The sequence below is a fragment of the Triturus cristatus genome, chromosome 7 (genome assembly GCF_964204655.1).
Source record: "Triturus cristatus chromosome 7, aTriCri1.1, whole genome shotgun sequence".
NCBI classification, from domain to species: domain Eukaryota; kingdom Metazoa; phylum Chordata; class Amphibia; order Caudata; family Salamandridae; genus Triturus; species Triturus cristatus.
In genome coordinates, this window is record NC_140590.1 from 1,231,435,224 (window position 1) to 1,231,561,352 (window position 126,129).

The 126,129-nt window shown below is 44.9% G+C and overlaps 1 protein-coding gene across 1 annotated transcript; it reads right to left on the reverse strand.

Moving 5' to 3' along the window:
- Positions 1-27,988: 27,988 nt before the first annotated feature.
- On the reverse strand, positions 27,989-107,003 carry LOC146811686 (uncharacterized). The gene is made up of 2 exons (XM_085618666.1): positions 106,901-107,003; positions 27,989-30,148 (listed from the first exon to the last, which is right to left on the reverse strand). Exon 2 carries the CDS (start codon positions 30,123-30,125, stop codon positions 28,158-28,160), a length of 1,968 nt encoding a protein of 655 aa, XP_085474792.1. The 5' UTR covers positions 30,126-30,148; positions 106,901-107,003; the 3' UTR covers positions 27,989-28,157.
- Positions 107,004-126,129: the final 19,126 nt, after the last annotated feature.

Below are 126,129 nucleotides of genomic sequence, written 5' to 3' on the forward strand. Positions count from 1 at the left end.
TGCCAGATGCCTCAGGATCAAAGAGGTCTATAAAAGAGACAGATTTGTTGCCATAGGATTACTTTTCATGATTATTATCCAAGACTTTATAATCTATCACTAGGATCATAAAAGTACATCACATAAAATATTTTACATCATAGACAAATAAATATTACTTTCAAAGAATCCAATAAAATATTAAAGTACAATATCAACAGGGCACTGGCTACTTTGTTACACAGATTGTACATGTGTGTGTGTGTGTTTTGGCGCATCTAAAGACACTGCTAGACCCATTACCAGACTGTATGATAAAATCATTCCCTGCTTACCATCGGAATTAGGATTGACAGTTTGATTACCTCATGGTATTGACACTTTTGGGGCCTTTGGTATTCTCTGGCTTAGACTAATTAGGACTTCATAGCAGAATGCGGCAAGAAATACCTTTCACTTTATGCCACATTGCATCTGAACTAATAATTTTTGGCTCAGCTTTGAAAAAGTCTATGTGACGAAACGCGTGTCGGCTGCAGGTTGTCTTTGACATCACACTTTATTTCATAAGGAGTGTGAAAAATACTGGGAAGAATAAATACAATCAATATACATTCGGATTTCGGAGTTCTTTATTATTGTACTGCAGCACTGTCTTATTTCTATGGAGGTTATATTGCTCACATACATTGAGCAAAGAGTATGTCAAAGTGATATGTTCAATTTATTAATTTAACTCCACAAAGCAAGCTCATTCCGTGCTTGCTTGGGTAGAACCAAGTATAGGTAAATTGTGTTGAAAAATATCCTAGAATCTGGCCCCCAGAAGACTGTGCTTGCTATCGCCCAATTTCACTTCTTAACTGTGAACTCAAACTATATGCCAAGATTCTGGCCAACAGACTTCTCCAAGTCATAACTAAACTGGTTCACTTAGATCAGTGTGGCTTCATGCCCTGACTTAGTACCAGGCACAGCATCTGCAGGGTGCATGCGGCCCGGCATGTCGACATTGATAGTGTCCCTCCACTGTCTCACTTATCGATTTTGAGAAGGCCTTTGATTCCCCTAAATGGGATTTCCCGTGGGAAGTGCTGATGTGTCTGGGTTTTGGGCCTGCTTCATGTTGTACATTAGGGCATTGCATGCCAATCCCAAGCTGCAGGTTTGTGTCAACCAGGTTCTGTCGTGGGCTCTCAAGCTAGAGATTGGCGCCAGGCAAGGGTGGGCGCTATCCCTCCTGCTTTTTGTCTTGGCAATAGAGTTGCTGCTGGTATAGGTCAAGTGTGACGTGCAGGTGCAAGGGGCTCAATGGAGAAATGGCCTTGAGGGCTGCATTGCCTTAAAGCAGATGATGTCTTGCTGTTTGTATCCTACCCTGAGACTACGGGGCCAAGACTGCTGCAGATGTTGGAGCTATATGGGCAGGCCTCAGGGCTGTTAGTCAGCTGGTCTAAATCTCTACCGGTCCCTGACTGGGGCTTCAGAAGAGACATTCCGGCAGAACCAGGTGCCTTCCCACAGGTTGATTTTCCTCTACTTGGACGTATATAAATCTCCGTGCTTGTGGCACTTGCCTTGCCCTTAACCTCACGCTGCTGGTCAGTAAGAAGCGGAAGGACCGTGTGAACTGGGACTGGCTGTCACTCAGCATATTGGGAAGAGTGACGCTCTTCAAGTTGTTGGCAATAACCATCCTTTTGGTATGTTCTACAGAACTTTCCTTATCTGTTCTCTAAGCAGTGATTTACAGGGGTACAGGCCAGGGTGTGCTCCTTCCTCTGGGATGGCCGGGTCTCGCTTATTATCTTTGGGAAATGTGTACAGTCTACCTTTGATGGGGGAATGGCACTGTTCTATTGGGCTTCTCAGCTTGTAGTCCTGAACAAATGGCTCCACCGCAGCATAGAGGACCTAGCTAACAGGGTGGAGATGGCATCCATAGGGTGGGACATCATTACAGACAGGCTGTACGGGCCGCCTCGCTCTCTACCAGAGCTTTTGGGAGTGGTGTTCTACATGTGGAGGTTGGAGCTGCGCTGGACTGGATGGGATTGTAGGATTACTATTCAGATCCCTTTCTGGAGCGGCAGAAGGATGGCCAGGTAGCTAAACTGGCAGGATTTAGTAAATGGGGCCTATGTGGCTTCTCTAGGCTCGGAGTTTATGACAGAGGTCACATATGTGTTCCTTTCAAGAGTTACTTTGCCCTTCACAAATTTTAATTCAAATTTTACAACTTTCTACACCTTCACCGCGCCCTGATGTCCCACTGAGAGTCTATTGGGGAGGCACCCAAATTCAGCCCTTGGGAAGCCAGGCTACGTAAGGGACCCTTGGGCCAGGGAGGCATTTCCTGTGTTTACAGATCCTTAGTCATTAATTGACCGGACCAAGTTTTCTCAGTGAGGGCGTATTGAAAATTATGGGTGGGCCCTTTAGATGACAGTAAATGGAGAAAATCCCTCATGGCACCAAGAGGGTTTGCGATCTGCTCCATATTCCACCTGATTCAATAGAATTCCTTCACATTACATATCTGACACCGCTCAGACTGTGGATGGTTCATCATCTGCATGCTCCCACGGTGGTGAAGAGGGAGCTGACTTATTCCATGTGGTCTGGGCCTGCCTACTTATTGAGAAGTACTGGGCAGCTATTTTTCACTCTCTTCGATGCTGGGCAGGCTCATGGATTCATCACCACGTATAGCACTCCTTGGTCTACTAGAAGATATGGGGGAAACAGGGGAAACACACTGTGGTGGGTCTGAGGACGTTGATTGCAAAAAGGGACATTGCCCAGATGTGGAACTCGGCAAACCTACCCGTAGTGTTGGGCCGACGCAAGGCTATGGAATGGTGCGCAAAACTGGAGAAGACCATATACGTTGCACGAGGATGTCCCCACAAGCACAAGACAATTCTGAGCAAATGGTGGGGCTATTATGGGTTGAACTGATTAGCATGTGAACACTATATGTGAATTTCATACTAGAGCTGTTATGCACTGCTTGCACTGTATGATTATGGCTTTTATAACAAAATCAATAAAAATTGGTTTATCAAAAAATACGCCATATGCACTTCACACACATGTAAAATGAGACAATTACATGTCATTTTATGATTATTTCCACCTACAACCCTGTAATAGCCCCCTTGGATTTAGATGATACACTTGATTCAAGAAATGAACTCTGTTCTTCCCTCCGGTGATTTCAAGGTAGGAGACACATGGAAGAGGAAATACACTTTTCAGTTACCGGAGAGCTTCTAAACTAAGCCTTAAGCATGAGGGTTGTAGCTGTATACGATTCAGGGGTTGTTTGTTCAATGTATCTGGGTACCCTATATGAAGTTATTGACTGCATACCTGGATACTAACTGTATACCATTTATGATTCACATGTACCTTGCCTCTAGCTACCATTGGTGAATTGCTTCATTACGCATCTTTGCACCACTTACATACTGCTTTACCACTTGCCTGTTCTTTGCATTCGGGCGTCCTCTCTGAATCACTCTGTACTTGGGCACGCCATTTATACTGCTTTGCAAAGTGCTATCTGTTTCTTCTGTGCATGCCAGTGCCACCTGTGATTTGTCACTGTGCCACAGCACCTCTTAGAAAGGAAGCAGATTTTAACATGGTCGTAAGAAGTATGGAGGCAGGTATTGAAGCCGAGGGGGGTGAACGGAAGTGGTATAGGTAGAACGGTGGTTCAGGGACAGGGCTAGGTGCAGCCACAGATGGAGGTACCATGGACAGAGGATTGCAAATGGTGGACAGAGATCCATCCTTGGCTTCCTGAGAAGAATTGGGAGGAAGTTTGGGTAAACCAGAGATCGTGGTCATTGACCCTAGAGCTAGGAACAATGGTGACAGGGTAAAACAGGTAGGTCATCAATGTAAGTTGCCCCTTTCTCCTTTGGCCCTTAGCCTACAATCATTGGAACGAGGAAGAAGCATAGCAGAAAAAGGGACACTTGATGCCAGTTCCAAATTTCACACCATGCAGGAGCTTCAAGGTAAGTGCAGAACAAAAGCCCCTTAAGGTCTAGATAATGATGCATGAAGCAGTTTCGTTAGAGAGGCTCAGTTGCGAAGTGACACAAAAATGATCTCAAACATATACAAACAACCTCCCCGAATTAATCATGTTGCTCGAGTCAGAACAACTAGGTTACAAATTTGATTATTTTTCTTCTCATGAAATATGCCATCAAAATCTTCTACATTGCCAAATCATCTGCTGACAGCTCAATTATCCGGTCTACGGTCTAGTCCCAAATTTGTAATGTCTGACTGCACAACTGCAACAACCCCCGACTGTCCTGCTTGTTTAGATAGAATACTGTGATTGCGTTGTCCTGGGGCACTGCACACTGACATAGAAATGCTTTTAGGGCAAGCTCTGTTGCTCTATTTTCCAGAACACTGATATATGACTCTACCTTGGACCAAAGACCATTTATCAAGAAATTGAGATGAGAACCCCATCGTTGATGAGACAGCTGCTGATGAGACCAGATAACCCACCGCCATGTTGGACGGATCCTTCCACCAACGTAAAAGAAGATGAAGCCCAATCATACCTTTCAAACACCACTGAAGATCCCTTATACCAAAGAAAACAGGAAAATGCGTGGTCATCAGACCCAAAAGACGCAGTACTGGCCATCTGGGAGATAAGAAGCAAGCTGCTCTGACGAAGCAAATGTCAATAGTCTCTGTCTTATTTTCTTGTGTTTTTATACTTGCTGTGAGACACTCCAGCATGTGGGCAATAGTTGTTCATCCATCAGGGTCCATTGTGGTTTGTATCATCAAGTTGAAAGGTTCATTACACTTTCATAAAGTGTTGTGGAAAGACATGGATACATTCTTTACCATTGTGGTTCCAGCAGATGTGTGGTCTGAATGTAAGATTTCTGTGTAATGGCCAACAGCTGAGCCCCAGAGAGAGAAGGGAACAGGTGCTTCGTCACCTTTGGTGATGTAGAATACGAGGCAGTAATAAAACTCCTAAAAGGGAAGATTCTTTTTAAAGACATTGACTGATTGAAAATGAAAAGAACAGCTCAAAAAACAAAATAAACTGTTCACGAAAACAATGAAAGGTTGTTGCAGGTTTATAAACAGCATAGTGGTAGTGAATATCCCGAAGAGAAGGATATGGGGATTTTCATGTAACAGTTTGATCTGGGATTGGAGCCTGTGATTACTTCACATATTACATAAAATGTAATTTGCTGACAGTCAAAATCACAAGATGAAGTCATGCGATATGCAAAATATTGCAGTGATGAATTGGACATGAAGCAGAGGAAAATTAAGGAGAAGTTTATGCTAGCACAGTCGAAGTTGGCTCAAAAGGAATTTAAAGTTCCGTCGCTGGCTGGAGGTCAGGGTATGATGCAGGGAGTTGTTGCCCCACAAGCAGGATTTGTGACAAATCCAAATGGAATGCGAGTGCCTCAGGGATGAGGTAGAGATGTTCCTACAGGTGTGGGATCAGGAACTGATATTGCTGATTTGAAGAAATCCACTGCTTGTCACATTTGCAATAGTGTGGGGCATTGGAGCGAGAATGTCGATTAAATCCAGACAATATTGCAGGGCAGGCCCAAAATTCACAGGGAATGAATGCAGATATGTCAGTTTCAAAATCAAATGCATGGTCCGAATCAAATGACTCATGGTATGAAAGATCAAATGGGAAATCCCGAATGAATATAAACCAGATACCAAAATTAAACTTGAATCAAGGTCAAAATGTCATGCCACAAGTTCCGAACTTGAATCAGGATGTGTTTGTTTGAAATGGATGAGTTCGGTTCTGAAAATTCACAATGATAGTGCCTGAGAGAGGAAGAGGACTGTGTACTTGGTGCAGTCCTAGAGGTTAACCAAAGTGGCTCCTGTGTAGATGCAAATGTCTATGGTTATGAAATATCGTTCTTGATTGATAGAGGAGCTACCCGATCCACTGTTAGAACAGTGGAATTTCCAGACTACCTCTCCCGGGAGGAACAATCCAAGTAGTTGGAGTTTCAAATAAGCAAATGTCAAATCCAATTTGAGAAGAGGTTACCGTCAGAATAGGAACCTTTGAAGAGTCCAATCCAGTGAACCAATTAGGAAGGGACTTATTGTGCAAATTGAATTGTACAATTTATTGCACACCGGATGGTGTTGCATTTCAAACTAATGGTGAAGATGTTGATTTCAAATTAATTAAAACACTGATGTAGGAATGTTTACCATGTTGACAATTGCCGAACTACCAGAGGATCTCAGAACTACAGAGAATACTGAAGTTTGGGATTTTACAGGAAGAGATATCAGACTCATAAAAGGTGTAGAACCATTTCATATCCAAATAAAGTCAAATGCAGTCTTCCCAAGAACACCACCTTATCCATTGTCCGCAGAAACAATTTGCCGGGATACAACTTGTAATTGAAGATATACTTCAGAAAGGCATATTGAAGAATTAATTGGCAGCCCATGTAATTCACCGATAATGGAAATTCAAAAAACAAACGGGAAATATAGAATCATACAAGATTTAAGAAAAATTAATGTGACTGTGGTACCTTGTTGCCCAGTTGTGCCACATCCTGCTACTGTTCTATTCCAAGTTTCATGTACTGCAGAATGGTTTCCTGTATTTGATTTGTGTCAGGTTTTCTTTTCAGTGCCTTTGCACGAAGACAGCCAATTTTTGTTCTCATTTGTGTTCCAACAGAGAATAATCACGTGGTGCTGTGTACCACAAGGGTATAGTGAGAGTCCTTCCATTTTTAGTCAAATCCTAAAGAATAATCATTCATTTTTAAAGATGCCTTGAGATTTGGGGCCTGTACAGTACATAGATGATTTACTGATAGCCTCAAAATCTCAAGAAGCTTGCAAAAATAACACCATTGCATTATTTGATCACCTGGCAGATAATGGACACAAAGTGTTTCCAGGTAAACTGCAGTACTGTCAAAAATAATGTTGCTACCTGGGACACATTTTTACGAAAGTAGTCAGAAAGATGTAACAAAAGAGAGTGGAAGCCATCTTGCAGATGAATCCACCACGAACACAAAGAGAGCTCAGAATGTTTCTGGGAATGGTAGGTTGCTGTCAACAATGGATACCAAATTGTTCCCTGACTTCAAAACCTCTCCTGAGGTTCACACATCAAGCTGTGTCTGATCCAATTCCTTGGGATGGAGAATGTACCAAAGCCTTCCTAGATCTGAAAGATAAATTGTGTCATGCCCTACCTCTAGGAATGCCAGATTATACCAAAGATTTGAGATTGGTATGCAGTGAAAGAGATAGGTGCGCACTTTCAGATTTTAACACAGATTCATGGAGGAGCCCGAAGACCTGTGGCTTACTTTTCAACAACCCTTGACCCTGACCCTGTAGCGTCAGGAACCCCCGGCTGCCTGAAGGCAGTGGCCACAGTGAGTGTTAGTCTGGAAAAGAGAGAAAACATAGTGATGGGACACCCAGTGATTGTGATGGTTCCTCATTCTGTCAAACTATTGATTACCAGAACGAAAACACAGTATTTGACGCATAATAGACTCAGTAAATGAGTCTTCTTGCACCCGACAATGTTACCATTAGGAGCTGCGATGTGTTAAATATTTCTACTCTTTTGCCGTGAATTGATCAAAAAGACGATGATGATAATTTTGATCATGATTGCCTAAATGTCACTGAACTATGTACAAAGCCATGTCCAGACATTAAGGATGAACAATTGATTGAGCCCGATTATGTCCTATTTGTTGATAGTTCATGCCTGCGAAGTAATGATGGCACACTGAGAGCAGCATATGCCGTGTGCACTATAAACGATGTGATTGAAGCCTCCTGGCTCCAATCTGTCTTTTCTATACAAGTTGCTGAACTGATTGCTCTTACCCAAGCCTGCTGTTTATCTGCACAATTGAAAGTCATCATCTTTACAGGTAGCCAATATAGCTTCGATGTAGTTCACGACCTTGGGCAAATATGGATGCAAAGAGGTTTTTTAACTTCAACAGGATCTCCCATCAGAAATAGGCAGCAAGTGAATAATTTATTGGAAGTCTTACAGTTGCCTAAGGAGATTGCAGTTGTGAAGTGTATGGGACATCAAACAGCCAGTGGATACGTTGCCATTGGCAATAGATACGCTGACTCAGTAGCTAGGTATTGTGCCTAGTTAACATGCAAAATCAATGGAGGATTTACGGTAAATGATGGTTTCACCTACAGAACTGATGAAGAATGTGCTTTTGCAATGATGATGGAAATAACTGACACTTGGAAAGAACTGAAAGGAGTACAAGAAACTGTAACAGAAATTGAACAAAATAGGTGAATCAAGGCAGGTTGTACCAAAAATGTAAATGACATTTGGATGTCGGAAGATAAGAGACCAGTATTGCCAGACTGCTTGTTGTTTCCAATGGCCAGGTACTAACATGGGTATACACACTTAAGGAGAGATGCAATGGTAAGGCTTTTCAGACAAAGATGCTGTATTCCAAGATTCCAAATGATTGCTGAGGAAAACTGCAGGAGATGTGTCACATGCCAACAAGTGAATGTATGGAAAAAGTCACTAGTCAAAGGTACACACTTGGTGAGATCAAGTGGTTCCTTTAACAGGTTACAAATTGATTTTAGCAAGATGCCTGTTCAAAACGGGCTGAGACATATCCTTGTGATTATCTGTGTATTCTCCCAGTGGGTGGAAGCCTACCCGATGAGGATAAATGACAGTCTCACGGTAGCTAAACTGTTACTACGAGAAATCATTCCTAGGTTGGGCATGCCGGTCCGTTTTGAATAAGATAGAGGAACACACTTCAACAACGAAGTGATGAACATGCTATGTGCTGCTTTACAGACCAGCGCTTGAGAAAATCCACTCGCCCGCTCGCTATGGCGAGCCATATTTATTCAGGACAAGCTATTTTTAGGGCCTACTCGCTCTTTCTGGTGAGTAGGAAGACAACTTGACTTTTGACCTCTTTCTCTGAAAGCAGGGCAAATGTGACAAGATAAGATTTAAAGGCATTTTTATTGCTCACAAAGTGAATGAGCGCTAAAGATGCTTTTAAATCTTGTTATCTTGTCACATCTGCTCGGCTTTCAGAGACAGAGGTCAAGTACATTACAGTTAGGTCGAGGAAATTAATAAATGTAATTTGTCTGATGCATCCCAAATAAAAGTCATATATTATGGTGTTAGAAGAAAGATACATGCACATGAAAAAGACTGCTAATCAAAAGGAAGATGTATTACAAAATGTATGGAAAAAGGAGTTACATGAATTTAGAAGGAAATTAACCTATCCATAACTTAGAGTGGATGCCCAACATAGAGGGAAGGTTTGCTTTTATAAGAGAGGAACACAAAAGTGAACAAAGCATGTAGGATTTAGAAGTTGTGACCATACATTGGAATTATTTGGGGGGAACTTGGCAAATATTAAAGGAAGCTGAGAACGTTATTCCTGGAATACTACATTTGTGGACAAAATGCTTACTTTGTATTACCTGCTGACAGAGAAGGAACATGCTACTTAGGTATATTAATTAAAAAATGTATCATGTCAATAGTACACCACCACATAGACATCAGCGAAATGCAGGGAATGCAGCTTCATTAATAGGAGATATATTTGGAGCAGTGATACCATCAGTGGGGATAATATTAAATGATGAAAAGATATGAAAACTAGCCACAATATAAATGGTAACTCACTGGCTTGTGTGGGTCTCCAAACATTTTCCTACCCAGAATGCCCTGCAAACCTCAAATTTAGCAGAAAATGAATATGCTACTTACCAGTATGCATCTGTTCTTGGCATGTAGAGCTGCAGATCTACACACTGTGCATAGATCGCCATCTGGTGTTGGGCCCGAATGTTTGCACTTGTTTTTGTCTTGGAAAGTCTTTGGATGTCACGAGGTATGCGACTCCTCCTTTGGATCATAGTGCGCATGGGCATCGGCTCCATCCTCAGATTTTTTTTGCCAGCAGGGAAATGATGGAGCTTAGTAAGAAACAGGAAAGATGCCCATGTGTGGTGTATCAAAGTAAGATAATACTGGAACAGATAAAGGTAGCTGGGGAGGTGGGTGGGCGTGTGTAGATCTGCAGCTCTACATGCCAAGAACAGATGCATACTGGTAAGTAGCATATTCCGTTCGAGGCATATGAGCTGCAGATTACACACTGTGCATAGATTGTAAAGCAGTATCCCCTCCTAGCGGCGACCACCAGTATCTGTTGCAGTAGTTTAAAATAGTGTTTTGAGTACAGCCTGGCCCACACTAGCCTGTTGTTTAGTTTGCACATCAACACAATAGTGTTTTGTGAATGTGTGCGGTGTAGACCATGTAGCTGCGCTGCAGATATCATCTAAAGAAATGTTCCCTAAAAATGCCATTGAAGCCCCTATCTTTCGTGTAGAGTGGGCTTTAGGAGGAACAGATAATGTACGTTTTGCTTTGTGGTAACAAATCTGTATGCATTTGACAATCCACCTAGCTATCCCAGATTTTGATATGGGGTTGCCTTTGTGTGGTGGTGAGAAAGACACGAATAGTTGTTTGGTCTTACGAAAAGGTTTTGTTCTCTCTATGTAGTAGAATAGTGCTCTTTTGACATCTACGGTGTGAAGAGCTCTTTCTGTGACTGTGGCTGCGAGAAGAATACAGGCAGCTCTACAAATTGATTGAGGTGGAAGGGAGAAATGACTTTAGGGAGGAATTTTGGATTAGTTCAGAGAACAACTTTATTAAGATGCATCTGCAGAAAAGGTTCTTGAATGGTTAGTGCTTGTAGTTCACTAACTCTTCATAGAGAAGTAATGGCTACGAGGAAAGCAGTTTTCCATGTTAAGAATTGTAGCTCACATTTATGTAGAGGTTCAAATGGTGGCCCCATTAGTCTTGTGAGAACGATGTTTAAATTCTACACAGGGGAAGGTGGTACTCTGGGGGGAATTATTATCTTGAGTCTCTCCATAAAGGCCTTTATGGCAGGTACTCTGAAAAGTGAGAGATGCTGTCTATGTTGTAGATATGCTGCTATGGCAGCAAGATGCAGTCTGATAGACGTATAGGCTAGGTTGCATCTTTGAAGGTGTAGTAAGTAGCCTATGATGTGTTGGATAGACACATCTAGGGGATTAGTGTTGCTGTTATGGCAGTATATCACAAATCTTTTCCACTTGGCTGCATAGCATGCTCTAGTGGTAGGCCGTCTAGCTTCTCTGATGACGTTCATACAGTCAGGAGGAAGGTTAAGGTGACCGAATTCTAGGACTTCAGGAGCCAGATCGCTAGTTTGAGCTGAGCTGGGTCCGGGTGTTGGATCTCTCCACGGTTCTGGGTTAAGAGGCATGGAGAGAGGTGTACTACTAAGAGTTCCAGCAGTGTGGTGTACCATGGCTGTCTGGCCCAAGTTGGAGCAACTAGGATGAGCGTTAAGGAGTGTTGCTGTAGTTTGCGCACCACTAGCGGAATGAGTGGGAGAGGTGGAAAAGCGTACGCAAATCTGCCTGACCAGTTCATCCATATCGCATTGCCTTTGAACAATGGGTGAGGATACCTGGCGGCGAAGTTTGGGCATTTGGCGTTTTCTTGGGTGGCGAAGAGGTCTATCTGTTGTTGCCCCCACATGTGAAAAAACGGTTGAAGAACTTGTGGATGAAGTTCCCACTCGTGGATTTGTTGTGTTTGACGACTCAAGAGATCGTCTATTGTGTTTTGGACTCCTGGGACATGTTCGGCTAGGAGAAAAATGTTCTGAGGTATAGCCCAACTCCATATGCTCTGTGCGAGCTGAGAGAGCTGCAGAGAGTGTGCCCCGCCTTGTTTTGGGATATAATACATGGCTGTCATGTTGTCGGTGCGGACTAAGACAGTCTTGCCTGATATTTGTTTTTGAAAAGCTGTTAAGGCTAGGAATATGGCTAGTAACTCCAGGTGGTTGATGTGGAGTAACTTTTGTTGAGGTGTCCACCTGCCCTGCATGGTGTGATGTAATAGGTGAGCTCCCCAGCCAGAGAGCGATGCATCCGCTGTCATGACTATTTGAGGAACTGGCTCGAGGAACGGTCGCCCTTTGGAAAGGTTCTTGGTGTTCCACCACTGCAGAGAGCGATGGGTACCAATGTCTACCAACACCAGATCTGTTAGCTGACCTTGAGCCTGGTTTATTGGTGTGCTAAGCACTCTTGGAGAGGACGCATCTGGAGTCTTGCATGAGGCACTATGAATATGCAAGAGGCCATCATCCCTATGAGTTGCATGAACACTCGAGCTGGAAGAGAGTGTTGCGGTTGGAATCTGGTGAGAAGAGCTTGGATGCTCGCTATCCGGGCGGGACTGGGGTAGGAGAGCGCTCTTGAGGTGTCTATTGTGGCACAGAGATATTGTTGCGTGTGGGACGGTTGCAGCTGGGACTTGGCATGATTTATTGTGAACCCCAGGTCGTGAAGTTGTTGGATGGTGGCGTGAGTGTGTTGTACACACTGATTGTATGAGCTGGCTTTTATAAGTCAGTCATCTAGATATGGGAAGACATGTATGTGTTGTCTTCTTAGGTGTGCTGCCAGCACTGCTAGGCACTTGGTAAACACTCTTGGTGCTGTGGTGACTCCAAATGGGAGTACTTTGAATTGATAGTGCTGACCGTCCACTACGAATCTGAGGTATTTTCTGTGAGCGCTGTGAATGGGAATGTGGAAATAGGCGTCCTTGAGGTCTAGAGTAGCAAGGAAGTTGCCCTGGGAAAGCAGAGGGAGGACCTGCTGAAGTGTGACCATGTGGAAGTGGTCTGAATGTATGTATAGGTTTAGGGGTCTGTGGTCTAAAATAGGCCTTAGAGATCCGTCCTTTTTTGGTATGAGAAAATAGAGGGAGTAAACTCCCTTGTTTTGTTGGTGCAGGGAAACTGGTTCTATCGCACTTTTTTTGTATGAGGGAGATTATCTCCTGCTTTAACAGTAACAAATGTTCTTGTGATATTGGACGGTGTTTGAGTGGTATGGTTGGGGGGTAGATGTTAGTTCGAGACAGTAGCCTGATCGAATGATTTGGTGGACCCACCTGTCTGAAGTGATGTTTATCCATGTAGGGAGAAATTGGTGGAGTCTTCCCCTGACTGGAGTGGAATGGTCGGGGGGAAGTGGAGGGAAGTCATGGGGTAGGTGTGGCGGCAGAGCGGGAATTGTTGTTTTTGCCTCTGCCCTTGCTGTTATTCCCCCTGTAACCACCCCTTTGGTAACCTCTAGTAAAGGTGGATTGTGCGGGTGCTTTGTAAGAGGTGGAGGGGCTATCAGAGGAGTAGCCTTGATGGGTGCTTCTGAAGGATGAGTGACAAAAGGACCATCTGGGAGCTTGCGATTGCAAGGCTCCCATAGATTTAGCGGTGTCTGTATCCTTCATTTTCTCAAGGGATACGTCTACATTGGGGCCAAATAGGTGTTGCTCATCAAAAGGCTGATTGAATATAGAACTCTGTACTTCGGGTTTAAAAACTGATATACTTAACCAGGCATGCCTGCGCAAAAGGATGCTGGTGTTATTGCCCTTGAGGCGGTATCTGCCACATCTAGGACATTCCGGATGGAGGTGTTAGTGATGGTCTTACCCTCCTGGATGAGTTCACTTGCTCTGGTTTTATATTTGTCAGGGAGGTGCTGCATTATGGACTCAAGCTTGTCATAATGTGCCCTGTCATACCTGGCTAGGAGCGCTTGGGTATTAGCAATGCTCCAAATATTTGCTGCCTGTGACGCTGTGCGTTTGCCAGAGGCGTCTAGGAGTTTTGATTCCTTGTCTAGTGGTGGTGCGTCACTTGACGTTTGGGAATTTGCTCTCTTCCTGGCATTAGAGACTACTAGGGAGTCTAGTGGTGCGGGGCCCTTAATGTATACTGGGTCAGTAGGGGCAGCTTTATATTTCTTTTCTATTCTTGGGTTGATCACCCGAGCCCTGACGGGGTCTTTAAAGATCTCTGGTGCGTGCTTAATGACCCCTTTAAGCATGGGCAGTGTTGAGGTGGACCTTTGTGTGGTATCAAAGATGTCCAAAGGAAAATCCTCCTCTACTGGGTCTGTATGTAGGGCCACCCCCGTGGTATTGGGCAGCTCTGTGAAGGAGCTGGTTGAATCCGATATTGTCCTCTCGGGGGGGGGGGAGGCCTGGAGGGATAAATATCATCCTGTGGGGTGTAAGGGACATCTGGGACACTGTAATCATCCCAGCGGTCAGGTGAGCCTGCAGGGGTAGGGTCCCCAAGGGGATGATCGTCCGCACCTCCCCCTGCATCATCTGAGGTGTTGTCATCATCATCATCATCTTTTGGGGTAGGTGATGGTGTGGGAGAGTGGTGTGGTGGGGGAGGAGGAGGAGGAGGAAGAGGAGGAAGAGGAGAAGGCATCCTTAATGGAGAGGTAGCAAATTCTCTCTTCTTTGGTGACGGTGTGGGCGCAGGCATTTCTAGTGGTCTTTTCTTGATGCTGAGCATTAAATAACCAGTCTTAGGATCCTTCATTTAAGTCTTTTGGGTAGGATCTGGACGAAATAGTTCATCTGTGGGAGACAAATCCTTCGGAGTCGAGGGCTTTGGTGCCATAAGTTTTTTGGGCGTCGACTCGGTAGCGGTTCTAGGCTTGGAACCGTGTAATTTTGAAGTGTCTTAATCGGTTGGAACCGGTTGCTGTTTTTTCGATTCCGAGGTCTTCGGCTTGGAAAATTCGGGGCCTTTCGGTGGGCGTTTTTTAGTCGGCTCTGAGGGTGATGTCGGTGCAGAGGAACTGGTGCTAGCCTTCGACGCCGAGTGCTTCGATGTGGGAGCAGCGGTCGGCGTGGATGAGGTAGAGGACGCCTTTTTCTTCGGTGCCTGAGTTTGCTTTTCGGTACCGAGGGTAGGCTGACTCGAGCCCGAGTCGCCTAAAGGCTTAATAGGCTTCTTTACCGGGCCCGAAGGCGGGGCATGGGAAGCAGTGTCTCGGCGTGCACCTGGGCCCGAAGGTGGAGGTGGTATCAAAGCCTTTTTTGATTGTGTCGAGGAAGGGTGTGGGTCGGGGTCGACGTCTGTACTCACAGCCCTTTGAGCTGGAGTGATGTTTCCGAAATCGGAATCATCTGCTTCAGAGGTGCTGATGATGGCTTCTTCGACTCGACCCTGCTCCGGAACATCAACGCCCTCTTGAAAGATGTCGTCGGGGATCGAAGATGATGAGCATGCCATTGTTCTTCGAGCTCGTCGGTCCCGGATGGTCTTTTTGGAGCGGAAGGAGGCACAAGCTGGACAGTCTCTGGCCTCGTGCTCCGGTGAGAGGCAGAGGTTGCACACCTCATGTAGGTCGGTGTGGGGAAACTTCGACCCACATCGAGGACACTTTTTAAATGGCGTCCTTTCCCTGAGCCGGAGATGAGGCCCGGGTAGGCCCGAAGGCCTTTGTTGATGACCAGAATCGAAGACTTCGAAGTTGAAGGGTCGCGTGGGGTTGGAAAACGCAATCAAAACAATACCGTCGAGAAGGGAAGGATTGTGCGTCAAAAGAGAAAACCGTTAATGGTTCCGAACTGGAACGCGAGAACACACCCGAGCCCGATGGTGGAAAAAACAATCTGAGGATGGAGCCGATGCCCATGCACACTATGATCCAAAGGAGGAATCACATACCTTGCGACTTCCAAAGACTTTCCAAGACAAAGACAAGTGCAAACCTCCGGGCCCAACACCAGATGGCGATCTATGCACAGTGTTTAATCTGCAGCTCATATGCCTCTAACATTCACTTTTTTCTCAAATTTCTGTGTGGGAAAGTTCTGGAATCTACGTGGATCCACAAATTTCCTACCAACCAGCATTCCCTCAGGTCTTTCGATAAAAATGATGCCTCAGTCATGTGGGTGGGTCAAGTACCCGCGACAAGCAAGGGCCCAAAACGTATTGAGGGGACATCAAAATGACCTATCACAAAACAACCTGGTTTTGCAAGGGGAGTCATCTGGGTTTTTGGCCCCGGGCTCGTGGCCTGCTTGGGAAACCTACCAAATCCACACATTTCTGAAAACTAGACACCCGGGGGAGTCCAGCGAGGTATGGCTTGCGTGGATCCCGCAAAGTTTTCCTACCCAGAATGCCCTGCAAACCTCAAATTTAGCTGAAAAAACACATTTTCCACATATTTGTGGGTGGAATCCCCGTGCCGGCACAAATGTCCTGCCCCACAGCGTTCCCCTCAGTCTCCCGAGTAAAATGATACCTCACTTGTGTCGGTGGGGCATGGGCCTGTGACTGGGAGGAGCCCAAAACATAGGGAATAAGGGTATAGCGCAGAGAATTCTAAGCGCTACATTTTTTTTCAAATACGTTTTTAGCCAATTCTGCATTGGACAAGATGTTGGGAAAAAAGGACGCAAATTTGGCGTGGATACCTTATGTGGTCAAAAAGTTACAGGGGCCTAAGCACGAACTACCTCAAATAGCCCAAAAAAGGCTTAGTACAGGGGGGTGGGGAAAGGCCTAGCAGCGAAGGGGTTAAGGAATACCTTCCCATTCATTCCTATGGGCCTAGAGGCCCATAGGAATGAATGGGAAGACATTCGCAATTTGCGATTACCAAATTGGTAATCGCAAATTGCGAATGCAATTACAAGGGTGATAGGGGGCCAAAAGACCACCCTGATGCACCCCCAAAAAAGGTAAGTGTGCACATGTGGCGCAAATACATGCCCTAAGGTCATGTGTGTGCGACACATTGCACTTAGAAAAATGCAAAAATGGGCATTTGTCTAGAAATTTGCAAATTACCACCAACTTGAAGTTGGTGGTAATTTGCGATTCCTTAAAGCAAGGTCACAATTTTTACCTGCTTCCTGTACTGCATTTAGGGAATCCCAAATTACGATTCCCTAAATGCATTCGCAAATTAGGTAATCGCAAAAATTGCGAATCCCTATTTTACGAATGCCTTTTAGGATGATACATCCCAAAAGGCTTTTTACCGTTCGCAAAAGGGGCAATTCTGTGAATCGGCCCGTTTGCGACCAGTAAAAGGCTTGATACATCTGGCCCATGATGCTTACAGACATGGATCTAGTGGGAATAATGAATGACGACTACATGAACACACTACAGCACACAAGAGGGGTGAAGAGAAAGAGATGGATTATAATGGAAGGCAAAACAAAATGTTTTGTTTTGGTTGTGATGGTGAAAACAACAATTATTGTGATGATATACATCATCAAAAAGGGGGGAGTTTGAGAGAAATGACCACATATTTAGAAGCCAACACATGTTAGGCTATTAGAAATGCAATTTAGAATGTTTAAATACAAATGAAATGCACGTTTTAGAAATGACACAATTGTGTGAATACCTTTAGTAAAACAAATAAGTACAACATTTTATATATTGTAGAGTGACAAATGTAGACACAAAAAACATTGGAAAGGTTTCATTTATAATTGCAAGTTTTCAAAAACTTTGCACCAAGCAACTATACTTTAGCCTGTGCAGTGACTAAACTCGCGGCTTTCTCTTCGACCTTTGCTCATGATAAAGTATTCTAGCCTAGCATTGATATCATCCTAGAGATGTGCTGACTTTAGTATTATGTCCTTCTAGATTCTCTAGCCCCATGTTAGATCATTTTCACTAGGAATAATAAATAGACTTATTGAAACTGTAAAAATCAAATGGTGATGTACACTTATAAATGTTGCTTCACATTAACTTGATATATGTTTTCATATTTGTTGACTAGCCTTTGTTTCCGTGCTGAAGCTCATAGTGCGTCTTTAGCTTAGGTAAGAGGGCTTCCATGGGAACCTTCCCTCATGTAACAATCATGTTAAAAACTGTATCAATCCAGATGATAAGAGTGCAGATTGTGGGAATCGGAAGAAGATGCATTGTATGACTGACAACACCACCTTACGAGCTCTTCTGATAGGATATCGAGTGAAGGTGTCTTCAAAGGTTATAATAACAAGTGTTTCTAGCTAGTTGGACACCACACCTCAACTTTCCTTTTGACTGTCCGGTAGTCTTGCAGCTGGATTTCTCCTCTGCCCAAGACTCTTATTCATGGAGAGTTGATGTCCTGTTAGATATATTCACGTGATTCCTTTATTAATTTGGGGTCAATGCTATTGCACATATCGCTATTCTAAAACAGTTGCTACTGCAATTGTGGGAAACTTGGCTGAGTTGTGCTAGAACTACTCTTCATGAGATGTTCTATCATCATTTGCCATTCTTTTCCAACTGAACTCTTTATGGGTTCCTATTTAGAATAGTCCCCTTAGCTAGCTTATTGGGTTTCTATATCGAACACGTCTTGATTGCTGATTTCTCATCTCTCATTTATTATTTCTGTAAATTACTAAACAGAATAAAGATATGAGATTCTTACCTTAAAGATAAAATAAAGCCTTTAAACTATCTTAACCTCTTGTCATTGCCTCATCGTAAAATAAAGGACCATGATATTTTGATGACTTTATTTTGCAGGGAGCTCTAATTCTGAGCACGGTGGAAAAGGTCCATCGATCTCTCCGGTGCCTGGAGTTCCCCATTGTGTCATTTGTAAGTGAGATTATGTAAAGGTATGAACCATTGATGAGAGTCCTTTTGGGCTAAAGCAGCCTCATGCCCAGTTTCTCATGTAACCAAGAGGGTCTGTCTTCCCTGTTTATTTTTACCTAATTCCTCGTCCTTGCCCCTAAACTCCTCTAGACTTTTCTGAACATTATGTGTTATGAAATCACTGTACCACACTCTTGCATCTCACTGCAACAAATCTCTGCAATAGCAATAGGTCGGTTGGGCAAATCCCACTGTCTGCTTTGCGATACTGCTCCGTAAACTATGAGCATTTGCACACATTAACGCTTAAGTCTGTATTTAACGAATGGCTCTGGAACGATCATTTTTGCACCTTACCCCTCTCTATAGTGTCAAACGTGTGTGGATATTTGATCTTAAGTTTTTCATCAACGGCCTCATTTATAAGTAGATTACTGAAGCTTATCGTATTTTTCCTTGAATTGCTTAAAAGTCACATCTCAGCACTTTTCTCAATATCAAGGCCGTCAATACTGTTCTTGCAAAACACTAGAGCAGGTGCTGAGGGACCAATAAGTATAAAGAACTGCGATCTGCCCACCACACCCCAAAGAGCCCACCTGCAAATTTCCAGCAAACAGGCAGACTTCTTGAGGATACAGCAGCAGGGAAGAAGGAATTAATGGAGGCCACAGCCTATATGTGACCAGTCTTAGCCTTCAAAATCAACCATATACTCTTCTTCTATGTGCTACTGAGCAGCAGAGGTAGTGCGCTTGCTGGGCATGGGATATAAAACATTTGATGTGGTGTTGCTCTGGACCTTCCTCCAACACCTTGGCTTTAAATCCAACACAACAATTCAACAGCCCAAACCCTAGGCAAATCAATTATTTTTATTTGGCAAGGACACACAGCAGCCAAAATACGAAACATACAATGCATCATATAATTGTAATACTTCAAAACGTTTTGACAAATTAAAATGCAGCCATCTAAACATCCTATTAAAATGCAACCACTTTTACTGCCTAACTAGATGTTTGCAAAAACATGCACTCTGCCCCTAAGCACATAAAGCGCAGAGGACAGAAAATGATATACTGCAAATGACACATCCACAGACATTGAAGATTACAAGAGCTACTATGCTGAAATAACATGATTCTCTAAAATTGGAATAGGACAACACTTCCTTGAATCCGCTTAAAATAGACAAAATAACCCAAATAAAAATTGTGGTCACTGAGGTAAACACAACACTGTGGGGGCGTAGGGATTCAACTAGGCACCCTCCAAAACAGTCAGCAGATTAGATAATCTTTCCTAGCCTGTGGAAAACCAACTGATTACTGAAACAACAGGTGTAAAATAAATATGTTTTGGGGGCTAACCTCTTTTAGGAAAGCACTGAAGATATATTTATTTTAACTCTGTTTCAGCGATCATAGCGGTCAAAGGGTTTTCTAGAGCCATGATGCGTCGGCGAGTGAGGAATTATATAGATATGCTCCACAGACCATATACTATACTTTGACCAAAGAGCACATATTGACTGTAATAAAAAAAAAATAATAATGGTTGGCGGTACTGCTCAGTGTTACCCTATCTATTTCTCTCTCATGCTTGAAGAATCCCAGAATTGTTTTCTTTAGGGATGGTGCAACCATCATACCCTAGCTGTGTTCGATTTTGAAAAATGATAATTTGGTCCAATAAACTTTAGCGCCTCATTACGAGTCTAGCGATCCACGGACTGCCAGATCCGCAGGGGCGTGCGTGGTGGTGGCAGTCTTCCGAATGTCCTATTATGACCATGGCGGCTGGGCCGCACTGGGACCGCCGCAACCGTCAGCGATCAGAGATCACTGCCGGTGGCGGGCGGTCTTGAGGCCGCAATAAGCTTGGTGAGGCCGCTGCGGCCCCGCCAAGCATATTATAAGTTTCCTCACCACCACACTTTTCATGACGGTGCATATACCAAGAAAATTGTGGCGATGACGAAGCAAAATGCCCTACAGGCCCCCCTTGTGCCTCTGCGCCATGGGGTGCATGCAGGGGCCACATGTTGTGCCCTTCTGTCCGCATGCACCCCAGTTCCTGAAGGGTATGGACTTGGCAGTCCATGCCCCGCAGGAACTGCCTTTGAAGCTCCCATTGTGGTGTCTTTTCAAAGGCACCGCCGTGAGACCGCCAAAGAACTGCCTGCCAGAGACTTTAAATGTCGTACTCTGGTGGGTGGTTTTGATGCCTTCAATGTCTCGGTGCGGGACGGCGGCGTGGTGGACTCGCTCCGAGACCGCCAAAGTCATAATAAGGCCCTTAGAGTTGTTCAAATGCTCTGCATACTCCAATCGATCAACATGCTGTATACAGTAACGTCTTTTTGCCCAAATAAATGACTTGCGTACCTTCCAGTAATTGATCAAAAAAGAAAAGGCTGCATTCATTTTTTCTTTCGAAACAAGCTGGTCAAAGTTCATCTTGCATAATTTTAAACGTGTCACCAAATACTCTATCATCTTGATCTCTTCAATTTACAAACTGTTTGGGTATCTTTCTGCTAGAAGGCAGACTGCTTTACAAGATGCTTCTGCTTTAAGGAAGTATTTTTCAACCTGCTACACTCATGCTTCGCAAGGTGTGCCAGGCTCAGGCCCCTATATAACCGTCACCTTCAACTCACACATTTACCTATTATTCTACTTGGTTGTGGACAAGGGCACTCACTGCCCCTAAAACTATTGACCTCTTTTTATAGGGAAAAATTTCTTTACGTTTTGACAGGTGAGAGGGAAGACTATCTTTCTACCAATATTTTCCTTTACAATGTTAATCCATTTTCCCCTGCCCGAGCATACGTCATACTTCACAGGTGTTAAAATCATGGATCATATGTGGGAGACAATTCACGACAGCTGTCCCAGACTAGATTTGTGACACCTACCTCCAAAACCCCAGTATGTGGACTACTGTCTGTGGTGCCACAGCATTCATCTGCAGTCCCTCCATGCCAATCTCTCAGACAATGATGAGCATTCCAGTACGCAATGAACCACAAACTACATCTCCAGCAGAAAAAATATTGCAGATTATGTTAAGAGCTGTACTGCTCAGGGTGTGGGACCATCGTTGGCGCAATATAATGATATCAGTTTCATAGTTGCAACTACCTTCACAGGGCCACCAGCCGCCAATTCATTAAGAACAGCCTCTGGGCTCAAGTCACTTGAAAGTACTTCAAGGGATGCAAGGCTGATACTCCTTTATGACTAGAACTCATTTTCAATCCAGAAGTGTTTCTTTCTCAACTAAGAGAGTATCGAAACAACATGGATAACGCACACCAAAAGTCAGGAAAATCACAGGGCTAATCAGGTCAATATCATATCCCCAGATAAGGAGGCTTCCGGTTCTACAAAGTGATTTTTAGGAGGCCCAGAGCTTCTAACATACAGGTGTGCCTGTGTACTACCATGATCTGAAAAGGTTGAGAAGGCTTGAAATCACCCCCCTAAAGCAATTTTGAAGTCTGCAAAAATAAAAAATCTTTGGTTCATCATCCTTACACATCTATCCAGTACCAACTCAACAACAAACCACCCAATAAATATGCGGCTGAATTCCTAATTTATAATATTCCCTGGAAAATTTGTTGGCCCCTCTTTGAAATGGAAGTTCCCACTTCCAAGTATGCTTCAGACAAAGGAAAAAGTCACACTCCGAAAACGCTATTCCTCAGTGTGTACACAAAACCCCAGAAGCCAGATTGATTATTAATGGATAATTTCTACAGTGGGGAAGGAAATGGAAAGGACACAACCACCAGCTTCTTTGATTCTTAACAAAGAATTCATGGCACAGGATGCAAAAACGTTTGCAAAAATGGTGCTTAGTCTTCAGAAATGTCAATGCACCAACAGTGAAGGACGATTATAGCATTCATTTTCATTTGGATGCAAATTTTCAATTGTCTTTCCATCTGAATTACAAGAGCAATTTCAATTCATAAAGGTCATAAGAAGCAATGCCACTCTTCAGCAACTACAGATTAGTAATGATATGGCTGCACTGTTACTAAATATATATTAGTTAGCACCACAGTACAAAGGCGCCCTTTATTAAGATATTTGATCTATACATCAGGCAGTTGAGGGTAATGTGAGTTAGACCCACCATTCGTTGACAAACCACAATTATACAGCCCTCATTGATCCTCAAAGCCAAACAATTCTCTATATTTCTCCTCCCCTTGAAACCAGGACTTTCCGAACAATTCAGATTTTGTTCTGGAAATGTCTACCCCTTCACAATGTCTACTTAAAGATTGCACCAACAGTCGGCAGAAGGGTGCCTTCAACTAACAATTGGTGGACACGTCATTCAGGATCCATGGGATCTGAAAATGATTAAAGAAGGCCCTTCCATCTCCAATGTGTTCACAGAATGAACGAATAACTGCTATAAGAAACCTGAAAATTGCTACAGCTAAGAGCCATAGAAATCACAGCGGATTAACAAGGGTGCAAACGTTTCTACTGTCATTATTTTATTGTTCCAAAGAAAGCAGGAGGCATTCACCACTTTCTGGATATCTGCGATCCACATCAGTTTCTTAACCTAAAGCCCTGCCAGATGATCATTTGTATACAGACCTTGCAGATGACTTAACAAAAAATGTAATATAAGGGACTGGCGTCATAATGCCTAAATTCATATATCGATCAGGCAGGTTTTCTCAGATGTCTCACATGAGATGCCTAATGGTACAAACAACTCTCTTTCAGCCTACATTGAGCCCCGATAGTCTTCACCAAGTATGTGTCCGCTGTGGTAGCCTACCTTCATCTTCAAGGTCACCACCTTTATCCGTTCCTAGGTTGCTGATTAGTTAAAGTTCCAACTTAATATACAAGGCAATATATATCATCAAAGTTCTTCCCTTTTAAGTATTATTGTTTTATGCAGACCAACTTGGCCCGCTGAGCTGACAGGGCATATAACACAGGTACTCTTTCAAGTTTCTAAGTAGGATTTTGATCTCTGCATTCATGAAATGATCAGGCATTCATCTTGACAAACCTAGCAAATGAATAATTCAAGCTGAGGAATGTATGCTGTTTTTCAACACTTTAACAACACTTTTCTCTAAGTGGCCTTGGCTTTGGTGCACACAGAGACTTAGCTGCAATTACAACAGTAATGCAGTAAATAAGCCAAAAAGGAAACAGCCTTTACCACACAGCATTTCTTTACCACACATGCCTTTACTATGCAGTGTAAGTATATAAGGTAAATGCGTGTCTGTAAATATAAGGCTCAATTTAGAGTCTAAGGACGGGTAGTGGTAAATAACGGTAAATGTAATTATATGGTCTATAGATGGGCAGGAGTAAGGGTAAATTTAAGGTTCAGGGGTGGGTAGTGGTATAGAGTGGTAAGGGTGATTTTAGGGTTCATGGGTGTGTAGTGGTAACAGGTGGTAAGGGTAATTTTAGGGTTTGTGGTGGGCAGAGTTACTGCATGATAAGGTTAATTTTAGTATTTAGGAGTGGGTAGTGGTAAATAATGGTAAGGATAATTAGGATCTAGGGGGGCAGTGATAAAGGGAAGTAATTGTAAATTTAGGGTTTACGGGTGGCTAGTGGCACTGAGTGGTAAGGGGATTTTTAGGGTTTAGGGGTGGGTAGTGGGGTAGAGGTAAAGGGGGTAAAGCTAATTTTAGGGTTACGGGGTGGGTAGTGGTAAAGGGTAGTAAATGAAATTTAAAAAATGAAATTTAACAATAATTTAAACTATTTATACATATATATATATACACACACACACACACACACACATATATATATCAGTGTGTGATACTTACCTTAAATGTACTTACCATGTATGGCAAAGGAATTTGTATCGTAAAGGCATTCATGGTAAAGTTTGCGTTGTAAAGTCATGTGTGATAATATCAAACACACAAGGAAAAATATTCTGCTGTTGAACGTCTTGAAACAGGGTTAGCCCAATTCGTGTTCATAAGATATCTTCTACCGATATTACAACTTGAAGGCCCACTCATCCAGAAAATAAAGAAGACTGGCAAACCCATTAACTCTCATTGAAAATATGATGCTGTCACAAACGTCAAGTGATTTACAGTTACAGCTGATCCTGGTTATACATTATATATCGCAATAACTGCTGGACTATTCATGAAAATACGTACTTTTGATTGTTTCAAAGCCAACTATACGCAGCAAATGAAGAGGATGCCTTTTAACAATAATGAGCTATTATAACATTTTAAATTATAGGCCTGTTTTTTAAGTGGGACTTGCTGGTGCATATATTGGTATCAAGATATTTGGCAACCATGGTTACAGCATATCAGTTACATTTTATTAAGTAATTATTACAGGGGGAATGGCTTGGGCCAGGGCTTTTATACATAATTCTTTGTTGCAGAAGGTAAGACGATGGCCAGAGCGCTAAATCAGCTGCAACTGATATAATAGGGTAAGTTGGACTTGTGGTTGCATCAATGCTAGCTAAAACTATCTTTATATATACTGCTATCTGTGTAGCCCGGCTGACACTATCAGCTCGGGCCTTTAATGAGCAATTCAGTTTGGACTCTGACATGTGCAACCTCGACAACTAAAGAAACTTGCTTGAATGTCCAATTATTAGGAGAGGGGATTTTTCCCTTTTGGACCAAAGTGTTTTAAGTACTTTTTGCATGCCACATTGTTTACTCTCACAAAAAAACGCTAAAGTGTGCATCATTACTAACATTAAATTCTTAATTTAAAATCATTTTTGAGAGATTGCGTAGAGTATTATTTCACCCAGGTGCCTACTACAGAGGCATGTGGCAACAAATGATAAATGGAATACTGAATGAATCAAACATTCACACCCAATCAAGAGATCTGGGTCCAATCCATCATTCTTTTGCTCATTACGCCACCCTAGTTTGGACCCAGCCATGTGCAAATTAGTCTTGACCCTGTTCCTCATGGAACAGTCCAGCCTGAACTGCCAAGTTGGCAACATTGACCACTACTTCTGCATCTTTCAGAATTTGCTCCATGGACCGCTTTCAGTGTAACACCCCTCATCAGCCAGGCTAACTTAAATCCAGTGGCACAGCGAGCAAGAGACCCACGTTTGGGCATACCCATCCCACTTAGGGTGAAAAGTGCTGTGGCAACAAATGATGGTTGGAATTCTGAATGTGTCAAACATTCAACCCCAGTCAAGAGATCTGGGTTAAATCCATCTTTCTTTTGCTCATTACGCCACCCCAGTTGGAACCAGCCATGTGCAAATCAGTCTTGACCCTGTGCCTCATGGGAACAGTCCAGCCCGAACTGCCAAGCCGGGTCCTCCCTGAACCAGAGACAAGCATCCTAGGACCGGTTTCGGAATAACACCCCTCATCAGCCAGGCTAGCTTAAATCCAGTGGCACAGTGAGCAAGGGACCGACGTTTGGGAATACCCATGCCACTTAAGGTGAAAAGTGCTGTGGCAACAAATGATGGACGGAATGCTGAATGTATCAAACACTCACCCCCAGTCAAGAGATCTGGGTTAAGTCCATCTTTCTTTTCTTCATTACACCACCCCAGTTTGGACCCAGCCATATGCAAATTAGTCTTGACCCTGTTCCTCAAGGAACAGTCCAGCCCGAACTGCCAAATCAGCTACATTGGCTACTACTTATGCATCTTTCAGAATTTGCTCCATGGATGTTTCCACAAGAAGTCATGCTTCATTGGACAATAAGATGTGTAGCTATATGTTTGCTAATATTTATGGGTAATCATCTGTTATGTTGCTCTCATATAATGCCACGTCTGTGAAATGACTCTCAATGAGATTAGGTTGGGGGACAGCAAGACAGCAGAAATAATGAAAATAATACCTTTGTGGTCATTCAGGCCTCTTAGATCTGGATCTGTTTCATTCACAGAAACCATCCATTTCTCACCCTGTGCCTATGATACCTCCATGGTCATTTAATTTAGGTCTCTTTGACTTCACTCTTCTCCCTTTACAATCCCACTGAACCTCTGTACTTAGTCATCTTCTGGCTTAGAATAAATGCTTGAGGAACCCATGTGATGGTTTGAAACAACGCACATACTGTTGTCCAGAGCTTGGCCCACAGAGGGATGCAGGACTGGAAGGAGGGGAAATCTTTAAAACAGTAAATTTCTAACCCAGCCTGTAGGCAGCAGGATTCCTAGAAAGGGGGGGGGGGGGCAAGAATTGGGATAATCTTTGCTTAAACGTTCTCCCACCATACTCAGGACATTCATTATGTGTGACTTTTCTTAACTAAAGCCGTAAAGGTTTGTACCAAGTATTTCTGAGTAGGACACTGATTAAAAAAAACACAGTGTGCTCTGACACTGAGCTGCCCATTGTCCAAAGCCAAAGTCCATGATGTTTTTTATTTTTTAATTGTATTTCCTTGAGAAGGTCGTGTGTATCCCTTCCTGATTCAAATGTCCAGATGGTCCTGCATTTGCAGCTGATGCAAACATTCCCATCCTATAACGTAACTTTATAAGGCTAATCAGATCAGCTCAAACCTATATCATGTAATTTAATTCCGCTGAGGTTCTTTGTTGAACGATGTTGGTGAAAAGGATCTTGATTCCTCCTTGTAAGCCAGAAGTATTGCATCCCTGCTAGAAATGAACTGGCAGTACATTCAGTCTGGTGTGAGGGGCTTCTCTGCAGCTCATCAGCAGAAATGCTTTTACATTTCACTTGAATAGATCAAAAACTCAATGAAGGATATAACTCTGATGAAACACGTTTGTGAATTATCAAAGTCTATGAGGTTTAGTGCCCTCCTAATCGATGTTCATCTGAACTGAGATATCTGAAGGCAGTCTAATAATCAAAGACACTAAGAAACCCCAATACTGATAAAGTGTGTGCCACAACCTCCCCGAAGTAGCTGAATGAATACCAACCAGTACTCCTCTTGTGTCCCAAGAATGTCTAACTCATTCCACAGTGCGAGAGTTGGGTTGTATTCAGAAACAGCCAAAACTCCTAAGGAGACATTTTCCATAGTGCCTAGATGATGGAGATTCCCTATACCCCACAGTTAAGCACCATATAGACACCTACAACGATAGGCTGATACGTCACACTAAACAGAGGTTGAAAACAGCTAGCCCTGGGCCAGTCTACAAGAGAAACATATTGTCTTCTGGATACATGGAGCTGATGCAAATCATGGCTTAGCCTAATGCCCAGAGAATCAAAAAGCACCATTCTTCATGGAAATATTGCACTACACTATAGGAACATGTACTGATCTTCACGATGTTGAGAGGCATCACTGTCACGTAAAACTAGAAATAGCCAGCAGAAACAGAGTTTTCGAAAACTGTCTTTTTTTAAAAATTCATATAACATTTGGGGAAAGCAACCATGATAATTCTTGTTTCCAGTTCACTTGTGAACAAACATGGGTGTTTCCTAAAATGAGGCTTATGTTGCTAAACTAGGTATTTAAATGATGTGTACCTTACAAGTGAACATTTAGTAAAAAGTTCTCATGAGGTGAAAACGTTGCTTTCTTTTTTTGTTTCCAATGAGCCATTTTTTACCACAGCTGCTTTGGAGTCTGAATCTGGCTGTGGCAGGGCTAGAGGCACTGATGGTCGTGGAAGAGACCAAAAACTAGGGATAGGGGCAGGGTTTTTAGTGGTCTCTTCACTCACTGTTGTTGCAGGAGCTGGGGTGGATGTCTTGGCTGCCTCGTCTACTTCAGTTGCTGGTGCCGACGGAGTGGCAGTGCTAAGAGATTTGAAGATGAATGTTGCAGCCTTTAGAACCACAGGACGGGAACTGACAGTAGGTGCCTCCTGTATCTCTTTCTCTGCTTGTTTTTTGAGATTTTTATTTTCTGCTTGCATTTCAGCATAAATACTGCCCCACATGGGATGCATTTTTGTCCTCCGGTCCCAGTTAATATTTCTCTCTTTTTCTAAGTATTGATGATGCCTTTCATTCAGTTTGTCAACTTTTTCCTGGGAGACGAGTGGAGGCTTTCTCTGCAAGTTGCCTACAAAGCTTCTTCCACTCTCTGGGTTATTTTCTTCAGCATGGCCAAGGCATCTCTGGTTTATCTGGTGCTTCCGAAGCTGTGACTTCTGACTAAACCTCCTTCCACAGTTCGTGCAGGAAAAAGGCCTGGTGTGGACATTCAAGTGCGCTTGAAGAACTCTTTTTAGACCAAAGCTCTTTCCACACTGGGGGCATGTGAATGGTTTTTCATTTAGTGTCCGGTAGCTCTCATGGTTACTGCCTCTGTGTAGCCTCTGGTGGCTTAGAAGATTTGACTTTAGACTGAAGCTCTTCTCACAATGTTTGCAGGAAAATGGTGTCTTGGTTAAGGTCCGGTCACTGTCTGGGTTGGGTGATCTGTGTATCCTCTGGTGACTTAGGAGACATATCTTTATAGTAAAGCTCTTCTCACACTGCGAGCAAGGATATTGTCTCTTGGGTAGCGTGTGATTGCTGTCAGGTTTATTTAAACTATGTATTCTCTCGTGACTTAGAAGATCTGATTTTTGACTAAAGCTTTTATCACACTGTGTGCAGGAAAACATTGTCTGGGTTAGTATCTGTTTGCTCTCAGGATTATTATCTAAACTATGTAGTTTCTGGTGACTGAGAAGATTAATCTTTACACTGAATCTTTTGTCACACTGGGGACACGCAAACGGTCTCGGGATAAGCGACCGGTCACTCGCAGCGTTTGCTAAGAAATGGAATCTCTGGTGACTTAAGAGATTTGATTTAAGACTGAAGCTCTTATCGCACTGTGTGCAGGAAAATGGTTTCCGTGTTAGTGGCCGCTCACTTTCAAAGGTAGCTAATCTGTGAAGTCTCTGGTGACTGAGAAGGTTTGACTTCAGACTAAAGCGCTTATCACACTGCAAGCAGGAATAACGTCTCTGAGGAAGAGTCTTCAGGCCGCTCTTGGCATTAGCAAATCTGTGGAGTCTCTGGTGACTTAAAAGCTTTGACTTCAGGCTAAAGCTCTTATCGCACTGTGTGCAGGAAAATCGCCTCTCTCTTCTGGGGTTGTCATCATGGATTCTCTGATGCCTTTGAAGATTTCCCTTCTGACTGAAGCTCTTATCACACTGAGAGCAGGCAAAAGGCCGCTCTCCGGTATGAATTCTCTGGTGGATCTTTAGATGGTACTTCTGAGTGAAGCCCTTTTCACACTCAGTGCAGTAAAATGGCATCTCTTGGGTGTGAATTCTCTGGTGCTTTAGCAGGGTTTCCTTCATACCGAAGTTCATATGACACTCTGTACAGGAAAATGGTCTCAGCCGCTTGTGTATTCGTTGGTGGCTTACAAGAGTTGCCTTCATGTGAAAGCTTTTGGTACATTGTGTGCAGGAATATGGTCCCTGGCTAGAAGTGTTTTTCTGGTTTGTCACACAATTTTCTGTTTGAGCAGGGCTCTTCTCACCATCTGCACACGGATCAGCATCGTTCTCCTTCATGTTTCAAATCTACTGTTGTGTTACTGCAAAATGAAATAAATAAAGTAAATATTAAATGGTGCATCGCTGTCAGATAAGAAACTTTACCATTGCAAATCAGGAAAGAAACTCAATTTTAAATACTGCTCATAACACATTGACAGTGGTATACAGCACTACTCCACATGGCACATAGACCACAATACGTACAAAAAGAAGACAGTCAAAAAGGGAGAAAGGAATATAAAGAGGAGGAAAGGGCTAGCACTTTTGGATAATGGCTGCATGGGTTTTTAGAACACCAAGACTTTCTCTCTAACACCCCTTGACTCCTGACCTCAGGGCAATCATATTAACTTTCATTACAACAAAAAACAGCTATAAAGACAATCCTATCTTCTTATTACAAAGACCACTAAAAGATAGTAAACGAACGTCTCCATGGTAGTTCTCAACAAGTGAAGAGCTTAAGTTTACAGAAACATGCAAAAAACACACGAGCAGATAAAACACTCTACAGATGTCCCGTTCCTTCGCATGGGCCGGCCGATGCTCTTTGGGAACTGAGAGATAGGACTGCAGTTAAGATGGTGGGATAAGAGAAATTTAGGGTACACTGGGACTTGTTTGACCCAGGTAGGAGTGAAAATAGCAGGACAAGGGATGTCAGTCATGCTCGGAGATGAGGGTTAGACCTTGATGCCCTAACTCATGCTTCTTAACTGGGCAGAAACAGTAGGCAACCTTTGTATCCTGATCACTGTATCAAGTTCCATTTTGAACATTCAAGTTAGGGGCTCACAGCAAGCTGATTCCTCTCCAACAAGGCTACGGCAAGCGTGTATTCATTTGCACCCATCCTAGTGATTCACTACTGCATTCGCTGGATCAGGGTATCTAGCCACTTAAGTACGATTTGAATCATGCCATAGATGCACCACCATGTCCAAACGAGAGGCAGCACGAGTAGTGCTATCAACCCAGTATTATATTAAAAGGATCCAGAAACTGGGATCCTTCGCTACATGATCTTTTCATGGACCTTACAACTAAGTGATTCGTATGAAAGCTGTGGCTTACCAAAGTCTGGATAATTTGCTTATGGCCAGAGCCACTGGAATTATGTGGCAGGGGATTACCAAATTATGTGGCAGGGTTAACTAAATTATGCGGCAAGAACAGATACAATATGCTGCATGATGAGGCACATTTTCTTATAGTATTGCTTCTTTATTTTGTAATTTCTACACATGAAAATATAGTCTAGGAAAAGATTTCACCTCATTAGTACCAGTTTAACAACCAAATAAGGCATAAGAAACTGAGAGATGATTGGTTAAGCTTTGCAAAAAGGGCCTTCCACTAGAAAAGAACACATGTTGCTACATTTTTTGTAACTTTTAATCTGTTGGTGCTAGAAACATTATTTTATTATTTTTGTTAAAATCTGCAGATTATGCAGCAGATTACGGACTATGTAACAAATCTATAATTATGCAAAAAAAGCTGCAGCCACAGAATTGCATGATTCCAGTAGCCCTGCTTATAGCCTTCTACGTAATTACACAGAAGCACATAATAGTTGCCTTTGTAAAGGATTTTGTCAGAAATCATAGGCTTCTCTAATCCTAGCCCTCTTCTCTTAATCAATGCTAAACTACACTAACCATAAACTTAGTGATACTCCCCTCTGCCTCTGTACTGCTTCATATTCACTGAGGGGGCTATCGTACTACATAAATGAGTTTTTACTCTACATTAGAATCTCACTAGCCTTGAAGGCCTCAGGATTCCAGTACTTCAAATCCAAGTCAAAAGACAAAAGCAGTTACGATAGCTAGGGTATAAAGCGTCTTGTGCCCAAGAGTGACAGACATGGCCTGGATTTGGGATGTTGCGCCCTGAGAAATTACAATATTTCGGGCCTGATTCATAAAGGTCAACGTACACTTTGTTGTAAGTTTAAGATTTTTTGCTATTCACAAACAAATTTTACGCCTAGTGTGTTTACAACTGCCGAGTCTCTGCACTAATGGCAGAGACACCTCACATAAAAAGATATGACAGGGTTATCGTTATATGTGCGGAGACTCTGCATTCATAAAGATACTCGTCGTAAAATGTGTTTGTGAATAGAACAAATCATAAACTTTTTATTTTTTTTATTTTCAAAAACCTTTATTGACAAAGTTTACATATACAAATTGCACTTCAGTATTAAATAAAAACATCGTGCTCAGCAGGTCATTAGCAGAATATCATAGACTGAATGATAATACTGTCGTACACAGGCCTAGTTCTGTGCAGCATGGGAAAGGCACCACTAAGATCATAATGCTAAAGGAAACAACGACACCACTGTAAAGATAGCAGCAGCCACTGCCTCAGGGGAATGTAAGGACGTGGGGGGGGGAACAGTCACTGACCCGGCGGCCGCCGCGGACGAAGTGCCGGCGGGGAGCGAGGGGGAGGCAGCATGGCTCAAGTGGGGTCGGGAGAGGAGGTATGTCACCAGGGGGCCCCATATGTCTATTGGACGGGATCGCCCAGGCAGTAAGTTCCAAAATTCTGATAACAGGGTCTGACATCTCGAGGCGTCATCGAGCCAATGAGAGAACAGAGGTGCCGGTCAACGACCCCAACACATGACCACCCTGCGCCTAGCCAGAACGAGCAGCATAGCAATTAGGCGTCGAGAAGAATCCGGGCAAAATTTGACAAAGCCAAGCAGGCACAACAGTGGGTCCGGCTGTACCGGGGCAGAGACAATCTCAGAAATGGCGGCACAGACCGCCAATCAGAACTCCGACACTTTTGGGTACAACCATGCCAGGTGAGCAAAATCCACGGCAGGGGCAGCGCAGCGCATGCAACTATCGTTAGGTATGGGTCCCAGTTTATGGAGCTGAGCAGGAGTGCGGTATAGCCTATGTAAAATGTATAAGACGAAGACGATAATTAGGCGATAATTTCTTCGTCTGGTTGCAGCAATAGAGCCAGTCTGCCTGGGCAATATCCATGCCCAAGTCCTCGCCCCAAGCCAAGCATGCTCGGTCAGTGGAGATGGAGGTGGACGATAGCGTGAGGGCATATCATTTAGTCACCAATTTACGAGGAGAGTTGGATGTATATATAAAATAGAGGGCAGGCATTGAAGGTGGGGGCTGGGGAAATGCTGAATGCAACTTCTTGCAAATGGCGCGCAGCTGATAAAAAAGCAAAACGTCCATAGAACTAGAGGAATCTGGAAGAGAGTAGAACGTGTCACCCGGATAAAGATCCACCAATGTCGTCAGCCCCAAGCGGGTAGCCTGTTTAGACATGCCGGTTGGCTGGAGAGGGGGGAAACCGGGATGGCGGATAATCGGCATGGTATTAGCCGATAAAATCGGAGCATTGGAGAGACGGCGCAGTCCGGACCAGGCCCAGCACAATGTCTTGACCGTGTTTACCTCAGCACGCAGGTAACTCGCCGGGGTGAACAGAGCGGTGGTCAACGGCCAGGGAGTTGCAATGTCGGCCTCAACCACCAGATGTGGCTGATAAGGAGAGGGGTGAATCCAAAAATGTAGAAAGCTGGCCTGGGCACTTAAAGCGTAAAGCTTGAAATTAGGGGCGCCCATACCGCCCACCACCATGGGGAGGGTGAGGATATCGTACGCAATCCTGGGCTGTTTGTCAGCCCAAACAAGAGCAATGATCAAGGAACGAAGTCTATGAAAGAAATGGGCAGTGAGAAGAATGGGGATGTTTAAAAAAAGATAGAGGAATTTCGGGAGGACCACCATCTTGGCAATGGCTATGCGGCCAGCAAGGGTTAATGGGAGTCGGTTCCAATGGGGTATCTTAGACTCGAGCCAGTCCACTGCACGCCCAAAGTTGGCCTTCCAAAGGTCATCCAGGTCCCTGCTTAGCCAAATGCCTAAATAGCGGGTGGTGCCAGAGGCCCAAACAAAAGGAAAATCCGGCACAAATTGTTTGGTGGCATCAGTTAGAGGGAACAACACAGATTTACTCCAATTCACCTGTATGCCGGACAGTCCGCCAAATCGTATTATCTCTCGCACTAGTGGGCTGAGATTATCTTGGGGATGGCGGATGTACAATGTGATGTCGTCGGCATACATAGAGACAAGGAGGGAGCGGGCCGAGAAGCCTATGCCCTTCTGAGTGTGGTGTTGCCGGAGCCTGGCCGCAAGAGGCTCCATAGCGATGGCGAGGAGCATAGGGGATAGTGGGCATCCCTGCCGAGTGCCACGCTCGATCGAAATGGGATCCGATATCTGACCATTGATACACAGACGAGCAGAGGGGCGAGTGTAAAGGAAGGATATCTTGCGTATGAACATATTGCTAAATCCAAGACGCGGCAGAAGGAGAAATAAAAAAGGCCACTCCAGTGTATCGAATGCCTTGGTGGCATCTAACAGAGCAGCCACAGCGGGAAGGCTAGGATTGATTTGATGAAGAACCGAAAAGATAGTCCTGAGATTGTGCGAGGTGGCCCGGCCAGGGATAAAACCGGACTGATCAGGGAGAGCAATAAGGGGCATAAGGGGAAGAAGGCGGGAGGCCAATAACTTAGCAAAAATTTTGTTGTCAATGTTAATAAGAGAAAGGGGCTGATAAGAATCACGGCAGTCGGCCGCTTTGTCCGGCTTGAGGAGTAACATTATCATCGCCTCGCGGAGTGACTGCGGGAAGAGGCCGTTGTCAAAGGAATCGTTATACATGGCCACCAGGTGTGGCTCCAGGATAGTAGCAAAAGTCTTATAAAAAGAGGCTTGAAGGCCATCGAGACCGGGGGCCTTATCACTGGGTAAACTGTTTATGGCAGCTAGTATCTCTTCCTTCGTGAAGGGCTCATCCAAGTACTTGCGATGATAGTCCTCCAACCATACTAATAACATCTATGCTAGGGGAACCAAGGGCACACTGGGATCCGCCACTATATCAACGCTGGAAAGTATTCTCTCCGGCATCTCCCCGTCTTCGTACATTCTTATAGGGGGTGATCTAAATTGCACTTTCGAACCGCTTGGTGCGGAGGATTTTTTGGGTACCGCTGAACTAGATGCTAAATGGAGTATCCCGACCCTCAATCTTCCTCCGATCAGAAAGTGGTCCCAGAGGGTTATCCAATTAAATGCCCTCGTCCAAGAGTTCAACCTTAGAGCCGTAAATGGAAGATCCATTTCAGACCCCCATGGGGCATTCACTTTTAATAGGATTTGTTCTCCATCTAGGATAGATTATATTCTCTTAGATGTCAGGCTATGGTGTGATCTGCTAGACATGGAAGTTAAACCCTCCACAGATAGTGATCACAACCCCTTATGCTTAAAATTAAATAATGTCTGGAAGTACCTGGTGCTGACGCAACTAGCCGAGCGTTCCTGTCTACTAGAGAAGTGGTCCCTAGTAATTGTTGTAGACGCCTTAAATGGCAGAAAGTTGTGATTAAGGAACACAAATTGGCAAGCATAAAGGGCAATCTAGAAGTTGAGATTAGCAATTTCACATTTTATGCCAATTCCGCTTTGCCCCTATCCAATTTTCATAAAATCTATCAAGACTTTATTTCGAATCTGAGCGCCTTCTTTACAATTAGAGGCAAGGTCATCACTGGAGGACTACAGGCCAAGGCTTCGAACCCCTGGTATTCTGTTACTTGTAAGGAAAAAAGGGCGACACTCATTTTGGAAGTTAAGAAAAAAGACTCCGCCGCAGTTATTAGAGCTAGGAAGGAGTATGCCAAGGCACAGAGGGAGGCAAAGAAAAGCTGGGAGGAGGATCACTGGGCTAAATTAAAACATGCTTCATCCGAGAAAGACTCGAAAGGCTTCTGGGACTTAATCAACAAGAGGGCTAGCACCATTAATCCCCCACTGGCCAATCATATCACCGCCAACCAATGGCTGCTCCATTTTTCTAAACTATACACAGAGGACGTTAATGCTCCCTCTTCCCTTGATATGGCTCATTCATCCCCTACCAGAGCCCCCAGTCACCACCGGGATCTCTTTGCCTTAAGCGAGGTGACGACAGCAATCAAAAGCATAGCCCCTGGCAAGGCGGCAGGTCCAGATGGCCTCCCTGGAGATTTGATTTTACACTTCGCTGAGCCTTGGGCAGCTCTTATCCTTCTGATTCTGAATTTGATAGCCAGAGGTGCACCAGTACCTGATTCTTGGAAGGGCGCCGAGGTGGTCCCCATTTTTAAAAAGGGGAATAGGGAAGACCCTGCCAACTACCGGCCAATCAGTCTAATTGACGTTATTCAGAAAGTTGTTGGCAGGGTCTTACTAGCTAGGTTAGGCAATTGGATGGAAGACAACAACATTCTTTCCCACTTTCAAGCAGGTTTTAGGACCAAGATGGGAACAATCGACCAGGTCTTCAGATTTTTTATGATTTATTGGAAGATAGTACTTCTGGGCAGGGGCAGTTTGTACCTTGCCTTCATAGATCTGAAGACCGCTTTCGATTTAGTTCCCCGGGGGAAACTTTGGCTTACCTTACAACAACTTGGTGCTCCCCCTTTGGTCCTAGACATGATCCAGCGTCTACACCAAGGCAATTACGCCAAGGTTAGATGGTGGTCCCAGGGGCAATTGACTGAGAGAATCGCCGTGAACAGGGGAGTTCGACAGGGATGTGTGCTGGCACCCACCCTGTTCTCTCTTTACATCAACGGGGTGGTTGACTTTTTAAGCCAGGACCCGGCCGATGCTCCATCACAGGCCGGGGAGAAGATCCCGACTCTCCTGTTCGCAGACGATACTCTCTTGATTTCAAAATCCCCGGGGGGGCTCCAGAAACTTTTGAACAACTTTGCCTCTTTTTGTGATTCACATGGTCTGATAGTTAATACCACCAAAACTAAGACCATGTGCATCAACCCGTCCAATCGCTTTAAAAACCACTTTACCCTAGATGGGGTCCCGTTGGACAACGGTGAGGGTTTTGAATACTTGGAAATCTCTCTTGCAAAAGACATGAAATGGGGCCCACACCTTGCTAAGATGCTCTTAAACCACAAGAGGACGTCTGGTGTTATTTTGAGAGAGCCGCGTCTTACTGGGTGTAGGCCTGTGGCCACTGTCCTTGCGGTCTAAGCCGGCAAAGCACTGTCCTCAGCCATGTATGGCTCCGAGCTCTGGGGCTTTCAGAATGTGAGTGATCTTGTTCTGACGGAAAATAAGTTTATGAGAGACATGCTTTCCCTACCTTCCTCGACGCCCTTGAAGCCCCTATTTTTTGACCTAGGGAGACACTCATTCCAGGATATAGTACGCTTGCGCCCCCTTTTGTTCTGGGCCCGCATAAAAAGGACTCCAGAACTCTCCCATTACGCTGCAGCTTTTGACGAACTAGTTGCAGCGGACTCTGGGAGCAAGATAATATGGCTAACAGACCTCCGAAAACTTCTAATTTCTATTGGTCTAAAGGAGGCCTGGCGCACCCAATCACCACCTACAAAACAGGTTATCAAAAAATTGTACTGGGAATGGGTCCAGAAGCTGGTCATTCAAAATCCCAGATTGGGGAAACTGGCGGAGGGATTTTTCCAACACAAACATACTCGCTTACTAGAACCTTATCTGGATTTTATTCAGGCCCCCAGCCACAGGGTACTATATATGAAGCTAAGGTTCGGGACCTTGCCGACCAACAGCTTTGTTTCGCGTTGGAAAGGGCCAACTATGCCATCTTTACCCTGTCCGGGTTGTGCCTACCATAACGAGACGCCGGCTCACCTCTTGTTTGCCTGTCCGGCGTATAGGCTCCCCAGGACGAGATGACTAAAACCGGTCTGCAAACTATTGGGCCCAATGTGCCACCGTAACGCTCTCCGCATCCTCTGCACTGATACCTCCTCCCTCACTCTGATCTGTGGGGTAGCCAAATTCTTGGGATCCGCCTGGCTAATTAGAAGCAAGTTATTAGCCAGGAAGCCTGTAGACGCTGATGGCGACCACCTGTCTCTCTCATATACTGGATTTTAGTCTACATATTTTAGATTCAGTCTTTTTTCTTTTAACAATCGAACCATGAATTTTCAACTAATTGTGGAATTTGTATTATATAAGCTTTCTAGATGATGATTTAATGACTTTTTAACCTATTTTATTTATGTAAATAATGTGTATACTTGGAAATGTATTGCTTTTATGATATTTTTTATATCGAATAAAGCTTATACCACCACCACTACTAATGCGAGGGTGTCAAAATATTGTTCAAAGGCCTCGTGCGAGGGAGGGGAGCCGGCGGTATAAAGCTGCGACTAATAGCCCATAAAGCGAGACTTGATATCATCAGGAGAGGTGGTTCTCGTGGGGCCACCTTACCGAAGAGCCGCCACATACGATGCAGCACGGGGGGCGTAGGAGGTTGGCCAAGATCTTTCCAGGCTGATCACCTTCACCATAACGGCAGGCTCAGGCCTCCCTACCAAGGAAAGCGAGCTCCCTATCAGCTTCTTCAGCAAACTCTGTATGCTTTTCCTGTAAACGTGCGAGGGTCTCGGGCCCGGGGTGAGCGCCTGGGCGGCATCCAAAGTCTTAATTTCTGATTCCAAGGTGGAGCGGATGGACCCAAGAACTCCGGCTTGCTTGGAGATACACTCGCCACGTATTACCATTTTGAAGCCTTCCCAGAAGGTGGACGCGGAATCCACAGAACCGACATTTAAAATCAAAATAATTGGTGATCGATGTTTGGATCTCATCGCAAAAGACGGCATCACAGAGGGCGTTCGGAGGAAGCCGACATGTGAAAGCGCGGAGGGGAATGAGGAAGGCGGATACAGATTTGGACTGGGGCGTGGTCCGAAAATGTGCGTGCCATATGCGTAGTGGTTGTGAGCCAAGTAAGAGCGTCCGGCGAGGCGATCCAAAAATCAATGCGGGACCAGCAGCCCTGAGCTCCAGTAACGCAAGTGCCCTCACGGGCCTCTGGCCACATGTGACGCCAAGCATCATGTAGGGAGTTGTCCGCAATTATGGACTGAAGTCGGGCAGCGGCACAAGGGTGAAATGAGCGGAGGCCAGAACGGTCCAAGGTTGCAGAGAGAGTGACATTAAAATCACCCCCCCAGAGGAGGGCCACCGGGCCCAGGGAAGAGATGAGGTGCCAAATGTGAGAGAAGAGATCGGGATCATCAGAGTTAGGACTGTACACTGCAGCAATTGTCATGGGTTGAGACAAGAGGGAGCCATGCAAGATTACATACCGTCCGTCAGGATCCGTAAGTACCTGACTAGTGTGCCAGGGGAGCCCCCTGCATATCAAAATGGACACTCCCCTAGAATAGGAAGAATAATAAGAGGAATGTGATTCACCCCAGTGGCGCGATTGGAGTCTGGATGAGGTCCCAGGCAGCAAGTGGGTCTCCTGCAGGAGACAAATGTCTACCTTGTGCCGTGCCAAGTGTGAGTGGATGAGGCTGGCCTTACGGTGGTCATTGAGACCACCGATATTTCAGGTCCAGCAAACGGTGTCGGTCATGTTACACTGTAATTAGGTAATATGGGACACGGAGCAAGAGGCCTAACAGAGGAGTGAGCCCTAGGGAGCGCTGAGGCGGCCAAGAGCAGTCCAGTGGAAAGAGAAGCAAACGCCAATAACAGGATGTGAAACTAAGAGGAAGCCTGCGGCCCCAAAAAATCAAATCATGAGGGGAGCTGCCAGGGTACATAAGGCACAAGAATAGCGGGGAGGCAGTGCCATATGGGAAAAGGAGGACGTAGTGCACCATTTCACTGCGAAAAGCCTGTGGAGCAATAAAATGATGTAAACCTACTGAAGGCATAGCATAATGACAAAAGAACAACACCAAAGGCATCATAAAGTAACGAACAGGCCCAAAGAGCCCCCCTCCCCGCCCCTCCCCCCCAATCCCCCAAACAGTAGACAATCTTGAAACTAGGATCAGGCAAATGATGAACAAATAGAGTGCAGACGGCAGAATTTCAATAACTCTTCCGCCCAACCAGATCAAGGAAACCCCCACCCCAAACCACCCCCTCTACCCACAATTTATGCAATAGGAAACCCCGTTTCTGAAAATGCAAGGACATAAATATAGTAACAAAGAGCATTTCCAGTAACCCAACCACCGCCCAACCACCCCGCCACAGCAACCCAAGAAACAATGTCATATGGACCCCCAACCCCACACCCACTCTAACCCCCCCAAACAGGCTGAGATACCACCCCAACCCACCCCAGGAACCCGCAACTGGGAAGAAGGGAAACAACATTAAGAGAGGGAATTATCCCGTGAGGGCATGGCAGGGCTCAGCGTACACCCCTGCAATAAAGCAGGGTGGCCAAGCTAAATTAACAACAGACAATGATTAAGAGAGAGAACAGTGTGCATATCACAGCATTTCAGTCATTGTCACCAAGGTGACCAGTAGTGGCGAGCTGAGAACTAGATGGAGAAGAGCGTGATGATTTGTCGAGTTTCTTGGCAAAGGCAAGGGCGTCTCTAGGATCAGGGAATACAAGCGTTTTAACGCCCTGCTTGACTCTCAGCTTTTCAGGATAGGCCAGTGAATAAGAGACCTCATGCTTTTGAAGAATCCGCTTTGCGGGAAGAAATTCACGCCGGGTAGCCTGGACTCCCTGTAATCCGGGTAAAACAAGAGTGAGTTACCCTGGTGAATGATTTTACCCATGTCGCTTGCTGCACGGAAAATAGCATCCCGATCTCTAAAATTTAGGATTTTTGCGATGATGGGGGGAGGCGGCAATCCGGGACTAGGCCGTGAGCCGAGGGAACAATGTGCGCGTTCGACAATAAAAACTGAGGAAAGAACGTCACTGAAAAGTTCCTTGACAAGTTGCTCTACAAAGTCCTCCATACGGGAGATATTGGTGGATTCTGGAACACCAGTTATGCGGAGATTGCTCCGACGAGAGCGTGCCTCCAAATCCTCGTTTTTCTCATGAATGACCGCTAGAATTTTGTCCATCTGCAATAATTTCTGGTGATCTTGTGTGGCGGTATCCTTGACGTCCGAGACCCTGGATTCGACATGGAGGAGACGATTGTCGTAGGAGTCAACACGGGCCTTTACCGAGTCCAGCCGGGCGGAGAGTTGGTCCAGTTGAGTACCAATGCCAGTGACGTTGATTTCACATCTAGCATGATTGCCTTTAGGTGATCATCGCGAGCAAGAGGCGCATCCAGGAGGGGTACAGGGTCACCGCCGTCCGAACTGGCGCCGTCTTGGCGAGTCGATCTGCGTTGGTCAAATGCAATTTTGGGCTGCTTTGGGTCTGTCCTCCCCATGGTAAAGAAGACCAGACAGCAGGCCGCACCAAGAAGCAGGGGAGAGGTGAAGCGACCAAGAGGAGCTGCAGAAGAGCGTGCCACGGGCGGGCACCCCCCCACAACGGGTATGGACAAGACCAGGAGAGACAGTCAGAGTTTCAAAAGGTACGGGCAGCCACGACGGGCCTCCAGAAGCAGTGGGCACAAGAAAGGTGGCGGAGAGCTGCAGCTAATATCTTAGGCGGTAGAAAGCCAGCCAAAACAATGAATGCCCCACCAGCATAGCGCTTCACCATATCGGAGGATGCAGACGGAGGCCAGCGCGCACACCAAACACCACCATGAAGCAAGGTGATCCCTCGGCGCGAAACCCTCCCAGTGGAACCAGTTATGGCAGGGTTGAGCGAATGACTGAAGAGTCAGGAAGAGGCGCAGGATAGCTCCTCAGTGCCACAGATGCCTCCCGCGTAAGTGCAGAGCGTAGGTTGAAGAGAGGCAGGGGCTCTTGTGAAATCACAGTGTGCAGAGGTGCTGACTAGGGGTAGGGACACTTCAAGATCTCGCAGGTGCGGCCCAGGCCCCCAGGCAGTAACATATGCAGCCAGCAAAGAAGAGCAGGCCCCACTCCAGGGGAGGGCGGCCAGTGGGGTGCCAGGCCGGCGCAATCCCAGGATCCGCAACAGTTCCAGGTGGCAGGGGCCTAAGATCAGTAGGCGAAGTGGGCTGCGGAGAGGCGTCGCAAAGAAAGTTCCCAGGGTACTATCCCAAATCACGAGCCGGCCCACGGCACCACAGGTTGGGGCCACCAGGGCAGTACAGGAGGCAAATCAAGCGGGGGCCCAGGGCCCAGCACCCCGGGCAGCAAATGGAGCACCGGCCTCCAGTGGTGCTGAGGCCCGTATCTCTCGGTCCGCAGACGGTAGGATCCGGGGTGTAGTGGAGGTGTGGGCACCCCGCACACCACAGCAGGTGGGAGGCTGGGGGAGGCCCGCCAAACCGGGGCCTCGCTAGCAGGGAGATTCACCGCTCCCTTCACCAGGCCCGGGCGCCTGCGGACGCCTGCAGACGCCTTGTAGTGCGACCGGGTTGAGGGAGAAAATGGCACCCTAGCTGCAGTGGCCTGGGCCAGGCGGAACAGCACGTAAACCCCCAACCCCGCCAGAGACGGCCGCCGCCGCGGCATCACTCACCAGACCTCACAGCGAGTAGTCCACCGTCGACCTGCAGGCAGTAGAAAACACCGGGAGCCCCGCTCGGGAGACGAGGGAGGAGGGCCAACCCCGGCCGGCCCCGGTGCGCAGATCAGGCGTTGTTGACGGGCGATGTTTCTCGGTCACCAGTGGCCGCCAGGAGACAGAAGAGGGATCAAACAACTCCACCAGAGACGCCAAATAAGGAAATGCTGTTAGAAAGCATGTATAGTTTAGTTGTCAGCAGGATAATGTCGGATTATGGAGCTTGGCCGGCAGAGCCCACTCAGAGTGCGGCCATCTTGCAGCCGGCCAAGCCACGCCCCCGAACAAATCATAAACTTAAACTTGAGTGTAAGCATACTGTTGTGAACTAGGCCTTTAGCCTTAATGACGAGTTAAGAAAACTTTAGGAGAACATTACTCTTGCCTTTTTAGATGCAGGAAGATCGTATAAGTTTAGCCAACCTGAGGTTTAGGATTTATTTAATTTAAACAGCAAGTCATTTCACTGAAGCAATGGTTAATCATTGTCACTCAAGTCTATGAAACTTATCATTTGAAGGAAGAAAAGAAGTCTATGAAACTTATCATTTAAAGGAAGAAAAGAAGTCTATGAAACTTATCAAAGAAGTCTATGAAACTTATCATTTATAGAAAGGAAACTTTTGTAATGATCTGCCCCCAACCATGACGAAGCTCCTGCCCAGTCCTACAATCAATCACCCCAAGCACCATGTTATGAATGCTCGACCCCCTCTCCTGTTGGGCTATTGTGGTTGTTCATTTGAATATACTTGGCTTACTGAACAGTGCCCCGCCACCATTTAAGTGCTGTTTGCAATATGTTAATAACTATATACATTTCAGGCCCAAGGATAAATCAAATTTACAGCAAAATACACCAGAGAAACAGGCAAAGACACAAGAAACTAACAGCAACATAGGGTTACCTACCAACAACTAAAAGGGAATAAATGTACACACTTTCAAAACACACATGACCTGAGAATCTAGTGAAATGTTGAAATTAATTTGGGGAATCGATTTTGAGGAGAAACGTATGTGAAAATGTTGCCAGTGAAACTGGGTGTTGAAATAAAGTCATTAACGTATCGGAAGGAATCCTGTAAAAGATTTGTTGCCTTCTTCAGCTGCATGATTCAACTGCTACACAGTGACCAGGTACTGATTTATTCTGTTGTATGAGCCAATCGCAAACAAGGAACCAAATGCATGCTATGATCCATTCGTATTTGGAACTGAATTCATCACAAGGCAGTCCTCACAAATGCACAGATGTGAATTAACCAACCTATCACTGTTTGAGGGGGAGACCCGAGAGAAATGCGATACTGCATCCTTGATGAACTTTAAGGAACAGCAGGATCTTATTATGATAGCGGGCGGTCAGACCGTCGCCCGCTATCACAGCAATCAGGAGACTGTCCAACAAACATGTGGCGGTCCATCCACCCAATTATGATGCAACCACCGGGCTGGGGGTCTCAAAATGCTCATATTTACTGCTGCTTGAGCTGCGGTCCAGTGAAAGGGCCGCAGCACAAGTAGTCATGAACAGGAGCACTTCCTGCACATCCATGGACCCTGTGCCATGCACCATGTGGAGCATGGCACATGGTGCATAGATGTGAGTGGGGGCACTACATGTGCCCCCAGGGCCACTTTGCAGTAGCCCATGAGGGACAGGGGCCCTGTTTAGAGCCCTCCAAAGTCAGTTTCCGACAGCCTATAGATGGCAGTGTTCCTGTCATGATCAGGCTGTCTTAAAGGGCTATCTTAATCCCGACAGCGGTGCTAAGCTAGGCACCACCTCCATTCGGGACTACAATTCCGACTGCTGCCATGTCCGGATCTGAGATTCTGTAAGGCCGACAGAATAGGGTCCAACCACAAGCACTGTAATACATAGTGGCGGCTTCTACCGAACAGGAGTTATGGGGCGGGGCGAGAGGAATAAAAAAATATATAGCACTTACCTGGGTACGGCCGCCGCCTCTCCTCCATCCGCTTCTCTTCTGACTCCAGGCAGCACAAAAGCACACAGGCTCCCAGCCTGCCCTAGCCAATCATGACGCTGCTGTCAACAGCAGCGTTGTGTTTGGTCTGAGTGGCCTGGTTCAGCGATCAGACAGGAAGTGGGAGCCTGTGCATGTTTTCCACTCGGCTGTGCAAAATAGCTAGGTGGAGAAATGCTAAGAGCGCATTAACTGTTTGGCCGGCCCAAGACGGCCGGCTAAACTGCCATGCACACGTAGAATGTCCCCACTACTTCTCTCCCTGCTCTGGCCAGCCCAGCCCCACCCGCACCTAGAATGTAAACCAACTGAGTCAGTATGGAAAAATAAAATGATAAGAACATTGCATTATTATAATTTTAGATTTCCTTTTAGAACTGTTCAGAGAGCAGTGGGGCGATGATCCTCTTCCCTTAGTGGAGGAGCCGTAGCTGTTAATGTGGCGGTCGTACCAAAGGGCTGTCGCGGTGGGACAGCCACCGACGTCCTGTAGGTGGCAGTCCCACCGCCATCGTAATGAGGCCCCGAGTTTGATCGATTTATCACTGATGAAATGTGCAGGCATGCTTGCGAAATATAATGATAAATTCAACTATGTTATCTGTGGGGGCTGAAAGGCTGTTTTTTATCCAACATGAAATTACTAAGGTTTACCAAGCACAAAATAATGAATGTATTTGGCTGCCACTTACTCTTGTTCTATAATTGGTTGCCTCACAGTGCTTTATCTTAGCATTTCCGAATTAGCATATGGTGAATACGGCCTGCGTATCTAAAGCCTTTTCAATAACTTACTACCAAAAGATATACTGTATTCCTTATGTAAAACCACATTCTAGAGGGGTTTTTTGTAGGGTTTGGCGGAATTTGCTTAGTCGCACTACGCAAAGCTCTGCGAAACTGTAAAAAAACTCCGCAAGCACGCAGAGTTCCGCCAACACGCGGAATTGCTTGTTCCGCCTGTTCGCGATGCTTTTTTCCTGTTCGCAAACGCTTTTTGCGTGCTCAGGGGGAAATATCTCCCGAACACGCATTTTGAAAACATGGATAGGTGCTCGGGGGGAAATAGCTCACGAACACGCATTTTGAAAACACGGATAAGCAAAAAATTCCGCGAAGCCGCGGATCGTGGAAGTTTTTGGCAATTCCACGCTCTCCGCAGAACGCAAAATTACCCAAATTCCGCGAGCGGAGCGGAATTTACCCCCCAGGCCTAGTTTTTTGTGCAGTTTTTATTTTATACATATATACCACAAACTTGACCCAAGGGCATTAGAGTGTTTTACATGAGCACCGGTTATATTAAACAAGGACAGGTTCATAATTTTTTAGGACCATGAAGAGATTCGCCCAGAATCACAGGATGTTGAGAATACGCCGAGACTCGAACCTGGTTCCCCAGTTCTAAAGTCAAGCGTTTCTGAAATGCTTTGAGTGATGGCAATAATTTTAGCAAATTCAGGGCAATGGAAAGTCATAGAACAAGATCTTCTTTTTAACATCACCAGCTTGCAGATGCTATACTGAAAGGAACAAAAATGGAAATTGACCCTTTGTGCTTCTGTAAACAAAATTAATTGCTGTTTTCAAAATAACATGCAGATGTGCTTGATTTGAAATCTTTTTAAATGAAAGCTAAATATGTGTCTAAAGCTCAACGGGTCTTTACCACTAGTCATGCCAATGCAGCTTTGACCACCGCCATCTTTCATCCTTTAGACCAGCCTCGATTGTAGCCTGTAAAGTTATTGGTAATTCAATTCACTTTTTATTATAAAGTTCTTTGCGCATCAGCCTTTCGAACCATAGGGATAAGATCCATCTGATATGTTCAAGAAGTAAAAGCAGAATTATCAGGGAGCAGATACAATGTTAAGAATGTGGGCAATGAAAGCACATGAATGTTTTAAGTGCTGTTGTTTCTTTACACATGCCTTGTCCTGCCTACTTAAAGTGTTATGTTAACTGGACTTGTAAAGTGCATTGCTACCCAGAGAAGGGTGTCCTGACTCTGACTGTTAATAGAGGAAAAATATATAAAAACACACTGAATGTTCCTTTAAGATTGTGAGGACAATGCTCATTACATCTCAGTATTTTTCATAACAATCTTAACAACTTTCGGGTGGACCTCTGCACGTTAACCTACAGAAACCTATTTTTAACCACACAGAGTAACTCATTCTGACCCCGATACAAATGTGGCTAAAGTGTCTTTTCTGTTTACCCCAAACTCTGACTCCAGCTCCCACTTCTGTGGTATCTTGTGGTCTCCAATGACCGGGCTCGCCCTATGAACCGGCCGCTTGAACAGTAATGCCTCCCAGCTGAACACTCAAAAGGACCAGGGGTATTTCCTCTCTTGCTTTCATGTCTGATTCCCTCACGGAGTGAAACAGATCTATTTCTGCAAAGTTTTTATATCAGGGTCACAGAAGAAACTGCTATTTTAGTGTTTCTGCAACCGACAGCTGGGATGGGCATTGATTTTTTTTGTTATCAAAAATCTTTTTATTGATTTTTAAAACCGTAACATCCATGTATTACAATACATCAGTGTAGTACAATGGTAACACAAAAGTGTATTTCAGTGCCTGGTCTCAGAGGAGATTCAGACTGTTTATTTAAGAAGATTACCAAGCAGAAATGTGGAAGAGGTTCCACCATGGCCCCCAAATCCTTTCATGCCCAGGGCCACAGCTTTGGGTCTGGTACTGTAGTTTCTCCATTAATGAACATTTGTCAATATTGTTCTGGGCGGTCTTCAATTGCCAGTATTTATCAATATCCCTTTTGCCAAGGAGAGCGCCTATTCCCACCAGAGCCCATTCTCCTCAGGAGCCCCCTATGTTATTTATGAAGCCAGGCAAAGCAGTTTGGCAGAAAGATCAATGGGTCTACTCAATACCAGGCCTGGATGATTTACATCAGTACTCACAGATAATTGGACAGCTCAATATCATATGGAAGAAATTGTCTCTGCAGTACCCCCACGACAGCGGTCTCAGCCCATCATCAGGACTCTCTGAGAGGTATAGTAGATTTTGTGTAGCTAGTTAAGTTGGGTGGAACGCAGTCGGAAAGAGATGGCCACGCTTAGGGGTACGGAGGACTCACAAAGTCTGCTAGTCCGCTAGCATTGATGATTTCTGTTAATGTTGAATCATTTTTTGCAGGCACCACTGTATGTAAATTGTTTCTGGCTAGCATAAAAGCCTTTAGTCTTCTTTAGAGATTTAATTTAGGATATATGATTGAAGCTGTTAGAAATATGTCCTTCCAAGCGTTTGATTTTATTGAGTCCATCACTTGATGTCACAGTTTGTTTTTCTCGCTTTTTCCAAGTTGTTTTTAAATTAATTGTCTGATTTATGTCCTGATGAAACCTTCATTATAATGTTTTTTCTAACGGCTGAAACATGTCGACTTATTAGATAGCTATAGTATCAACCATGCTTCGACCTAATTTTACTTATGTACATTCCATACATGAAAATCAGTCTCATTCCTGATCTGAACTCATTTCTTCTTTTTTTCCATACTTGTGCAATTGTAGGTCTTTGGGTTACAACAAACAAATGATGGACGGAATGCTGACAATGCATACATTCTCCCCCAGTCAAGAGATCTGGGTTAAATCCATCGTTCTTTTGCCCACTACACCACCCCAGTTTAGACATGGCCATATGCAAATCAGTCTTGACCCTCTGCCTCATGGGAACAGTCCAGCCCGAACTGCCAAGCCATGTCTTCCCTGGACAGGAATCAAGCATCCTAGGACCGGTTTCTGGCTATCAGCCGTCATCAGCCAGGATAGCTTGACTCCAGTGGCGTAGTGAGCACGGGTCCCACGTCTGGAAATACCCATCCCACTTAGGGCGAAAAGCGTTACAACAAACAAATGATGGACGGAATGCTGACAATGCATACATTCTCCCCCAGTCAAGAGATCTGGGTTAAATCCATCGTTCTTTTGCCCACTACACCACCCCAGTTTAGACATGGCCATATGCAAATCAGTCTTGACCCTGTGCCTCATGACTTGACTGGGGGAGAATGTCTGCATTGTCAGCATTCCGTCCATCATTTGTTTGTTGTAACGCTTTTCGCCCTAAGTGGGATGGGTATTCCCAGACGTGGGACCCGTGCTCACTACGCCACTGGAGTCAAGCTATCCTGGCTGATGACGGCTGATAGCCAGAAACCGGTCCTAGGATGCTTGATTCCGGTCCAGGGAAGACATGGCTTGGCAGTTCGGGCTGGACTGTTCCCAAGAGGCACAGGGTCAAGACTGATTTGCATATGGCCATGTCTGAACTGGAGTGGCGTAGTGGGCAAAAGAACGATGGATTTAACCCAGATCTCTTGACTGGGGGAGAATGTCTGCATTGTCAGCATTCCGTCCATCATTTGTTTGTTGTAACGCTTTTCGCCCTAAGTGGGATGGGTATTCCCAGACGTGGGACCCGTGCTCACTACGCCACTGGAGTCAAGCTATCCTGGCTGATGACGGCTGATAGCCAGAAAGCGGTCCTAGGATGCTTGATTCCGGTCCAGGGAAGACATGGCTTGGCAGTTCGGGCTGGACTGTTCCCATGAGGCACAGGTTCAAGACTGATTTGCATATGGCCATGTCTGAACTGGGGTGGCGTAGTGGGCAAAAGAACGATGGATTTAACCCAGATCTCTTGACTGGGGGAGAATGTCTGCTTTGTCAGCATTCCGTCCATCATTTGTTTGTTGTAACGCTTTTCGCCCTAAGTGGGATGGGTATTCCCAGACGTGGGACCCGTGCTCACTACGCCACTGGAGTCAAGCTATCCTGGCTGATGACGGCTGATAGCCAGAAACCGGTCCTAGGATGCTTGATTCCGGTCCAGGGAAGACATGGCTTGGCAGTTCGGGCTGGACTGTTCCCATGAGGCACAGGGTCAAGACTGATTTGCATATGGCCATGTCTGAACTGGGGTGGCGCAGTGGGCAAAAGAACGATGGATTTAACCCAGATCTCTTGACTGGGGGAGAATGTCTGCATTGTCGGCATTCCGTCCATCATTTGTTTGTTGTAACATTGTATGTCTTTGGAGCATACATTCTTAGAAATATTTTGATTGTTGCATGAGAAATTCCGAATTTGGTCTCAACTTCGTGTAATAAAATTCCTTTTTCGTATTTTAAAAACTGATGCAGTTTGTCATTTCATAAATCTGTTGAATGGGCATTAACTGACTTCACAACACATTAGTCCATCAACATTTTTATTATTATTATATTTTCATTACTAAGAGCAATATTGGTGCTATGTATACCATTAGCCTAAAAAAAGACAGCATGTAGTTCTATCTTACTGGTTACACCATAAAGCAGATGTACATGCACAAACTTGTTGCAGACGTACATGCACAAACTTGTTTTAAATCCTCGCATTCCAATCTTTATGTTCTGCCTCTGTCCTCCTTTATAATCTCTCAAGTTATCCAACTCATCACAAATGAAGAGGATACTCAAATTCTTTTAAATTTGGACAGCCATCCAAGCAATGATCTGACTTTGACTCACTGCATGCTAGATATGAAGGATTTGATGCACAGACCCTGGTTAAAAGTCAAGCAAGACAAGTATGAGGGCCTTTCAATTGAGTCCCAGCTCTTTGAGGGTGTAAAGAGGCTTGGAGTGAATACTAATTTCAATTATCAATCAGCTAATGAGGTCTCTTTAGCTGTTTCTTCACCTCATCTCCATCTAAGTTGGGTTCACCGCATCCCTGGGTGCCTTACTTTCGAAGGCCCAGGGATGTGGAATTTAATACAATATCTACTTGTCCATGGGGCAGGGTGCTTCATAAATCTACTTGTCCTGTAACAAATTATGGCAGCAGTCTCATTATATAAGAGCTCTGAACTAGCCTCTCTGCTTGTGCCAGGGCACTTTCCATAGTAAGGTTTGAATTCTAGTAATTCGCTTACGTTGCCACATTTCTGCAGATCTACATACTGGGGCTGAAGGTGATGGATGCTGAGCAACATTTCCAGGGTTGGAATGCTCTTTTGAGTCTGTGCAAACCTACTAACTTGCATGTTTTAGGGGTTTTCACCAACTCTTCTCTAATCTTTTCCCACACTGAGAAAGGTTGGAATTTTACTCCTGACAATGGCAGACATAAAACTTCTTCCAGGGTTGGGAAAAAAGTGGTTGGAGGGAAAGTGAACTTGTAAACACTCAGATTTTCGCATGAGCAAATCTACACCTGCATTTTTGCTCATCCTAAAATGCAGTTCACAAATATTTTCTAGTATTATTATTTTTTGGCCTACTTCTGTAAAGTCTTGTGAATTCACAAAAGCTGTATATCTGCACTGAATGCAAGGACATGAGACTTTATTTGATAACATGGCCTCTAATGAGGTCTGGCGTAACCATGACCTTTTGTGTTTATTAAAATTATGTCTCTCTCTCAGCTAGCTTCACTGTGAGTGACAGTATTCTGTTCTTTCACAAGGAACATATTGACACACAGTCATTTTGTTTAGTGCCGGGAACTATTGTGGCAATGTGTGCTTTTTGAGACCAAAACTATTTCCGCTTTTGACAATGTTTGTAATAATGGTGATGGCCCGGCAGCTCCCACACCAATGAGGTTTTACAAAAACCATGCCAAAACAAATCACACATTCACAAAACCAAAAGGCTGACCAACAATTTCAGACCTACTGGCTTTACCAATGCCTGTTTATTTATGTTTCCATAATCTTATTAAAACTGGTTACACTGATTTTCCATTATGACATTTTTGAGAAATACTAGCATACATCAACACATTTTACTAAATGATGCTGCAAAGAAATGGTATCTAAACTTTTATAGTAGTTTAGCTAAATATGTTTTCCTCCTTACATTTGTTTGTGAACATTTTATTTTAAAAGCAAAGAATCATCAATCTTGCTTTCAAGATTCTGCAAATATTTGCATCTAATCAGAGAGCATTCTGGGAGAATTATACATTGCCTCATATTGCTAAACATTGAAAACGTTTGTACACGTTTTTAAACTGGAACCACTATCAGTAGTGCAGTCTGAGCTTACAACATTTACTAAGAGCGCTCACTCTAATAATAAAGGCTTTGCAATAATGTACCATAAATACCAGTTTGAACAGCGTTAACACATGGACACAAATATTACCTTAACTGCAGGCAAGGCCTTTCCCTGATCCATAATGTGGTACTGTAAACTTGCAGCCAAAGGGTTTGTGCTGTAGGAGGTTGGGCCTACTTGTCACAAGGACAAAATACACATAAAAACGTGTTGCCCTTGACCCCATACAATATGTCCCGTCATCAGGCTATAGGAATTCCACATCCCTGGAAGGCTGATGTGCAGTTATCACAGACTTTATGAGTTCCAAAGATTTACACTGCAATACCTTCCACCTCGGCATCAAATATTCTCATCTCCATTTGCGCAAATTATTCACATTCCTGCAGCCCAGCTTCCCACCTCAGCCCTCGACTGCCTGTGCATTCCAGACTTTTATTCAAAGATCTGTGTCTACTTCTTTAATACATTTCCCCACGCCTTTGTTTCTTTCTGCTTCAGAAGCTCAAGAATAGGTGGACAATCGTTTTCCCTGCTGGCACCAAAGTTGTGGAATTGCCCCCCCAGGCAGCTCTTTCTATGCTTTGTTCTCCATCTGTTGTGGCCTTGTCTATCGGCCTTCCGAGACCTCTAGGTGATAGGGCGCTCTACAAATCGTTTTTAACATAGCACAAAATAACCACCAACAGGAACCAGCTAAAAGCACATCTTTTTATACGATTACTAATCTATAATTGGACTTCTTGGACCTGGTGGTCCACTGAACTCAATCTGTTCTACTGTCTATTTGTTTGTGTTCTCTCAACTGTTAATACATCCACATCTCAATGTAACCCTGGTGACATGCAGCTTTGCACAGTGTGAAGTGAACTAAAGCTTTTTTTGGCCCAAGCGTGTTACTGAAATGGCAAAATTAAAACTGAAATCAAACAGGTAGAAATAGTTCTAATTCCAGATCTTCTCAAACTAAAAACAGCGGCTTCGGTGACAAATTTCTACAATGGCTTGCATTCAAGTTCTTCACTAAACATTTACAATTGTATCTTCATGATAAAATCTAGCTCACCTATCTTACAAACATAGGCCTCAAAAAGAAGTTACACTGTTCCCGAATAATCAGCATTCATGCTGTTAAGAGACACAGTAAAACTATTGTTTCTATTTTGAAACCATGTGTGTCTTCTTCAGGCGGAGCCTGGCGCACTCTTCTCAGATCTGCTGTCTTCTGTGTTACTTGCTTTGCATTTAAGCAATATTAGAACATTGGAAGCAGGGTTGTGTTCCTTTTGCAGATGTCATGCCCCGACCATGTTCTACAAGATGAACAATTCACATCTGCATAAAAGCGGTCAAACAACAACTACATTGAGTTTTTAAGGTTTGGGCATAGTGGGGTGTAGGCGTCCCAAGCAGGGCCCGGCTTTGGCACTGGTGGGGCGCTGTGCGACAAGGTCTGTTGGCATCCCCCCCCCACCCTCCATCACCACCGATTCCCTCACTACCACCATTTGACAATGCCCCCCACGTCTCCATAGCCACTGTCTCTTAGATTTATTTAGTTTTATAGAAGCACTCATACCGGTTTAAGGTGTCAGAACACTTTACATCACACATAGATTGCACAGAGACAATCATACCTATGTAAACCAGTGTATAGGAAATGTCATATAAGAAAGAGGCCTCCAAGGGGTGGGAGTCGCATGTCATCCATACTGGTAGGCAGTATAGTTTAAGAGTCCTTGGTCTGAAAAAGCAAAAATTCAGAATTTAAAATCTGACACCATTGGTAGGGGTTTTCTTTAATAATAAGAATTGATTTCTACCCAAATGAACCCTTTTTTCAATATTAGGATAAGGAAAGACTGGGCAAAAAAACATGTCGCCGTAATACATTCCTTGCAGTTAGCATGCAGTTCTTCGATGACAGTTATTAGCTCACTGCTCTATATTAGGATTTTAACTTTTAAACTACAAGTAACAAAAGGATCTCTCTTACTAAAGGATGACCTAATGACCTATTTATAGTGTATGCAACATTCTTTGCAGCAGGCATATTAACCTTCTGCACTATGATAAGTCAAAACTCCCTCTACCAGACAAAGCACCGGCCTCTCTAGAGGAAGAACATTAATCACCGTCAAGACATTTATATTGATGCTTGAAAATTGCTGGGACAAGGAACATGGCGCCCCACTCCAAGTCAGCGCCCGGTGCGGTGGCACCGATTGCACCGCCCTAGAGCCGGGCCTGGTCCCAAGGCCAGTATGTAGGTAAGGACGGAGATGGATGCAGAGGGACTCTCGGGCAGGAAGGCGCTCTATGCATCACTTCTGTTTGGGCCCTTGCCTGCTGCCAAAAGCCAGAAGGATTGGTCCTGCAAAAAAGCCCTTTAGCGATAGGCGTGTGATGGCCACCTTAACGAAGAAATACTGCCAGCAGAGGTTTTCAAGTGTTGGAAGTGCTGCTCGGACCTGGATGATGAGAACTGTGCACTAAATAATTCAAGCCATAATGTAAAATTGTACTTGGTTTCTGTGCGTATGTCTCTCACTGTACTTACCACTACTTGCTGCCTGGTTCTTTGTACTGTGTTATAAAATGGAAAAATATAGGTTTAAAAAACAAAAAACAAAAAAACAATCCAAGCCATGATAGGAAAGTGTTGTTAGCCGCACCCAGGAGATTCTTGCTGCCGCAGCTCCCACATTTGAGCCGCCCAGGCCACTCTTCAATGTCAGGCTCCAGAGCGCATGCCACAGTCTCCAAGTCTAATGTTACCAGATGAATCCATGTAGCATATGACTCAGAACTGTGGGATTGCCGACAGGGGCGGATCCTCCGTTGAGGCAAAGGGGCGTTGCCCTCCCGCATAGCACGAACTAGCCACCAAATGTAAGGCACCTGCTAAATTAATGTTAATGCTTCCCTCCTGGCTTTTATGCGATAGGTCGTCTGTCTAGGGCGGGGCGGGGCGAATCTGACTGATTGTCAGGCAGCATGGATGAAGGCAAGTGCGCATGTCAGGTTGGACAGATGCCTTACTCTGACCAGCCCGACATGCGTACTTCAGGCTCCTTGAACCTGCGCTGTGTTGAGAAGCTAGGGGGGAAACAGCACAGCCCTTCTGGTCTCAAGTGGAGCGCTGGGTTCATCTTACCAAACTAATCCTTGTGTTGCTAACATGCGTTTTACTACCATAAAAAGCAAGAGAGTAAATCAAGGATTGGTTGCCATCACAATGCTTTAGTTTGTCCTGTCCTCAGAGAAGTAAGCGCAGGGGAGGGAAGATTACAAAACGTGGCCAATCACTGTGCGGCTTCATTTTAATGACACACGGCTATTGGTCATGCACCGCCCTAGAGCCGGGCCTGGTCCCAAGGCCAGTCTGTAGGTAAGGACGGAGATGGATGCAGAGGGACTCTCGGGCAGGAAGGCGCTCTATGCATCACTTCTGTTTGGGCCCTTGCCTGCTGCCAAAAGCCAGAAGGATTGGTCCTGCAAAAAAGCCCTTTAGCGATAGGCGTGTGATGGCCACCTTAATGAAGAAATACTGCCAGCAGAGGTTTTCAAGTGTTGGAAGTGCTGCTCGGACCTGGATGATGAGCACTGTGCACTAAATAATTCAAGCCATAATGTAAAATCGTACTTGGTTTCTGTGCGTATGTCTCTCACTGTACTTACCACTACTTGCTGCCTGGTTCTTTGTACTGTGTTATAAAATGGAAAAATATAGGTTTAAAAAACAAAAAACAAAAAAACAATCCAAGCCATGATAGGAAAGTGTTGTTAGCCGCACCCAGGAGATTCTTGCTGCCGCAGCTCCCACATTTGAGCCGCCCAGGCCACTCTTCAATGTCAGGCTCCAGAGCGCATGCCACATTCTCCAAGTCTAATGTTACCAGATGAATCCATGTAGCATATGACTCAGAACTGTGGGATTGCCGACAGGGGCGGATCCTCCGTTGAGGCAAAGGGGCGTTGCCCTCCCGCATAGCACGAACTAGCCACCAAATGTAAGGCACCTGCTAAATTAATGTTAATGCTTCCCTCCTGGCTTTTGTGCGATAGGTCGTCTGTCTAGGGCGGGGCGAATCTGACTGATTGTCAGGCAGCATGGATGAAGGCAAGTGCGCATGTCTGGTTGGACAGATGCCTTACTCTGACCAGCCCGACATGCGTACTTCAGGCTCCTTGAACCCGCGCTGTGTTGAGAAGCTAGGGGGAAAACAGCACAGCCCTTCTGGTCTCAAGTGGAGCGCTGGGTTTATCTTACCAAACTAATCCTTGTGTTGCTAACATGCGTTTTACTACCATAAAAAGCATGAGAGTAAATCAAGGTTTGGTTGCCATGACAATGCTTTAGTTTGGCCTGTCCTCAGAGAAGTAAGCGCAGGGGAGGGAAGATTACAAAACGTGGCCAATCACTGTGCGGCTTCATTTTAATGACAGACGGCTATTGGTCATGTTTTATTTCTTTAATGGTGACATAGTGCTGTTCACCAACTCCACAGCAAAGAAAGAGAGAGTTTCCCAGGTTTAGCCAAAAGGGACCGGGTATGTAGAGTTTTTCAAAAATAAAAAGCTTCCCTTTTGTATTTATTCCAAGTTCTCCAACAAATACAGTCATATACAATGTATTATGAACCCAAAGACAAGAAAACTACAGACTATAGCACCATAGGGATAGAGTATGGTAACTTTATTCAAAATTCCTCTATTGCAAACTGTGTTACACTATTGTATCCAGGACTATTCAATGTCTTTCAATCACCATCAGCAAATAAAATTCATATAATCACAATTGTATTTGCTGTTTTTATACTTTCATCTTTATTGTATTGTCTATTTTATTCATAATGTTTTATTTTTGCTAAAGTTCATTATGTGCAATAATTATTACTGTTGATTAGAAGTGTTAAATATGAAATACTGTGAACGATATTTATGATTGTGATTATATGAATTTTATTTGCTGATGGTGATTGAAAGACATTGAATAGTCCTGGATACAATAGTGTAACACAGTTTGCAATAGAGGAATTTTGAATAAAATTACCATACTCTATCCCTATGGTGCTATAGTCTGTAGTTTTCTTGTCTTTGGGTTCATAATACATTGTATATGACTGTATTTGTTGGAGAACTTGGAATAAATACAAAAGGGAAGCTTTTTATTTTTGAAAAACACCAACTCCACAGCGCCACTGATGATCTGTTCACAAGGGAGCCGTTGCTTTGGCTTGTCATTCCTCCAATTCAACTCGCGTGTTGCAGGCCGCGCTGGAGGTGAATCCCGACCAGGTAAGAAAATGGAATAAAACTAAAGGGGGCGGGAAAGGGAAAAACTAACAACTAAAATAAAACTAAAGGGGGCGGGAAAGAGAACCTCGACAGGGAGATGTCAAACACAAGAAAGGTAACTTCTGGGGATTAAACGTTTTAGGTGTTGAGCAGAACGCAAACTAATAGAACAGATCGGGACTAATTCTCAATTGTTGATGTTCTGTTCACACACACTTGACCCACGGGAAACAGTTCATAATGCATGACGAATATGAGGAATAAAAATAGTGTTTCTTTTAATAATATAATTGTGCATGTGGACGAGACGACAAATTAACAGGGCTAGCTGAGCCATGAGAAGGTTAGACTTGGTCAGGTTATGAGTTTAAGCCCTCCCCACAAAAGTCGGCAAATGTACAAAAAGCGTGATATAACAGATCTGCACTTCAAAGTGGGGGAGGGGGGTAAACTGTTCTCCACCCAGTCTCACCAGTTTCGGTCTTTCATACTCTCTCATTTTCTCTGCCTTTCGCTGCATCCACAACCGACTTTTGCATGGGGTGGCTCCCGGTGTGACCGGCTTTGTTTGCACCCCTCAATCCCTACACTTTTTTATCCAAGGTTTCGCTCACTGCTGCCATACAGAGGTGCGCTTCATCTACCCAGGGCCCCTCTCTCACATTTGGTTTCTTTGGTAGCGCTACCTATCCCAAAGTAAGGTATTGGAGCGCTTTAAATTGCACACACACTTGTAGTGCAGAGACTGTGAACCACTCAACAGTATGTGTCTGTGTATGGGAAACATTGTCTGGGACAATGGGGGCCAATAGCACATCATCCACACTAGCTATTATTGTATGCGGAGAGTACCTGTTCTGGGAAAACACAGCTCACGATTTGTGACAGGACGCAAGGCTAGGGTTGTCTGTACCAGTGAACATTTATTAGTACCCAGCCAGCAAAACAATATGTTTTTGAACCAGTCCCTTGCAGTTAGCATGCAGCACTTTGATTCCAGTTCACGGCTCATTGTGCTACATTTGAAGGATTGTTACTAGGAAATGCAAGTAACAGAAGGATTTCGGTCTGTGGCAGGGATTCTGACTCACTGAGCGGTTTACTCGGAATACAGATTTGTAATCTTACATGTGCATAGCAGCAGGCATGTTGACGCCCTGTGCTGTTTTGTGATGGGTCGGAACTGCATTTGAATGTAATATTAATCCCTCCAGAGGGTCTGATGGCCACCAGACTTGTCTTGCCATGGTTGTTTTACAACCTCAAGGTAGCTCTCTGGGGCAGGTACCTTTGGCATTAATATTATTTCCACTTCTAGAGCGCACAGTTACCCAATGGGATTCCTGGCACTAAGCCTAGGTAGGAGTGTCGCTTGGCCCTAAGTGAAAACATTTACATAACCACGTTTTAAGGTGCTTGCGAAATAGAAGCAGAGAGGTACAGCATCTTAAGAATTGTGGAAGGGCGTTCCAAAGTTTAGGGCCTAGGTATGCGAAGGACCAACCTCCTGCCGGTGCCAGGCAAATTCTGAGCACGCGGCATAAAGCCTTATTCTCAGATCTCAGTCTCAAGCTGGGTTGATAAGGAGAAACCAGGTCCTGTGCACTGCAAGGGCCAAGCCCATCTCTAGCTTTAAACATAAAGCATACAGTTTTAAATTGCAATCTCTTTTCAATTGGAAGCCAGTGCAGTTCACGAAGAATAGAAGAAGACGCAAGTATCTTGCAGCGGAGTTCTGCACAACCTGCAGATGGCGAATACAGGCCTTGTCAACTCCCAGGTAGAGAACATTACCGTAAACCGTGAGAGTATCAGGGCCTGAATCAGTGTTCTTTGTGCAGAATGAGGAATGACCCAAATAATCTTCCTCACTCATTTGATCACTGCGAAACAGTCTGTAGGACATAATAAATGCAGCGTCCTCTACGCTTGGCTGCTAGTGTGGCGGAACTGGCCATGCCACCCTAAGCTGGTACTGGTTACGTCTCTTGCACTGTTTAATTCTCTGGCTAATGTTAATGCCATTAGTGAATTATGGCAAGTCATTTGTCAATTACAGCCAATATTTGGCCAGGATTCATGTTCTACATGGAAAAACGTTGTCATCTAATAAATTATACACAAGAGGTTTTTGTACAGCCTGAACTTCCATATTTAAAGGTGCTCGCATATGTGATAATGAAAAGAAAGGAGGATCTCTGAAATAAAATATTTGCCTAGAATCATACCATTTGGTCAAGTGGGGAGGAAGGGATTGGCCCTAGATTTTCTGTTTTCACACTATGCAATTCAGCCACTGCGTATCTTTTCCATTTTATATCAAAGGTTAATGCTCTGCCTTCACTTTTTTTGCACATGAGGTTAGAATGTGGGTGGCAAGCAGAAGCTACATGGAGGCATGGGTTAATTTTGACCACAAACTCAGCCATAGCCTGGCATCTGGCCCACGCCTTCAGTCCCTTGCCCATCTCAATTTTATCGTGGTATGCTTGCAGTGTAATTCTTAAGGATATGGGACACATTTTCAGGTTTTTAAATATTCAAGACTACACCATTATGATTGCTTTTTCACCAAATTGTTTATTAAAATTAGCATTCAGAAGCCCCTCCCCCTTAAACCCTCCAATGTCAATCTGGTTCACTCACTTCGCTCACTAACATAAATCTGCACCAAATTTTACACCCCATCACTTCCATAAGTCACTAGCCGCCATTGATTGCAGATGATGCAGCTGCGCTAACACACTTGAAAGCAATGATTTGTAAAAGAAATGCCCAGATCTGGAAAACTGTTGACAGCAGACAAGGGAAGGAACCATGCTTATTGGGAGCATTTAATTGTTAATGCCACGCCGATCCATTTTAACGGTATCGTACCTTTCAAATGCGGTGCCATCTAGAGCAGGTCGCCCGAGTGGAGGTTTGGTCACACTAATAGCCAGCACAGCTAGGATCAAGGTAATTTCATTTTTAAATACCTTTCCTTATTATCACATTCTATTAAGTAAAGGACAAAAGGGGAGCGACTGGCTTTTAATTAACTTCTATAATAATAACATTGCAGGAGGTATGGCCTCAGTTATAGAACCAATTGAGAAGGACATTGGCCAACTTATGAAAACCAACTGTAGACCTCTAGACATTTTATGGCTGGGCGAATTTAATGCCCATAGCTGCAGTAGAGCAGACTCTGGGATGTGTGGCCTCGTTGATGACTTAGGGGACCCAATATACCATTTCTGCCATAATGATTATAGCAACACATTAAATAGGCAACTTGTGGTCAATAACCTTGTGGTAACTAACTCAATTGACACCAATACGGGCCAATTAGAACATACATTCTCCTCCCAGTCTCACAATTTGACTATTGATTACATCTTGGCCTCTCGACCCATTATAACTCAGATATCCCATACTGAGACCAAATTCTATGTATTCCGTGATCATGCTGCTAAGATGTCCAAGCACATTTTTATCAGCCTGGAGCCCCTTCCACTGATTGATGAAATTATGCAAGCATTCAAACGAATTCTAGCTGAAATCCATAAAGGTTTATACCGCCCATGCGCTTCCAAGGCACAAGCAGTAGTTTGCTTGTTTGATGATGCCTGTTCTAAGGCACTAAAGAACCTCCATTCTGCCCTAAGAGAAAAACCAAGAGATGTGTCCCTGGTACAAGTGCTGTGTGTTTTGTATAAAGCAGCGAGAACTAATAGATTGAGGGCTCTAAACGAGGAGGCTTGGGATAAACTTTCCCAGGCGGCAGTCTTGAAAAATAATTGGGACTTAATAAACACAGCATCCCTCAAACATGACTCAGAAACTACCACCGACTCACATGTCACTGAGAAGGCCTGGAGAGGTCTTTGGGCAGACAAGCAAGGCCATATCATTGTCATCTGGCCCACAGGCGACTGTATTGGAAGAATATCTATGCTTCCGTTTGGACGAAGTGCAAACTGCCCTGAACCAATGCAGACCATCAAGAGCACCTGGCCCGATGTGGTACCAATAGATCTCTTTTTAAATAACAAAGAATTATAGGCCGCACTCCTCATTAACTTTTTTAATGTCATAGCCCAAGCAGGTGTTCCTTCCTCCTGGAAAAAGACAGTTATGATACCAATTTTTAAAAAGGGGGACAAAGCATTACCAAAACCTTACAGGCCAATATCGCTACTAGATAGCACAGCAAAATTAATGGGCTGTTCGCTCTTGAACAGGCTAGAGGTTTGGGATCAAGAAAGGAAACTTTTATCAGGTATCCAGTATGGCTTCAGAAACAGAAAAGGGACGATTGATCAGTGCCTTAACCTAATCTATTAATTGCCAAATATACTGTGGTCAAGGGAGGTCAACTCTACATGGCTTTTATGGACTTGCCAGCCGCCTTAGATTGTGTGGCCCATGTGAAATTATGGTCTATGATGGAAGGCATGGGCATAGAGAAACCCATAATTGACTTTATTCGTGAGATGTATTCTGGTGCCTATGGCTTATGTTCGTTACGGAAGAGAGGGCGAAAGTACCCCTTTGGAATTACCTGTAGTGTTAGGCAAGGGAATGTACGTTCCTTTCCTATTTTCACTATATACAAACACCATGGAAGCTGCCCTGGTCGAGACTGACACTAATGTACCTTTTATAAATTCCACTCCAGTGCCCATACTGCTCTATGTAGATGACGAGGTGTTGGCTGGCCCGGTCTGGCAATGCACTCCAGATTCTGATGGAGAAGTACAATTGTCACTTCGAACTGGACGTTCCTTTTATTACAGACCAAATCCATTCTGCTCCACCTGACGCTGGCTGACACTGCATAAGATTTACAAGAGTGGGTGTGTGAGGGCATTCCGCCATTTTTGCTTTAGTTTCGGTGCCTAGCCCAACCTGTGGTGCACGCCCCTTAGAGAGACCACCCACCAGTCCGAGTTTGCCGAGTTGTCCGCGAGACTGCAGGACTGTGAGAGGAGCTGTGTATGGACCGGAGCCGATTTTGGGCCTGACTTGGGTCCGGGGCTGGAGCCAGGGTTGAGCTGTGTTGAGCTGAGCCGAGTGGAGCCGAGCTGGTGTGGTGTGGCGGTGCCGCGCCTGCCCCCTGCACCCGCTACTTGTTGCCGTTACCCGTACCAACTCCCACTGACGCTCGTTGCTTATTGCTCCCCCGTCCTCCCGGCCCTCGCTGGCCGCCTTTGACCGAACGGAGCAGAGCTGGTGATTAGAGAGCAGGGGGCCGAGCCGAACAGGATTGAGCTGAGCGGCGGCTCTCCCTCCCGCTCTTCCGTTCTTCCGGCAGCGGTGTCTGCATTTTCACCACTTCGCCACAATACCACAACACAGAGGTGGACCCATCCAACCCCCAGGACAACCACCACAAAAGGAGCAGAGAGGAAAGACGAGGCAAGGCGATTAGAAGGACCAGAAGGAGCAGAGCAGTGAGAGGCGTCGGAGCCAGGACATCGGGCTGCGAAGTAGAGGTAAAGAGAGCGAGCAACTTCATTGAAAGACGCTGCCCGCTCCCCCAGCCTCCTGTCCCCGGGCTCCTGCCTCCTTGCTCCCTCGCACCCACAGCATACATCAAGGAGGAACTGTGCCACAGTAGCAAATGTGACAGTAAAAGCAGTTATTCACAATATCAAAACAGCAGAGTGCATCAGTTCATTTACAAAAACCCTCTGCAGCCCTCCGTAGAGGAGGAAACTAGTTAGAGGAAACTAATCAGAAGGGGTGCTGCCATGTGAGTTAATTATTACGACCCCGCTCGTTAAAATTAGTGGACACACAATGAAATACAAGCAGAAATTTGCCCACATAGATTTACAGACAATTTAAGCACCAAGCATAAGGAAAAAGGGGTTGCTGAAACAGAGTCCTCGCAAAGTATTAAGCAAAGAACCAACCCACAAGGAAATAAAAAAAGTCCAACAAGCGGTTAATTAGTGGGTCAAGCTCATTTTTAAGGAGCATGAGGTCAGGAACAATTCGTCAAGCACCTCTGAGCAAAATTAGGAAAAGAGCACTCACAAAAGATCCAATTCTCACTTCAAACAAAAAGATAAAGAAAGAGAAACCCACCTTGCAAAAAAAGAGGCTGGTCTCAGCTCCAACACCAGAATCAGCGCTTTACAAGTTCGGGGGGGGGGAAACGGGAAACAGAAATTGAACTTTCTAAAGGATCCGATGGCTGCGATTTACTCCATCCAGACGAGGTGTTTGGCTTGCAAAACCCCATAATTTTCCAAAATATCAAGAGAAGCAAGCCCTCTACCTTCGAAACCGCAAGTAAAACAACACCAAATGAGTGAATACACCAGTGCTTAATTTGAGCTGGGCTTTCTGGTGCTAAGCACCGGGACTTAATTGGTTTCCGGTGCTTGGCACCGGCACCTGATTGTCAACACCATACATAGACCAGTCCACCACATGGCGGCGCTGCTTATCTAATTTAGAGATGAGCAGAACAACGGTAGTTTAGGAATACAATATACATTAAACTTGCAAATTCCTGCCTCCCCAGCCACTCCTTCAGCTTTGGGGACCTGGAATAATCTGAACTGTTGCATTTACATGCAAGAGAGATGGTTAGCAGTTGTTTTGGCAGCAATGACAAGGGCGAACGGTGGTGCAAGCTGCAGTGGCCACCCGGTCAGAGCCCTGGCACTTGATATTTTACAAATTAAGCACTGGAATACACCCCACAAAACAGGAAACATGGTCACGAAATAAGCACAGGGGCAGCTGATCAAGAAGAAGCACCTATAAAAAGATGGTTGATAAAAACAACAGCACAGATACACCTGCCCACGGCTTTGTCAGATATAAATAAGGAAGGGGAATGCGGAAAGAGTCAAGAAAAAAAGGAGGCATAGACCAAACTGCTACCCAAGATATACAAAAGGAAGAATGGACCAGTTCCTTCTCCATTTCAAATAATATTGACCTCATCGAAGCCCTGGAACTTAACACACAAACGGAAGAGCATATTCATGCAAACAAGCAAGGGAAGACTCCAGGAGTTGGCTCAGCTCTGAAAAGGAATATTGGAGAGGAAGGGGGGGCCTCCACACCCAGTCTGGACCAACAGGAGGAAAAAAACAACGACAGAAATGTCCAACAACCAGAAAGACGAAAACCCCCATCACCCCCAATTAAGATTTCCTCAGTTAGTGGAATTGACTCAATATCGGGGATTTTGATGCAATCTATCGATACAGCCACATGGAGCGAATCGCTGCTAAGAACACTACAGCAAGCAATAGATGTCTTAAATTTTCAATCTGATAAACTAGATGTCCAAGTTGATTTAATGAACCTAATCGTAGTCCACATAGCAGGAATACATTCAAAACTAGATACAATTACAGCACAAATCACAAAAGGAAAGAAAAAAGACGTACAATCTAAAAATCAATTGTTAAATCTAAATTGTGAATGTGGTCAGATAATAGACAAACTGGCATCTCTCCCCGAAATACTGACAGAAATTTTACAGGTCATCAAATCATCTGGAAGTACGGACAGTACGGCCACAATAGAACAAAAGGATGACAAACATGGTATAATAGGTCAGGCAAAGAAGACGGGTGACTCCACACACGATGATAGTATAAAAACAAAGGAAATAAATGGGGCAGGAAAAAAGCAAAGCACAAACAAAATAACTCCCATACATAGCTCACCTGTTGTCCAAACTAAAAGACAACTTAAACGAGCTCGGAAAGCCAGGCACAACACCAGCAAACAAGCCGCCCAGGAAAAAAGACAAATCTATTCAATATTCACCCAACATTTAAAAACACAACAACAACAATTATAGTAAGAATACATCAAAATCTGACTCGTGCAGCCAAGGACTAAACATGCAAGACCGTACCGTCAGCCCCAGTATATCCCCTCAAAGTAAATCCATGTCATCCGAAAAAGAAAACAGGAAAACAACGAGCCACCTAAGCGAGGGAATAAAATAGCAAATCACGCTAAAAGCAAGCACAGAAACCACGAAAATGAGGTTCGATCTCATAATCATAACGAAAAAACAAGAAGGAGAAAAAAAGAAATCAATGGATACACAAGTCTTATTTCCAAACTTAGAAACAAAAAATACAGAGCAAGTAGACATAATTTCACAAATAAGAACACAAGACGTTCAGATTCCAAATCAGCACATCAGGGTATCATCACCAATAGCAAAAATGTCGGGAATACAAACGAAAATGGACAAAAGTATCAGTAATCAAATAAAAATAACCCTGGACAAACAGGGAAGGGTCTTTAAATTACCAATAGAAATGCAAATCACAAAGGAAAATGCTCGGAAAAACACAAGCCAAAAAACAGTAAAAACAGAATGTGAAACAATTGGTGAGGGAAAATCAAAATTAAATACTTCTTCACAGGAAAGGGCCTTTGAAGACAACATGGGCCAAAACAGAAATATGGTCAGTGAACCTTTTACGGAAAAAATGAAAACAAATCAAAATCAGAACCAACTTAGTGATTCAGTGGAGTTTTGCCAAAAACTAATTTTTGTGCCAGAATATCCAACCAAAGGCAGATTGGATATTTTAAATAGGGGACATCTAATGAGGCTGTTTAAAGAGATCCCAAAATTAAGAAACATTCCATCGGCAGACCTCTTGGCCGTAGAATTCCTACAAATGGAAAAAGGAACGGAATCAGAGGCAACCCGCACAACATGGTCTTCAAATGAAATAACAGCGCTGATATATTCAACAAGAACGGCTTTTGAAGCATGGGGTATAACGCTATTGTATTCTAAACACATTAAATACCCGTACCCGTTATTATATAAAGAGGCGCACCATACAACCGGAATAAACAAAAGACCAACATCATCATTTTTGAGGGGGGGCAAGAAGCTCCTCCCCGAAACCACAATTAAGTCAGGAAAAAAGTTCGAACAATCTCAGCCCCCGACAACACAAACTACAGACAGAAGAAATTCAAGATTGGTCCTGGGTTCCCCAATTCCTGAGCAAACAACGATCCTGATGAAAAAAAAAATGCTCGAAGGGAACAGTTCATGAAGGTCCAATCAATTTATTAAGGGATAATTTGAACAAAAGGGAGCGCCAAACGGAGTCCGAAGTAAACAAATTTAAGCGAGAACTGGAAACCCTAGGTTTTACAATCCCGAACGGAAATACAAAGGGGGATCAACCAGCTGGCATTACATGTTTTAGTGGGAAGAAACAATCCACTATTATTAGTAAGGAACTATTACACCCAGTTGACTCCTTTTGTATTAATACCCGTCCGGAGAGCGACCATCTCCCTCAAGAAACGGCACTACACATAAATCTGCTTCATAAAAAGAACATAACTGCCTTAGCTAAAATGCCAGAAACACACAATCAAAGGAGACTAAAGTGGCGAGGAACAAACATCATACAAATAATGGACACTGTGCACAAATATGTAGAAAACATCGGGTCACTGAGTGCCCACTTATTAGAAAAAGATTGGGAGAACCTAGGAACGACCTTGTTAAACAAATTCCCAGTAATTCCAGCACGCCAATTGACCCATGGTGTCAGAAATGAACCATGGTACAGTACACAGCTGCGCGACCTGAAGAGTTAAATTGCAAAGGAGGTAAGAACCAAGGCCGTAGTCGCAAGAATGGGAATAGTTACGAACAATAGTAAGATCATTGAAATGAGAAAGGAATACAAGGATAAGTGCAGGTAGGCAAAAAAGGTGCATATTGAAAATCTTTGGGAGAAAATGCTTTGGGCAAGTAAATTGCCAAATAGTAGTGAATTCTGGGGGTTAATAAATAACCTAATAAAAGGAACAGTAATGCATCAAAATGCGGGAATAAGCGAGTCAGCATGGACACAACATATTGAAAAATTGTATAACACACAAAATGGCACACACATGAGGGCAGAAACAGGCTGGAATATATTGGAGGACGCAAAGCAAAATGGAATTTCAATCAGCCACCCCAAACAGAAAAAGTACAATTGGAAGGGGACCCACTGAAACCCAATATTCATGACTTAAACACCCCAATAACAAATAAACAACTAAAAGTAGTGATAAAAAAATTGAAAACTGAAGGTGCGGCAGGGTCAAACGGTCTCCCAAATTCACTTTTTAAGCAAGATCCTGAATTTTGGGCCAATTACCTTACGCCACTTTTTAACCACCTATATCGCAAAACCAAGATGCCAAATTCCTGGAGAGGGAACCTATTCCATCCAATCTATAAAATCGGAAGCCGTACTGAGCCTGGAAATGACAAGCTCATCGCCTTGATTGACGTTGAGGCAAAACTTTTTCATAATGTATTTTACAACAATTGCAGGCGTGGACGGAGGAAAAGAGAATAATTCCGAAATACCAAACAGGTTTCAGGCATTGTAAGGGCACCATCACGAACTTGGCAGCATTGACGATCCTAATAGAAGAAGCAATAAGCAAAAAAGTCTGACTATTTGCATGTTACATCGACTTAAAATCAGCCTTTGACAGAGTGCCACGAGATCGCCTTTGGATGAAATTGAAAGCATGGAGTCTACTACAAAAACTAGCTAACACCATAATAGCCCTATATAGCAAAACCAGGGCTAGGGTGAAGCTTGGAGACGGCAGCAGAATATCTTCTAAAATAAACACAAACAACGGACTAAAACAAGGCTCCGTCCTATCACCGAGTCTATTTAATCTAGATCTAGCCGATCTAAACAACCATAAAAGTAAATGGCCACCCTCCCAAATTGGCAAACGAGTCAATTCAGTTCCTGCAATATGCGGACGATATATTGGTTGTGAGCCAAACCCCAATCGGGTTACAAAGAGTTATCAACAACCTGATAGATTACTTTGATCGACTCGGATTGGAATTAAATAAGAAGAAAACAAAGGTGGTGCGTCTAGCAGGTCTGAGGCCTGGTAAATATAAATGGCACGCAAAGGGTGAACAAATAGAGGAAATCAGTTTATATAAATACCTGGGCATCAAATTGGGCAGGAGCATGTCCTTTACGGATCCGAAAATAGATTTAAAAGCAAAAGCCCACTCATTAATTTTCGCTTACAAACAGTTGCAAAAGAAACCTGCCCTTTCCATAGTCATCTTCTGAAAATAATGGCAGCACAACTACTTCCAACACTGGCATATGGCCTAGAAATATGGCACGGGCAGGAAATTGACATTCTAAATGAGCTGCAGACAAAAGTATACAAAGCAGTTTTTAACCTTCCCAAAGCAGCATCACCAGCACAGATACGTTTGGAATTCGGCCTTCAGAACCAGAAATACCGAAGAAAATCTATCTAATTGTGCGGGAAATTCAGATAGTCAGAACCCGGATCTCTGAACAACCTATGCTGGGCTGAAATAAAAGCTCAGTTTGACCAGAAATCACCAAATTCATGGGGTGAATACCTCAATACAGCCCTGAAAGCATTAGACATTCAAGAGGTTTGGGACAGTAGGATGGAAAGAACAGCATTCAATAGAGTGTGCAATGCCACGGCAAAGAAATTATCTTTTTTGGAAGACAAAACAGGATTGAATAAACGTCGACATGCCTGGTCGGTAATAAATTCATATACAAAGCTCAAACCACAAGTTTATTTAGAAGCAAATTTTCGACTTACATTAAAAAAGAGGTTCATGCTGTACCGACTAGGAGATCATAACTCGAAGGACTAGTTACCAACCTGGAAAGGCAAACATCAAGACGGAAATTGTCGCTTGTGTGGATACCCCACAGAATCGATATGCCATCTGATGGGCGTCTGCCCTACAGTAAAAGACGAAAGAAGGAAGTCCTTAAAAGTGATCTTAAATTAATTAAATATCCGCATCTGCAGGCAGGCTGTAACTTGCTGGATGGGGGGCTCATCAAACATTTTAATTTGCCGCGGGGTAAAGCTCTTCAGACTGATCGACAATCTTCTCCTAAAAGCGGACATAAAATAAATTATCGAGAAAAAAATATATTTTAATAATGCGTTACACTTTTGGAAATATCCTTTTAAATTTGATTGTTTTTAAATTATTTATTGTGTGCTTTATGGTTGAGAAATACCAAATAAAGGCCTTTTCTGACTGTCAGTCAGTCAGTCAAAAAAACAATGTTTATTTAGACCTTGGTCTTTAAACAATTATGAAACCAATTTAAAAAACATCACAATATATACATTATCAATGTTAGGGAGTTGGTAAATTTTTCAATAGATAGTACTTGAATCCAGTTTTCCAGCTCAGGGTGGCTCAGCACATTTTAAAAATATATACAATATAAAAATATTCTTATAAAATACAATTATTAGTACCATGATACAAAAGTTAAAATGGTTTAAAATCATTAAATCTTTTAACTAAATCATTCTTAGGAATTTTTATTTTTTTATTTATTTCATATATTTCCCAATTGCAATCGCTATATCAAGATTTGGCATTTCAGTAAGTAGTTCTGCTGCCTTATTCCTTTGCCTTATTTAATATTTTAGAAATATTGGGCGTAGATAACATTTACGCTGTTCTGGTAGTGTTGTACAGTCCAACAGAATGTGCAATATATCACCTTTAGTGCCCAAATTACACTTACAATGGCCATCAAGATGTAACATTTTTCTTTTCGGTTCCTCATTTACCAGCCAGGGATTAATGCCTATTCTCATTCTTAAAATCTCCTGTCTATACCCCATGTTTGGTAAAATTTCCAGATAGGAGAACCAATTTCCTTTTCGCCATGAATCCCTCATTAATTGCACAGATTTTTTCTTCTCCAAGTAGACCATATCTCCTCTTCTTGAGGCTTCTTGTCCATATTTTATGAGCTCCTTCTTAGAGAACTCTACCTGCAAATGGCTCTGGGTGATTTTCACCTTTAAATTCTCACTGGCCTGTAATAATTTCTTCCTTGTCTCTTTCGCCCATTTTATGCTACTTGATATAATCTCTTTCCTACACCAATGTGATGTGCGTCTGCCCTACAGTAAAATACGAAAGAAGGAAGTCCTTAAAAGTGATCTTAAATTAATTAAATATCCGCATCTGCAGGCAGGTTGTAACTTGCTGGATGGGGGGCTCATCAAACATTTTAATTTGCCACGGGGTAAAGCTCTTCAGACTGATCGACAATCTTCTCCTAAAAGCGGACATGAAATAAATAATCGAGAAAATAAATATATTTTAATAATGCGTTACACTTTTGGAAATATCCTGTTAAATTTGATTGTTTTAAAATTATTTATTGTGCGCTTTATGGTTGTGAAATACCAAATAAAGGCCTTTTTTGACTGACTGACTGACGTTCTACTCCAACCCTTTTGTGGCACTTAGTCTGGAGAAGGGAAGAACTGAAGCTGACACAAGAAATCTTGAGAGATTCCCTAAAGCTAGACGTTTTATCTAAAGTAAACTGGCTTCAATTTGTTAAGAATAGTTTTTATACCATTGGTCAGGCCAAACTATTTGATGATTCGACCACATGCAGGTCCATCTCAAGGACTGAACTGAAAGAAATCCTGCTGGTAAAGCAAAGGAGAGAAAGATGGGAGTCAAATTGTACAAAGTCTGGGGTTTAACTTTACCTCTTCGCACCACAAATAAACTCAATTGACCCCACGTAGTTAACCTTTGTGACGAATCCCAAGCATAAATATCTTCTAGCAAGGTTTCGGTTGAACTGCATTCCCCTCATGCTGGGTTATCCCTCTAACACATATTCCATGGATGCCCTTACTGTTTGTCCATGCGATTCCAGTTCTTCCCAATGTGATCTGCATCTCCTATTCTTCTGCAGTTTGTATAGGGATGAAAGGAAGATGACTATTTCTCCACTAATGCGAAGTCTTAAATTTAGACAATGTCGCCCAAGCCTTATACTTTTTAAACCTACTAGCTGATCCATTTACTTGTTATTATTTGGCATCTTTCCTTCAGTGCGCTTTACAAAGGAGGAACCCATAATGTGTGATAAAATGAGCAAGATTTTAATTTCTTTTACGTGTCTCACTGTTTGATTTTAAATGCAGGTGCACTTCATTATGAAGCTCTAAGTGGCTCTATTTTATTTTTATCTTTATTTCTATGTAATTTTACGATTGTTATTTTTAACCTTATTTTACATTGTATTCTTTTTATGCCGTTCTTTTTTGTATTGGTGAAATAAAGTGATTATAAAGTGATTATGGTGAATGCAACATTGAAGGCAAGGAAAGTCCCCCTGCCTAAGAGATAGATATTGGATGTCCCCCTAGTGGAACCCAAAGGTGGAAACTCTGCTCAGGGGGGAGTATTTAAGGAGAGACAACTTCAAGAGCTACTGGATAACTTGCAAAGCAGGACATGTGCTCAGGTCCCCATCAAAAGAGTATGCATGATATTTCTAATATACCAGCATTTGCTTACAATATGCAGGACATTCCATAACATATACATTCGATTTAGTACATAATATTATGTTTTCAGTCTGATACCACCATAAACATAACATAACATGTGTATTTGTAAAGTGCACGTTCACCCCCAAAGGGGTATCTTGGCGCTGAATAACAGATGTTTAAAAACATTATAGTTATTCAGAATGAATGAGTTGTATAAGCATTTTGCTATTATGGACCCACATTTCTTGATAAAGGTTGGAGTAGATGGATGCCACAGAGAAATCTGAACGATAGTACTTTTGTAACCAGTATATACACATGCTAAGTTTCAATCTCATAGAAGCCATTGCATGATATCCTGACAGATCATGCAACACCAGGATGCTGTAATATATATAATATTACAACTTGAATGCTAACTGTATTTTTATGTGTCTTTTAGTTGTTTATTGGAGACCTAATAACAAGTCCCGATGAGGCTTTGGAATGTGTTCAGGCTGAAACGTGTCAACTGTACTGCTTGAGGAGTGAGTGAAGTCTAAAAGGAACAATAAAGGACTTTTAGCTTTTCCATACTCGACCTGTGACCAGGATAAATTAAAATGTGCCTGGAACTAGAACTAACTTGTGGTACAAAGAAAGGACCCAAGACGAGATGTGTCAAGTACCCACAAAACAACCTACAAGGACTGACTGAATATGATGAAATAAGTGGGCTCATATTTTTAAGAGTTTGTGTTTTTTGCGCGTTATCTTTAAAGTGCATTCCATGAATAAATTATTTGAATAATTCACTTCACTGTTGCTTCTTTTTAATGGGGAAGAGTTATATAATATAATTCTAACAAAAATGGATTCTCAGTAAGAATGATGTGCCAACAATAATACTGCTGATTACTGCCTGCTGTATTGTTTTAAAGGTAAAATGTTAAGTGGCCCCTGGGGGAATAATATTCGCTCCTGTGTGTTGCCAAGGAGGGCACCCCAGTGAAGGAAGCTGGCTGAAAAACACTACGACTCCCTGTCCCTTTCTTTAGAGATAAAGGTACTATTACCCACTCTATCACCACTATCCATCTGACAACGAAATCAATATGGACTGGTACCCTAGGTGCCTATTTCGGTGCAAAGTGTGAACTCAGCACACCCACCGCAGCACCTTTCAAGCTAGGCAGGCATTCACTCCTCTGAGATACACCACCACTACACTGATTAAAACCTTTCTTTTGATGTTAGAAATACAGGAGGCACCCATAGACTGAGAATGGGGAGAATCATAATACCAAAAGGTGACTTATACTCTGATATGCCTTTGTTGCCTCGAATATTTGGGCTCCATGATAAAGAAAATGAAAGATGGTATTCCTTAACTTATAAGTGTAATGCATTAACAAACATTTGCAATGCAATAGGTCTTGCATTTAAGAGAGTTTACGCTATTGTCATTTACAATGGCAATATATCAAACTCTCCTAAATGCGAGACCTGTTTCACTTCAAGAAGCAGCCGCCATTGTCGGGGGCTGCTTGAAAGTCAAAGCGTACATGCTGAGGAAAGCACGTAGTGCCTACAGTAGGAGAAACCCCATTAAAGAAAAGAGTGCTTACAGACTAAATAAGACCTATTGTGTTGCAACAGAAGTAAAAGGGCCAGTACCCATGGGAGGATACAAATGCAGGCAAGGCGGTACCAAGGAGGGACTAACAAGCCTAATAACTACTCGCAAGCCAGCCTTTACGAAGGACAATGACACAAGCCAAAGACAAATATGTGTGGGACTTTAAAGCCATACTCCAGTACGGTGTGCTTCTCAGCGGCCCCTGCGCTGCCCAGGCTCGACCGAGAAAATACATAACACTGCCACCTTTCATAAGGGGTTGTCTGGATATTGTGGGAATGGAGGAGGGCGCATAACCTGCCAGCAGATGCCACCAAGAATAACAAGTATAAGAAAAAGGGAAACTTAAAATAATTAACAAAATTGTTCCCAAACAAAATAAAATTGTGAGACTCTTACCAAAAACCCCTGTAAGATATGAAAGCAAACAGTGCAAATACACCCCTCGGGCGTTTGAGTAAAGTAGTATGATAATACTCCAGAAGATTAAATAAAGAGCAGGTAAACACAAAAAATGGAAATGTTTTAAAATACAACCTGCGAAAATAAATCAGTAGGAGCCATAAGGTGGTTCATTTTCACAGTTAACTGCACCGGTTCACCTATGCCCATAGTTCTTCATGCGCTACCAACTGTTAGAACATTTCTGAAAGTATAGTGTAGCCTCAAAATAGCCCACAGTGTTATGGCACACACACTTTACCAGTTCTGGATTCCTTCGCACAAATCACTGTTTTCAGACTGTCAAACAGGCTCCACTACAACTCCTAGAATGCAATGATTTGTGAAGCGGAAGACTGGAACCTTGTCTCCATGCTTGGTCATTTGTAATCCTAGAGATAGCGGTCACAGCTCCAACCACCCCACACAAGACCGTTTTATATGTGTACGCCTCAAAAAAGGGGCTGTGATTATCAAAAAGACGGGCGGTCTTTCCAGTGGGCCAGCTGAAAGTAGTGTCACGCCTTCTTGCTTTGAAGGGAAATCTGTGGCTTTGCAATTAGGCTGAAGGAAGCACAAATAGTCTAGTGCTCACCGCACTGTAATTATCCAAGCGCGTACTCGCTTCTAGGCACCCTATGTACTTGCCTTATCCAAAGGAGTTATTCTGCTCTGTCATTTACAATGGATTACAGTATTAGCTTTCAGAAGTGAGTTTTATGATTACACAGGTGTCGCCACCCATGCCAGTAACTGCACTTATATGAAGGAATGGCGATATTAACAGAAAAAAGGCACAGACAACAGGAGGACGGGTTAAAGAAGGCTCCAAAGCATGTTGTGCCTTCAGTAGGAGAAACCTCATTAAGGTAAATAGTGCTCACAGTCTAACTAGCAGGTACCATGTAACAACAGTAGGTAGTAAAAGGGCCAGTCGCCATTGGAGGTGACAAATGAAGAGGAGGCGGTACAAAGGAGGGACTAACAAGCCTATTTACGAATCAGAAGCCAACACTTAGGACAGACAATGACACAAGCCAAAGACATACACAGGCCTGCCAAGTATCATGCATCAGGTGTGACTCAAACGCATTTCAGTGTGGTGTTCCGCATCACTGCACTGAAATGCATTGTCACGCATTTTAATGCCACTCACTGTGTCCCGCTGCTCTGTACCAGCGCTGAAACTACTACGCCAGGCTGCTAGCGCGAGCTCCTACTGCTCCCGCAGACTTGCTAGCAGGCTCAGTAAACAGTTAATGCTCTTGTCTGCTGGCTGGGCGCTACAATGTATACAATCTTAGCCCTGCTCTGCCTGGCTGCATTGTGAAATATTCCCGCCCGCGGCCCGGCTGTCATGCCCAATTATACCGAGACCCGGGGCGGGGCCTGCATTGCAACCCATACTGCAACCCATACTACTGGCTGTGGCGCCGCTGGGGTGGGGATGTGACCTCACGTCCTGGAACAGGAAGAAAGTGAGGTCGGTCAGGATTAAAGCGGCGGAGGACGAGACTGTGGAGTTGTGCTGCCCGCGTCCCTTGCCTTCCGGCGTCCGCTGCATGCTGCGCCTGCTGCGCATATACCCGGCATTGGACCGGACGACCGGGAAGGGTCACGGCAGCACCAACACTCTCTCAGAATCATGCAGAGTCAGCACATACAGCTGAGCCAGAGCCTGCGGCTGGGAGTTCACAGTTATCGAGGAAGTCCATGAGTCCATGTGGCTAGGGCCCGCCAATTGCTGTCGGCTTGGTCTCGCCTCAGTAAGGTAATCTGATCTCCTAGGCCTAAATTGTTAACAAGCCTTATTCATGCAGGATTAGCAGAGTGAAAGAGGGCCTTAGAGTAGACGCCATCAGCGGTGATCACTTTGTATATTTTTATGCTATTAGGCTGGGGTAGCGGTAGTGTCCGGTCAGTGAATGAGTCAGTGTCAGTGGATAATTGGGCGCTGGATGGGCGGGCCGGCCCAGAGCTTCCATGAAGCTGAAACTACTGCCCTTGTGTCACTTGGTGTTGTTAGCACACACTGGGTACAGCAGACAGCGAAGACCATGGTGGTATGACCCCTGAGACACAGATGTTGCGGGTTGCACCTTTCCCTTCCGTTGCTGTTCTGCTGCCAGTCTCGAGACAAATGCAAAAACAACAATTGATGGACAGAATGCAGAACAATGTCATACATTCACCCCAGTATAGAGATCTGGGCCTAAATCCATCGTTTTTTTGCTCACTATGCCGTTCCAGTTTCAACCCAGCCATATGCAAATCAGTCTTGACCCTGTGCCTCATGGGAACAGTCCAGCCCGAACTGCCAAGCCAGGTCCTCCCTGGACTGGAAACAAGCATCCTAGGACCGGTTTCTGGCATTTCAGCCGTCTTGTATGACATTGTTCTGCATTCTGTCCATTAATTGTTGTTTTTGCATTGCGCCAGTCTCGAGACAGCAGAACAGTAATTATATGGGGTGATTATTTTAGTCTGTTTGTGGGCCTGTCGGGTGTGTGTGGGTGTGCTGGGTTAAACTTATGATTTTTGTTCGGATAAAAAATTATTCTGGCAGCAAGCTTAAATGGACGGAGTGTGACATATGCAAAACACATCTTCTTCAGCACTGTCTATACTGGCTGATGCAGCAGAGTTACTTACTTGAGATGAACAATGGTGCCTCAACTGTTTTATATAATGATCAACTCAGAAAGCGGTTTTCAGGAGTTTTGTATTAGTTAGTTTCAAGTAATTTTTAAACCTTCTCACTTCTCAATAGTTTGAAGTGTCTTGTATTTTAGCTTTTTCAATATCACGGTCAGTTTCACTCATTTGCAGTTCAATGCCACTCAGAAGTGCAGTGAAACAATGGAAATGTCATACATAACCAATCTGAAAACGTGGCGGCTATGCTCCAAGTCATGATCTTCTACAGTTGCACTGTCTTCCTATGCTGTGAAAATTTGCCTTTCCAGGCGCAGTCACTTTGCTCTTCCAGGCGCAGTCACTTTGCTCAAATGGGTGTAATTTCTGATATGTATATGTTTCCCTCGTCTTCATTGCTTGATTTTGCTCGCAAGAAAGTGTCACTCACAGTTGTTGAAATGTCACTCATAATTACACTTAAATTATGAAAATGTCACACATAGCAATCTGAAACCTTGGCAGCTATGCATACATGGGCGGAGTGTCGGCGGGGCTTCTCCTGCGCTGCAACTCCAACACAGGAAGTCTCGCAGAGCTGCGCATGCGCGCTGGCTAGGCTCGGCCTAAAAAAACACAAGGGCAATCTTGTTGTTTTGCAGTCTAAAATACACACTACAACGATATTCGCTATTAATTCAGTCGGAGTACTGAACGAATAATTGTTCTCACATTTGAGAAAAACTGTACTGTATAATTTTGGTAACACAGTAACCGTTCCGTGAAATAAAATACGCCAATAGGAGACGTTTTTGGATAGCGTCAGAGAAACAATGTGAAAAGTCAAACGCAATAAACATAATGTCCAGCAGATGGTGGTAGAACGCTATGTATACACTTTGACTAGCAGGCCATGCACCAATAGAATTGAACTAAAGCTTTGATTGGTTAAACGGTCTTATCAATGTCTATAAGGAAATGTATTGCATCTTAGTAACAGAAGACATCGATTAGTCAATTTGTATCCTAGAATTCAAGAACAAGTCATTGTATTTTGAAAACCTTTGAATGACGTAAATATGCACATAAAAGTGATACACTGTGGTCGACTGTAAGAAATATACACCTTATTGTGAATACGCTGCATACATAGTGAAATACGCGGGCCACGAAAATCGGCGGGGTTATTCTTCTTTTAGTGTGTAAGGAATAAAGGAGATTAATTAAATCGTGGTACCTTAAAGACCTGTGACCCTCGGCATATTGATGGCACCCCTCCTTGTAACATGGGCCTGCCGCCGCTCCTCCCCTCCCTGCTGCCCCTGGCCCTCTCTCCTTTGACGTGCCTCTCCGGTTGGCCGCTGCTCCCCTCTGGATCAAACCATCCCGTCTTAAAGAACGGCGGGGCGACTTTCAATGGCGTCTTCCCAGTTTGAGCCTGTAAGGTCTTCGGCCAGACAAGGGCTGGACTAGGGAATCAAAAGCAGACCCGGCAAAAATATTCAAAGCAGCCCCGCTTACTTCCTCTTCTCGCAATCGCTCTTTCTCTCTCTTCTCATTCATCCACTCTCTTTCTTTTCACTCCGACACCTCGTTCTCTCCATCCCTCTGTTCTCACTTTATCTGTCTTGAAGACCTTCTGTGGCTTCTGCAATTATTCTCAGGGGACAGGTGAAAACAGCAGAGGCACCAGCAGCATCCCTGGCCTTGCTTGCAAAACCAAGCTCCAGGAACACCAACCCTCCGGGGAAATGCCCGATGAAATACAAAGGCCAGTCCGGCCTTGGCCAGAGCCACTGTTTTTACAAGATACTCCGGCTCTTGATACCACTTACAGGGCTAACTGAAAATGTTCAAAAGTTAATAACAGCCTCATTCTGCAGGATAAATGGAAGTAAGTCTGGAACAGCTTTTCAGCAAAAAGTATATTAATCTTTTGGTTCATTTAATCTGATGAGCGGGAGAAAAGGTGCTATTATCTCCTCAACCAATTCCTTTCTTTATTTTTAATTAGCGTTTTGTCCCAGATCACAATGAAATCCATCTTTTAACAATCACGGTATTTAAAAATTAAATGACATCGTAGAATGTGCAGTGACCCCCGTTCAGCTGTACTTGAGCAATGCATCCGATGTAAAAGAAAGGAGAACAAAATAATAATAGTAAAAAGGAAGAGGGGAGGTGTCTTATATCGTATCCAAAATCTGACCTATAAACTGATACTAAAGAGAATTCCTGTTCATATAACATTTCATTATGTTTGCATATTCCATGATGGAAATCAAGTCTAGTTCTTGCAAATTAAGTTACATTTTAAACTGTACCTACAATGTTTAAGCAAAACCTAGTAACTGAAGTAAAATGGTTCAAGGGAAAAAAGTTTTCAACTCTAGGAATTCAAAGTTAGAATAGCCCTAGAATACAGATTTACAACAGATACTGTTCTACAATCGGTTACACATTAGAATGGTCGTGTTGCTTGACATGGCCATTCTAACATTTTCTACTAACTATGGTATGTTCACAAGCAAAAACTATATCTATAGTTTGTTGTGTTATATCCACTGCACTGAATCAAAGGAAGACCAAAATCCCAATTTTTGTCCAATTTAAAAGTACACGTTATACTAGTATTTTTATAGTGTACAATCTGCCACCAGTATGGAACAGCAGTTGTTTGGGATTTAGTGGCGCGACTTTACAACAGTTGGAAGAGTACATAGTAGATGAGCGTCAGTACTGGCTCGTATGGACGTGCGGTCAGTAATGCAAGAGGGTAAATCCCTCTGTGTAATCTAAATGACATGAGTGGGTGACTCCCTTAGTGTACTAGGAGTTCCACAGTATACTCTAAGAAGTGTGAGAAGATGAGTCCCTCTGTGTGTTGTGTAACTTCCTGCGTGTGCACTCAGTAACATGGGTAAGATCCTCTGTGTACTGTCAGTAACAGGTGAGTGAGAGCCTCAGTGGACTGTCAGTAACATGTGGGAGTGAGATCCTCAGTGGACTGTCAGTAACATGTGGGAGTGAGATCATCAGTGGACTGTCTGTAACCTGATTGGGAGAGTTCCTGAGCATGCTGTGAGTAATTTGGGCAGGTGAGGCCCACTTTGTGTTGTCAGTAATGCAAGTGTGCACATTCCTCTGTGTTCACTCCTTAACACAGTGGGAGAGTGCTTCAGCGTCCTGCCATGTAGGTGAGCGGATGAGTTCCCCTTTGTGTTGCCAGAAATGTGAATGTGTAAATTCCTCTGTGTGCGCTCCTTCTCATGGTGGATACGTTCTTCAGTGTGCTGTCAGAAAGGATACCGGGTGAGTTCCTCTTTGTGTTGTCAGTAATGTGAGGGTTGTAAATTCCTCTGTGTGACATCAGTAACATGGTGGGTGAGTTCCTCAAACTCCTGTCATGAAGGTGAGCGGGCGTGTTCCTCTTTGTGTTTTCAGTAATGTGAGTGTGTAACTTCCTCTGTGTGCGCTCCTTCACATGGTGGATGAATTCCTCAGTGTGCTGTCAGGAAGGAGAGCAGGTGAGTTCATCCTTGTGTTGTCAGTAATGTGAGGGTTGTAAATTCCTCTGTGTGCTATTAGCTTTGCAGTGCCCTGTCATGAAGGTGAACTCCTCTTTGTGTTGTAAGTAATGCGAGTGTGTAAATCCCTCGGTGTTCACTCCTTCATATGGCGGGTGATCTCCTCAGTGTGCTGTCATGAAGGAGAGCGGATGAACTCCTCTTTCTGCTGTCAGTCATGTGTGTAAATTCCTCTCTGTGTACTTCATAACCTGGCGGGTGAGTTCCTCAGTGTGCTATCATGAAGGTGAGCGGGTAAGTTCCTCTTTGTGCTGTCAGTAGCGGGAGTGTGTAAATCCATCTGTGTGCACTCCTTAACATGGTGGGTGAATTACTCAGAGTGCTGTCATGAAAAAGAGCAAGTGAGTTCCTCTTTGTGCTGTCAGTCATGTGTGTAAATTCCTCTGTGTGCACTCCTTTACAAGGTGAGTGAGCTCCTCGGTGTTCTATCATGAAGGACAGCGGATGAGTTCCTCTTTGTGCTGTCAGTCATGTGTGTAAATTCCACTGTGTGCACTCCTTCACATGGTGAGTGAGCTTAGTGTGCTGTCATGAAAGAGAGCGGGTAAGTTCCTCTTTGTGCTGTCAGTCATGTGTGTAAATTCCTCTGTGCAAACTCCTTAACCTGGTGGGTGTGTTCCTCAGTGTCCTGTCATGAATGTGAGGAGGTGAGTTATGTTATGTTATTTGCTTTTATAGCGTGCCAGCTACTCCAAGGCGTGTCCCGGCGTGATCAGGAAAGAGTCGTGAATCTCTAAAAAACTAAAACTAAAAGAGAAAGGTTTTCAGCTTTCTTTTAAAGTCCACAGAATCATGAATACTGCGTAAAGCTAGCGGCAGGGCATTCCAAGCCCGTGCCGCCTTTAAGGCCAGGGAACTCCCTCCCAGCCTCTGGAGAGTGAACCGTGGGGTCCGGGCCAGAAGTTGTGAGGAAGACCGCAATTGACGATCCGAGACATAGAAGGAAAATCTCTTCTGTAGATAAATGGTCCCACGGCCATAGAGGGCACTGTGAGCAATGGTGAGAATTTTAAATTTGACCCGCGCCTCAATAGGAAACCAGTGCAATGTTCGCAGGTGGAAACGCACGCTGCTTCTGCTGGACAGATCCAGCAGAAGCCTGGCGGCCGAATTTTGTACGACTTGAAGCTTATTTAGAAGATAGCCCGGAGTAACAACGTACAGCGCATTGGCGTAATCTAGGCAAGAGAGGATCAAAGCGCAGACAGCCGTTTCCTTCGCTGATCTAGGGAGGAGAGGAAGAAACGTCCTCAACATTTTCAGTGTTGCAAAACAGGTGCCTGCCAGCCTTTTGATCTGGGTGGAAAATAGTAGGTAGTTCCTCTTTGTGTTGTAAGTCATGTGTGTGAATTCCTCTGTGTGCACTCCTTAACCCAGTGGGTGAGTTCCTCAGTGGCTGTCATGAATGTGAGAGGTGAGTTCCTCTGTTCATGCATTAGTTTCAATGAACTGTGATTCCGTTTTCTTGGTGTGCAGAGGACCCCCTTGAACTTCGCTCGGTCATCATGCATCCTCTTGGGGGCGGCAGGAGTGCCACGCAGGCTGCTGAGCGTACACGAGTGTGGGGCACTATCATGGCCACCAGTTAGGGTCGTGCTGGTACATCTGGCTTGCGCCTTGTTAGACCCAACACTGCCTTTGTGACGCCAGGCTGCAGATGTTGCAAAGCAATGCAAGACTCAGACGTTAAGGAGGGCTCTCTGAGCCTTTATTTTCTGTAGCCTGCAGGGGACAGGGACATTTGTATGTTACATGAAACAAAATGATGCCATTCTGCAACTTGGAAATGACGCCGTTTGTGACCTTGGAACTCAGACTCTTTGCAGCCTGTGCATAAAGGCGCAAAAAACAAACCCCAAAAAGTTACATGCTTGCAAACCAATTCATTTATTGCTGCTGATGGAGAGAGCCCGGCACAGAGGCATCTCTATGGGTGTGGCTGTGCTTAGGTACCTGATGGAAAAGTAAACTAGAGCAGAGGCCAGAGAGAGTCTACAGAAGAAACAGAATGAACGTACGACAGGTGTGAAAAATGATAGGTGTGACATAGGTGAAAGGGGTAACAGAGGCACACACTTGCGAGGGACAGGAGAGAAACAGAAAGGCGAGACAGGTGTGAGGCGATAGAGGCAAACAGATGAGAAAGAGTTGTGAAAGAGAGCAGATGAAGCGTAAGAGGAAAGTGACAAAGGTAATTCAAGCAATCAGGGAAAGACAGATCAGAGAGGTGGCCACAAAAACAAGCATTGGCATAGCCAATAGGTCTCGCCTTTGGGACCTTACAAGTGTTTAGCCATGCAACAGTTGCATAACTAAATACTTATAAGGTCCCAAAAGCGAGACCTATTGGCTATGCCAAGTGGCCGTGGGGCTGCGAAAGTGAAAGTGATCGCAATCGCGATCACGATCAAACATCAAAGCGGCGAAAGTGAAAGTAATCGCGGTAAAGCGAGGCGCGCGCGCCCGCGCACATGCACTGTAGCTCTAGGCTGGCCTGGTAGCACTTTTTGGAGCCCTCTCAATAAGTCTCGCCAGACCAGCGCATGCGCTGGGTCAGGCGAGACCTAAAAAACTGGAGGTAGACAGCTCAGAAAGACCAATGATAATGAAGGAGACAGGTGGGAGATAGAAGAAGGGAAGGAGGACAAGTGAGAAATAAAGAGGCGATTCAGAAAGATATGCTAAAACAATAGGCGAGGTAGGGAGAAAGAGAGGTGAATAACAGTTAAGAAAGAGTAGAGAGAGACAGATAAGAAGGACAACTGGGAGAACAGCAGAGACGCCAGAGAAAGTTGATAAAAAGACAGACACGTAATAAAGAGTGAGCATAAAGAGAGAGGTGATGAAAAACAGAAACAGGGCGCACAGAATGAGCATGTGCGGAATGCAGGTGTGCATGTAATGTTGCAATGCTAAGAGGAACAGTGTTGACAGAAAGTGTGCTGTAAATGTACACTGAGTAAGTGTGCCTGCACAGGTACTTTACATGGAGGACCCTGGGTTCCATTTTGCAAAGTCCAGGCCAGCCTGATGAAGACATGAGGAGGAGAGGAATCCTCCCAGACATACTTGTGCAGTGCTGCATTCCAGTGAGCTGGGTGGGGACACACTGGAGGGAAAAGGAAGAGAACCCCTTTACATTTTAAAAAGCTGCTCTTTGATTTAGTGACCACCTCCCAGACAGGATTTAGTGTATTGGGGCAGCCACTCAGTCTGCATGTGGGGCACATTTGGCATCCTCATGCATGGCTTCCGCTCTGGCGCAAGACTGGACAATGGACATGGGGGTAACCTACCCCTGTCCAGACCCTCCCCTGAGAGGGTCCCCTGAACTATCCCAACCCTTTCCTTAGGGTATTCATGGGCTTACCTGTGGGTGGGTTCCTAGATTCGTCATGGGATAAGATTCAGATCAGACACTACTTCTTCCTCTACCGTCACTCTGGACTTCACTAGATCGTCTGTGCCTGTGCACAATACAGGAACCTTCCAAGGCCTGTAGGCATCAAAGACACCTGAAGGAATCTCCCTTGAAGTGAAGGAGTCACTCCCCTGCATTTGCAGGCACCGCAACTAAGTTGACTGGTCTGCTGATCCGGACTCAGAAAGGTTCTGTAACACAGGTGGTGGTTTTCCACAGCTCCTGAGGCCTGCCCTGCCCGCTCAGCAAGTTTGAGGCCAGTATCCCTTGCGGGGGTTGCAATAACCTAACCCCTGTGCACCGCATCAACTTGCAGTTGCAAAGGCTTGTTGGCTTCCTTCCAAGAAGATCTTTGGGCTCCAAGTAGCCCCAACATCGAGCATGTCCTGTGACCAGAATCTTCAGCCACACCACATCGTGGCCTGCATCTTTAGGTGAGCTGCTTGAGGTCATCTCGCGACTCCAGTGCCTCCAACCTGTGGGTCCATTTGAGGGTCACTTTGCTTCTCTTGGGCTCCCCAGATTGCTCTGGGCCTGCCCCGACTCCCCTGCTTGTGGTGAGTCCCCTGGATGTTGCTGGTACCGAAGTTGCTCCTTCTTCAGCTCCTGCGCCGAATGACTTTGCCAAGGCTTGTTCATGCTCCCGCTGGACACCGACCCTTCAGCACTCAGTATCCTTCATGGGACAGCTCGTGCATGGCTCCTGGTCTTCTTCAGCATCGCCTGGTCCTCAGCTGCAGAGTCAAGGTCCTCGTCAACTCTCCTGCAACTCCTGACATCAGTTGGCATTCATCTTCCAGATCTTCTGGTCACTCCTGAGTGACATAGACTCTGTCCTCTCTGCTTGCAGGTACCTCTCAACAAGAATCCACCTTCGGATTCCAACGGACACTTTCTCCTCCTTCAGCAGCGGCACTCTCCTGAATTCTCCATTGGGTTTAACAGCGGTTTCCGACACCACTTCACATCTATGCACCCGGCCTCACTGGTGTAGGTAAAGTGGGTACTAGGGTATCCACAGGTAGGTTGGCTCTCCAACCTTCTGTCTTCCACAGGGTTTCTTCAGGGTCCACTGGGAAGGGTCCTTAATCTTTAAAAATCCAACCGCGACTTACATGTAGACTTGTACGGAGCATGTAGTTGTGTTCTCACACTGCACACACTCTCCGTGGGGTCCTAGTCACTCACCTTGAGTGGTTCCTTGGGTCCCCAGCACGTCTACGTCTTTGACATTGTCTTCACCCGAGTCGCGGTTCTTATACCAATTTCTTAGCATATGGTTTGGTCCCCCCTGGGGTCCACTGTATATTACATGCTATTTACTGTGTTTCTTTGCAAAGTATTGTGTGTATTATGCATATCTTCGGTTAGGAGATATTTGTATGTGTTAGAGAGTGCTTAACACAAATACCACACACTTTTCCCCTGTTAAATTATTTTAGGTTTGACCTGCCGAAATTTAAAGTAGGGTGAAGTACTTAACATACCTGGTAATAACCGGGTGTGGTAAATACCACATAACTTGGAATTCCAACACCTGTGCAAACAGAGGTTTGAGCAGGGGTCAGAAAACGGACTAACTCGGAATCACAGCCCAAGTGTCAGTTAGCCACAGTGCACCTGCTGTCCTGACAGATTAAGACAGGCCACACTAAGGGGGGGGGGGGGGGGGGGGGGCAAATTATTTTACCCCATTATTGATCAGGGAATATCTTGCTGAGCATGTTAAAGTGTCTCATAGGAGCATAAAAGAAAGAGCAAATTTTTCAGAATTTGACATGTCCTTCGAAGAGAGACATGGGGAAGGATGGTGTATAGACAGGGCATAGGGCACTTCCTAAGGGAATGAAGGCCCTTGTGACATCCACCACTCTTTTTTATTTCGATTGACAGTGGAAATTAACAATGCCAGTCTAGACAAAGAAAGTTTGCCCATGTGCAAGCCTTTGCTTCTGCATAAAGTAACAAGCACTGACAACTGCAACAGGTCTGGCATTAATGTGCTAGCAGCACATGCAAGCATAGACATGCACACATGCACATCTGCTAATGTCTTTCTTTAGCTGCATTAGCACAATAATGCCAAGCGAGAACTATTGGATTGCTAGAATTAATCATGAAGTCAAGGAGAGGGGGCTCACACACCATAGGGAATTAACTTAATGAGTCAAAAAAATGTGTGTATTTCACCTGGAAGGCTGATACAGGCGCAGAACCCTTACATTCTCAGTATGTTTGTGCTGATGGTTAGAGGGAAGGAGTTCTTAAGTGTGTAAAGCTAACTACCCCAAAATGATGTATTCCCGCAACCCCAAACTTCAAACTCCAAAACACATGGATTAAAGTTTATGTCAGTACATCTGTATATACTGCTGCAACATAGTAGCCTATACCACTGGGCTGTGTAAACAGTATGAATGTGCTGCCTGCTATATTGGAGACATAGTTGTGGGGAAAAGAGCTCCAAGCAGCCTCAAGCAACCAGCACACCCCATAGACATACTGCTTGATCATGGTGTGCTCCCGGTCACTTTTAATGCAATGGAGATTCAAGCCTGTAGGGAACCTATAGATCTTGAGCAAGCCTTTGCTGAAAAACCTACTAGTGTCCATAAGCAGGTATCTGCACAGGAGAACAAGCACTGCATGTAAACATTTATGTTTACATAGTTGGATACAGTGTGTGAGAAGCATGTGCACCTTCTCTACCACTGGTATTCAACATGACCTTCAAGGAGGAAAAACAAAACCTCAGCCTTAGCACTAGTTGTGAACAAAGCAGCAGCCTCTTGCCATGACAGGTTGTGCAGCCAGAAACACAGGTTCGATGCAAACTCTACTCTGTAACTGGATGACCCGGCTCCACCTTCGCGTGGACCCTGCTCCTTCGGCTGTCGTGAATACCACAGTCCTGACTGCACTGCATAACAGAGTGGCACAGAGCTGGAAGTCTTCAAAGAGCCTCCACAGCCAGAGCACCTCTCCCACCAGAGGGAGGTGGGCAAGACGTGGCAGGCTGGGAGTCACTGTCATGCTTGAGAAGATCTCAAGCTCTTCACCAGGAACACTGATGGCTCAGACATGGCAGGTTCATCCTCCTACTGTGCTGAAAATGCAGCCTTCATTGCGGATGTCATCTGAGATCTGCTCAATTTCAGTATGATCCTGTTCCACGCAGTCCAGGCATAGACAATTTATCAATGGCACATACAAGCACCGCTAATAAATGGCCGTGTTGGAGCAAGGAAACAGAAGTGCCAATTATCATAATTTTTGTATTATTTTATAGATACGTTTATTTAAATTGAAGAATTGAGAGTGATTTAAAAATGTCCACCATATTGTGCATTGATTGTGTATGGTTGTTGTACATGGCGAGTGTGTAATAAATATGCGTCATGGAAATACATCTAGGGTGACTAAGACTTCCATTGTCTAGTACCATGACGAAGAAGACTGTGTTCAAGACATCTAATCGGATTCAGAGAAGTGTGGAAGTTACCTACTTATTAATATCACCTTTTCCCATAAGATGTACAGAGGTTTGTGCCTCTCTACTGTGCATCAAGTAGCGCTCCCCGATACACAGCTCTAGTTTTCAGTGACGCACATCATCGAATGCGCCCGTGAGGAATATCCCCCATTACTCACCTGGGGTGCTAGCTTAGTACTCCAATGAAGACCATGTCCCCATTATCCTGTACTCAGCTGGTGTGCATCCCTCCACACCTCTGCTGCACATTATAGACCTATAGTATACAATAGGCAAAACTTTGTAGTTGTGCCAATGCTTGTTAACATTATACACCTATAGTATACAATAGGCAAACCTTTGTAGTTGTGCCAATGCTTGTTAACAACAACACCTATAGTATACAATAGGCAAAACTTTGCAGTTGTGCCACTGCTGGTTAACATTATACCCCTATAGTATACAAAAGGCACAACTTTGTAGTTGTTGCCAATGCTTGTTAACATTATACCTCTATAGTATACAAAAGGCACAACTTTGTAGTTGTTGCCAATGCTTGTTAACATTATACCTCTATAGTATACAAAAGGCACAACTTTGTAGTTGTTGCCAATGCTTGCTCAAAACGCTCCACTGAAGGAACTCACTGCAAGAGTCTACCATGCCCCTGTAATACACACATTGCCAGATCTCACAAAGACACCTTTGCAGACATAAACTGTCCTTTCCCATTGATTGTCAGAGTGAACGATGTCCTAGTTTGTAAGATCGTAAGAACAAAAATATCACTGATATTCATTTCTAAGTTAACCCACGTTTTTTATTTGAAATGCAAACAGCATTCTTAATATTCACTTGAAAAAGAAGAAAAGAAAACGCATCAGCGAGCAAACAGTACAGGGAAATAGAAGGAGCCATTTTCAGTATAATACCGCGTGGGCCAAACAACAGAGAACCTGTGTCACCAAGAAATGTTGATTCCGATCTTCGCCGACATGCATAAATATAAACTAAAGAAAAAAGAAAAGCAAAACATGCAAGAAAAAAAGAAAGAACGACAAAGGAGCAACTTTACATCTTAGCGAGAAATGTCCACAATGTGCTGCACCTTGGTAGTACTGTGAATATAAAAAATGTTGGGTTCCATGGAATGCACCTCACAGAAAGTTAACTCATTTCTGCAATCTTCAATGGCTATAAGTCTACTAAATAGATGAACGAGTAAGTATAGACTGGCTCCCGATAACGTCAAAAGGTATTGGCTAAAGTCAACAGATCTCAGTATGCAAACGGCCCATGCAAAAAAATACAGCAGCGGCTCCTCCGTTAAGGCGGGGGTGCGCCGCCCCACTGCTCTTTGAGCAGTTCAAAAAGGAAATATAAAATGATAATAACACAATCTTATCATCATTTTATTTTCTCGTACTGAGGCAGTTTTACGGGGCTGGGCTGTCGTCAAAGCCAGCAGGTGGAGAAGTGGTTGGTGCACTTAAGTGCGCATGACGGTTTGGCCGGCCGTCTTGGTCCGGCAAAACAGTCATCCGCACTTAGCATATTCTCCACCTGGCTGTCTTGCACAGACTGGATGGAGAACATGCACAGCCTCCAATTCCCTGTCTGAGCGCCAAACAAGTGCCAAACTGTCATGCGCACTTAAGTGCACCAATCACTCCTCCCCCTGCTGGCTGTGACGACCGCCCTGCCCCGCCCTGTAAAACTGCCTCAGCACGCAAAAATAAAATGATAATAACTGTGTTATTATCATTTTATTTTTCCTTTTTGCACTGCTCAAAGAGCACATGCCAGCAGACATAAGGTACCCATGAACATGCAGAAATCAGTGCAAACAAGCACCATGCAGACACCCATATTTAGATTCTGTCAAATTTTGACCACATATTAACTCTCGGTTATGCAACGTATGGACCTGGAAAACGTTCCTCTTTTGCTTCATAGAAATGAAACTGGCCTTCCATAAAAAGGAGAACCATTTAAAGTATTTTTTAGTCTGGTAATACAACATTGCTCTGCAGAAGCATTACATTTTTTTAAAAGAAGCACAGCAAGAAAAGGTCTACGGACTTTTGTATTAAATATCTACTTTGTGCTTTTATGGCTTAACTATGTTTATAAGAAAGGCAACTGGGGTAATCCAATGACAAACCAACCAAGCTTTCAAGAAGTAGACGACATGAAGACACCGTATTCAAAAATAAACAATATGTTTTATCAGAAACCTCTTGATAGCAAAGTACTATGTTGGGCATCGAGTGCTGAAAAAAAAAAGAGAAAGTAGCGGAGCAGTATACAACAAAGTAAACATTGTAGCACAAGCAAGGAAAGCTTCCAGTGTCTTGCTCATTCCCCTAAGGAGGCAACGCAGTGAGCACGGATCCGAATCCTCATACCCCTTATGGATCCTCTACACCTCAGTTAAACCCCAATTTTAGAATCTACATTTCTTTCCTCTCGTCCCTGAACTTTCCGGGGAAGCTCCTACCAGATTCTGACAGGGTGAAGGACCATACCTAACCTCAAAACTTCAACTTCAACTTCATTAGTTGGGTGAAGGAAGCTTCTTGACTGGAGACCAGATATGACGTATCACAAGTTGCAAGTCGCTGGTGGCAGAGGAAGAGGCTTGGTTGCGGTCGCATGAGGAACGCTGCGAGCAGAGCTCCTGTCCATGGACCACAGGCTGCCCAAAGGCCAATCACAGAGAGGGGTCCTGAGATGAGTTTGTCAACCCCGCTAGCCGGAGCAGAGCACCGCAAGGAGGCCACTCTGAACAACGCTAAAACAGCCAGGAAAGGTCAGGAGCAACTGGGGGCCGCAGAGCCAAAAAAGGCAGTCGGGCAGGCTCAGCCCAGGAACAGAAAGACACAGAGCCTGGCCCAGAGGAACGCCACCAAGACCACGGTCCAGGTGTCAGGAAGAATATTGCCGGAGGGAGCCTAGGGACAGCGCCGGTGGGCAGGGTTATCAGCTGTCCCACAGGTGCCTGGCAAAGCCCACCTATGGACCCTACGTCCATCACCAAGAGTCACCGTGAGCAGTGAGAAGTACACCTAGCCAAGAGGTGAGCAGCCAGTACGTGGGGGTTCATTATGAGAGCTGTGGTTAGTGTTGCAGCCCAGGCATGCCTTCATAGCCACAGAAGCGGCCCGACCTAGGATCGGGTGCAATTTGTGGCTCTGGGAGTGCCCCACCACCAGGGATAAAAAGAAGAGTAGAGAAGGCATCTGGGGGACTGGAGTAACAGAGGCAACCCCCCCCCTCCACCTCATGCCCACCTGGTCAAATGCAGAGTGTGGACATAGAAGGAAACCCTGAGGAGGCACAGGCGGCACTCTGATCTAGGTGGAGCACGGTAAAGGGTAAAAAAAAAAGACTAAAAGCAGCAAGAAGCACAAGTTTCTCAAAGTAAAGGCAAGCAGTAAGGCGGAAAGGCATTAACAACTGATAACCCACTGATAGGCCAGAATAAAAGGTGGAGAAGTGCCGGAACAAAGCTAGACTTGGAGTACGATCTGCAGGATTGCTTCACCCTGTCTACCCCTCTTCAAAACCCTGCTAAATAGCCATAAAGATCAGTGAGACTGGTGGTCATGTGCTCAGAAAAAACTAGGACAAGCACGCAGGCCACCCAGAGGAAAAGAAAATGGAGAGATAGCCCATTGGAGGCCCCATGGCAAATAGTGTCAAGAAGATGATGTCGGAAGAGGCTAAGGCCGAGGTTAGCCCCACGATTGCCATGACAGCCGTAACGGTCACAGATGGTGTCTGCAAGCAAGCCCAGGGTGAGACAAGCAATAATCACAACTGTATCACAGAGACAAGGAACACAGACAAAAGCCACAAATATCTGATATATTTTTGCCCTTGACAGTAGAGGAAGCGCATGTGGAAAAGGAAGGAGCACCTGGTCCTCCTGAATACCCGCCAGAATACTCAGCAGACAGTCCAACAGACATGGGCTGGGAGCAGCTGCCACCACAACTACCCCCAACCCTAACCCCATAGATTACCATCCTGAAAAGGACTAACTCAACAGCAACAGAAACACAAGTACAATAGTAAGCCCAACAATATCAGCAGCCCCAGAGGACAGATCGTAGAATAGTCCCTCAGGACCGCAATGAATACAGCATAATGGAGTGGAAGTTATCCCTGAAAATGCTGCCTCCCCAGATGCCACCAAACAACCAGAAAACGGAGGACCTCAATGTAATTTTAACTTAATTTTTAATGCATTTCTGGCCTTTAAAGAGGCGACCTGTGCATCAGAGTTGAATTCTTGTGTGAAAACAGCAGTGGTGATCCATCCAAGGCAGTGCCTTGTAAGTGCGGTAGCACTCAGCTTATCCAATAAATGGGGAGCAGAGCTACTGGATGCCACATGCGCAAAACACCAAGGCGCAGATCGCTCAAGGAGGGCAAAGAGATCAAATGAGACCACAACTGACATCAACAGCTTCTGGGAGGCTGTACTGAACAATGCAACCGACTGGGGAAGCAATGAATGACGATGCTAACAAAATAGAGGTACAAGTGGACCTGTTAAATAAGCTTGCAATATTTGTGCCAGGCATAGACGGTAAGCTAGAGAATCTAAATAACCTGATTCAAAGAGTTCAATCAAGGAAGGAGGATGAATTCACAATGTGCACATGCAAGGAGTATACTGACAAACTGGTACAACTACCAGAACTCCTGGAGGAAATGATCAGAGAAGTAAGAAAAGTATCATGTGTAACTGTACGGCTGCTACACAAGCAGATGATGCAGACGATGCAAGGAAAACGCACCTTGCCGGGGAGAAATATGATGCAGAGGCAGAGCAGATATCGATGCCAACTACCCCTCCCAATAATGAAAGTACTTTAAAGAACCAACAAGTTAGCACAAACAAGCAATGGGACAGGATGCCCCCTATTGTTAGTAAAACCCATGAACAAAAGCAAGATCTAGTGACTATTGAGTTGTCATCACCAAATAACCCCAAACCACAATGTATGACGTAGCAGGAAAGAAAGACACCAAACCTATTCAGTGAGATCCTGCACAGGATAAGCCCAAGGTGAATACGGCAACAAGATTGCTGACCCTACCACAATGGAGGCCAAGCAAGGAGAAACAGGAGATGAGCATCAAGAGTTTGGAGAGCATTGGGAAATGGGGGCTCCCTCCCAGCCCCAACAGGTGTTTTGACCGGTCCTGGGCAAAGAAGGTCAGCAAGAGGCCGAGAATGATCCTATTTGCGGCACTAAAGATGCTTCCGTAAAAAGGAAGGAAGAGGCAGTGCCTACTCCCACAAACAGGAGATCAACACAGAACAGTAACACCCCTGGCAGGCTGGGAGGCCTAACTAATGAAACAGACAGTCCAGAAAGGAGGGAGAGCAGTCCCCAGCAGGACCATGCCTCCGACCCAGGTCCAGCCTAAGGGGAGAATGGCGCCAGACCACAAACTATGGAGGATATGAGAATAAACTGTGGTTCTATGTCAATCTGCAGCCTGTGTGAAAGATACCCAGAACTGAAGTTGGCACACCATATGACGAATTAATCACTCATGGGAGTGGTACACAAGAACAGAATACAAGTCCATCCAGAAACATTTCAGAGAGCATTAGGGCCTCTGCTGCCTACTCAGAACCAAAACCAAGCTTACTGTGAATCCCCGAATACAGAACCAGAGGCCCATATGATATCCTAAATCACTCAAACACATTAAAGCTAATAAAGAGCTTGCCAGGACGGGCGGAAGTCGAATCCCATGACATCTTTCCATGAAATTCTTGGCACCCTGCAAAAGCAAGTATCTGAACCCACACTTGTCATATTCAATTGCCTGCAGATCCAAGTCACAGTCATGGCCTGTAAGGAGTTGCTAAAGAGCTGGGGCATAAAAACAGTACACTTCCAGGAGAGGTGCTATCCGCCCCTACTCTGGTCTTAAAATCAACCAACCAAGAAGGGACATTGGAAACCACGTCACCCTCTTTCAGACAACACAAAGGTTGGAACCAACAGGTACCCTCAGGTCTGAAAGGTGAAGTGGGTTGGTCCTTGTCCACGAGGGTCTCGGGTGAAGATTCAAGCAGCAGATTCACAATTAGGGGAAGGCTTTGGGTCCAGACGAGTCTCCAAGCAGGGTGAACCAGACAACTGATTCTGGTTACCATCAGTTCTAAAAGGCGAGGGTCGTGAAGACTGAAACGAGAATCTTTTGAGGCATCGTACAAAAAAACACACGATAAACTAAATATCTGTGTCTGGAATCTGGGAGGAATCGCCACTAAAATCGAAGATGCTACAATGATGAAATATCTTGAGAAGTTTCACATGATCTCAGTGCAGAAGACGTGGGCGTAAATCAGCATTCCGTTAATTGGCGCATTGAATTCAACAGATGGGCACGCAGAAGTAGCACCAACATAAGGGCAAAAGGTGGGTTAATAACCTATGTGAACTCAAAACAATCCATAAAGGCAACACCGCTAGATATAGAAGAACCCTGGCTACTTGCTCTACGTTTGGAGGGATGGGGCAAGCAGTCTGCAACTCCATTGGTCCTGGTTAATATTTATATTAATCTGAGAGAAAAATCAAAAATAGTGGAGAAGCTGATCAAACTCCTCCTGGAATTGAACTGGGATAAACAGATGGCAAACTTGACAATTACAGGAGATTTTAACTTGAACCTTTTTCAAGACCTACATGCTGGTGGCAACAAGGTGTTACGGGTGCTGCCTGTGCAAAGTCACCCCCTGCATTGACACCATGGCAACCTTGGGAAAGGACTCCTGAAGGATTGTAAAGCAGCTGGTCTGGTGATATTTAATGGACGACTCCCAGGGGACATCCCGCACGCCTGTACAAAGGCACTCCTGCAAAACAATCTCCTACCTTGATTACACAATGGTGAGCGCTAGTTTGTACGGTGCACTAGTTGATTTTCAAATCGAGTACAAATGGGAGAGTGACCATCACCCACAAAACTTCTGTCTAAGCGCTGAAACGCCAGTATCAGATCATACGCGGACAGTGCAGGCTGAAGCTCACTCTGATAATTTTAAATGCCTTAAATGGAGCCCAGATAATACTGAAGGCTTGGCAAGCGATGCCGAGGGAATCCTGAAGGAAATATTATCCAGCAAAGAGGACCCAATAAATGCATGGGAGTGCTTCTTAGAGACCCTAGCAGTAAGATGCCCGGCCGACAATCTGGAGAAGAGTAAAACCATCCCTCACAAACATTTTATCAACCAGCCGAAACCAGTTCATCTTAACAGGTGAAGGATTAACAAAGTGCTCCGTCAACTGCAGTGCTCACTATAGGACTCCGTATTACTAGAGTGCCTACGAATGGAGTGTAAGGGACTAAAAAAAATGGCAGTATGGCCGCTAAAGTAAGATATCAGAAGCATTGTTGGCAAAGCTACTTTACTTCTCCAAATGTCATGATCATTGAAGCATCTGGAAACTAATCAACGAGCTTGATTAGGTCCCCAGGGCAGCAAACAATGCTAATATAAACGAGGAAGAATGGATTAAATGCCAATGAACAAATTATAAGGGAAGTAAAGACGATCATTCTGTCCCGAGACCAGGTCTCATCCCAAATGAAAAAGATCACAGCACAAGCCCACACTAGCTGGTGACCCTGAAAACCAACATCAATGGTGCTACCAACACTCTAGACTATTCAACGAACCCTTAGATCATTCAATGGGGTCCTTGGTAAAAATAATTTAGAACTCACACTCCAACTGCACACCTGGCCATAATGGCATACCTACTGCACTCCTACAGCACAATGCTACAATCTGGGCTGGTTTCCTGAGTTCGATGTTCAAGCAAATACTGCTGACGGAAAGCATTCCGGAAACCTGGAAAGGCTCAGTGAGCCACCCAATCTTCAAGGGCAGGGTAGCTGCATCCCCTAGCAATTACAGGTTGATATCATTGCTCGATGTGAACCTCAATTATTTCTCAACACTACTAATGCAAGATCTACAGGAGTGGGTGAAAAAGGTAGAACGGCTGGCAATGAACCTAATAGGGTTCACTAAAAAGCAAGGACACACCACCAACTTAATGCTGTGGGCCTCATAATGAAAAGAGTGTGTGACACCCGGCCGCTGCTATTTATGTGTTTCTAGGACTTCAAAGCAGCCTCTGACCCTCTAGGCCTCCTCTGGGAAAAACTATTACACTGGGGAATTACACAAAGACTTTTAAGAGCCATACAGCTGTAATACACAAAACCTGGGTAAAGATCAAGGTGGGGAACGGACACCAATTATCCACAAATGTTAACACCTCCATTGGGTTGAAACAGGGGTGTATTGGAGCCACTGTTGTTCAATATGTTCGTATGGGATCTCTCCCCTCCCTGGCAGAAGTGGTGTTGCATGCACCGAGCCTCGGGTCTCATCAGCTGAGTAACATCCTGTATGCCTACGATCTGCTGTTGTTGAGCAATACTCGTGTAGGCCTTCAAAGGCTGATCAACAGGGTTGTTGAGTACTCAGTAAATAACCAGTTGGAACTCAACCTCCAAAAACACTAAAATTATACAGCTGAAATGAAGAATAGCAAAAAATGGGAAATAGCGTTCAACGGGTCCAACATAGACGAAGTTACAACATACATGTACCTAGGGTTAAAATTGGACTCATTAAATTCCTTTGCTGCACAAAAAAGGTTATCATTGGAAAAACTGAGGCCCTAATCTTTGCCTTCTCAAACCTGAGGAAGTCTGTGGGGCTACAATCTAAAGGCGCCGATAACAATGATCAAATCAAAACTGATTCCAACTTTATCATATGGAGGCGAAATAATGCTGGGTGAGGAAGCGGACCTGTTGGAGAAGCTTGCAGAACAAACATATAAATGAGCGTTTCAGATTCCAAAGTGAGCCTCCCCCACCCAAGTAAGATTGGAATTTGCCTTGGTAAAACAATCAGTAGCCAGGCAAGGAGCTTTCGTGAAGTGCTGTCATCGAATGCGGAGTGCCCCGGGGGATCACTGGCTAAACTCGTTTGGGCAGAGAAAAACCTAACAAGGGGAAAGGTCAATTTGCCGAATAACTACAGTAAAGTATACCGAATCTTGGCATCCTAGACTTATGGCAACTGAATACGAGCGATTATACTTTAAAGAAATTTGTGCACAAATGCATACAGCAGAAAATCAGGTGGGAAGATAAGGCTACACTGACAAAACGATTGCATTGGTGATTAGTAATAAACTCATATAACATAAGCAAGGAACAGTCCTATTTTGAGGCAGAACTCTCATTGACAATCAAGAGGGAAATGATAAAGATGTGATTTGGACGCCTTCCAACACTCGATGTTGTCCCAAAGTGGGAGGAAGAAGGCCCAAAAGCAAGATGCATTGTGCCTCTTCTGTCATCAGGCAAAAGAAATGTTTGTACGTGTACTGTGTGTGTGCCCTAACCTGCTAGTACACGGGAGGTCATTACTGTGTAAGGAGTTCTTAGCTTTAGATGTTAGAACCTGCAGGATTGCAGCCATAGAGGCTTTAAATCCACAGAATGTTATGCTGAACATTCGACTGGTGCAGTTTTTAGCAACTTTTAACAAACAGATTACAATCCTAACATGAATGTTGTCCATGGGTTAGAAAGGGTTTTATATAACTCTTTTAATTCATGAGGGGTTGCTAGCGACAGAAAAAGAGAATTATTGATCCCTATCCTGGAGCCGCTATCAAGCACCAATTAAACGATCGGTCAGGTGACGATCATGAGGAATGGCCTCATTTCTGCTTACGGAGCATTTTCTAGAACAGCTCTTTGACAGTCCGTGTGTTTTCGTTGCTTTTTTAGGCATATGATCTCTACTTATCGGCCTAGAAGCACCTACAAAGAAAACCCTTGAACTGCTAACCCCAGGTAGATCCGTTCCATCGGACGTGGCTCATGTTTCACTCATAAGCCTTATAAAATATGCTCTATAATTGAAACGCTAACTCCTCTCGGTTTGTATTTAACTTTAGATTCAGTACTCCCTCTAGTGGACGAGCTTCACTCTATCGTTATACTCGCCCCCTGTAAGAACTTCTGAAGTCGTGTCATTGAACTTGAGGATATATATTTTTTCCCCTGGCTTTTGGTGAGCATGTTTTTTGTTCTCTCTCGCTGAGCCATCAGTTCTACACAGAAGTAGTGTCTTTATTTCACTCATCGGCACTCTACTCCAAACTGTCCTTTTTTCTCGCTTCAAGAATGCTGGGAACTATTTTCCAAACTTTTTCACTGGTTATACACTTCGTCTCTTCAATCATGGTCAACGCATGTGTTTCTGACTAACCCTCCTCAACTGAATTTCCTTCCTCAGATCTTGCATAACGCTATCCAGATGGATTAACACATTTAGAAGTTTTCTTGATTAGCTGACTAGATCGTTGTTGTTTTGAGAATATTATTTTTTACTTCATTTCATGTATTCTTCCTACTTGTTTTATTTCATTCTCATTATGTGTGCAACTTTCAAATATAAACCATGTATCCGATGCTCAACCACTCATCTGCCTAGACCAGTACCCATTCAGTATGAATATTGTTATGTGGAATTGTCTAAAAAATCAGATCTTCAAATGTATATACTTAGAATTAGCATATTATGTTTATAATTTTTGTTTATTACTTGGTAGGTCCCATGGAAATCGCTTTTGAATAATTTCACGCCCTGAAGAAGGTGTTACCCCAGGGAAAGGGGGTGTTACACCGAAACGCGCGTCGGCGTCTCGAACTGAACTGTTCGTTACACAGATCCACTAAGACCCTACAATTTCACAAGAATAATCCTTTTGTTGTTCCATTCTTCTTTCCATACTTGGACATTCTTGATTGTACCTATTTGTGTAATCTTTACGCCCAATAAGACTCGCCTACCATGTTGGGCCTTTAAATTGTTCATCTTTCAAGATTTTAGGGTGTATGTGTTATTTGTTGTTATGGTGTGAATGGATTTAAGTATGAATGAGAATGTTTGAATAATTTTATATCACAGATTGTCCATGGGTATTATTGTCTTGTAGGACTATTATGTCCTTTGTTTTGTTGAATTGTTTCTGCAATTTATAAATTTTTTTCAATTAATTTCAAAATAAAAAAATGGATTAACACCATATTTTGATTTGTAACGTAATCTTTGCACGGTCTAGATAGAGTGGTTTTTGCCTTAAAAATTGACTTAGATGCATTAACTAAATAATTATAGGTACAGCAGATTATTTCGTGTTTACTTTTGATTTATCCCCTGCTGCTCTACCTTCATCTACCTAGGGGTTCCCCTTTTATAGTGGTTTCTCATTTCTGCTTACCACTGGATGCTCTGATTGCACAGTGAATGCTACCGTTACACAGCTGCATCAATATTTGCACCACGCAACCAAGCCTACCAGGCTGATAGGAGTTTGGTACGAGTTTGCTTTTTTGCACAGTCCTGTCAATGCTTCTGCCAAACACTTTGACAATGCTTTTTTGCACAGCTGCACTATGTATGCTGTACAACTGCTCCAAGCTCATTGCACTAGGTCCTTTTGATAAAGCATTGTGCAGATAAACCTTCACAAGGCAGGTGGGAGGAGCTTTTTAATAGGTTCAAACTGCCTATGCCTCATTGCACAATTGTGTTAATGCACTTTTTAAGCACCTTGAGAATGCCTTTACAGTAGTGTTGATGTTTGCATTAAACATTTTAACAATGTTTTGTGCGCTCATCCTTAGCAGGTGACCCAAGATGAGGTAACGTCTCAAAAATGTTTACACTGTTTTTGCCCCCTTGCACATTAAGCCTTGGATATTTGCATGTCCTCCAGCCTGTACGATTCTTTGTGATCATATATTTATTTCTGTATTTTATAATGTACTTTCTGTGATTTCCCAGTGCCCACTTACACGATATAGGAAGGCCAATGGTTTTAAATTAGTTAAAATCTCCACATTTTTATCCCGTTGTTTGAACAATGAGACAAATTGATTGCTAGCTTATTGGTCTATGTATGGCTTGTATTGAGATCTGGCTCTATGCGCCTGTGACAGTCACATTGGTGCTTAGATGGCCTGAAGTACAGATTTATTGATTTTATATGCAGTATATTGGTTTTACATTTGTGGTTTTTATTAACTAATAAACTAAATTTTTGATTGATTGGTTGATTTGGTGAGGGAAGCTTGAAACTTAAGATCATTGAAATCCCTCTTGATGGACGTAGATCCTCTAATAATGAATGATGCAGATTAGGGAACAAGAAAACACTAGGGCAGCAGAATTAGATCTCGGTCTACTTTATTGCCCCTCCCACCCCACGTCAGCAGTCCTTAAATTCTCTATTACTATTATTAGAGCCCGGAGATAGAATGCACCTAGGAGCTCTGAATTAACGTGTGGCAACTAGAACATGACGTGTTGATGCTGTAAAGTTCTTAGATAAGGTTCTTAAAAGTACCAATTACCCTGTTTCATACATAGAAAGTCTGTGAGAAATGTGAAATATTACAACATATATTTTTCATTTTGAATAATATATGGTAGGCATTAGTAACACATGACAACCTGAAGCAGGATTATCCTTACAGATGAGTATTTCCTCCAAATTTAGATTTCCAAGCAAAAAATGTGCATGGGTGGTGATCCGGTCACTTTACACTTTTCCTCGTGAAACACATTGTCACGGATCTCTAAATGTTCCTGTGTGCGTTACCAAGCTTCCAAAGCAGGCTGCATCTGTTCATGCCCTTTAGGCATGAATATAAGACAGAGAAGCTCCACAGATTTAGTTGCACGGTTGGAAATGCACCCATGTGTTGGCGTCCATACTATGGTACTCAAGCAATAGGGCAAGAGCTATCCAAGCCCCAGACCACCACCAACCCCAGGCCTGGCTATGTGGTTGAAAAGCACTTCAGGACTGACAGACCGACAGTAGGGTTGGGAAGCGATCATGCCCCATGCTTTGTGGCAGTGTTAGACCACATCAGGGCCAGATGTGATTTGTATGCTTTCCCAGAACTGTGATGACTACAGATCATGTCCAGGCCTGATGTGCTTTAACATTGCAGTAAAGTTTACAAAAAAGTGACGGTTGGAATGCTTGAATTAATCTCAGCTACTGGTAATTACTTGGGCCGCATCCCAATCCATTGTTACTTTGCACAGCATGTCACCTCAGTTTGGACCTAGCTATATGCAAATCTGTCGAACCTGTTCCAATTGGAACAGTCCAGCCCGAACTGCTAAGCAGGTCCTCCCTGAACCGGAACACAATCGACCCAGGACCGGTTTTGCCCTAGTTATGGGCTCATCAGTTGGGTACAGCTTGGTTAAAAACTGAGGTGGCATTGTGGGCAAAAAAAACATGGATTGGGATGCGGACCAAGCGATTGCCAGAGAGTAATTCAAGCATTCCATCCATCACCTTATTGTTTTTGCATTTAACACCGCAGCAAGGTATATTCCAGCTATACACTCAGAAACGTATAATATTCTTTTTTACTTTGTCTTATCACATGCACATTGTTAATGTTTCTCTCTATGAGGCTACTCTACTGTAATGCTATCTGCCTGAACTGTCGTTAAAAGCTCACAAAAAACATAGAAATGGTTCAAAATGCGGTAGCCATGCCAATTTTACATCCAAAAAGAAAGGATTCCATCTATGTGAACATTACATTTCTACATTGGCATTGAGTTTAAACGAGAATTTTGATTTAAGGCCCTCTGCATCATACAAAAACCCTTATATGACTCAAAACAGAACCTCATATCTATGAGATTTATGCACTATTCCCTAGGTGCAGACTACGATTTGAGGCGGCAACCCTGGTCAAAACCTAAGCATTGCTGCTCATATCTTAGGGGCCAGCATTTTCGGTAGTGGTCACAAAAGCTGTAGTCATCAACTTTCATAACACAATCTGCCATACTACACTTCTCAAAAATAGGAAAATGCTTAGACAGTGGCTTTTCCTAAAGTTAATTTAGTGACGCTGTTGGACAGATTTTCATGCCTTGGCCTGCTAATATTTTGATGCACATGAGACTGTTCCTTTAGTGCGCGATACATTCACTTGAACAATTCTCGCATTACAAATTCTAATTAAAAAAACTCCCATACTTCAGGTGTGTGTCGTTCATCCAGTCCAAGAGTTTTTAGGTCTCGCCTGACCCGGCGCATGCGCTGCGAAACATTTAGTAAATGGGTTTTCAAAGTGCTACCACAAGCTTTTGCTGGCCTCAAGCTTACCGTTACACGCGTGTGCACGTGCACAGCCACCATCTGCCTTTCTTTCATGGCTCATTAAGCCTTACAGCGCGTGAATCATGCCCCTCCACCCCCTTGCTCTCTGCTCTCACTACCCCCTCCCTCCTCCCCCTCCCTCCTCGTCAGCAGAGGTGCCATCTGGCTTTCCTCTTGTTCTCCCGCGCGCACGCCTCACTCCGCCTCTTTGTCTTGCTCACCCCTCCCCCACCACAGAGAGCGTCTCGCAGCTGCATGTCTTGCGAAATCGGCCTCACTCTTTCCTGTTCGTGTTCCGAGATCTGCTGATATCTCGGAGCCCCATCCATGTTGACTTTGTTCCCGCCCCCCTCTCGCCGTAGTTTGTTGCCTTTAATCTCCCCCCTCCAGCCGCGCGTCTTGCGAAATCGGCCACACTCTTACCTGTTCGTGTTCCGAGCTCTGCTGATATCTCGGACCCCATCCATGTTGACTTTGTTCCCGCCCCCTCTCGCTGTAGTTTGCTGCCTTCAATCTCTCCCCCTCCAGCTCTCCATGTTCACTTTCTTCCCGCTCCCTCCCGTTGTTCGTGTTCACCTTCTTCCCGCCCCCCTTTACTCATGTTCACTTGATCGCGATCGCAATCAGTTTCACTTTCGAGGCCGCGTCACTTTCTTGTCTGCGCGGCACTCCGTCTGAGCACACTCGCTGAGAATGGGCATCCGCGTTTAAGCAATGCTTGTTGTAGTAGTACTGCAAAAGCTCTACTGTACAAGGCACACTTATTTTGTAGTTGTTTCATCGTCTTGGTGCTTGCTTGGTGTTCTCGAGCCCGACCATGCAGTCCCCCCCCCCCCCCCCACCCCCATCTCCCACCACCGGGAAAGTGAACTTTCTTTCTATGTCGCCTCTACGTCTGTATTTGAACCCCTCTGCTTTTCTCTGCCTACCTTTAACTCAGTCTCTCTTTAAATTTCTTAAGGATTTCTTGGCGCCCTGTCAAGGCATTGTTCAGCAACCACAGTTTCGGAAAGTTTATTTGGAACCATACAACCTTAAATTCGCACAAAATGGATAATAAAATAATAAGCTGTACCGCACAGGGATCCCAAAAGTATATCTTGCTTAGGGCCCAAAATTCCTTAAGATGCCACCAGGGAGGAGGATACAAGACTTTGACCATTCCAGCTCCAAGCAGGAATCATTTTGTGTAAATGAGCTGCGGCGTGGCTGGAGACTGCCGGACTTTGCAAAGAGTTAACTGTGTGCAAGTGAGCTGCGGTGGGCGTTCAACTCTCTGGTATCCACAGATGTGACTCTGGGTTCATGGGATTAACTAAGTGAAGTTTTCAGCACAGATGTGTCAGGGTAGAAGCACTGCAGTGCTCTTTCCCTTCGCCAAACCCACCTCTCTTTCTTCTACGCCCCTGGTCCTTCCCCTCACCCTCCTTTGCTCTTTTCTTTTCTCTTCCCTTTGTGCCTCTTCTCTTTCTCTCTTCTCTCTCCACTAATTTTTTGTCATCGCACTCCTTTCACTCACTGCACTCCTTTAGATACTCACGTTCTGACTTCCTCCTTCTTCGCTTCTATAACTCTTTCCCCTCTCCTGTCCAACCTCTCTCCTTCCTCCCCCACTAATGCAACAGGTTAGAAGTTAGATTGTCAATGATAAGAAAAAAACTCGACTACCTTGCACATATGAACAGTCACTACTAGACTAAGTTCACGCTCTCTCAGTTCACAGTCTCTTAATTTGAAATTGAGAGCCTTTGCAGCGCTTTGAAACCTGCTTACTATAAAAGCCGGCACTATAAAAGCCTCTGGATATAGAAATAAACATGGCGAGGGCTGGCAGCATCTCAAGCTGTGGACGAGCATTCAACTCACTTACCTGAGGCTTGCAGCAACCAGGAAGGGGAACTGGCGGTGACAAGGATACTCTGGCTACTTAAGAAGTGTGTGGGTCATGTGACTGCACCGAGGCAACACTTCATGGCTACAGAGAAGCCGTGGTTGCTTCACTTTGGGGTGTCCTTAGGGTACAGCCCCCCAATTTTGCAACCAAGAGTTATAAGCTTTAGTGGGTATTCATTGGTTTAGGAAGGCTTGAAGATGAGGCTGCGGATAGCGCTTGAAACGGCCAACCCTTGAAATGCATGAGAAATGCTCTTCTCCAAGGGTGCTTTAGGTGCTATAATCTATCTACTTAGGGTGCGTTGTCATGTAGAGGCCATGCGGAGGAGCCCCCTTGTAGTCCCCGCCATCTTCTATCTTTCTTTTGCATCAGGTTTATCAACATTTCAGGATGTTAAGGATAACTATCAATGTGTTACCTCTTCGTGAATGTTACAGAGAACAATCAACACGACTTTGGGCCTATTTACTGGCTCTACGACTCATTGTTGAATGCAGAACTGTGTTAGGAATCAACATCAAAAACATGGAGCATTGGTGAACACCAACTACGCACAGCAAGTAATTGATAAACCATCATTTCACGAGGACGTAAAGATAAAACAACAAATGTGTACAAACCACAGGAAGTTAACCACAACATGTGATTATAATTGTAAAATATGAAATCAAATTAAAAAAATATTAAATGCAGTGAAGGTTTATAAAGCTGAAATTACATCAGGCCTATCTATTATTATGTTTAATCCTTGATTGACTACCAGTGCCGGGTCCATTTGCCTGTTTGAGATGTGATATTGTCTGGTATATAATTAGGCGTGTGTCATGCTCCAGTCCACAGGGCTTCACGTACCCCATTTCTCATGTTTTCTTTCTCCTTTCTTTAACCTATGCACTCTCTTTACATTTGCCCCTTTTCCTCCCCCTCTCTGTCTCCCTGCCCTTGCCCCAGCTCCCTTGTCCTGCCAAATCTCTGCCTTTCTCCATCCTTGATTTTTTCTCTTTAACTCCCTTGTGCCTTTTCTTCCTGTCACTCTGACCCTCTTCCTCCTCTCTCATCTTTTCTGTCATATATATCTCCCTCTCTCACATCTCCTTTCTTGCTGTATGCCCCCTCCCACGCCTCTCTCTTTCGCTCTCCATCTCACTGGCTCCGCAGGGGTGTGGAATTTATTCAAATATCTACTTGTCCATGGGGCAGGTTGCTTCATAAATCTACTTGTCCTGTAACAAAACCCACTTGCCCCTTTAGTGCCATGTAGTGCAGCGTCAAATTATGGCAGCAATCTCATAAGAGCTCTGATATAGTCTCTCTGATTATGCCAGGGCTCATACCATAGTAGTGTTTGAATACTTGCAATCCCCTTATGTTGCCACGTTTCCACAGATCTACATACTGGGGCTGAAGGTAGTGGTAAGCAATAGCTCCAGGGTTAAAATGCCCTTTTAGTCCGTGCAAACCTACTAACTTGCATGTTTTAAGGGTTTTCAACAGCTCTTCTCTAAACTTTTCCCAAACTGAGAAATGTTGGAATGTTACTCCTGACAATGGCAGACGTAAACCTTCTTCCAGAGTTGGAAAAAAAGTGGTTGGAGGGAAGGTGAACTTGCAAAAATTCAGATTTTCGCATGAGCAAGTCTACGCATGCAGTTTTTTCATGCTAAAATGCAGTTCACAAATATTTTCTAGGAGTACTATTTCTTGTCCTACTTCTGTAAATGCTTGGGAATTCGTGAAAGCCGTATAGTTGAATTTAATGTAGGGACTTATACCATGGGTGCACTTTTGAGACTTTCTTTAATAATTGGGCACCTAATTTGGTCTGGCGTTGACCGTGACCTTTAGTGTTTATTAAAATTCTGTCTCTCTCTCTGTATCCGCTGGCTTCACTGTGAGTGACCACTTTCTGCTCTTTCACAAGGAGCATATCGGCACACAAAGTAGTTTTGTTCGGTGCCAGTAACTACTGTGGCAGTGTGTGCTTTTTGAGACCAAAAATCTATTTTTGCTTTTGCCAATGTTTGTTATAATGGTGAGGGCCCTGCAGCTCCCACACCAATAAGGTTTTACAAAAACCATGCCAAAACAAGTCACACATTGACAAAACTAAAAAGCTGACCACCAATTTCAAACGTACTGGCTTTGCCAATGTTTCTTTATTTTTGTTTCCCATAATCAAATTGAAACTGGTTACACTGACTTTCCATTATGAATACTTTTGGGAAATACTAGCATACATCAACACATTACTGAATGATGCTGCAAAGAAATGGTACCCTCAACTTTACATTAGTTTAGCAAAAATAATTTTTTCCTGCTTTCATTTTTTATGAACATTTTATTTTGAAAGCAAATAATCATCAATCTTGCCTTCAAGCTTCTGCAAATATTTGCATAAAATCAGAGCATTCTGGGAGCATTATATGTAGCCTCATATTGCTAAACTTTGAAAACGTGTGTACACATTTTGAAACTGGAACCGCTGTCAGTGGTGCAGTCAAGAGCTTACAACATTTACTTAGAACACTCACCCTAATAATAAAGGCTTTCAATTAATGAACCATAAATACAAGTTTGAACAGCATTAACATGTGGACAAAAATATTACCTTAACTACAGACAGTACCCTTGCCTGATCCATAATGTGGTACTGCAAACAAGCAGCCAAAAGGTACCCAAGCAATATGTCCTGGGCGTTGGGCTATAGGAATTCCACATCCCTGCTCCGTTTCTATATATCCATCTACTTACTCCATCCATTTCTAGCTTATTCTCATTTTCTCGTTCTTCCTCTCTTTTTCTTTCTCTCAATCTCACACCGTTTTCCACTCCACTTTTTCATTCTCTCCTCTTCCTCTATTTCTCTCTCTCCATTTGTCTCCTCTCCACTTCCCATTTTCTCCATCTCTTTGTTTCTATCTCTCTCACTCACATCCTCTATTGGATGCTCTCCTCTCTCTCTCTCTCTCTCTCCCTCAATCTTTGTTCCCAAACTGCAAGTAAATAGGTGGCTAGCGGTCTCCAGTTATGGGACATTTTGGCACACTTAGCATGACAGAAACGACTCCCATTCGGTCCATATTTTGCAGATATTCGTTCCTATTTAAATTCATTTATGATTCAAGAGCATTTCGACATGCAGATATGCTAAATATACACAGAGTATTAGCAATCAGTACAATGTTTTGATCTGCACAAATTTAAATAAACAGGGGAAAGGAGTTGGCCTAACGGCTAGGGCGGTTGACCTCAAATCTGGGGAACCAGGTTCGAGTCTCGGCAAGGACGCTCAACATCCTGTGATTCTGGGCAAATCACTCAATCTCCCCGTGCCTAACAAAAAGAAGCATTGGCATAGCCAATAGGTCTCGCATTTGGGACCTTATAAGTGTTTAGCCATGCAACAGTTGGTGTTGTTGCACCAAGGATATTCTGCTGCATAACTAAAATACTTAGAAGGTCCCAAAAGCAAGACCTATTGGCTATGCTTGCATTTGTAGTCTTGCGACTATAAACGAGGTAAGTAAACAAGACTACACGTACAAGAATACACAGAAAAAAATACTGCATAAGCTTCTCACTGATGAGATAATAAACCTTGACTGCTATGCCCTGCCGTGGTACCAGGGTGGGTAGTTTACAAAACTGCAGAGGGTCAGGAAGCGAACTAGGCCTGGCTAGTTATATTAGGATGCTCCCAGAGCCAAAAGGTATGTGAATGCGAAGCAGCCATGGCCAGTCTGCAGGTTAATGTAGCTCTTTAGATCTGTACCTTGGGAAACTCCCAAACCTAGCTGCAGAATTCGTCAGTTTCGGATGAGAGGATAGGAAACTCTTCAAACGTGGTATGGGCCTTAACCCATTTATTGGATGTCAATGGCCTTACAATCACCGCCACCCGACAAACAAACCTAAAACCCCTATAGGTTTCGAGGGAGCCACTCTCCAGAAATTCTGACGTCACGAATGGTTAGGAGACGCGCTCTGGTTCCGAGCGGTCCTCGTCATGCCTGCACAGATCACAGATGCTGAGGATGCTCGAGAAAAGCTCCCCTTGCAAACACGCCCCTCCCTCTGCTGTGAGCTCGAACCTGGGCAAACGGCACTGAAACCAGCGATGCTCCTCCCTAAAAGACCATTAAATAAATAAACACAATGAACAGACCTGGCTCGGGTTACAGATTCCTGCGGCGCTCAACCCGGGGAGAAAGAGAGCAGCCCGGAGTCCGAAATCTGCTGCTCACAGCAACAAACTAGCGACCCTCAGCCTGGAATCTGCGGACACTAACTGTAAACTAGGAGCCTGCGCTGACATCACCGAGGAGCTGGAATGCGGAGACCCTGTGGCCGCAGTGCGGCCATCCTGGAAGGGTCTGCGGATGAACCACTGTCACGCTTCATCATGCGAACTGCGGGTGTCGCGCTGATACCCCTGTGTCCCTGCAGATGTTATATTCCAAGATATTTCAGAGATTTCTCGTTCAGTGCTTGTGTTCTCCAGCTTTCCGTTTTCTGTCGTTGCATTCTGGTACTTGCAGTTCTGCATACGAGTGCAAGATAGCAATAAAAAAAAACGGACTTGGGTTACATCTGACTTCTATACAATTACGGAGTATGGCTACTTCCGGGTGTTCTAAAACACAAATGTAACATGTAAAACCGTGATCAGTAAACAGGAAGTCAAAGGTTAGTAGCGGAAAGGGGGCCGAATCATAAGGTGCAGCAGTGAACTTGACATTTAATTTTTTTTGTTAACTCTACTCCCCAAATTAATTGGCATTTAGAAAAAATGCCCTAGTAAATTCTAGCTTGCGTGTAGTCTGCCCTTCTGAAGTAAAGATCATTTCGGTATTACTGTTCTAGTCTTTTGTTTTTGCAAAGTACTTTCCTAAACTTCTAGGCACTCTTGGCTGCAATATACTACTTAATTACTGCATAGAATTACAACATCCCTTCAATGTCTTTTTTTTTCTTGAACTGAGCATTCCTGTGGTTCTAGGCGTGTGAACGGGAGGCTACTTGTGTACATTAAAAAGACAAAGCGATTGGTTTGGGCCACGGTGCAAATTGGCTCTTCAGGTGGGCAGGGCAGCTTAGGCGTGTCTCCGCTGACTGCCCTTGCATCGCCCGTAAGGTGACCCACCATGTTGGCATACTTCAGTATGCAAATAAACCTGCAGCAATGTTTCTCCACTAACAATGTGTCTGGTGTGTTTATTTATTTGGGAAGATTGCTGTATGTATGGGTGGAGTGTGTTGGGAGGGAGGGGTGGGGGGGAGAAGCAGGCCGCTGACCAAGAATTGTGTGTGAAAGGCCGCTTTATTGGAAACAGGTGCACATTACAATTTTAAAACCTTGGCCGAAACGCCTTCCAAAACGAAACCTCACTAAATATAACATACCTAACCCCGCCCCCTCCCCTAAATTCCTTCGAGCCCGCCCCTGCCCGTACAATACAACATTACAACAATATCAAACATTACATTCCTGTATAACCCCCCCAACAATCTCTAAATACAAACCTTCCGTTAACCAAACTCCCCTGCCTGCCCCTTTACAGCTATCGGCCCCCAAACTGTGTAACCGAACTAAAGTTACCAACCTATCCTTTCCCTGTCGATAACCCAACTCAACAACATAACTCCACCAACCTCCGGTAAAACTGTCCAAAATTCACCATAACCCCCGCACTGCACCTGCTCCAAGCGACAAAATACAAGCGTATAAAAACCCCTGCACACCTGTCCCAAGAAAAACCGCCCAAAAATACGAAAGTGGAAAAAAGAAAAGCAATAACTAACAAAATTTTACAAAAAAGAGGTGGGAGCCAAATACAAAAAGTGTTTTTTGTGGGGGGGGAAGGGTGGGGACAAAAAACACACCACTAGCCTAGCTCCCAGCCACCAGGTCACCAAACCTAAAATGGTGGCCGGGAGCAGGCGCCCAAAGTATTTATACTTGGGCTAGATCTAGGCTGGAAAAAGGAGCCAAAATTTGAAAATCGGCCGCGCGGGGCCAGCCACGCCCCCCCACACGCCCCCTCCCAAACTGCCCGGGGGTGGGGACTCCCTTCGGTCGCCTGCCCCCCCCAAGCCCCCCTTGGGAGGGAGGGGTGGGGGGGGGAAAGCAGGCCGCTGACCAAGAATTGTGTGTAAAAGGCCGCTTTATTGGAAACAGGTGCACATTACAATTTTAAAACCTTGGCCGAAACGCCTTCCAAAACTAAACCTCACTAAATATAACATACCTAACCCCGCACCCCGCACCCCGCCCCCTCCCCTAACTTCCTTCGAGCCCGCCCCCGCCCGTACAATACAATATTACAACAATATCAAACATTACATTCCTGTATAACCCCCCCAACAATCTCTAAATACAAACCTTCCGTTAACCAAACTCCCCTGCCTGCCCCTTTACAGCTATCGGCCCCCAAACTGTGTAACCGAACTAAAGTTACCAACCTATCCTTTCCCTGTCGATAACCCAACTCAACAACATAACTCCACCAACCTCCGGTAAAACTGTCCAAAATTCACCATAACCCCCGCCACCCAGAAAGAGGGGGGCGGTGTAACCACCACCCACCCCTCTTTCTGCCCCCCAACAACAGAGAGCTTTAAACTGCACGAGCCTGATTCTGCACGTTCAAACACCGAGACAAGACCTCCCTAAGTTCCAACAAATAAAGGTCCATGCCCAACCTTGACAAATGCACCCCATCACCACGAAAAAAAAATACGCCTCAAAACGAATATCTTTGTGTGTCACTCTTCCGAAACCCAAATCGCGACAAAACCTGGAAATCTCCGCATTCACCTTCTTCCGAGACCTGTCAATAGCTCTGGGATTCAAAGCCCCTCTCCACACCCTCCGCGGGACCAATTCCGTCCAGAGCACATGGCAACCCGACCAGCGCTCCTTCAACAAAGCCAGATCCCTTTTCATGGCACGCAATAAGACCACCCCTTTCACACTGCAAAGATTGTTCTCCCCCAAATGTATCAAAAGAATATCCGGGCATTGTCCCCTCACCATGGCTTTATTTAAACATGGAATAAGCTCCTTCCAAAGCATACCCCCTTTTCCTTTCCAGATCAATCGAAAAAGGTTGTCATTAAAACCCAAACTTTCCCCAAAATAACTTTTGCACGCTTGTACATGTGCCCACTTGACGAAGGAATGCCCCACAATCCACACCGTCAAGTCCTTTGCGTGGGGCCCAGCCACCGAACCTGAAAAGAAAAACAAGAATGAGACTCATACCAAAGAGGTTGACGCATGCGCCTCTGCTGCATTCGCTCTTACATATTTGTGAAAGCAGTCTGATGACCAACGCCCTAAGCGCATGATGTCACCCTGAGACCAACCCCGGTTATGCGCTTCAGTCGCTGCCCCAATCCTAAAAGAGTGAGTCCCAAACTGGGCCCCGTCCAAACCAATTCGCTGTAACCCCTTGCGCAAAACCATACGCAGCTGATAGTCAGTGACGCGTGACCCATTCATATGTTTAAAAACCAAGTCGCCCCCATCTCCTCCTGATAGTATCTTCCATTGCTTCGCCAAACGCAGCGGACAAGTACAACTGGGGGTTCCTGCTTCTAACCACACCCCCTTTCCAACACCCCTCTGATCTGTTTTGGAACCGGACAGCCAAATGTTCACACCTGTGTCCGTGAAGAACACGTCCTGCCAACAAATGCCCCGCTTTACCTTGGTCCGGAGGAGCTCAGAAACCCGAAAAGCCCCAAAAAACATGAACACCATAAGGGTAGCAAACAATGACGCCTCAAAATCATCCCTTCAAACTGCAGGCAAAACTGTCAACAAACGTGCTAACGTCTGCCAGGAAATAGGTAAACGGGACATAACGGTTCCACCCCGCTCCCTAGCCCAGCCCTCAAGCATCCTGCGTCCTATTTCCCCAGCAGAAGGGGAATAACCCCAAAAGAGCTTACCCATAAAGGAAATCCCCGCCAGCTTCCCAGCAATAGTGACTCTAGACAAACCTTTCTCAATGAGGTCCAGGATAAAATGAACTACATCATCCGAACTGCGCCACGACTCCTCCCTCCTACAAGCTCCTGAGGACAAAAATTATTTCCAAGCCAAAGCATACGCTGCACGAGTGGAAGCAGACAAAGAACCTACCATCAGTTGAAATACCCTACGTTGCCGACAGACCAAAGGTGCTCCGGCATCGGGGTCGGTGTCCTGTCCGCCTCCTTGGCCAGCCCATGGAATCTCCCCCACTGCGAACGAGACAAAGCATCCGCAATGTCATTGTCCACACCTGGCACGTGCAAAGCCCTGAATGAAATATCGTAGCGCAAACAGCCCAGCACAAACACCCTCATCAATTTCAAAATCTGCTCATCCCTGTTGACTATTTGCACAACTGCTATGTTGTCAACATGGAACAGGACCTTCTTATGTTCCAGCTCCTTGCCCCAAATGGTCAAAGCGACCAGGAGTGGAAAAAGTTCCAAAAAGGTAATGCTTCGCCCACCATTCCTCCAAGCCTGCGGCCATTTCTCTGCACCCCATCGTCCTTGCCAGTAAATACCAAAACCATCACTACCTGCTGCATCCGAAAACATTTGCACGTCCCACTGCACATCGTCATCCCTGGCCAGTGGCACTCCATTAAAGGAGTGCAAGAAAAAGGACCACATACGCAGGTCCTCTTTTACACCTGCTGACAAACGCACATGATGGTGAGGTAAATGCTGACCCGCCAAAGCCCGGCCCAGGCGCCTGCAGAAAGTCCGTCCCGCCCTTACAACTCTGCAAGCAAAATTCAAATGGCCTAACAACACCTGGATGTCCTTCACTGGCACTTTCCGCCTAGCCAACATCGTGTCCAGCAAGGCCAACATTTTGCATTTCTTATCTTCAGGCAAACGAGCCTGCATTGCAACTGAGTCAAGCTCAATACCCAGAAAGGAGATGACAGTATCAGGCCCCATTGTCTTTTCCGGTGCTAACGGCACCCCCAGCACCTTCATAAGCTCATGAAAAGAGTCCAAAGCATGCTGGCACTCCGAAGAGCCCGGGGAACCCACAAAAAAGAAATCATCCATATAATGTGTGACCAAGCTGTGACAAGTGCGATTCGTGAAAAACCACTGTAAAAAAGTGCTGAACAGTTCAAACAGAGCACATGACACCGAGCAGCCCATTGGTAGCGCCTTCTCTACATACCATTTACCCTCAAATTGTATACCCAGCAAAGGCCAATCGTCCGGATGAACCGGGAGCAGCCTAAAAGCCGACTTGATATCACACTTTGCCATGCCTGCAGCTGCGCCCGCGGTCACCACAAGTGACATGGCGACGTCAACTGAGGAGTATGACACCGAAGCAGCATCTTCATCAATAAAATCATTGACTGACGACCCTTCTGGCCATGACAAATGTTGAATCAGCCGAAACTGCCCCTCCTCTTTTTTGGGCACCACACCAATAGGGGAAATGATCAAATTATGCACTGGCCACTCTCCAAAAGGGCCTGCCATCCTCCCCTCATGCACTTCTTTACTCAATTTCTCACGCACCACCAATTTGTGCTCTGATGCGGATTTCAAATTATCCGCCCACCTTCTCAGCCGGGGCCCGTGGTACCCCAAATGAAAACCCCACTTAAAACCATCCAAAATTGTCTGTTTTGCCACCAAATCCCCATAGCCCTTCAAAGCTTCCTCAAGCTGAGCCAATTTAATTGGCGTAGGAGCCCTTTGGCCCAGAACCCTGTGCGCCCATGCCTCCCCGGCCACCCTGCGACTGCTGCGCATTGCCAGACATCCCTGCACCTGCCTGCTGCCCTTGCTGTCCGCCTGATGGTTTAACACCCCAGCAGTTGACAAGAGGGTGCCGCTTACCGCACTTGGAACACTCATGTCGGTATTTGCAAAATTCCCTTGTACATAAGCCTTTGTTGAAATCCCAACAGGCCCCAACTCCAGTTTGTGATGCGGCTGAGCCTCCCACCCCACCCCGAGTGGGCTTTCCCTGAAAGGGCCTGTAAACTAGAGGCAGACCACTATCCGTAAAAATAGTCTTACCCCCTGGCGCGGCCCCCATGGTATGTTGCCACAGATCCTTATCTAGCTCACCCCATTTTGCCTCTGAATCCCAAGCCATACGAGCCCTAAACTCCTCGTCATACTGTGCCCAGGCGTAACCACTACCTGTAATCTGGGCCTTCCTTATTACATCCATATACTTAAATATGGCCACGCAGCGCTCCGGAAACTTCTCACAGTACACACTGGCGTAAATTAGAAATGCCGCCGTCCAATTCTCAATTGTCAGAGGCACCTTAGGGCGCTTAGCTAACTCGTACTCCTCCTCCTTAGAGCCCTCCTTAGACCTCACCTCCCTGTGTAATAGCTTCAAAATCTCTACATATTCGCCTTTCCAAATACGCTCCTTTGTTGCCAACATTAAATGGGCACCTAAAGGCTTAGTCACCCCATATAAGGAAGCTTCTTAATTTTCAACTCTTTGCTTTGTGGTGTCTCCTTAATACCCTCCGTATTAGTCCCACTCTCAACCTTGGCCCCCGACACCACTCCCACTGATCCCGTGCCAACCCCTGTATCCTTGACATACTTTCCTTTGTACAATCTGCCCTCCGACACACCCCCTCCCCCGTCTTCCCCGGACCCCACAGACACCATAATAGGTCTGGCCTGTGATGTAACGCTCTCACCTGGCTCTAAAGAGGGTGCGCGGACCGACTCCGACCGCCGCTCCAACCTCTCAGAAGAATCCCTTGGAGGATGAGCCCTTACCGATGGGCCGTGCTCTCGCTTGGATTTCACCACTATATCCTGTTTAACGGGTGCCACACCTGAAACCTGCAAAAAACTACGAGAAACATGAGAGTGTCCCCCCTCCTCATATGCCCGTATTTCCCCTTCCTCGGGGCTGTCCTCCTCATAATCAAGCAGAATTGGCTCCTCCACCTGCAAAATTTCCTCAGCAAAATCCACCACACGGGCCTTACCAGACCCAACATCACCACATCCGGCCTTAACGGCCTTATCACCACCATGCAGGGGAGCCGACTGTACACGCCGGTCCTCCCCCTTTCGTTGACTCGAATAACCATCCATTTTATCTGAAAACTCTGTCCACCTTGACCGTCGTGACGTTGGGGCCAGCGAGGTCGCGCCTGACCTTCGTATGCTGGCCGCGACGGGATCCCCTGCCGGTACGGAATGTGCCGCGCAAGGCCTCACCCTCCCTTCTCCTCGGCGATAATGGGCCGCACCTCGCCCTACCAAGTCTGCTGCGCTGCTACGCTTCTTGACCTGAAAAGAAAAAGGTTGGACTGGTGTGCTGGGTCGCTGAAAGCTAACCGCGCCGCCTGCCCTATGACCACTTGAAAAAACTTCCCTAGTCTGCCGACACCCAGAAAAACCCGCCTGCACCCTACTGCCCGAAAACACCGAAACCACACCTTCCTCATCCCCACTCCAATCTAGCATCGCCTGCACCACCGCAGACGCAGCTCCCCTATCCTGCGCAACCCCACCAACCCGCGAACTGCCTACCCCCACGGAAACTGAGCCACAAACATCCCCACCTGCCCGCACCCCTGACTCCAAATCCCCGCCGCACCCCTGCATCTGAAACGAGCCCGACGCCACTTCCCCCCCAATCCCCCGAACCCCCTCAGACCAAGAGGGAAAAATATCTAAACCTTCCCATGCCAAATCTCCCCCAGCCGGCTCTAGATCCCCGAAAACCAAAACCTCCTCCCCACTACTACCCCCACCCGCCCCTGCCCTGCACTGACCTATTTCAACCCCCATAGAAAGCAAACCCCCCCCACGCGAAGAAGCTGAAGCCCGAGAAACCCCATAATCTCTGGAAATACGTAGGTCCTGCTGAGAGCCCCACCCCCCCACCTGGGCCCACTCCCCTTCACCCAGAGAACTCGCCCCTACAGACCCCGGCCCTCCCCTTAAAGATAAAGGGGGGGAAAACAATAAAGGACTCTCCCCTCCTTTGACCCCTACAACCCCTTGCTCCCCAGCCTCATCCGACATGGCGAACGCTCCAATGACCTGCCCCTCGCTGTCATGCCCCACAAAAGAATCCTCAAACGTGCGAGTAGCAGAAAGCTGGCCCCTTAAACCCCCCGCGCTACCTGCCCTGCCACCCGCCTCCCTGAAAACACACACGCGAGGAGAAAACCCAGCACGCGCCATATGCGCGACCTCCTGACCCGCCCGACCAGCTCCGCGCACGTTGACGCCCCCCGCCTCCGTCTGTGACGGAGCCTCTGGCATAGAAGAGGAACGCCTCTTGTACACGTGCCCTCCCCCGCGTTTGCCTCTCACCGCGGGGGAAGAATATGAGCGCACCGCTGCCGCCGGCACCCTTAAAGCGAGCTCTCCCGCGCACCAGCCCTCTTGGCCCTCCCCACTCACCCTTCCCGCATCCCCCACCGGTACGGGAGCCCTCCGCTGTACACCGTCAGCTGGGGCCGCCTTCTTAAAGCGCTGGCGGCCCCGTTCACTCACCGCCATGTGCTTCATGCGCTTCGGCGAAGTGCATGCTGCCACCGCCGCCGCTACGCCCGCCGAGGCCTGTCGCATGGGACGCGACGACCCCGCCACCTCACCAACGACGAGGTCCATCCGGCCCGCCTCGCTCAGGAGCCGGAGGGCTTCCAGAACGCGGTAATCACCTTCCGCCATTGCAAAAAGCACTAAATACCTCCTAAATAACAGTTAAACTACCCTGACAAAAAACACACCACTAGCCTAGCTCCCAGCCACCAGGTCACCAAACCTAAAATGGTGGCCGGGAGTAGGCGCCCAAAGTATTTATACTTGGGCTACATTTAGGCTGGAAAAAGGAGCCCAAATTTGAAAATCGGCCGCGCGGGGCCAGCCACGCCCCCCCACACGCCCCCTCCCAAACTGCCCGGGGGTGGGGACTCCCTTCGGTCGCCTGCCCCCCCCAAGCCCCCCTTGTCGATATTGGCACTGAGGTCCCACTTCACCTAAGTCAGGCATCACTATTTGGAGTGAGATTGAAGGTCAAAAAGTTAACTCAACGCTTGATTTTAATGGCTGTTTGGCACATAATCTATCTCCCAACAGATTGCAAGAAAAAATAATGTTAGTAAAATACTTTTTTTTTAATTCAACGTTTTATCGATGATCAAAAGCTAGTTTCGAAACTTAAAACAGGTCACTGCTTATGGGAAAATAAGAACTCAACCTTCAGTTGTTCATGTCTTCTACTGTTATTCCGAATATGTGAAGAATGTATAGGAGGATTTGAGTCAACCAAATGAACTTATTCTGTTTCATAGGCAGATAGTAGGGTATGGACTCTAATATAGGATGTACATGGCTTGGTAAAATTTGTATTGCAGGATACTTCTGATTTTCTAGAGCTTGAATGGCTGCATTTTAGCTGTTCTACCCCTTCAATAAAAGTTACTGTGGAAATCAAATTACCCTTATGTTTTTTCTAAGTCTCACCCTTATCAGTTCCCATTAAGGGCCACATCTGGATTTTTTTCCCCATAGCATTAGAGGAATGTACTAAAATCCAGAAAGGGGGAAGGGAAAAGGGAGGGAAGAAAGCAGGGAGAGGGTAAGGGAATACAAAGAAGGGGTAACACTTCCTTTGTTAATCTTTACTACTCTAATTGGGCTGAGAAATTTGATTTTGCCTTTTTTTACACTCCTAAGATTGCAAACTCTAAGTCACTTATCTTGATGTCTGGACTTTTGACCTTATGGGAACCATCATAATAGCCTTTGAATTTACGTTGATGTTTTTCAACCCTGATACGAGCACTGTGTGTGTAATTGGTAGCAGCTCCCTTACTGCAAAATGGGTATTTGTTTTGAAGCCACCATGAACAAATGGCAGAGGTGGGCTCCCTCCCCTTCAATAATAGAAATGGGGAAAGTCCAGTAACATAATGTGGTGTAATGAGGTATGTCCACAAATGTTTCCTAATGACCAAGGGTAGAGACATTTTACTGACAGTGGCCAAAAGAATACTATCACTGAGAAACTTATTAAATCTCTCTACCTGCCGCACAGGTGTTGATAACTGCCTGGAAATAAGCAGAAAGGCAGATGAAATGGAGCAACCAAGTTACAAGAGAGACCCCACTCTGGGAAGGGGGGAGACTCTGAGAATTTGCAAAGTTACAAGAGTTTGAAAATGGGATTTGCTGGGCATCTCTAGAATCAAAGACATATTAAACCGCAAGGAACTTGCCACCTTTTCACATCGCCAAAAGTAATATGACCTGCGCCAGAAGCAACATTCCAAATGCATACAGTTGGCTCCCGCATGGATGGCACAGAGAATTGACATGGAGAGACTCTCTGAAAATGCCCCGCTAGAGTGAAGACTCCTCATGTGGAAAATTAGCGAGAAAGCCATCTCTTGGACGTACAGGACTTTAATCAATAGTAAGCCAGGCACACTCATGAAACTAAGGGCAAAGTGGTAATTAGAACTGGGAGCCATGGACAACCTTGATTGGGAGACTGCACTCATGCACCCACGAGAAGTGGCTATTAAGTCGCGACTCCGCCTCATCCAGTTTAAGATTTTACATAGGATTTACTATGAAAGACCTCGTCTACACAAAATGGGAAGGGCCTAACTGCCTTGGATGTACCCACAAGACAGGCACATACATTCACACGATCTGGGAATGCCAAGAGATACAGGGATACTGGGGAACAATAAGGGCAGAGCTAGAGGATATACTAGGAGAAACAATACCTATGGACCCCAAATTTGTGCTATTAGGTATATCTACAGAAGTACATCTCCCCAGGAAAAAGGTAATATTGGTTAACCTGGGCCTGGTGGTCGCCAAGCGAGATCTTGCATGCAAGTGGGGGATGGCACAGCGGCCCACACTGTGTGAGTGGAAAAGGAGAATAGCCTTATACATGTCAAGGGTAAAAACTACATACATAGCCCGCGGATGTCCAAAGAAGTTTAAGAAAATCTGCAACCCATGGATACAACACTATGGACTCCTGGGGGAGGGTTTGCAAGAAATTACCCAACTTGAATGTCAGAGCAGTGCAGAAGTGTAAAGGGGTGGGACTGAGACACTGGGTATTTGAGAAGTATACATCACCAGACTATGTATCGAGGTTGCATGTGCCTATACCGCTGGATGATTATGTTATAAGGATATTGAATCAACTGGCTTGAAAGTATATGCTGTACCTGTGTTGAAAGATAAATACAAATACAAATATATTTGTTTTTAAATCTCTCTACCTGTCCATTGCATTGAGGACCATACATTCCTGTTTAGTTTTTTTTCAAACAATTTTCATTGCATTTTGACAAAAGGTCATACAGATACCATAGCATTTATCCTTGTTCCCTGTTGTGTCCACTCTTTCCCAGCCCTCTCAATCTCCCGCGGGAGCAGGAGAGGAGGCCCATTGAATGGACTGGTGATGTAGCTGTCAGCTTGTTATATTGTGTGTAATCAAAGGGCAGGCCGGTGAGAGCACCAGCCACCTACACGATTGGGGTAGAGTGGAGTGTGTTAAACGGGGGATAACTTGATCAGGAATAACCTGTGGCTGGAGGGATGGGAGGTGGACATCAGTAAGGTGATCTGGGGAAGGGGGCAGTGGGATTTCAGAGGGAAAGGCAGTGGAGGGTGCCTTTCTCCGGTGGGCAGAGGAGGAGGGGGAAAGCTATGTATCCTCAGTCAACCCTTCATGGTGGCGCCTCTCCATGTTTGGGTCTAGAGGCGACCTGAGGATATCTTCTGGCAAAGATAGTTCAATGAAGGTCTGTCAGCCATCATATCAGTCCCTTCCAGGTGTGTACAATGGGTTGGCGACAAAGACCTCTGGCCTACTCCTGGCGGAGGGTCACTTCCTCTACCCAAGCCCAACTTAGAAGATCGCATTCCCAGTTTATAGGGAGAGGGTTGGAGTAGTTTTCAGCGCATCGTGATAGAGCACTTGGCCATGATTTATGTGAGGTCTAGAAAACAGATTGTGGCGTTTGGTCCTTTTGAAGACTCCCATGGCCTAGACCACCCAGTAGTCAAACCCTCCCTAGTCCATGATCCCCTCTAGGCAATGTAACACATGGTGCCAAAAGGGGCGAATGTGGGGGCAGTCCCAGTAGATGGGTTTTGGTCCAGTGGCCAGGATGGATCACCTCTCACACAAGTTTGGAGCCCCCGGAAACATTCGATCTATGCGTCAGGGAAAGAGGTTGGCCCTATGAACTATGAAGAACTGAATAGGCTGGTGATGAGCATTCCTGTAGACTTTCTTGGGTAGATCTGGGCTCAGGTCAATTCTTTCTCATGGAAATTCTTCCTCCCAAGTCTTGTGATGAACCTGCAGGGAGGGGACCGCACCAGGTCAGTAAAGGCTCTGGTTATCCAACTAATCAAGCAGCAGTAACTCCCCATAGTGTGCATGGTCTGCAGAAGGTGGACATCCGGTTCCTCCCCCTGGATGCCCCAGAGGTTTCAGAGTGCTCCCATCAGTATTGCGTATGTTAGGAACTGGCCCTCGTGAAGGCCGAACTGTTCCTGTAACTCTGCAAAGGTTAGTAGCTGTCCATTCTGGAACAGGTCCCCTAGAGAATTCTAGAGTGATAAGGCCAGCCTGTGCCCAAGGCTACAATTGGTGAGATGATAGTTTGACTTTTCGGTCTGCAGGCCCACTAGTGGCGTAGCGGTGGCATGCAGAGCCAGTGAGTCCATCATTTGTAGTCCTTGTTTGATACATAAGAGAACCACCTGGAGGAGGCTCAGAGGGTAAGCCTGGAGCCTGGCCCCATGGAGTATCCACCTGAAGTGTGCAGTGGGGCTCAATAAAGGGTCGAGCACTGCAGTGTCGTCCAGATAGCGGTCTGCCAGCCAAAAGGTCAACTACTGTAGTTGGCCATCAAAAAATAGTATTTAAAATCGGGGATCCCGAGACTGCCCCATTCGGGGGGAAATAGAGCTTTGAGAGGACCATCCGTCTACAGGAGTTGTGCCATATGAGGTACCCTAGTTGAGAGTGCAGGTTCTGGAAAAAAATGTGTGAGGGGAGTGATTGGAAGTTTGCTAAAAAGTACAAGAGGTGGAGAGCATTACAATTTTGGATAGAGAACGCCTACCCATTATCGATAATTGTAGTGATTGCCAGAACGTATTTTGGGACAGAGCACCGACACCGCTGCCATTAGGTTAGCATCAAATAGGTCAGAAGCGCTGTGGAATTTACGGATGCCAAGGTATTTGAAGAAGGTGGGTTCTCATTGGATAGGGCCCTCACCTAAATCAAGCCCATCATTGAGCCATCTGAAATGAAGGAAATATGCAGGACTTAGGCCAGCTGACCCAGAGACCTGAAAGGGTGCCGAATTTGGACAAGAGATGGTAAATCCGAGTGTTGTCAGCAGAGGCATCCCGGAGGTAGAAGAGGATCTCATCCGTGTGAAGCAAGATGATGTGAGTGGCCTGTGGGAGAGGTATGCCCCCCTATCTGCCCCATCATCTGGCTTGGGCTGCCAGAGATTCCCTTGCCATGGATCATAGAGTGCTGCCTTAATGTGTTTGATTTTGTAAGTGTCAAGCAACTCAGACATCTTCCTAGATGTAAACTGTTCTCCATTATCAATGGCAATTACTTTTGCAACTGAACACCTCCATTAAGAATCCTAAAACCACCAATGTGGTAACATTCTCAGTCATTAAAACATCAGGCCACTTAGAGTGATAGTCAGTTACAACAACTGCATACCACATACTGTTAGGCAGGCATTTAAATGGTTCAGAAATATCCCGGCCGATTTTCTGCCAAGCATAAGAGGGCCAGGATACACTCTGCTTGGGCGCATGCTTTGTTGTACATTTCCTGTCTGAACTGGAACAGATTTCATATTCTCTCATCCACCTTTCTATTTCAGCATCCATGGAGGGCCGCCAGAAATATTGTATTAATACATTTTTTCAGAGGCAACTTCCCTGAATGGCTTTGGTGGCCTTGTTTGATCAAATCTTTACACATACCTCAAGGTGGAATGCATTTGTCTCCACGAAACACTAAACGGAATCAATCAATCAGTTGATTTGTAGAGCGCAACTTGTCACCCATGAGGGTATCCAAGCACTGGAAGGGTCAAGGTGATCAGCTGAAGAGCAAGGTCTTCAGTGCCTTATGGCACTTCGCAACGGATGGGTGGTCCGGAGATGTAGGGGTAGTTTGTTCCATGTCTTCGCTGCCAGGTAGGAGAAGGCGCATCCTTCACTCCTGCTTCGGAGGATGTGGAGGGTGTGGGTGAGTGAGAGGAAGGCAGAGCGGAGGTGTCTGGTGGGCTGGATAAAGTTCAGGCAGTGATTCATGTAGGCAAGTCCGCAGTTGTATAGGACCTTGAAAGCATGGGTCAGGAGTTTGATTTGGCATCTCTTCTGAACAGGGAGCCAGTGGAGTTCCCTGAGGTAGGGGGTGATATGGGTTTGTCTTGGGAGGTCGAGGACGGTCTGGCTGCAGCTTTCTGTATGGTCTGTAGTCTTCAGAGGAGGTGGGCTGTGATCCCTATGTAAAGAGCATTACTGTAGTTCAATCGGCTGGAGATGAGGGCCTGGGTGATGGTGCATCTTATGCTCTCGGGTAGCCATTTGAAGATCTTATGAAGCATGCGAAGGATGAAGCAGCAGAAGGAGGAGGGGGAGCTGATTTGGGTAATCACGGTTAACTTGTTGTCCAGGATGATGCCTAGGTTTCTAGCATGGTCAGTCGGGGTGGGAGTAGGGCCAACAGGAGGCTTACCATGGGGAGCTTTTGTTGCCAAAGATCAGTACCTCTGTCTTGTATTACCTCTGTCTTGCAAACTACAATTGATGGTCATCTCTGAGGATACTTAGTGAAAAGAAGGAAGACTCCTCTTTAAGAATTTGATCCCAACCCAATCATTTTAATACAGAATTCCTGTGAGGATACTGTACACATATCCCTGGGTGTGATTCTCCCGCTCAGGAGTAAACCTGCTGATATCTCATGCTAGTTCGTTTGGGGCGACTCTTTCCTGGTTACCCCCTTTCCCCCTTTTTCGTGTTCATGCAAGAGCATGAAATAAGTACATATGGAGTTCTTAGCTTCTCTATAGTCAAATGCATGCCCAGTTCATGATTGTTCTCAAGTCTTACCCCTGGTGGTGCCGCAGGTAGCTGATTGACTGTTCATTGCTCATTTCAAGCAGTTGCTGTGGACACTCTGCTTTCCTATGGGCGGGGGCTGGGGTGAACAGGAATATATTAAGGAAGAATAGTGGGCTGCCCCAATCTGTGCACCTGCCTGGCTCAGTCTTATGATGTATTTGTTTAAATCTGTTCATTAACTTTCCACACATACATCATTGACATCAGTAGTTCGATAATATCATAGATCTGCATAAGAGATATTTGACACATATAGCATCATAGAGCATTAACTCATTAATTGTTAACTGTGTACTTGTAATAGGCAAGCCATGTGGGGTGCATAGCTGATGCACAGTAAAGGTGATATTCATGACATCACCGCATGGATCAGTCTCATAGCATATGTCATCTGCTTGAGACCACAATAAGGGTTCAGGCATGTTGAAATACAATCGAAATATCAACTCTGGTAAACTATAAACCAAGCTGCACCCAACCAGCGTATTCAAGGAATAATTGTCAAAAACCTATTGTGTATCATTCAGACTTGCTGAGCCTCCTGGGATCTGAGAATATCTGTGCCATGTTTTTGTTGTTTTACCTGCAGGAGTTAGTTTCATGTCTTTATTGGTACTCCTGATTTATTGTACCTTCCAAATGTATACAGAGGGCCACGGCCCATAATGTACCATGAAAACTCAATAAAATATGTTGTAAAAAAAAACAAAAAACTATTGTGTAGTGTGGTGATCGGAATGAGGGTGCACGGTAACGCTGTGGCGCATTTGAGGGGGCATGCAGCGCAAAGCTGATGTCTGGAACAGTATGCTCACTTAGACATGTGGGCTTCAAGCGGAGAGATCACCATGAGTCGTCTGGAGGTTGGGCGACCATCTGAAAGTCTAAGTATAGTGTCCCAGTTTTTAGCCAAGTGATATTTACATTAACCCAGTGTGTTTTTCTCAGTGAAGGGCGACACTCTCTATGTGAGCCCAGGCAGTCACTGAGCGCTCCCATGCTGTGGGTAGGGGAGTGGGGGATTTCCATTATCAAGTGATTAGGCGCTTGGCTAATAAAGCACCTAGGCCAAGAAACCGGTCTGTAGCTCTGTGTTTTTTATCATAATGGCGCAGTCCCAGTACGCATATTTTCCAGGTATGCAGCACTGAGCGCCCCATACAGTGTGCCAGGTGGGTTGTGGCCTTGTGTCAATAAGAGTGTTAACAATGGACTTACCTCACTCAGGGGCATATTATCAAGGGTAGGCGATAAACTTATCGCCGCTTTAGCGTCCGTTTACGGGCGAAAAGAGGCAATAAGTTTATGGTGATATCAGCAAGGCCATGCTAGCGCGTGTTTTGCTGATTTTGCTCCCGTTTCCAGCACGCCTAATTTCCCCTCGCTAATGAGATGCAAAGTAGGAGTGTCTGCGGAAACAACATGGGTAAATATCGCGAAGGCAGCTTCGCGATATTTACAATGTGGGGAAGCGATTATTTTAATCGCGCTATGTATGCCTTAATGCAGGAATTTAACGTCTGTTAAATTCCTGACTAAGGCATACCTAACATGGGAGGTGGATTCATGTGATACGACCACAGGGTCGTATCATCAAGCATATCGCCGTTTTATATGGAACATCGCTGGAAAACCAGCGATGTTCCATGGAAAAGGGCGCTATCGCTGGAATATACATCGCCATGGCGCTAAGCGTTGTTAATACAACGCTAGCCTGGCAAAATATTCCAGCGATAGTAAAAAATGCGGTATACAAGGTCAGCGATAATTATCGCTGCCTGTTGCAAATATGCCCCTCAGTAGGTAAGCCGCCTGAGTTGCCATGCCCTCACGGGTCCTTCCACAGTTTTTACCAATCCCCCCCCGCCCCCCCCATGGACTTGCGCTTTTGTCACTCAGCGCTTTCCCCACTAATTTTCTTTTCCTTCCCCTTTCAGAACTCCCACTGTGCATCCCGCCCCTTGGGTGCACGTCATGACTTACAATCTTGTTCTTTACGTGGAAGTCGATCTGATTCCACCTCAAGTGTTAAATTACCCTCTCCCATTTATTGTTCCCCTTCCCAACCCCCATCACCTTCATCATCCTTATTCTGTCCCTTTCTTATTCCATTTCATCTTATTTATACAGCACCAACAGAGTCATTAGTAATCCGGTCCTGATGATGACCTGAAATGCAAACAGGTTGAAACGCAGTCAACCACTCATCGCATTTTCTGGCGTTCTTGGTTCTTAACGTGTTTTTCATTAACTGTATCCTCATTATCCATGTTTTGTAACCATTTTCTAACCAAAATTTGTTGCACCATTTTTTCTGTTCCTTGCGCCATTCACTTCCTACATGAGCACTTTTGTGCACATCTTTGTTTGTATTACACTTACATATAATGTAACAGTTCGGATATAACATTTACAATTTGTATCTGTAATTCCCAATATAGACCACTTTATTTTCAAAAATAACTATTTTTATCCCCTTGTTTCTGTTTTTTTCGCAATTGGTCTTTGCATCATATCTAATCATCTAGAAATATTAGCTGTTGAGACAGTGTTGCTTGTTACACAAAAGTCACCCAGTTCTCAACTGGGTTTATGGGTTACCTCCTGTCGTTTTTTTAGGTCTCGCCTGAGCCAGCGCATGCGTTGCACTGGCGAGACATTTAGTGTGTGGGCTTTAAAAAGCTGACCACAGCTTTTTGGCTGGCATAGAGCGTGCGGTTACGCGCACAATGACGAGCAGAGACGCCATCTGGCTTTCCTCTCTCATCATGGTGCGCGTACATCGCACACCCCTCGCCAGCCTGCTTTCACTTTTGCCGTCGCGTGCGCGCACCACTCGCATGCTCTTTTTTTCTTTAAGCGCGCACGCGCACACAACTCCCGCTTGTTCTATATTCTCTCTGGTTTGGATGAAGGAATTACAGCTATGCTTCTACATTCTTTTGCCAACTGCGTTTTGCGTTTCTGGCAGTACGTGGTCTTATGTTTATTTAATGACAGTGTGTGGCCTCTTGGCTTACAATGTGGTGATCGAGTAGATTCCATCGAGGTAAGTTTGGATGTAGTTAAATTCAACAAATTCCTTTTCATTAGTAAAACACCACTGACTTTGTGTAATAGAGCTTTGCGCAAGATTCCAATGTTGTATACATTTTTTAAATACTTCATTAATCCATCTTTGGGCTGATCTGCTTAAACAATATCAAGTAAACAAAGTTTTAGAAAGTGCCGGTCTATTCTTACTTCTAAATACTCGTACATTCATCCACTCACCCACATATTTCCATCAACCCATGCAAGCATATATCCATCCACTAACAAGCAAACACTCATTTATCCATGGAGACCCGAGCATTCATCTATCCACTCACTCTTTTATCCACCCAGCAATGCATCAACGCCCTTCTATCTACACATCCTTCCACCCACCTTCGCATACACCCCCAGCCAACTGTCCATCCCTCTATAGCACTTCACAACCATGATTTTAAGCATTTTTCCAACCAACATCCACCTGCGTCTGCATGTGCTGCTACGTGTGCGGTCCGATTGTGTGTACATGTGCATTCAAGTGCACATCTGGGCTGTGTCTGTAGGCAAATGAGCACCTGCACGTGCAGTGTTTGTCAATGCATTCAACATGGAACCTGTACTATTGGTACTATTGGCAAGGTTGGTTACTTTTTGATTTTCATTCTTACTTTGCATATATTTATATATTCTGAGACATTACTAAAGTGATGTATTTTTATATAAAATAAAAACCCTCGCAGGACATTCCAAGTGTATTGCCGCTGTGATAAATATATAGCACCACTGCACTACCCCTCTTCTACCCCTCTTCTACCCTTCTACCACCCCTCTTCTACCCCTCTACTACCCATCTTCTACCTCTCTTCTACCTCTCTACCCCTCCTCTACAACTCCTCTACCCCTCTACCTCCCTTCTACCCCTCTACCCCACTTCTACCCTTCTACCCCTCTACTACCCCGCTACCCCTCTTCTACCCCTCCTCTACCCCTCTTCTACCCTTCTACCACCCCTCTAGCCCTCTACCACACCTCTACCGCTCTAACCTTCTACTACCCCTCTACCCTTATACTACCTCTCTACCCCTCTGCTACCCCTCTTGTACCCCTACCCCTCTTCTAACCCTCTACCCCTCTTCGACACCTCTACCCCTCTTCTACCCCTCT

Coding starts and splice junctions, on each gene's coding strand:
- LOC146811686 (XM_085618666.1), bottom strand. CDS start 30,125: ATGAAGGAGAACGATGCTGATCCGTGTGCAGATGGTGAGAAGAGCCCT.